General features: G+C 41.0%; 4 protein-coding genes across 5 annotated transcripts; 1 reads left to right on the top strand and 3 right to left on the bottom strand.

Annotated features, from left to right (window-relative positions):
• Positions 1 to 7,053: 7,053 nt before the first annotated feature.
• On the bottom strand, positions 7,054 to 33,261 carry LOC124142538 (inter-alpha-trypsin inhibitor heavy chain H3-like). Of its 2 annotated transcripts, none has more exons than XM_046511079.2 (15): positions 33,068 to 33,261; positions 30,178 to 30,335; positions 29,187 to 29,297; positions 27,968 to 28,206; positions 25,618 to 25,778; positions 23,582 to 23,879; positions 19,441 to 20,147; positions 17,619 to 17,736; positions 17,206 to 17,283; positions 14,598 to 14,630; positions 14,351 to 14,389; positions 11,761 to 11,871; positions 10,211 to 10,333; positions 8,935 to 9,198; positions 7,054 to 8,714 (listed from the first exon to the last, which is right to left on the bottom strand). In XM_046511079.2, exons 1-15 carry the CDS (start codon positions 33,143 to 33,145, stop codon positions 8,545 to 8,547), a joined length of 2,688 nt encoding a protein of 895 aa, XP_046367035.2. In that variant the 5' UTR covers positions 33,146 to 33,261; the 3' UTR covers positions 7,054 to 8,544. The 2 variants fall into 2 exon arrangements, with proteins under 2 accessions (XP_046367035.2, XP_048253842.1); XM_048397885.1 differs by having other exon boundaries at positions 8,941 to 9,198.
• Positions 33,262 to 38,702: 5,441 nt separating this feature from the next.
• Positions 38,703 to 67,038, bottom strand: LOC124142537 (nuclear pore complex protein Nup93-like). The gene is made up of 24 exons (XM_046511078.2): positions 66,959 to 67,038; positions 65,048 to 65,255; positions 64,017 to 64,134; positions 63,366 to 63,428; positions 59,168 to 59,296; positions 58,770 to 58,844; positions 57,921 to 58,013; positions 57,155 to 57,300; positions 56,647 to 56,779; positions 55,668 to 55,765; positions 54,858 to 54,917; positions 54,561 to 54,638; positions 53,393 to 53,568; positions 52,717 to 52,908; positions 52,168 to 52,294; positions 47,030 to 47,102; positions 45,951 to 45,995; positions 45,513 to 45,629; positions 44,834 to 44,952; positions 43,695 to 43,812; positions 43,278 to 43,361; positions 41,938 to 42,008; positions 40,683 to 40,749; positions 38,703 to 40,023 (listed from the first exon to the last, which is right to left on the bottom strand). The coding sequence occupies exons 2-24, from the start codon at positions 65,221 to 65,223 to the stop codon at positions 39,904 to 39,906; spliced, it is 2,478 nt and encodes an 825-aa protein (XP_046367034.1). The 5' UTR covers positions 65,224 to 65,255; positions 66,959 to 67,038; the 3' UTR covers positions 38,703 to 39,903.
• A 245-nt stretch (positions 67,039 to 67,283) lies between these two features.
• Positions 67,284 to 91,541, top strand: LOC124142535 (tRNA-dihydrouridine(20) synthase [NAD(P)+]-like). Its single transcript, XM_048397884.1, has 15 exons — positions 67,284 to 67,333; positions 68,798 to 68,948; positions 70,216 to 70,261; positions 72,198 to 72,289; positions 72,802 to 72,845; positions 73,875 to 73,935; positions 76,898 to 76,945; positions 78,225 to 78,290; positions 80,307 to 80,464; positions 80,859 to 81,024; positions 81,536 to 81,657; positions 83,283 to 83,444; positions 83,826 to 83,913; positions 85,684 to 85,757; positions 86,983 to 91,541. Exons 2-15 carry the CDS (start codon positions 68,838 to 68,840, stop codon positions 87,266 to 87,268), a joined length of 1,524 nt encoding a protein of 507 aa, XP_048253841.1. The 5' UTR covers positions 67,284 to 67,333; positions 68,798 to 68,837; the 3' UTR covers positions 87,269 to 91,541.
• Positions 91,542 to 94,476: 2,935 nt separating this feature from the next.
• LOC124142536 (casein kinase I-like) lies at positions 94,477 to 101,881 on the bottom strand. Its single transcript, XM_046511076.2, has one exon. The coding sequence runs from the start codon at positions 101,712 to 101,714 to the stop codon at positions 100,734 to 100,736; it is 981 nt and encodes a 326-aa protein (XP_046367032.1). The 5' UTR covers positions 101,715 to 101,881; the 3' UTR covers positions 94,477 to 100,733.
• Positions 101,882 to 104,216: the final 2,335 nt, after the last annotated feature.

Genomic DNA, 104,216 nt, shown 5'->3' with positions numbered 1-104,216 from the left:
AGTTAATTGTCGTCACCAAAGGTATGTATTTCCTTCCGCCGCGGTTTGAAGATGTAATTGATTTAGTGGGACATGCACAAGCAAAGTCCTTTGCATTTGCAGAGCATTTAGTTCATCTGATGTGCGAGGTGCGGGTCTTACGCTGAAGCCAAAAAGGTAAGCTACCTGGGAGACATTTTCACAAGGGAAGGCATTGAGGCTCATCCATTGAAAGTTGAAACCATATCTTCTTTTCCACAACCAAAACTCAGTAGCATATTCGCCAATTTCTTGGTCCTGCAGATTATTATTGCAAACATGACAAGAACGTTTCTAAAAAGAATGTTCCGTTAAAAGATTATTTCAAAATAATACAACATGTTAATGGTTAGCTGAATACCAATCTTTCCTTGATTCCATAAAAAGTGCAAAAATCAATGTTTTGCTTGTCCCAAACTGGATAAGTGTTTATATTAACCATTAATACATCATTTTGGGTAACAGAAGAACAGGACAGATCTATCCAAATCCAACTGTCCAACTTATCATCTATTTGATGTATTACACATACATTGCTATGATTGTAAGCGTATCAGTTTGAACTAATTATGTATATATAACACCCTGCTCCTGTAATAAACTTTCGAACGCACAAGTTGCCCATGTCATCTGTATCACCGTATTCTTACTTCTACTTTAAGGTAAGGCCATTTTATGTGATGTTACCGAAATATCATTGATTCTCAAAGTTTACTTTATTTTTATTTAATTTAACATAATTTGTGAGCACATGTATATTCATATATTCTTGAATAAACCACTCCAATCGTGAGGAGTATGCTAGGATGCTCTGTTTCACGTGTCACTAGGGAAGCACGCTTTTCAGTAACGTGAATGCTACAGTCATTCTAAAATAGAGGTATCATTAATATAACATATACTCAGGTGACAATACTAGTATTTCGTGAGTATATGTCTTTGTATGCACTCCATATAGCCATGTTCCAGCTTAGTTACTTCAACTGATGTACTTATTTATAACAATTAATTTTTGTAGTAATGTATTTATTCCTTTTGTTTACAACTTATCATATATTTTATGTATTACTCATATATTGCTAGCACTGTAAACTTAACAGTTTGAACTAATTATGTATATCATAGACTCTGCTCCTATGATAAAGTTTGGAACGCACGCGTTGCTCTAAGTCCTCTGTGTCTCAATGCCGAGAGCCAGGCAGGGTAACACCAAATACCAAGTCTTTTGATATGGCGCAGTCAGGGATCGAACCACCAGTTTAAGCTCTCCGGGCAGACGCCTAATCTACATCGTTTAGAAAGAAATTGTAAGTAATACATCACTTGCTTTTGTATGTGTTTGCGGCATATGCCAGTGGTGGGTCAGGAAACGGTCATCTTTACGCGAACACTATCATCACTACTCATAAATACATGCTCATGATATGGTCGGAATCATACAACGAACTCTACTGTTTGCAGGGAAATGGTTTATCATTTCAAGAAACAGTTTGCTTACAGCAAAGTTTTTTCAATCACGCTTTCGCCATCAAAGGCCTGGCCAAGTTATTCTAAACATTTATGGTAGACATTCAGAGGAATTTTGTTATTGAATTTTGTCATATCTTATCTTTTATGGATTGAATGTCTATTTTGTTCGGTTCATTGAGGTATGAATCTAAAAACCGATGTGCAAACTGTATGAATCCGCGTTTGCCTCAATGAACCGAAAAAAGTACACAGTCAAAGCTTATAATTAAATTCAACAACGTGAAACATGTTTTATCTACAATAGTTTAACCCAAAACAGTTGTATATATCAAAACAGACAAAAATGACGAGATTGATAAACATTCCAGGTTTAGGAATACATACTGTGGCGTGACATGAATCACTTGATCGTTTAATTAATGCACATAACTTGACACGCCTACACAGACAGTATCCAATCAACGGAGAGTAGGATCAAAACAATGTTCATTGGACCTGTCAATTAAGGCAACTGCAACAGTCAGACTGTAACGAACCGGGAAAAAATATGTCCGGGAGAAGGCGGCTGTTTCAAATAACATGGTCAGTTAACGCAAGATTCAAACATTACTTCCCTGATTACAGAAAAACACAGTTGGAAAAATGCTAGTTAGAAATGAAACCCGAAGACATGAAAGTTAAACTGAGGCGAGCGGGGGGAAAACAGACGAGCGAGCCTGCACGTTTGCTGTTTCATTCATTCTCGGCCTTCGGTTTCAAAGGGTAGTTTGGACAATGAATATGCATGAAAGTCGCTAAATGTTCTGTGCATGACGATACACGTAAGCAGAAAGGGAATTCACTCGACTGTAATATTGGGATTCCCCGACATTCCGCAGTAATAAAAGAAGTGCGCCTCGGTAGGCGTGGCTTAATTTTTTACATTCATTGGGAAGTGAATGCAATAACACGTGACCAATTCAACTAATCAGAATGCAGGAATTTCAATAAACACAACGAAAATTTAATTATTTGGAGGTAAAATCTATTTACAGTCTAGTTGTACTGCTTCTAGTATTACTGTCATTGCCAGGCACCAGATGGAGTGAGCACTTGAGTGAGCAAGTTGGGTCTAAGACCAAATCAAATTGCCCTGTATTCATGTCTCGATTCCATTGAATTTATCGAAGGATCACCTGACCGATGCCGAACCCGCTTTCAGCAGAGGCATATTGATTGGATGTTGATTTCAAGCTGAAGAGGTGAGAAATTCTGTCATACCCTGATGATGAGAGAGGCGGAGGCCCAAACTGCAGTACACAGGAAAATCTAGAATGCATCATCAGAATTTCAAACAGTTTGTTGACTCAGGTACTGATCTATTACCAGTTTGATGAAACATCCAAGTGGGTAGGATGTTGACAAAACTAGTATCCTAGTATCTCGTAAATTGTCTTGATTAACAACCTTCAAGAACACGAATATAACGGTTCAGGATTATAAAGAGTTTTTATCTGAAGACTCTGGTCACAAGGGCATGAAGTGTTCTTCATATTTGTTCAACATTGTTTCAAGATGCTAACAGGGGGGCACGGGTGGTCCAGTCGTCTAAGGCGCCGCGATTCGCTGTACAGAGTTGCGTCCCTTGGGCACGCCAGAGACCTGCATCACTCCGGGCGTTCCTACCACATTAAGCTGACACGCCGTGATATAACTGGAATACTGTTAAATGCGGCGTTAAACCCAAGTCACTCACTCACTCAAGATGCTAACAAACCAAACTTCATAATCAGGGCAAACCTGTGACTTGAAACCCATGGTCAGCAGATCCTTTCTCAACTTGACAGGGAGTTGTCTTAGACAACAAAGAGGTGCACAGACAAATGTATGGTCTTTAAACCAATTGGCCGGCCATCTGTGCACATTGTACCAGGATGGGGAATATAACAGATTTACGGTTTTTTCTGAGTTGATTCCACACAAGCATCACACTGCCCCTAAACTTAATTCCGTCTCTTGTGTTTCTTTGTTTGCTGTTCAACACTCCATTCAGCAATATTCTAGCTGTATGATGGTAGCCTGTAAATAACTGAGTCTGGCCAGACAAACACGTGGTTGATATTATGAGCAACATCCCATGACATCGGGTAATATGACAGAGCTTCCTCAGCACTAAGATTATCAAAACTCACATACTTTAACATAGACGACAATCCCAGTGCTATGATCGCTCTGGGTATGTATCTATTCAGCTCTGTAAAACACAAAAAAACACTTCCTGAATTTACATTTCAATTTATTCTTTTTCAAATGACCACATTTTATTCTGAAGATAACATGGTGTGTACAATGATGTGATGTAGGATGACACCCTAGTATGTACAAGGTCAACTAAGTTCACACCAGTCTCTTGTACATTACAATACAACATAATAAACATCAGGGAGCACACACAAAACAAATTCATACAATATTCCAAAAAGTAATAAGTTCTTATGCAATCAGAACACATAGTGGATGAGAATGAAATATCTCGGATGTTTCGGTTAATTTTGTTTCGAAAACTGACTGATTTCAGTCAACCTTGAATAAATGTGTGTGACAAATCCTGTCTCTTGGATCTGTCAGTTTGATGAGAACTGAACTGAACCTGCTCCGATTAAACATGTCAATTAGTAACACACAATGTCATTCAGAAAGTGGTCAAATGTAACAAATGTCCACAAATGCCGGACTTTCAGTTTTGTGGAAGCCTCGGTGGCTAAGTGGGTTAGATAGCTGACTTTGTGTGCTGGCGATTAGGTGCCTCACTCTGGCAGTGTGGGTTCGAATCCCGGACGGGACTCAACCCAAAAAAGTACGATAATCTGTACTTTACAAAGAAAGTGTTTTCCCAAATATGACATGTGTTATGTCAGTTGAGAGTGGGTATTGATTGCATGAACAATGCATCTGATCCATGCTGTCAGGTCATGAGGACACAGGTCAGTCAGGTCACAATTCATGACCAAGCAACTTTCAGTAAGGACTAGATAATTTATGGATGACCACTACCTACTCTTTTTGCAAACACCTGGTGTCATCACTGACTTTCAGTGGTCCATTCATATAATTTTCACGGCTATATTACGCCTAATGGAATCTGTTTCAGCGGATACTCTAGACTGGTTATTCTCTTACATTGCATATGAAAACATGGATCTATCGAAAGCCTACGCATCGATGCATATCAGGCTATATAACCATGTCTGCCGATACCAGTTAGAAGTCGGTATCAGCTTATTCAACATGATGATGAAATTGCACAATTATTTTTTTCAAAACCTAACCAGGATTGAGGCAATCTAGACTTGCGTTGGACTCCAATTTTATTTTTATTTTCCCTAGGCTCGGGGAGAAAGATTAGGCAACACACTCACCGTTCACGAAGATGACGCTCTCAAACGCTCTTATGCCGTGCCCGCTCATCTTCAACTAAAAGAATCGTTCAGGGTCGTTTCGTTGGCAATGAGATTGTGACAGTACGCTAATTTCCACAAGTAAATCATAACGTTAATGGTGGTCATAATTACAGATCGGGGTTACATAGTCTTCGAGAACACCCATGCACTCGTCGAGTCCGAACGTAGATTGGAGATAAACCTACGTGTGTGTGTGTGTGTGTGTGTGGTGTGTGTGTGTGTGTGTGTGTGTGTGTGTGTGTGTGTGTGTGTGTGTGTGTGTGTGTGTGTGTGTGTGTGTGTGTGTGTTTATGTGTATATGTAGCGTTCATGTGATTATTTAAGAATAGGGAGTGTTCATGTGGTGATTTACGTTCATATTATGTCGCAGTCTTGTGTGATGTATTATGTAATGTTTACGTGGTGATATATGTAGTGTTCATGTGAAACATGTAGTGTTCACGTGGTGATATATATGTGGTATTCACGTGATATATGAAGTGTTCACGTGGTGATATATGTGTGGTATTCACTTGATATATGAAGTGTTCACGTGGGGATATATGTGTGGTGTTCACGTGATATATGTAGTGTTCACGTGGTGATATATATGTGGTATTCACGTGATATATGTAGTGTTCACGTGGTGATATATATGTGGTATTCACGTGATATATGTAGTGTTCATGTGATACATGTAGTGTTCACGTGGTGATATATGTGTGGTATTCACGTGATATATGTAGTGTTCACGTGGTGATATATGTGTGGTGTTCACGTGATATATGTAGTGTTCACGTGGTGATATATATGTGGTATTCACGTGATATATGTAGTGTTCACGTGGTGATATATATGTGGTATTCACGTGATACATGTAGTGTTATTGTGATACATGTAGTGTTCACGTGGTGATATATGTGTGGTATTCACGTGATATATGTAGTGTTCACGTGGTGATATGTAACGAAATCCTATTGGTGATGCTTGGCCTTCTTTCAACTTTGGTCCTCCGTTCAGCACACGTCTCCTCCCGAGTGGGTGGCAAGGAAGTTGCTGATTTGGATTGGGGCCGTGTTGCCGTAAACTGCCAGTTTCCGGATTATTGGGCGTGCCCACATTAGCGACTGTGGTAGAGCGCTTTGATGACGACAGTCTTGCTCAGAAGCTTTTGCCATGAGGTCACACACGACCTAGGGCAACAGGCAAATTCATAGAGATATTGGTAACTTTGTTTGTGCCATATTCCGAGTGGCCTGCAGTGGCCAGCTAGTATACATTTCTGTATTACCCAGGACAACAACCTCTTCAACCATCACCAGGATCCACTGGTCGTCGATATAATTAGAAATTGATTTCAATGTATTTATTCTGCGGTTATGAGGGTATAAACGCAAAATGTGTGAATCCGTCTTGTGGTTTTATGCCATATGTGTAAATACGTAGAGCGGATTTATGCCAAATGTGTAAATCGGTCTAGAGGATTTATGCCAAATGTGTAAATACGTAGAGCGGATTTATGCCAAATGTGTAAATCCGTCTAGTGGATTTATGTGAAATGTGTAAATACATCTAGAGGATTTATGCAAAATGTGTAAATACGTCTAGTGGATTTAAGCAAAATGTGTAAATACGTCTGGTGGATTTATGCCAAGATTTATGCCAAATGTGTAAATACGTAGAGCGGATTTATGCCAAATGTGTAAATCCGTCTTGTGGATTTATGTGAAATGTGTAAATACGTCTAGTGGATTTAAGCAAAATGTGTAAATACGTCTAGTGGATTTATGCAAAATGTGTAAATCCGTCTAGTGGATTTATGCAAAATGTGTAAATACGTCTAGAGGATTTATGCCAAATGTGTAAATACGTCTAGTGGATTTATGCAAAATGTGTAAATACGTCTAGTGTATTTATGCAAAATGTGTAAATACGTCTGGTGGATTTATGCAAAATGTGTAAATACGTCTAGTGGATATATGCAAAATGTGTAAATACGTCTAGTGGATTTATACAGAATGTGTAAATACGTCTAGTGGATTTATACAAAGTGAGCACATTGGTTTTTACGTTTATACTTCCATAAACGCAACGTAATATTGAAGGCGATTCTTATAAAATAAATAAATAAGTCAACAATAATAACTTCACAGAATACTTTTTTAATCATTAAAATAAAAAACAGTAGACAACGATAAGAAATCAATTACATCGATAACCATTAAATAAACACCGCCCAGTCTAAAATCCGCTAATGCCGAAACAGTAATTGTCGGCGTGGCCATATTTTTTTATTATGATCTTTTATGGTCAACCGACATTGTATCACTTGCATTTTATTAATACTGATACTATGATTTTTTATTTGTATCTGAGCCTATTAATAGTTTGTCTTTCTTCATACGTTGTCACACTGTGAAGTGACATGCTGTACGCGCTGACTCTTCAGGTATATTGTGTTGGCGTGTGTACAAAACTGCCACAGTAAACAAAAGATATGGAGGTCTAAACAGTACATCGGAGATGCCAAAGTAATAACAATACCGTGTAACATCCGAGAGGTTGAATAAGCATAAATATGAGTAGCATTATAAAGGCAAGAATATCAAGTCAATATAATGTTGTGGAGGCTAGTTAACATACAAATGATAAGGTGCCATTTCTTCAAAGGCCGTTTGGGAGCAATCTTTTTGCTGATGATTCCGAAGAAATTAAATTCCCCAACGACTGCAAAAAACATTTCCATTATTCCTGGGCGTTAGCATGATGGAAAATTCACTTTGCTAAATTTTCTGACAAAAGCGACAAAACCATTCCTATAATGATTGACGGTGCTAAAGTCAAAGACTATTGTACGATTCCGACTATGTCCTAAAGAAATGAACTTCTAAATATGTCCCTCCGACAGGTACACACAAAAACAATTCTTTCAATCTGACCTCGTAATGTTTTCATCAGCTATTACTGTCTCATCATTTTTCAATTTGCAAACATTAGTTCTATAATCCGTATTCTAATCTTCCTTTCAAGGAATACCTATCATATTAAAAGTCCTTTTACTCCGATACAATACCTCCCTATGTGTAGATTTTTCAACCCATCCGCAGTAGGTGGGTTCAGGCGAACCCTAAGCAAACTTTAACTGCCTATCAGATTGATGAGCCAATCAGATGTTAGCTTTCTAAAACAATGCGGCTTCATGTCTTTAATTTTGAACTTATCAAAAGAAAACCACACAGAATATAAATATTCCTTCGAGAGTACTCCCTTTTGTGCGAGATACCATTGCGCCCAGAAACGATATTGTGTATAAAAAATTCACAACAATATAATGACGTGGCCTTTATTATTTACATTTCGAACTGGTCGACATACATAGGATAATCTGGTCTGAATGCTTCGCTCACCGCATCTTGAATAAAATGCCTCGATGCTTATTGTCTGATTAGATAGTTCACCTGACCCCACTTCTTATGGAGGGGTTCTGCGTTCTGCGATTTCAACGCAGAGAGGTATCAGAAGACACAGAAGTCTACTTCCAAACACTTCATGGGTGCTTCCTTCACCTAGACCTCACAAAAGTCCTTCAAGTATTTATTTATGTGAAAAGATGCCAGCAGTACGTGGTCCTCCCCATTTACAAGTTGACGACAAGGGCAGACTGGAACAGGTACCCGGTCCCCTTCAGTCTCTTACTCTTGGAGTTGAGTTTTTCCACCCTGGAGGAAGCTCCGCACACCTGTGCTGTAAGATTTCTCCTAAGTTTTCTCCTTATCTTTCCTTTGATGTCCCTCTTATTTCTTCTGGCTGCAAACAAACCAATTGAAGCCGACTTGAATATGCAAGTATGAAGTGGTTGTGTAATTTGACTTGACACCCTCTGTTCAAAGCTGGTGCCCTTCATAACGCAAGACAAGGCATGAGTATGTTAATTAATGCCTGAAGTAACAGGTCAATGAATAGTAATGAACCCTTTTAAACAACAAAAAGACATGTCCAATGAAGCATTATATTTTCAAATCCCTACCTGACCCTGACCCCGCCCCCGCGGGTTGTGTCAGATGCACCATGATGAAGTATCTTGCAACACCCACTGTTCGCCTGCACTTCGCCTGCTTGTGGATTGTCACATGGCCTGTGGGCGTGTCCGGCGTCCGCCATACCCTGGAGTTGACGTCGGACGTGTTCATCACGACTTTGTAGGTCATGTTGGCATCTTTCAGGAGGATGTTGATCTCTTGTAGCAACACCCTTGAGGATACTCGCTTAAGAGTCGCTTGCACGTATATGTCTGAAAGCGTTACACCAGGGGGGGATTTTACACCAATATGTACTAATAAAATATCTTAAAATGAGTATTATATTTTCTAATAAAGGTAGTATCTTTACTCTACAAAGTAATATCTATACTCTTCAAAACACTGTCTGTGTTCGTCCAAGTACTATTTATACTCACCCGGATCTATGCTTATTGACGTATTAGCTTTACGTAAGTAGCTCACCATCATACCAATACTGTGCATACTCGTTCAAGTCCTATCAATACTCGTCCATGTTTTATCTCTAGACATCACAATACTATGCATACTCGTCTAAGTACTGTGCATACTCGTCCAAGTACTATCAGTACTCAGCCAGTTTTATCTCTAGACATCACAGTACTATCTATACTCATCCAAGTACTGTGCATACTCGTCCAAGTACTATCATTACTCAGCCATGTTTTATCTCTAGACATCACAGTACTATCTATACTCATCCAAGTACTGTGCATACTCGTCCATGTACTATCAATACTAATCCATGTATTATCTCCAGATATCACAACATTATCTATACTCGTCCACGAACTATCTATTCGTCCAAGTACTATCAATACCAAACCAACGGGCAGATTTTTAATGCTGTTTCAGGTGACTTTTTATGTTCTGTTCCTGGTGTATGTATGTGGCATAAGGCCACAACAGCGATGAATGTCTCAAGACGTAACTGTTTTGTGTATTAGCAGTAGAGTTCGTGTAAATATGATACCTACATTGCAACAGTAATTATATACAGGTAGGCAGGCTGAAATGGCTACGCACACTATTTCTACACTATTGCGATATTGAATTTTGAATTTCCATGCTTATTTGTACGCATGCAACGTAAAAGTTAAATCGGAAAAAGTGATTTACATTGTGTATTTTACGCAAATACGCAGCTCATCTTGAGCTCAGTCGTAAACCATGTGTATGTCTTCGGTGCAAATCTGCGACCAGGTTATTGTTCGTAATTCTATTTTGTATATGTACTCCACCTACTAGATTCAGTCGGTATTGTGGATGGTGCTGGGTAGATCTGGAATGTTCCTGGTTGAGCTCTGTGTGTTCTTGAACACATCTGTTTGTCTGTTGTCGTCCCAAAACCGTCCAAAAACATTTTAACTGAAAACCGAAAATAAACATATCTTCACTCGTTAAGCTTTAATACAAGCACTTCTGTAACAGGCATGCCAATCTCCTCGTTCTCGACCTTTGCAACATGTCTTAGATTAAGATGCGGAAATGCAACACCTCAGCCTCTGACTTTATAGTTCATTAAATCCTTTTTCCTGAAGACGATAACACGATGAACTGAAATTAATAAATTTTGTAATCTCGCAATCTTCAGTCAGAGCAAAACACATAAAATCGTGTGATGTTATTCCCTGGCATTTTAATTCTTGTCGCGCGAATGTGTAATAACATAAGACTATACGGTGGTCACTTTTTCAATCCCGCTGAAGCGCATCTTTCTATATATGTATATATAGACATATAGTAGTATTCAAAGTCTACTAAATAGCCTGCCGTCTAAACAAATAGAGCATCTGTTGTGACCTGTACATATAAATAAATAGTAACGTTCTGACACTCATCTGCTGGTAGTCTGAATAATGTAGCTCAAAGTGAAATCAAGTTCATTTCTCGTTCTTTGGGTGTGCTTTAGTGGACATAATTAAACATAACTGGTCCAGTGTAATATCACAAATGTATTCAGTGAGCAGGTAAAAGGCGGTGGGACAAACATATTGAGCAGATAATCAGTGAGACACACACCTTGATCAGGACATAAGCAGTGAGACATATGTCCTGAGCAGGAGAGAAGCAGTGAGACATATACCTCAATAAGGAGAGAAGCAGTGAGACATATACCTTAATCAGGAGTGACGCAGTGAGACATATGTATTAAACAGGTGTGATATACATGTGTTAAACAAGTGATGACCAGTGAGATATTTGTTAAACAGGAGATGACCAGTGAGATATATTTGTTAAACAGGAGATGACCAGTGAGATATATTCGTTAAACAGGTGATGACCAGTGAGATCTATACCCTGAGCAGGAGAGAAGCAGTGAGACATATACCTTGATCAGGAAAGAAGAAGTGAGACATATACCTTAATCAGGATATAATCAGCGAGACATATACCTTGATCAGGATATAATCAGTGAGACATATACCTTGATTAGGACATAACCAGTGAGACATATACCATAAGGAGGAGAGATGCAGTGAGATATATGTCTTAATCAGGAGAGAAGCTGTGAGACATATACCTTAATCAGGAGAGAAGCAGTGAGATATATGTCTTAATCAGGAGAGAAGCAGTGAGACATATACCTTAATCAGGAGAGATGCAGTGAGATATATGTCTTAATCAGGAGAGAAGCTGTGAGACATATACCTTAATCAGGAGAGAAGCCGTGAGATATATGTCTTAATCAGGAGAGAAGCAGTGAGAAATGTATGTTAAACAGGAGATGAGTACTGAGATATATGTGTTAAACAGGAGATGACCAGTGAGACATATGCTCATATCGAAAATACCAATTTTGCATCTCATATTTCTCTTCCGTGATTTTCCTCTTGATTTCTTTCGTTTGCCCTTTGACCTCCGGCGACTAGTTCTTTGGTAGAGTCGGATTCCTCCATTGCCCCCTGAAAAATGGCCAAGATCGGTAATGATGATAATACTAATAATTATTGTGATTCAGCAGGACATGATCATTTGATATTAATTTTCAACCTTTCTTCAACTTGGTCAACAGCTATTATGAACGAGGAAACACGATTGTAGGAGCTGACACATAGTCATTCATGAATCCCATGGTAGTAGTCACACGCAAATGGACATCCTATATAATACATTATTTATCCTGCCAATGACCAATGGTTTTAATGTAAAGTGACAGGCAATAGGAAAACCTGTGGTGAAAGGGTTCCCTCGTCTCGCCGAAGGCCCGGCTTCTATTTTCCATATAGGTATAAAGTGTGCAGTTCATTTGGGTGTCCCGCTGCGATAATGCTGGATTATGTCGTTTTGCTACTCTGCGGTCACATATATTCTCACTATATCACGAGTTATATTGCGGAAAATAATCGACAGCCAAACTAGTGACTGATAGCATGAACAAAGACCCAAGCTTTCGGTGTACGATATTAGTCAAGATCATTAGAGAAGACTTTTGAAATATAACGATTCTAAAATTCTAAAACGCATGATACTAATCGTCGAAACTTCTTTCACAGAAACTTAAGATAGTTATTCTGTCTCCTCAACAACAGATCGCATAAGCCTAAGACGTATATAGATGTACGTCTTTGCATAAGACGTGAACTGATGCCGACACAGATGACTGACGGCAGGCGGGAACTGGTTATGTCGTCCACATCCCTGATATACCATATGCCCTTCAGAACAGATGTGACTCATCACTGAACGGGACACTCCTCCCCCACCCGACACGGTGTCGGTTACACTACTGTAGACGTGGTTACCCTTCAGAACAGATGTGACTCATCACTGAACGGGACACCCTCCCCCACCCGACACGGTGTCGGTTACACTACTGTAGACGTGGTTACCCTTCAGAACAGATGTGACTCATCACTGAACGGGACACCCTCCCCCACCCGTCAGGTGTCGGTTACACTACTGTAGACGTGGTTACCCTTCAGAACAGATGTGACTCATCACTGAACGGGACACCCTCCCCCACCCGTCAGGTGTCGGTTACACTACTGTAGACGTGGTTACCCTTCAGAACAGATGTGACTCATCACTGAACGGGACACTCCTCCCCCACCCGACACGGTGTCGGTTACACTACTGTAGACGTGGTTACCCTTCAGAGCAGATGTGACTCATCACTGAACGGGACACCCTCCCCCACCCGTCAGGTGTCGGTTACACTACTGTAGATAGGACACACTGTCATAAGATAATGGAAAGTTGCGTTTAATTGCTTGGTTGTCAGGACTTTCAATTATTTGGAACACCACAAAATACCAGAAATAATACATCACACGCAGAAACAAGACCATTTCCTGTAATCTTGACCAACAATGTTAAGGATATAAACATATGTAGATTTCCAAACGTGTTTAAACTATTAAACAAGAAACGTGTTCAGGATTTAAAACACATTTTTCGCAGTTTATGAAGTGCCCAGAGAATATGGACTTTGCAGTGTATAGACACTAACCATATAGGAATGCCGTTTATTCAAACGATCTTCTGTCTCATTCAACATCGTTTTATAATATAAAAAAACACCTGACACAATTTATATTCATCCTTCATTTTAATTGTCAAATACCCATATTGAAATTAAATTTACTTACCGTTTACATGGGGTGTTGATAGTTTTCTAATAGGTATTAGGCCAGAAACCTATCATTGTGGGTTCGAATCCCGGTTCGCCCCGATTATGTTTCTAGGTTTGTCAGCACCATACCCGTGCTTGTGGGTTTCATCTAAGTGGTTAAATTCTGAGACCTGCATCAATTCGGGCTTTCCTCCCACATTAAGCTGTGATATAACTGGAATAGTGTTAAAAGCTCACTCACTCACTCACTCAGGTATTAAACTTATTTTATTCCATTCGGTCCGGTCTATTGGGTATTTTTAACTAATGGGTAGACCTTTATATATTAACATTCCACTCCAAATAATGTTCAGGTGACTTTTAATTTGCATCTGTTCATGTTTTTGCCCCATGTGTGTCACAAACATAAGCTCACCACAGCGATATACACGTCTAAGTTACCCGAAGCGAGAAGTATTCATTACCCACTACTGTCGATTTCATGTATATGTGACCCCTGCAGTATATTACGATAGTAAAGCAATACAGATACGCAAGCTGAATATGATTCATTGGGTAATAATTATTACGCTCAGTTATGTATTATCTGGAGTTCTGCTATAATTGTTTATTACATATTACACCCAGTATAGTTGACACATGAAATGAAAGAAGTATAATAATAGTAATAGAATTGGAATAAAACTCATAATCCCATCTTTTTCTGTTGTGCCTAATCTTTGAAACAATATGCAGACCATAATGAATAGATTTGATTCCAAGCGAGCTATTTCTTCAAGGTAATGTTTAGATAATAATACTCGACTTACCCAAACCGTTGTATTGTGGTCCAGATGGTATTCCAGAAGCTGAAACAAATCAGATTATTCACTGAAGAGAGTTTAGGAGTCGTTTTTCTTTCCAACTCCAACAGTTATTATATATATGTACATTTCACGAAATGACTTCGATATTGCAAAACATTACACTGATGCGTTACCAAACTGTAGTTGTTTGCCAGTATAGAAGCAGCTGATTTACCATGAAGGGGTATTTCCTATATATACATATACTCACGGAAAGATTGTGTTCCAAATGGTATTCCGGAAGCTGAAACAAATTAGATTATTCACTGAAGAGATTTTGGGGAGTCGTTTTCGAAATATAGAAGCAGCCCATGCTCTGTCATTTCCTCAAAGCTCCTCACATCGTAACACACCACGTAATTACAGTCCGAAAACATTACGACCAGACCTTGGCCTTGATCAACACAACTGTTTACGATCCAGCAATTATCCACGCCTCTTACGACCAGCATATGTTGCTGGGACGTGTTTTAACTCGGTATTTGGAAAGATGCATGCACCGAAGTGGTAAACGTCTTAGACCTTCATCACTTCGGGCTTTCCTCCCACATTAAGCTGACACGCAGTGATATAACTGGAATAATGTTAAAAGCGGCGTTTAACCCAACTCACTCACTCATATATCTATCCATGGTGACGTTTCTTTTGCGGTTCAGTATATATATATGAGTTGGGTTTAACGCCGCTTCTAACATTACCGATAGTCTGGAAGACCACAGGGCCGACCCTCTGTGCAAGACATATTCCACCCCACATGATGATCCTCGGACCACCCCACGAGTCTCTCTCAACAACACAAGCATCCGAATAACGTTCCCCACGGCGGCGCAGCAATATCACGATGGGGGACACCAGACATGGGCATTACACATTGTACCCATGTCGGAATCGAACCCGGGTCTTCGGCGTGACGAGCTAACGTTTTAACCACTGGGCTACACGACCGCCCCGTTGCTGTGATGTGTTTGGGCGATCGGTTTTATTGTATATACTGCTTTGTGTTTTTTTATCATCAAATTTCAGTTTACCGTACAAGGTAATGTTAATTTTACAAACTTTGACAAAAATGACCCAGATATTTAAATGACAACTTTTAATGCAATGTTACTTTTCTTTTGCGGTTCAGTATAGTTTCATATTAATCATATAACCATGTTTTACGGAAACATGTACGCCGACTTCGACCTTTGACCTATTTTGATCAAAACCTTCTAAATCTCAATATATGCCAAGTTTAATGACAAATGCATTAATTCTTATTTAGAAAGTGTAACAACATTGAGATTGTTCTACCTCGTGACCCATTTTAACATGTCAGCATGTGCCAAAAGAATTCTCAAGGTCCATGTGGCATAAACGTTTATTGTAATATATCCTCTAATGCCAAGTCTTTCGCCGTATTCAAGAGAAAAGATGATACAACTACATTTCAAACTTTGCTCCAAATTGACATTGATCTTTGACATTAATGCAAATATAAGGATGTTAATATATAGTTCCATGCCGTTGACGTACCATTACCTCAGAACCAGACAACGATATAGCCACCTCTTACAGGAATGTGACATTGACATTTAATTTATCTTGACCTTAGTATTGTGCCAAATGAAATCGCCATGGTTATGTAGAAGGATGACATATAATGTCAATAATATTTTTGTCGTGGCATTATATAAATCACCGGCGGCGGCGGTCAAATTCAAACAAAATCTCAGGACCGACTATTTAATACTATGGGGCCCGGGAATATGGGTTAGGGAAGGGGAATTTTGTTTCGACCCTGCCTCAAAACACACAATACTTTTCTCTGGAAGGATATGTTAAACACTTTTATTTTTTATCACAGCACATCCCTTTCGAAGGGGATGGTAAATTATACGAGTGTCGAGCCTTCCCAAAAAAATGTGTCATTAAATTAAAGCGCCAAAGCATTGCCCTTTGAAACATTACCTCATAAATCGACAAAACTTACAAGTAGGCCACAACAAGAAGACTGCAGACTAAGGATACAATAAACGAGGGAGAATTAGCAGAATGACTGTATATGCAGTGTTGAAAAAAGTCTCTTTACAACCTCTGAATAAAACACGTGACCCGGGCTTACGCAATTGTGCCCAGTCTGAAAGAGTGTCATCAACATTATCGATAAACAGCGATCTGTCCTGTTTGCTTGGGGGCATTGTTTATTTACCTTGAATAACTTAAGTAATGTTTGGTACAAATAAGCCTGAACTTCGTTATCGTATAAATTCATAGTACTCGTTTTATAATTGGAGGATAGATCACCAGCACTGAATCTCAAGATTTATCTTTATACATTAAAGGGGGCAAACGGGAGGCCTGGTTCAGTAGAATGGTCAGAATATATCCACACTACTCTTTGACCCGTATTTTCCACCACCGTCAATACTTCATTGGCTTGTATACACCATGTTCCTCCACTCCCCGTGAATAAATACGATCATTATGCAGAGCCGTCGCCGTCAAAGCAAAAACCTGGTTTCAGCAAAAGTGATGACAGCTCGGACCAATGAGCGTCCAGCTTACATCGTCAATGTTTCTCGAGCAACACGTGTCATAGCCTGGTTTCTTCTACTCCACACATTGCGTCAATGTCAGGCAGCGGTGGGGTTCGCACACAGTTCGTGCATGGAGGTCTCATTTGACCCTCCGGTTGTTACAGACGACCTCGTTTCATTTGACTAAAACAGACGTACACGTCACAACACGCAAAGAAGTTGTGTGTATTCAAGGGTGATGGGGGAACGTGGTGTTTATATATCCGTGATGACGATTTCTATAAACTTGTTAAAACTCACCTACAGCAGGGTTGTCGATCTTGCGACTCAGCATGGAGTTAAAGCGAGGTACACTTGCTTGTGGGTCATACGCCTTTTCTGTAGGACCAGAATATGTTGACAAAATTGCATTTCGTAATTCCCTGTGTTCATAACATACATATATGTAATCCACTCGGCGTCGAAGAGGTCGTGAAAACACGTGAAAAATTAATATAAGTGTGGAGAAGAATGAGGGGCAAGTGTTGAGTTTCTAGAGTTGTCTCCCTTGTAAATAAGATAACGTTCTGTCTGTTTGTCTCTAGGCACACAGTGGCCAGCACGTTAGACTTGACAAAGAAGAGAAAATAGGAAAATTGCTCGTAATCCTGGTTATAACGTTATTGATACATAAACAGCCTCTAAGTTGAAGTAATGTCAAAGCTTAAGCCTACGATGTGACCGATGAACGGGCCTCTCCTTCTTGTAATCGTCGCCGCGTATGTTCGTCTTTGTTGCCTGTTGCTCTGGCTTCGTTGCCACCATTGACGTCAGAGGAGTGACAAAATTATACTGAAACACATATAAATTTCAGTCTTTGACAAAACAGTTGGAAATATCTTAAAACAAATTACTCTCTTAAAAACAAACATGGATCTTATTGAAACAATCCGATTATCTCAAAGTATCGTTTGGATTCAATCTCATTTATTCAGATCTCTCTACTTGAAGATACTCTACGTGATGAGAGGTCACGTCAGCTGAAGCTTGAGAGAGCATTGAGAGCCAAATCTAAATGGCGTGTGCCTGGGTTCTTGAGTCATTCAAATGTCAGCTCTCAAAAACGATTTAAATGAAATTGTGTTATGGATTCCGAAGGAAAATTAGTTATCTTCGTTAGAGAGTTCCGCTGAATAGCCGCAGACAGTTGAGGTATGACTGGAGGTCATGTTCACTTTACAAAGAGATAAAATCCGAACAAAATGGAGCAAAAGTTTTTACCATAGCTACATACCGCCCAGATTCCAAATTCAGCTTTGTCATATGCATAGATGGCCAACTTTTTTAAGGTTAAAAGCATTGTGTTTCATATGACAGCACTGGGACTGCATTCATACTAGTCAGTCAGTCAGTCAGTCCATGCATATACATTGATTAAATGCTGGTCTCCAGTTCCATACAACACCATATCCATTCATGCAACACTGGTCTCCACGTTAATACAACACCATATGCATTCATGCAACTCTGGTCTCCACGTTAATACAACATCATATGCATTCATGCAACTCTGGTCTCCACGTTAATACAACACCATATGCATACATGCAACTCTGGTCTCCACGTTAATACAACACCATATGCATTCATGCAACTCTGGTCTCCACGTTAATACAACATCATATGCATTCATGCAACTCTGGTCTCCACGTTAATACAACACCATATGCATTCATGCAACTCTGGTCTCCACGTTAATACAACACCATATGCATTCATGCAACTCTGGTCTCCACGTTAATACAACATCATATGCATTCATGCAACTCTCGTCTCCACGTTAATACAACACCATATGCATACATGCAACTCTGGTCTCAACGTTAATACAACACCATATGCATTCAAGCAACTCTTATCTCCACGTTAATACAACACCGTATGCATTCATGCAACTCTGGTCTCCACGTTAATTCACCACCATATGCATACATACAACCCTGATATACATCACATATACTCATGCAACTCTGGTCTCAAAGTCCATTCATCACCATATGCATACACACAACCCTGATATACATCACATATACTCATGCAACTCTGGTCTCAAAGTCCATTCACCATCATATGCATACACACAACCCTGATATACATCACATATACTCACGCAACTCTTGTCTCCACGTTCATACAACACAACAAGCATACACACAAACCTGATATTCATCACATATACTGAGGCAACTCTGGTCTCAAAGTCCATTCACCCCCATACGGATTCACACAACACATTGACTCAAACAAACTCGTTGACTCGTTTGATTGCATGTAAAGGTACCTGAATCATCAATTACTGGGTTGTCGTGTCTGACCAGGCCTTACGCGTGTGGTACGAGGTGACTTTATGGTTCGAGTAACTTTGTTGATGGCATGTCATCTTACCCCGATGGCATGGGACGTTGCTTTATAACAATCCAAACACTCGTTTATCTGGCCCAGACTAGATTAAATACAGGTCGCCGTCATATAGATGGATGCTAAACGTGTACGTACTTTGAGGGCTAACTCCGTAATCTTCCGGTCAACATCGGACTTCTCGTTCTTATACTCGTCCTTCCTCTTCTGCAGTAGCAGATCCTTGATCCTCAGGTATGCCCAGCTCCTTTCAATAACAGACGCGAAGTCCATTGGAATAGTAAAATAGGGGTTGTTTGTCGATGGCTCAATGGGTTGTGTGCTGTGGTTATCCAGAACCACATTCAATTTTCCTGTGCCGATGTCTGCAGTCAGTGAAGCACCAATCAAGGTATTGATGAAGTCACTCATACGACCGGCTACGACCACGTCATTGCCCCTGAAAACGTTCCTGAAGACCGTCGTCGTCAGGGTGTCGGGATCGACTGTGCCGTTGAGATATTTGATGTTCAAGTTCCGTAGCACAGTGGTGGAAATGTCATCATAGAATCCCTCTACCTGATCAGCTGCATCGGCAGCTTCGTATATTCTCCTAGCAAAACCGCTGTTCTGGGCGGAGACCACCTTCAACAGGTCATAATCAGCTCCATTACCAAACGCCAGTCCGAACAGAGACACAACATCCTCATTGAGGCGTTCGACATTCTTAGCAATGGAGCCGGGGTCCTTGATGCCAACCGTGGGCTGACCGTCTGTGAGGAAGAACATCACAGGCGTGTGCTCCTTGTACCTTTCTTCCAGCATGAAGGAAATGCCGTCGGTCAAGGCCATGTTCAGGTTAGTTGCTGAAAGTCAAGACAGTGCAGCTGTAGTTTCGCTGGTATATATATCAAATCGGCATACACTGCGAAAAAACACAGTGAATTCTGTTAGCTTAATTAGCGGCAGCCAGAAGCTTAGTAAACAGCGAATTTACTATCCTGCAGATTGCACAAAGATGCTGAAGGTTAGTAAATATAACTTATTAAATTAGCATAATATTCACTACTTACACCGCACTGTAAAAAATGTGTTAAGACTATAGACACATACAAGACATGTTTAGGAATCTGTTTCAACCCTAAACGGTATGCACATTTCGTGTGTTCTATCTATCGCGTCATAGCCTAAACACCAACTTAACACAACATTACCATAATCCAAACATGTTTAAGTGCATACAATCAGGCTATAAGTCAAATGTGGATGGGAATGAGATGTGTAATGGATATTGAAATTAGATATGCATAACACAAAATACTACCAGGTCTTCCAAAGTACTTGGTACAATATTAACATAACAAATGTACAAATAAATCAAGGTAATGGTGACTAGGAAAAATGACACTTGTGACGACAACAGTCTCGGTTTCACAGGTGGTAGCGTGACGGACTTGATTGGTTGGTTGGTTTGTTGTTTTACGCCGCACTCAGCAATATTCCAGCTATATGACCGCGGTCTGAAAACAATCGAGTCTGGACCAGACGATCCTTTTACGACGAGCATAGTCGCCTTTTACGGCAAGTATGGGTTGCTGAAGACCTATTCTACCCCGGATCATCACGGGTCGTGACGGACTTGTAATCACGAGGTTGCAGGTTCGAATCCCACCGAAATTAAAATCATTTGTGTTCAGCAATGTGTTGTTACTGTATGTCTCATAGTATTTCTCTCATACAGGAAGCCGACAAGGATAGTATATCTGGTTACTACTTAACCTGTTAATGACGATAAAAAAAATACTAACTGATCAGTAAAGTTTACTAACATATTAGTGTATGAGTGGACAGTGAAATTCGCTAACTAAGTAAGTCAACTTCACGAACTATTTCTATCAGTGTTTGGGGTGATTTTCTCCCTTGCAATCCACCAGGCGTCTCTCATAAAATATCCCATGCACCACGTGTGTTACATTTTCCTTGCGTACCACGCGTCTCACTTACAACCTCCAAGGGCGCCACCTGTCGCCAGGGTGCCATGTACCATCTCTTACATGGTCCACGATTTTCTCTTACAATGCCCCCAGGATACTACGTGTCTCTGTCACAATTCCCATGAATGGCACGTGGGTCCCAGAGCACTGTATCTCATATGCAATCCTCCAGGGCATCCCACATCTCTCTAACAGTCACCCAGGGTACCAAGTGTTTCTTACTGTCCCTAATACAGTACAATCAACCATTGCACCATCCGCCTCACTAACAGTCCTCAGTGCTCCACGTATCTCACATACTCATGTGTCTCACTTACTGTGCCCTAGGAGGCCATGTGTTTCTCTTACAGTCCACTCGGGGGCACCATCGGTCTCCCTTACAAACCCTCAAAGCACCACGTGTCTCACATATAGACCCCCAGGGCACCATCTTTCTCACTTACAATTCCCCAGGGTACCACGTGTCTTTCTTAGTCCGCAAAGGCATCACGTGACTCATTTACAGTCCCCCGTGGTACACGCATCTCTCTTACAGTCTCCTAGGGTGCCACGTGTTTCTATGACACCACCTGCCTCTATTTCTATTCCCCAGGGCACCGCGTGTCTCACTTACAATCCCCGAGGGCACCACGTGTCTAACTTACAATTCCCGAGGGCACCACGTGTCTAACTTACAATCCCCGAGAGCACCACGTGTCTAACTAACAATCCCCGAGTCCACCATGTGTCTAACTTACAATCCCAGAGGGCACCACGTGTCTAACCTACAATCCCCAAGGGCACCACGTGGTGTCTCACTTACAATCCCCCAGGGCACCACGTGTTTCACTTACAATCCCAGAGTCCACCATGTGTCTAACTTACAATCCCCAAGGGCACCACGTGGTGTCTCACTTACAATCCCCCAGGGCACCACGTGTTTCACTTACAATTCCCGAGGGCACCACGTGTCTCACTTACAATTCCCCAGGGCACCACGTGTCTAACTTACAATCCCCGAGTCCACCATGTGTCTAACTTACAATCCCCGAGTCCACCATGTGTCTAACTTACAATCCCCGAGGGCACCACGTGTCTCACTTACAATCCCCGAGTCCACCATGTGTCTAACTTACAATACCCCAGGGCACCACGTGGTGTCTCACTTACAATCCCCAAGGGCACCACGTGATTCACTTACAATCCCAGAGGGCACCACGTGTCTCACTTACAATTCCCGAGGGTACCACGTGTCTAACTTACAATCCCTGAGGGCACCATGTGTCTAACTTACAATCCCCGAGGACACCATGTGTCTCACTTTCAATCCCCGAGTCCACCATGTGTCTAACTTACAATCCCCAAGGGCACCCTGTGGTGTCTCACTTACAATCCCCCAGGGCACCACGTGATTCACTTACAATCCCAGAGGGCACCACGTGTCTCACTTTTAATTCCCGAGGGTACCACGTGTCTAACTTACAATCCCTGAGGGCACCACGTGTCTAACTAACAATCCCCGAGTCCGCCATCTGTCTAACTTACAATCCCCCAGGGCACCACGTGTCTAACTTACAATCCCCGAGTCCACCATGTGTCTCACTTACAATCCCCAAGGGCACCACGTGATGTCTCACTTACAATCCCCCAGGGCACCGCGTGTCTCACTTACAATCCCAGAGGGCACCACGTGTCTCACTTACAATCCCCCAGGGCACCAAGTGTTTCACTTACAATCCCCCAGGGTACCGAGTGTCCCACTTACAATCCCCGAGGGCACCACGTGTCTCACTTACAATCCCCTAGGGCACCACGTGTCTCACTTACAATTTCCCAGGGCACCACGTGTCTCATTTACAATCCCCCAGGGCACCATGTGTCTCACTTTCAATCCCCAAGGGCTCCACGTGTCTCAATTACAATCCACCAGGGCACCACGTGTCTCACTTACAATCCACCAGGGCACCACGTGTCTAACTTACAATCCCCCAGGGCACCACGTGTCTCACTTACAATCCCCCAAGGCACCACGTGTTTGGCTTACAATCCCCAAGGGCACCACATGTCTCACTTACAATACCCGAAGGCACCACGTGTCTCACTTACAATCCCACATGCATAATATATCTCACTCATAGTCAGTCCTTCGCTTCCAGACCACTAACAATTCCAGCTATTACAATCCCACATGCACCACGTGTCTCTTGTACAACCCTCTAGAGCAACCGATTCTATCAATCTCGCTGAGCATCGTGTGTCTCTGTTACAACCCCACGTGTGCCACATGTCTCTGATACAACCCCACATGAATAGTATGTCTCACTTACAGTCCTCCGCTTCCAGTCGACTAACATAGTCGAGTGCTTCATCGATGGTACTCGACTCAACAGGGACAAGCGCCGTCTTCCATTTCTTAAGTCTGTCATCAAAGAGGAAAATGTTGAACCTGTCGGTTTTGCTCAGCTCTTTAAGAATAACCGTCATGGCTGCCTTCAGTTGCGCTATCTTGGTTCCTGACATTGAACCGCTGATGTCAAGGACAAACAGTATGTCCTTGGGGACCGGGAGGATGTCTTCACCAGCGTTCTCGGGGGCAAAGAAGTGAACGAAGTACCCGTCAACTACCTGCAATGTATTGGAGTGTGAAATTGGAGTCTCGTTCCACAAAACGACCTTAGCGTTACGTCCATTTTCAAGAATGGGAGTTTCGCCAGGGTTAGCTCTAAGCTCCTTGTTTTAAAAGAAGAAACCCTGATTGCCTCTTACTCCGGGGCAGACATATACACAATTTGCGTAAACAATCTAGCAAGTAAATCAAAGACACATTCTACGTTAGTTACAGTTAGGAATCTAGCGGGTAAATCTGAGGTATTTTTCTATATCACTAAGTGTGGACAACCTAGCGGGTAAATCTAAGACATGTGCTATGTTAATTACTGTGAACAATCTATGGGTAAATCTAAGCCTTGTTCAATGTTAGTTACAGTATACAATCTAGCGGGTAAATCTCAGACGTGTTCTCTAGTACCTACAGTAAAACATCTGTAGTCCGGACCCCGTCATCTTCCCGAGGCAAGAGAGTTAACTGACTGTAAAAGTCCAGTTTCCACCCTTGCCGAACTTGGCTGGAATTACTGGGCTCGATCGTAGCGCCACCAATGACTATTACCAGTTATGTCCCTTCTAAGCCTCTCCTATGGACCAATCAGATTCCATCTCCCGTACCACTTGCGTTTGCTTCACACAAAATGTGAGCCCACCCCAACCACTGCTCACACACAACAGGCAGGCAGGCACGCACGCACGCACGCACGCACGCACGCACGCACGCACACACGTCCACACTCTTTAAATTAATTACTTTATATAATGACCTTATACAGATACATATATTGAACAATTAATAAAGACCAATTTATTATTTATTTTTATGGACCAGTATATCCCAGCTATTGCCAAAGTACAATAAACACAATGGATCTAACTTCAACTAAAATGAGTATTTTATACTGGAATACAATGGACTTCGATAAGTGTTTCATACCAGATATGCGTTTGGTGTTCAATTGTTTAGCAAACGTAAAATAAATTTGGCCAGTCGTAATAATTTTATCAATCAAAATGGCTCGGGTTTTTTTCGGATAGTGATTTACAGCAGAACAGATAATGGAATTCGTCACCAAGTGCATTTGTATCATATAGTGTGCATAAGCTGTCTTCACGAGGTATACCATCTTCCCAAGGCAAGAGAGTTAACTGACTATAAAAGTCCAGTTTCCACCCTTGCCGAACTTGGCTGGAATTACTGGGCTCGATCGTAGCGCCACCAGTGACTATTACCAGTTATGTCCCTTCTAAGCCTCTCCTATGGACCAATCAGATTCCACCTCTCGTATCACTTGCGTTTGCTTCACACAAAATGGTGGCGCCCAGTCAAAACGATCTGATCGATAATCAAGATCTATATTGTGACAAAACGGGTCTTACAAAAGATTTAGAAAACGAGTTGGCGGTGCACATTCTTTGCAAATCCTGCAATCGACCGAAATCTCCAGGACAGTTTCCGAACCGGATTTCGATTTCGGTGCGTGAATTTCATTGTAATATGCACAGACTCGGTAGTCCAGCCAAAATGTAACTCCATAATACCAGCCTAGTTCGGCAAGGGTGGAAACTGGACTTTTATAGTCAGTTAACTCTCTTGCTTCGGGAAGATGTAGGAACGTCGGATCAACGTTCTTTTAATTAAGTTCTGTAAAGCCAATTTTTAATCAGTGTGATAACACATTTATATTCATATGTTCAAAACACTATTTTGTGTTTTAATTCTAAGGATGAAAAAAGGCATGAAACACCCACTCACCAAAACCTCCCCTCCATTCTGATCTCTCTCCACGTCATACTTGATAAGCATTTCCTTGTTGACCCCGTTCTGGCCAAGTCGTTTCTGTTGGTCACGTGACGGGTTGTATACGATGTATCGGCTGTTAGGACTTGGTGATGATACGGACACTGGCATCTCCACTGGAGAAAACAATAATTGAGATATGACATGGGAATGAGTGGGAGATGACATGACAATGAGGACATCCAAGATTTAGAACGTTGAAGTTTGCCCCGTTTATTAGCGATGCCGTGATCAGTTCGTCCCAGATTCGTCAAAATTACGTTTAGCTGTTTCTCAGTACTATATTCGTGGGTTTCACCAAGGTGGTACAGGACCCGCATCACTTCGGGCTTTCCTCCGCCGTCATATAACTGCAATACCGCTCAAAGTGATGTTAAACTAAACTAACTGAGTAACTCACTCACTCACTCACTCACTCACTCACTCACTTAATGCTCAGATGTATCAGCTACGGGTGGTCAAGGGTATTTTATCAAAGACAAAAATTTATTTCGGCCATTCTTGCATCTTCCCGAGGCAAGAGAGTTCGTTGGGATGGTCCATACAGTACATTAGTTGTTAAAACGTGGGAGAAAAACACCAAAGTGACATAGGTCCTTACTCTTGTTTTTGTGATGCTTAATCGAATAATACGATTACCTTTTACATCAACACAAATACTAACAAAAATGGTACTAATCAAGCATCAGTTAATGTTTACATTACTACCTCCTGATAGAGAAATACAATTCATGAGTTGCAAGAAAGGCATCTTCCCAAGGCAAGGGAGTTTACTGACTATAAAAGTCCAGTTTCCACCCTTGACGAACTTGGCTGGAATTCCTGTGCTCTATCGTAGCGCCACCAGTGGCTATTACGAGTTATGTCCCTTCTGAGCCTCTCCTTTAGACCGATCAGATTCCACCTCTCGTATCACTTGCATTTGCTTGAAACAAAACAGTGGCGCCCAGTCAAGACGATCTGATCGATAATCAAGGTCTATATTGTGACAAAACGGGTCTCACATCGCGCAATGCGTGAGCACCTTGATTTAAATCATGAAAAGATTTGGAAAATATCTGTTGACAACGAGTTGGCGGTGCACATGCTTTGCAAATCCTGCAATCGACCGAAATCTGCAGGACAGGTTCCGAACCTGATTTCGATTTCGATGCACGATTTTGATTGGACTATGAATAGACTCGTTAGTCCAGCCAAAATGTAACTCCATAATACCAGCCTAGTTCGGCAAGGGTGGAAACTGGACTTTTTTAGTCAGTTAACTCCCTTGCCTTGTAAAGATGCCTTTCTTGCAACTCATGAATTGTATTTCTCTATCAGGAGGTAATAATGTAAACATTAACTGATGCTTGATTAGTACCATTTTTGTTAGTATTTATGTTGATGTCAAAGGTAATCGTATTATTCGATTAAACATCACAAAAACAAGAGTAAGGACCTATGTCACTTTGGTGTTTTTCTCCCACGTTTTAACAACTAATGTACTGTATGGACCATCCCAACGAACACCTTCATGACATATCCAACAATAAATGACATTCCCTACTCCCAGAAGACGAAGGTAGTACGTGAGCGAAGAAGTTCTTACATCATCTACATAACAACTGCATGACGTACCAAGATCTTACATGATCTACTCAACAACTGCATGATGTACCAAGATCTTACATGATCCACTCAACACCTGCATGACGTACCAAGATCTTACATGATCCACTCAACACCTGCATGACGTACCAAGATCTTACATGATGTACTCAACACCTGCATGACGTACCAAGATCTTACATGATCCACTCAACACCTGCATGACGTACCGAGATCTTACATGATCTACTCAACACCTGCATGACGTACCAATCTTTTACATTGTGTACTCAACAAATGCATGGCGCACCAAGAAAATTACATGGTGTACTCATTACCTGCATGACGTACCAATCCCTTACATGATGTATCCAACAAATGCAACGTACCATGAAATTACATGGTGTACTCAACAAATGCATCGGGTATCAAGAACTTACAAGGTGTACTCGACACGTGTATGACGAACCAGGAACTTACAAGGTGTACTCGACACGTGTATGACGTACAAAGAACTTTCAGGTGTACACGACTCCTGAATAACGTGCCAAGAACTTACAAGATGTACTCGACACCTGCATAACGTGCCAAGAACTTACAAGGTGTACTCGACACCTGCATAACGTGCCAAGAACTTACAAGGTGTACTCGACGATGTAACAATATCTTAATTGTGAACTCAACGCGTCATGACATTTCAAAAACCTGCATGACGTACCCAACACATTGCTGTTTTCCTCACTTGGAAACTCGGCTGTCGCTGCCGTGATGACCCGGCTGTCCTCGATGAAGACCTCAACCTTCACCTCACGCACCAGTTGACCCGGGTTCACGTGAATTCTCTGTTCATACATGCCCTTGCAACGTGGCAACAGCTGCTGATAGGTCAGATTGAAGGTCACACTACTTCCAGGCTTCAAGTTCACCGACACGTCAAACTTGTTTGAATGTCTCGCACTATAACAAAACAATATTCAGTTCCATTAGCACAGTGTACAACCCCACAGATCACGTGGCATTCAAGCTCTCAACTTGGAATCTAACCTAACCCAAATCGACAAATCTATCTACAGACAAGTGCTCTCTATGTTCAGGTACTCCTGCCATTGTCTTGTGGTTGGTCGAATCGAAATATTATCACTTTGTGTTCACCGTCTACGTGTTGGACAAATTGTAATACCAAAAATGAGTTCAATTTCCACTGGATATAATGCCTATTATTAGCCCAGGAAAATGTCTGCAAGATCGATACTGTGTTGACTCTACACATGACAGAGTTATTAAATTATTGTCATCAACATACAAAACTACTGAAACAGCATTGTTGTCAATTGTATATTTGGTTAAAAACGCCATTGTCTCTGCACTGATTACTTAACTGCAAAACACCGAACAGTGTGTGATGCCAACCATTGCGATTTGTTAAATCACTCATTGGTGAGATCTATTTGTTATGATACTATACATACATATATACAACTTGGTACAAGATATTGCATGAGTTTGTCCTATGGGATAATGGTCTGCAGCTAATGAATGAAACATTACGTGATGGAAATGTTTGCGGTACACATGTTCTGGACGAAAGCAGATTTCGATTATTAATATTGTTATTCTGTTCAAAGCGGCACTAAACACACCTTCAATTAATAGGAATAATAAGCTTTATTGGCATTTGATTTTCGTTTTGTGTGTGTGTGTTATTTTGTAAAATAAGATATCTCTTATCCCGGTTAAAAAAGATTGTTCTAAGGTTTTACACAAAGAAAACACGCTGGATCTCATGGAAATTGGTTTGTCACTTCAAGGCTTAAAACGCTGAAAGATAATATCTCAAACAAAATAGGATAGTAGAATAGTCGGGGATGTGCTGACGGTGGCGTCAAACAACAAACAAGCACGGTATGAATGAATTAACATAGGGCGGTTACACTGACGTTGATTTGATGTAGCCAGCACTCTCCCCGCGGTCCTTGGCCTGTTGATAGGATGTCAAGGCCTTTTGTTTCTCCTCCACGCGACCGACGTACACCTCTCCATCCACAGTCCTACAAGGAATATGTTCACCACGTGATAATACATCGTCAGTAGTTAAAGGGATTGTATACAGCACGTCCCTCCATCAGTCTATGGGGGACTACACAGTGACCTGCGGCACCTTAGACAAATAAGACACAAATGAAATATTTCTGAACATTTAAATCTCAATTTTATACTAAATTTACGTAGATTAAGGTCCCCCTAACGAAAATTTACGTAAATGTAAGTGTATGTTTACATACATTTGCGTAAATCTATGTTTATATTTGCATACCGTTACGCATATTTAAGTCTAGAATGATGTTTTCCGCCAGTATTGTTCAATTTGGTAACACATGCACCCTGATTTAATGCTGGATGGATTTCCGGTCTTCGCCAGTCACAGCAGAATCAATTCAATTGGTACCATTGTGTTGCGTCCGTTTCAGCGTTTTCGCTATATCGAAGGGCACTGTTGCTTATTGGCACTCAAGTTTCTTCCGTCAGCCGGGTCCGTTGGTTTGAATCCCAGATTCTCCACAATTATAATACTTTGTCATACTTTCTTTGGGTTTTCCTTCACCACAGGGAGAAGCTGTCAAACGTTAAACCCAACTCACTCACGCCTAAAACAGCATGCCACACAATACTACTCAGCTTTTGATAGGGACAATTAGGGTCATTTCTTTAAATATACACATGATATATTATGAGAACCAGTTTTGTGTATAATGGAGATATAACACATATAACTATCAAAAGTGGAGAAGCTTCTTAATACACTCGAAATCTTAGTCTTTGCGTAGATGTTTCCAAAATATACATGGAAGTTGGGGTCGTATGAGTATAACGAAGTGATCATGGTTAAGTAAAACCGGAGTGTATATGAGCACCATGTGTCGGACTTACATGGAGAAGTTGGAGATAAAGGCTTCCTCAGGCAACATAACTTCAAACACTGCCTCGCGGCTCTGTGTTCCATCGTCGTTGATGACGGTGCTTGCGACTACGGTGGAGGCAAACCGGTAACGGATGTGAGAGCGAACCAGGAAGGATTTCACGGTCAGCTGAAACACGAAGAGAATGGTCGTGAAACACGGTTATTATAATGTATAATGACAAATTATCAAGACGGATTCCACGGCCAGCTGAAACTCAGAGAGAGAGTGATCGTGAAATGGCACGTGTGTACAGGTAGTGAAGCATTATCTCTAAACCTTTACTTTTCTTCCGTACATGTAACCATATATTGCCTGGTAGATGGGCACGTATACCTCCATCTTCCCGAGGCAAGAGAGTTAACTACCAGTTTCCACCCTTGCCGAACTAGGCTGGTGTTATGGAGTTACATTTTGGCCGGACAAACGAGTCTGTGCATAGTCCAATCAAATTCGCGCACCGAAATCGAAATCCGGTTCGGAAACTGTCCTGCAGATTTCGGTCGATTGCAGGATTTGCAAAGCATGTGCACCGCCAACTCGTTTTCTAAATCTTTTGTAAGACCCGTTTTGTCACAATATAGATCTTGATTATCGATCAGATCGTTTTGACTGGGCGCCACCATTTTGTGTGAAGCAAACGCAAGTGATACGAGAGGTGGAATCTGATTGGTCCATAGGAGAGGCTTAGAAGGGACATAACTGGTAATAGTCACTGGTGGCGCTACGATCGAGCCCAGTAATTCCAGCCAAGTTCGGCAAGGGTGGAAACTGGACTTTTATAGTCAGTTAACTCTCTTGCCTTGGGAAGATGGTATACCTCGTGAAGACAGCTTATGCACACTATATGATACAAATGCACTTGGTGACGAATTCCATTATCTGTTCTGCTGTAAATCACTATCCAAAAAAAACCCGAGCCATTTTGATTGATAAAATTATTACGACTGGCCAAATTTATTTTACGTTTGCTAAACAATTGAACACCAAACGCATATCTGGTATGAAACACTTATCGAAGTCCATTGTATTCCAGTATAAAATACTCATTTTAGTTGAAGTTAGATCCATTGTGTTTATTGTACTTTGGCAATAGCTGGGATATACTGGTCCATAAAAATAAATAATAAATTGGTCTTTATTAATTGTTCAATATATGTATCTGTATAAGGTCATTATATAAAGTAATTAATTTAAAGAGTGTGGACGTATGTGCGTGCGTGCGTGCGTGCGTGCGTGCCTGCCTGCCTGCCTGTTGTGTGTGAGCAGTGGTTGGGGTGGGCTCACATTTTTTTAAGAGAATAATATATATATATATCCCAGATTCTCCGCAATTATTATACTTGGTCACGCTCTCTTTGAAATTGTATAAATTAACATAATTAATTTACTTTTTTAATGGCTCAGGAACATTGAGAATAAATAAGGTGTGTACACTCATTCTGTATAAACAGTACTTGAATTGTACCTCTGATGTCGCTGCCAGCGACCCGCGTGAAATAAAGTTTTTTTCATTTCAGTTAAAACAAGCAACACGACGACCAAACACAGTTTGCTTTACAAATTATTTGTATTCAGCGTGTTGGTTTAAAGTAGGAGCTAGGAAACTGACGCATGTTATAGATCTGATCCCTGTTGGTGTAACCCACAGCACGGGTATGGCAATGTACAGGCGATTTGATGACATTAATCACGTTGAAATACACGAGTGCTGCCAGGAAATACATACGATAACAGCAAGGACTTCAAGTTGTCTCTCAAGAGAGTGTTTCCCTCATTGTGTGTAACAGCGAAGTATTGTTCAGCGCACACAGCGACGACCCAATAAACAATGCTATACTAGAGCCGTGTACACATTGACATTGATAAATGGGTGTGACTTACGTTTGTTTGTTTGTTTATTTGTTGCTTGTGGCCTCTTACGACAAGTATCGCCGCCTCTTACGACAAGCATGGGTTGATGAAACCTATTTAACGCGCATCTACACGGGAGACTTATTCTGGGATTCCGGGTTAGAATAGTTCCTTTGTGACCTATGTATGCTTGTCGTCAGGGGCAACTAAATGGATCAGGTGGCCAGACTCTGTGACTTGATTGATTGCATGTCATCCTACCCCGACAGCGTTGAACGGTGCTCATCATATCAACCACTGATTTGAAAGGATAGATTAAGGGTGCTCTAAACAACATCTACTAAGTACTATCTGGATACATTGACGGTGAAACAGACACGGTGATGTGTTTTGCACACACACACACACACACACACACACACACACACACACACACTAACACTAACACACACACACACACTCTCACACACACACACTAACACACACACACTAACACACACACACTCACACACACACACTCACTCACACACCACACACACCACACACACCACACACCACACACATACATACATACATACATACATTTGGGAAAACGGGGCCCAGACACCATCGGCGCAACATTATCAAATTATTAAAGAATGTCTTGGGTTGCACTTACACAACGTACACCAACTACATTTTCCCATCTCAATCTATATTATTGCGACGTGTAACGGCCATTCATCTTTTGTTTCGATTTGTCAGAAACATAACTCTGCAGTGCATACGCGTTTCACCACGGACTTGTATAACGGTTATATATGGTTATATAGGTCCGTGGTTTCACCAAAGAGTTACACGTCTAAAAACTGCATCACTTCGGGTTTTCCTCCCACATGAGCTCGCAAGCTGTTATATAGTTGAAATACTGTTCAAAGTGGTTTAAACCAATTCCATCACCCAACCGTGTGTCTTACATTATATAAGTATTAAACACAACAAGTCAAATAAAAGAAATAGAGCATTACCTGATTTGCGAACACTGGTCCAATATAAACCACCGTTGCCAGCAATGCAAGGGTCACGTGACCCAACGCCTGCAGCATCTTAGTCTGAACCAAGCTCCAGTGGCTGACTGTGTCAAACTGATTCCCAGCCCTCACTACATCAACATTTATAGCCGGGAATCCTCAAGGCCGACGACTTGAATTTCAGGATATGATTTAAACAATGAACAACATTCGGTGGGAATGGGTTAAATTGTCCAATGGGAGACTGATCACGTGGAGGTCAGCGGTCACGTGGAGCAACTACTCTGGTGTGGCGTCAGTTTAGAGGCTAATGAAATAAACAAAGAACTCAGTAATGAGATCTGAACAGCATGCCATGACCTAGTTTCGTTGCCTTTATCGTCTCCGAACATCAACAGTCTATGTAGTTATCAATTGGTTTGGGACAGACTATTTAATAACCTATCTTTATATGTGTGTGTGTGTGTGTGTGTGTGTGTGTGTGTGTGTGTGAGAGAGAGAGAGAGAGAGAGAGAGAGAGAGAGAGAGAGAGAGAGAGAGAGAGAGAGAGAGAAACAACAACAATCAGTTATGGCCTGATGAGACGCGAGTTGATGGCGCTAGCGAAATATAACTGTGTTCAATATAACTCCTCTTTTTTCTTTTTTCTAAATCGTGTATCGGGGAGAAATTGGTGTGTGCAAACTCTCTCTCTCTCACTCTCTCTCTCTCTCTCTCTCTCTCTCTCTCTCTCTCTCTCTCTCTCTCTCTCTCTCTCTTGAAGTCTTTTGGTGTAACGCAGTCAGGGATAGAACCACCTATATTGTGTATCGGGTAGAACTTGGTGCTCTCTCTCTCTCTCTCTCTCTCTCTCTCTCTCTTGAAGTCTTTTGGTGTAACTTGGTGTGCTCTCTCTCTCTCTCTCTCTCTCTCTCTCTCTCTCTCTCTCTTGAAGTCTTTTGGTGTAACGCAGTCAGGGATCGAACCACCTATATCGTGTATCGGGTAGAACTTGGTGTGTGCTCTCTCTCTCTCTCTCTTGAAGTCTTGTGGTGTAACTTGGTGTGCTCTCTCTCTCTCCCTCTCTCTCTCTCTCCCTCTCTCTCTCTCTCTCTCTTGAAGTCTTTTGGTGTAACGCAGTCAGGGATAGAACCACCTATATTGTGTATCGGGTAGAACTTGGTGCTCTCTCTCTCTCTCTCTCTCTCTCTGTCTCTCTCTCTCTCTTGAAGTCTTTTGGTGTAACTTGGTGTGCTCTCTCTCTCTCTCTCTCTCTCTCTCTCTCTCTCTTGAAGTCTTTTGGTGTAACGCAGTCAGGGATCGAACCACCTATATCGTGTATCGGGTAGAACTTGGTGTGTGCTCTCTCTCTCTCTCTCTCTCTCTCTCTCTCTCTCTCTCTCTCTCTCTCTCTCTCTCTCTCTCTCTCTCTCTTTTGAAGTCTTTTAGTGTGACGCAGTCAGGGATCGAACCACCAACTTCCCGCTCTCCTGACAGCCGCCAAATCTACATCATGCAGAAAGAAATTGGAAGTTGTAGTTAAAACACGACACCGAGGAGAACTGTTTCAACAAACTTATGAACCTTCTAAATGCAAGAAATATCAGAGAGAATAAACAACATCGGGATACCTTATAGTGATACAATGAAGAAGACGTACAGTCACTCATGTTTATCTTCTGGAGGATGGAATCAACAATTTTGGGGGACATTAATATTTTATTTATCAGAAAAGGCTGATTGATTTTGAGGATATATATTTGCGAACACATCATATGTTTCCAGTTCTTTCGTAAAGTTTATTTCTTATTAAATATCCCAGCGTCTCCCCCATCACCCCTCTTCCTCGCTAATCATCCCGGACACCCCCTTCCCTGTTTGTCCCTATTAATTCTGATGAGAGATATATCTGTATTGGGGGCGTGTGAACTGGGTTTACACGGCTTTGAACATTTTTTTCGTACCACGGGGTGCCACCCCCCAACAGTCGTTCCAACAAGACGTGTCGCTTATGCACTGGTAAAATGCGTTGGGCTGTATTTAGCTCAAGTGTGTGGCTGAGAGAGCGCCGGTTTGAACAGTAGTTTAGTCATATCATGGCGCGTCAACTTAAAGTGGGAGGAAAACTCAAACCGGCGCAAGTCGCAGAAGGTTACCATGAGCACTGGTACCATCTTTTACGACTTCGGTATGTCGCAACCGGGGATCGAATCATCCACCTTCCGCACTCTCATCCGGGCAGACTATATTCACTCGACCACAGATGTATGGTGGCCGAGAGGGGACATCGCTTTCTCGCGCCTTTTTTTTATAACGGTGTTAGAACCTACACCGAAACGTCGCTCCTAATTGTAATAAAGAAGTTGTTCTTCCATATATCTTATCTTTGCTTAGTACTCCAACTTCCAAATGCCTCTCAAAGAGGTTAACAGAATAGTCGTTATTCATATTTTCTTATTTAATACCAGCCTATTCTTCCATCAATCTTAAAACTGAAACTTTAAAGGATAAATTGAACTGGAACAAATAATGATTTACATATAGATCATATATTGACAAATAATTGTCTGTATTATCAGCCACTGTTTGTATTGTTTGCAATGTCCAAAGAATTATTTTGTCGGTCAACAGATTTGAAGTTGAAGCCGAATATGTGCCCGTCCTATTTCGGGATGACAATTATATTGATATAAAATGCATGTACATTATGCAGACAAAAGTTAAACATGTATAATACAGATCGATAAGATCGATATGTGTCTCTCCCTTAGGTCACATATACGACTTTTGAGAGCGTTATTACCCCATAACCTCATCCCATGGACAATAGAAATGAAATGCGTTGTAAATACTATTTAAAAACAACTCGTTTCTCATAATTCCTTTCGATCAAACTGTCTTCGGGAATTGAATTTAAAGCTCAAATGATTGTGAAATAGAGTTTAACTTTCTCGCCAGGGGAGACTAGATATCCGAGTATAGTATAGGCTCAATAAGGAATATATACTCTTCAAACAAAGAAACGCAAAACGGATATTTGTGGCCATAAAAGCAGGATTAGCGGACCAAGAGGTGCGAAATGAAGAGGTTTAATGTGTTATTGTGTCAGTGACACATTTCCCGGATCAAAATGATCAGAACAAGGACATGCAAACCATTAGTCGGGAAACACGTACGATTCGGAATAACGCACTCAGAGCATTAACTGAAAGGGACATGGAGCTCTATGTGCTGCACGTGCAGCAGCACTATGAACAGTATTAAAGTGCAGGGTTTTTGATTGCCTGGCATCTGAGTCAATCGAACAGTGACAGTTCAACAACTTGCCAAGATTAACAGAAGTGCAAAGAAACAACGTCATAGGCCGCTTGCAGGCAGGGGAATCCCGATCAGCTGTAGCCAGGATTTTCAAAGTAGCGCCCAGCACCATCACAAGGCTATGGGATCGGTTTCAACAGCATGGGTCAACACGTGATCGGCCAAGGTCGGGACGACCAAGAGTAACCACCCCCGCCAAAGATCGCAACATCCGACTGCGACACCTACGTGAAAGGACGACCACAGCCAACTCAACCGCATCCCAATAGCCGGACTGCGCAGAATCTCCGACCAGAACGTACGAAACCGTTTAAGAGCAGCAGGTCTACGAGCAAGTCATCCTGTTCGACGAGTCACATTCAGTCGACAACATCGTCAACAACGACTCGTCGAGACAGGGTATGGCCTCAACAGCGATGGAGAGATGTCTGGTTAAGCGACGAATCAAGATTTCTCCTCCGTCGAGGGGATGTAAGAGCACAGACGTCGATGTTCTCCAAATCTCTATCTGTTATACTGAATGGTAAACAACTATGAGTTATGATGTGAGTTATGTAGTTTATCTCCCACATATATACACAGACAATGAGTCAGACACACACAAACATCCTTTTACAACGTTTTAGGTGCAACAGAGCATGCTTTTTCTACGAAGATTTCAAACATCATACGAAGTTGTTTGACCGCTTCCGTGGTCGAGTGGAAAGAGCATCTGCCGGGAGAGCCGAAGCTTGTTGGTTCGATCCCCAGCTGCGTCATACCAAAATACGTTTAAAGATGGTACCGGTTACACTACCTGGCACCTGAGTTTAAGGTGATAAAACAAGGACTGGCCGGCTCAAAGTGCGGTAGCAATGTGCATTCGAATCTGCATTCCGGACGTCCGAACCAGCGCAAGTAGCCACCCACCCCCAACAAGACACAGACACGCTATATGTCAATGCAATATTCTTCAACGGACATAAAACCCCATTTCACCTCACCTCAAAAGTTGTTCAAGGACTAAGTAAAGTTTTAAATGAGGTTATATGGAGGAATTTCCAAATTTGACGCATTAATGACCAAACGATATCCGTTGCAATTCCCTATTTTGACTTGTACCATATGTTCCCTTGTTTGTTCAGGTGAACAAATCACGTGCCTTTGCATGTGTTTGTGGCATGTGCCACCAGTTGGGCAGGATACGCTCACCTTTACGATAACACCGAATATCATCACTAGTCAGTGCTTATAAAACAGTCGGAATCGTTCAACGAACTCAGAGAAAGGGTTTATCATTGAAAGATACATTCCTATACATTCCGACCTGGCATTCGGAAAAGACATTTGGACTGGCTGTTGATTTCAAGCTGAAGAGGAGAGAAATTCTGTCATAACCTTGTGACGACACAGGCGGAAATGGTGATGCCAATTGGGTCTGGTGTGTTTATAGGGGAAGTGAAATGGGGTTTAACATCTTGTCTAACATTAATGCGCTGTATATAGCAACGTGTGTGTGTGTGTGTGTGTGCATGTGTGTGCGTGCGTGCGTGTGCGTGTGTGTTAGTGTGTACCACTAGACCACGGAAGCTGTCCTGACATAACTAGGGTCCTTCTGGTGTGCATCTGATATTTCAACCCATGACTAGCAATGTCTGGCAAAATTGTCTTGATTAACAACCTTTCAGACTATAAATACAACAGTAAAGGATTAAAAAGAGATTTCATCAAACACAAAGGTAAAAGGGGGATGAAATGTTCTTGCATGTGTTCAACATTGTTCCAAGGTGCTGACAAACCAAAGATCATTATCATGGCAAATCTGTGACTTGAAACCCATGATCAGCAGATCCTTGCACAATTAAGGGATGCAACTCTGCACAGACAAATGCATGATCTTTATACCAGTGGGCCATCAGTGGCCATTACACATGGTACCATAATGGGGAATATAACAGATTTACTGTTTTCCTGAGTTGACTCCACACAAACATTCCATAGCTCCCAACCTAATTTCAGCAAAGGATATTGTGAATATACACCCTATATTTATGTTTATTGTTTAACCCTGCATACAGTAATATTTCAGCCTGTAAAATAATTGGGCTTGGAGCAGATAACCAGTGTTTAATATATAGAGCAACATTCCGTGTTGTCAGGTACGATGACAGGCAATAACCCTGTTATAAGCATTCTCAACCAAGCTTTGGGTATTTATCTTTTCAACACAGGGCGATCTTAGCACTAAGACTATCGTAACTCCCATTCTTTATCATAGACTTACGACAATCTTTGTGTTAAGTCCACTATGGGTATTTATCTATTCAGCTCTGGAAAACACAAAAGAAACACTTCCTGAATTTACATTTCAATTTATTCTTTTTCAATTAGCCACATTTGATTCTGAAGATGACAAGATATGTACAATGACGTGATGTTGGATGACATCTTGGTATGTACAAGACAGAGAGGTCAACTAAGTTCACATCACAGTCTCTATTATATTACAATAAAACATAAGACTGAGTGAGTATGGTTTTACGCTGTTTCGAGGAATATTCCAGCAATATCACAACAGGAACACTAGAAATGAGTTTCACACATTGTACCCATGTGGAGAATCAAACCCATCCGTTTGGCGTGATGACCGAACGCTTTAACCACTAGGCCACCCCCCACCCTTAAAACACAATAAACATCAGCTAGTACATAAAACAATGAAAAAAAGACAAAACTTGTGCATTAAAAGTACAAAATTTAAACATTATTTCCCAAAAGTATTCATGTGCAATCAGAACACACTGTTAACTGAGACTGATTCAAGTCAACCTCGAATAAACCTATATAAACATAATCGGGGTGAACCCCGGGATTCGAACCCACAATCATAGGTTTCTGTCGTGCCCAAGGGACGCAACTCTGCACAGCGAATCGCGGCGCCTTAGACGACTGGGCCACCCGTCCCCCCCTGTAAGTTGGATGAGAACAGAACTGAGCCCCTCAGCACAGACATGACAGTTGAGAGTGTTGTAGTGAATGTGTGAATGTTGTTCAACTGCGGTCAGCAATATCCCTCCAACAATCAAGCTACCTCACAGTGGGCAGTAAATAATCCTTCTGAGCCAGGAAAACCAGTGGTTGATAACATGAACAAAGCTTCTGATCCATCCTGTCGGGTCAGGAAGACATGATCAGCCAGGTCACAGTTCATGACCAAACAACCTTCATTCCTTTTAGGAGCAGTCAATAGTGACTGATAAATATCTTAATTCATTTCAGTCAGGGTTTCTGGGGGTTTGCAGGTAAGTTATTTTTAAATCAGATGTACAGCCAAAAAAAAAAACACTTTCATTAGCACTATCATAAATGAAAAAGATGAGCTACAAGACAGAGTGGTACTTTGGGGTGAAACCATACAGCAAGATCATGATTAGATACGTATCACGATACATAGGTAACGATATGCATTGTGTTTACAAGCAAATGGATTCCACTTTAACATGTAGGTTACACTCAGTTGACTTCTCTGTTGATTAATGATGATCAGTTGAAGAGTATCAGTTCATCAGCACTTCAATCTGTACAAGTCTGGAGTTTGTATCCCCCGGTAACCGGTATGGCAGCATCCCGGCAAACATGATCAGGGCTCTTGCTTGACTCCTCAAGTAGTTCAAATACTGAGAAAAAAAAAGTTTGAAGAAATAACAATCAAAGAATGGAAACACTTCGTTTCCAATATGAAGGCATCCGTTCTCAACATGTTCAACGAACATAACTATCAAGAAAAGGAAACATTTAATTTCTAATATGAAGGTAACCATTCTATATGTACAGCAGAAACAAGAGTCAAGGAAAGGAAACACTTCATTTCTAATACGAAGGTATCCATTGTCATATATAGTATACACAGATGAAATAACAATCAAAGAATGAAAAACTTTTATATGCAATGTAATGGCATTCATCCTAGAACATGTATCCATAGGGTGAAATCGTTACATAGTGTTCCTGTCTTAAGAGTATCTTTTTTGTTTTACAGAGAACTTTGCATATGCTAAATATCAGTAATGACAAAACACAAAAACAGATTCTTTATTCCATTCTGAATAAAACAAAACAAATTAAGATGCCTTATTCCATAAAAAGTATACATATTTTGGATCCGACTTATGATTACTGTTAATCATATACTTCAAAATCTATATCAACATATATTTTCAAACTAACCTCTTGGATTGAAAATAAACATTCAAATTTTACACCCTCAAAACAAAACAGCTATCAACTACAAACACAGGTGTATAAACTTATTGCAAAAATATGTTATATAACTGACCGTATCCTTTCCCCCATCATCCAGTCGTCCTCTCTGTCCTGGTGTCGGACTTTGGATACCAGCATTTCTGAAATAAATAAAGTGTTCTACATACATACCTGGTTTCTGTACTATTTGTTATCAGGTTCAGTCATGTACACAACCACAATAAGTAACTGGTTATAAACCAATATAGTAAGAAAGGACCAGTCGAATCAAGAAAGTACCAGCTGAGTCAGGAAAATACCAGTCAAGTTAAAAAAGTACCAGTCAAGTCAAGAAACTACCAATGTCATTAAAATGAGATCTTAGTTTTCGCTACCACTAACAAATCTGAAGTCATCCCATTACGGGTCACATCAGACCATCCTTTCGCTAACTTTGACCGACAAGAAGTCTACATTAGCCAATCAGAAAGCAGCTTTCACGTGCTTTACGGCACAAGTTTCAAACTGGCAACTATGTTTCGAAATATCTTTGGACAAATTCTTGATTAAAAATTTGAAAACTGAACAAAAGAACATTCTGGAATGACTAATAAATGGCATAGATTGTATGGATTCAGCCATAAAGCCAATAACTGTAGTTTGGCATGCTCTGATTGGTCGGATGAAAGGTCGTTATGACATGACCAGTGATGGGATATCCTCAGATCTTTGTTTCACTGTAGCAAGAACTAAGATCTGATTTTAATGAGATTGAGAAACTACCAGCTGAGTTAACAGAAACAAGTCATGTCAATTAAGTACCAACTGAGTAAAGATTTGATGTACCAGTTAAGTTGAGAAAGAACAAATTCAGTCAAGAAAGTACCGGTTGAGTTAAGTAATCATCAACCACAACATCTTAGATCCAATTAATGCACTTAAAGGTGGTAGACATTAATTGAAAGATGGCTATCTTCTTTGTTATCTAACACTATCTGATAGCTGATGCCTAATACCAGCTATTAATGCGGAGCGAGTGTTTACTAATGATGTTTTTGGCAAAATAGAGCAGTATCATAACAGGGAAGATCTACATAAAGTTTCACAGACAAATTGAAGGCCTATCCACAGATGGCTGCAGATTTATGCCTCTTCTATGACCAGCAATATGAAGACCCCAAGTATGATGCAAGCCAACAGATTGCAATAAAGACTGCAGCCTTGCTTCTTCTTTGACCAGCAAAATGAAGACACCAATTGTGATGCAAGCCCAGAGATCTCAAGATGGCTGCAGCATTTTGCTTCTTCCATAACAAGCAGATTGAGTGTGTGCTGCTTGTGTTGCTTACCTGAGGTTCTTGTACTTGTTGTGGAGGATGTTCATCACAGCAAGGAGGATGTCTGGCAGGCACCGTCTCACCTACACCAGTTAAACATGAGTATGAGTGAGTGAGGGAGTTTGGATTAACACTGCTTCAAACAGCATTTCAGCTATATAACAGTGTTTGAGGAAAGCTCAAAGTGATGCAGGTCTTAGATGTTTAACACTTTGGTGAAACCCACAAGGTTATTGTGCTGACAAACCTAGAAACATAATCAGAGCAAATCTGTGATTAAAACTCTGCAAAGCAAAATGCCAAACTTCTTACCAATACAATCATATTTTATTATCCTGAAGCTGAACACCTAACAAATACATTGTAGCCAACTTAACGAGTAATTCAAGGACAATAACTCTGCTACCTGTCAAGTTGTCCGTGAAAACATTGGCAAAAAATTGTTATCAACTGGTCCCTCAGGGCATAGAGTGTGATATTCCCTGTATGCCAGTCGATGTACCCTGTGTGAAAGCCAATGTACCCTGTATACGAGCCAATGTACCCTATATACAAGCCAATGTATCCTGTATGCGAGCCAATGTACCCTGTATACGAGCCAATGTACCCTGTATACGAGCCAATGTACCCTGTATACAAGCCAATGTACCCTGTATACAAGCCAATGTACCCTGTATACGAGCCAATGTACCCTGTATACCAGCCAATGTATCCTGTATGCGAGCCAATGTATCCTGTATGCGAGCCAATGTACCCTGTGTGAAAGCCAATGTACCCTGTATACGAGCCAATGTATCCTGTATGCGAGCCAATGTACCCTGTGTGAAAGCCAATGTATCCTGTATACGAGCCAATGTATCCTGTATGCGAGCCAATGTACCTAACCAGCATCATGCTGGCGGTTATGACATCAGAGTGACATCATAGTTGTTTAAGAACCTGCAGTGACCAATATCATTCTTCAGTGGAAGATACACCTTGCATTGTAGCAGGACAGCAGGATGTATGAACCTTCACTGACAAGGATGTGACAGGTCCAGATAGAGATCGTGGCAGCATCTCATGTTGACTCGTGTTTACCTGTTTGGTTACCTGTTTATTTGTTGGATAAAATGTTTGTGGGCCCATTGTATTTAGTCTTTTTTTAATGAACTTGTGTGATCTGTGAATACATTTTCTGTTTTGTTTACAGTAGTGGTGTTGTCCTATACAGGGATGGGGCTGTGTACTCTCTATGCGAGCTGATGCACCCTGACTGCGAGCTGATGTGCCCTGACCTACCGCTGAAGCTGACTGACAATGAATATCATGACTTGTAATATACATAGAATGGTATCAAAATACATCCTTACCTCATCTGTAAAGTGTCGGAAAGAGTTGACTCTGTGTTCAACTTCCTCTGCAGTCAGTGGAAGCAACTTCAGCTGTTTAACAACCTGTAACAATATATTACTCGTAGACAATCTCTCAAACACAGAAGCTACCATAAGTAGCAAGCCCAGATGAGAACAAGCAGCATTTCACATACTATCCGGAGTATGGCGACTTACATCATTAATACTGGATACAAAATTGCGGTTGGTATGCTGCAAATATTATACAAACAGTTTGGCACTTTGAGCTGGGAACATAAGAAATGTACCTGACATGTTAGCGGGGGTACATTGAAAATAACAGAATGAGTCTCAGCCAATCACAATCCAACATTCATATGTAAGGTAAGATAATAGTCAATCACTTTAGCCTTGGTACTTCACAAGGATTCTCACCTCTAAACCTTGGTCCAAGCTACCAACATGGTACAGGTCGAAGAAGGTGATCAAGTCGAGCAGAAGGTAGAAGGTGTTGGATGTGGCCTGTGTGCCCTCATAACCAAGTGTGCGATACCTGCAATCAGGGGGGCATCATTACTGCATTGATGAGTATTGTTTAAATGACACAAGTTAAACTTGCTAACACTGAAATGTGTACAGATTTCAGTTAATAACTACAAAATACGACTTGGCATCTGACATGAAATATCCATGACAAACCAAAGAAGTCATACCAATTTGAACAGTCAGCTGGATGTGGGAGTAAAGCCCAAAGTGATGTAGGTCTGAGACGTTTACAACTTTGGTGAAACCCTGAGCACAGGTATGGTGCTGACAAACCTCGAAACAGTCAGGGCAAATCTAAGAATCGAACCCATGATCATAAGTTTCTCGTACGCCTAAGGGATGCAACAGTGAATTGCAGCACCCTAGTTGATTGGGCCACCCCAAACAAAAGAAGTTTGTTTTGTTTTTTATTGTACAAGGTCAGTTCAAGGTATACAAGTCTTATCAGGAGATTCACTTTAAATACTGTACATCAGTAATTTCTATTGCCATTTATTAATATTGTTCAAATTTCCGCATCATACTCTGTTAACCACAACATGACATACTTGACAACAGTTATCCGACTTCTGTGTGTGCCCACTTGTGTTTGTGTTGGTATTCTTGGTTGTGGGAAAAAACTCCCTCCTCACTCATAAGAAAATGACAAATCTCCCCCGACCCCCACAAATTTGAAAGAACAAATCATCTGATTGTTACAGCAAGTCTAACTTGATGAGAGAATTTCCATCTAATCTGTCTATACAAGAGTAGTTATTGAGCTATCAAAACAATGCCATGGTTCAGCCCCTGGTTAATACATGTAGCAAGTTTGGATGAAAAATCTTTTATGGTTTTCAAGTTATACTCCAGAAGCGAAATATGGACAGACAGATAGACAGACTGACGGACCAGATGATTATACCTACCCACATTATATGCCAGGGGGGATAACAATGTGCCAGGCTAAACATCAAAATAATCTATGCAGCCTTACAGTGTTATCATGAACAACCATATGGTCCTGAATGACTGCAGCACACACTGACCTCTGAGCAATACCAAGAGCCATGTTCTTCAGCCTGTCCCTGTTGGACTGCGGCGCCCCTGGCTGGGAGATCACCTGACTCAGCAGTTTGTTTAGTAGGGTCAACGTCTTCTCGTGATTCTGAAACATCAATATGAATTTGATTGTGTGTTGTGTAGGTGTATACAGAAATATTTCAGCCATATGTCAGCTCATAAATCATCAAGTCTGGACCAGACAAACAAGTGTTGATACAATAAGAGCGTCCCACAACGTCATGGTGCAATGACATGCAATCAACCAAGTCACTGAGCCGAACCACCTAAGTCACCTAGTACGACAAGCACAGGTAGCTAGGACCTGGAATTTAAATCTGGTATCCACATTCACATCATAACTGGTAGTTACAATGCAAGGACCTCTTAGGGGTAACCACATGCTTAATGTGAATCACATCAACAGTCAACTAATATTAATACACCTCTAACAGTTTATTCAAATAAAAAAAATCTCACCTCACAATTTTAAAAATTTGGATGAAAATGTAGTAATTAATAAAAAGTGGTCTTATCAACCTTAACAACAAGAAATTGTACTTGGAACCCACAAGGCTATTGTACAGTGATCAATGGTATGTCCTTAATGCTAACCGGAGGAATATCTAAAATGACATAACTGTATATATGGTTAAGGAAATATACCTTCGCTAAATCAAATAACATCACTGCATCTTCAAAGAGTCCTTTAGATTCTGTATCCTTGGCAACCAGCTCTATTATCTTCTGGGTGTCTCTGTTGAACTTGTCAATAGCTCCAGGCTGAAAGTCAATGTTTGAATTGCCTTGTGTTTACCCACTGTTTTACAAAATAATACATCTGTAACAAGAATTCTGTGAGATATAATCTTCCTTATATGAGCTAAAACGAGATTCACCATTCAAGTTTAAGGGAGACAACTCTCCCAGACTTGTCAGCTTTTGTTAAGGCTGTTAGGGGCTTTGCCCATTTTCATTTGATAATGTGGCGAGGGACTTCTACCGTGGATGTCTCTTAGGCAGTAAACATGATGTGTTGGCAGTTCATGTGTTAGCAGAGACAATAGTACATCCAGGTGTTCATCTGATAAAGTCAACACTTACTTTCCTTGTGCCATCTCTTTCTAGTTTTCCCAGCAGCATTTCAAACTGGAAACAGAAAATTGATTACGTGTGAAATTAACTTTGACACTTCACTTCCATGTCATATCTCCAATTACAATTAAGAATATATTTCGAATGTTCTAATTTATCTGAGGTATGTATTTTTAAAATCTTAACGACTTCATCTAAATTTCAAGTTGAGAAAAGAACAGAGTTTATATGCTGCACTGGGTGCACTTATCAACAAATTCACACTAAACAACACAGGCATATACAGAACATAGGGAAATGTTGACAGCAACATACAGATCTAATTAATAGTCTTAACATATTTAACATTAAAACGTCCATCTGTTAGAGTGCAAATGTTTAGCAAATACATAAAAAAAATGTAGATTTAAATATTTCCAACAATTTCTAAAAGAGTCGCCATACAGTGCAAAGATGCCACGCATCAAATTAACCATATATTCACATAGTTAAAAGAACATTACTTTCCTACAATGTCCACAAATACAGCAATACTTTAAATATATCAAGGAGGAGTGGAGATAATCAAATCTGATTCCAGTTACTGAGTAAGTAAATCGTTTGTACAGCAGTCAGCTACTTTAGTGACTGGGAAGTCTCTTTGCACAATTCAAGCATGATTTGAATTTTGAAAAATACGGTAAGAGGCCTGTATGAGAAGAAGTTTTCTTAATTGCGCCACCAAGTTCACCTTGACCAACAAATTCCAATTTCATGTCTTCATCACGACCAATGATTTGTCACCATCTTCGCTAACACTGCAATACTCATTCATACAAAATTCCTTCTGTAATTTGCCAATTAAGTATGATTTGAACTGGCTACATCAAGCATTTGCTCAGTGCTCTTTATAGCAATTCTAGTTTCACCATTTGCTTTGTGGCTGACATGTAAATTCCACAATGTGGACAAGATGGAAGCCGGGCTAATCATCAATGCGAAAATGGGATTAGGACCAGCTGAAAACACAATGCTTAAACTTGCCCTATTACACCCATTGTTCAAAAGACAGTGCCTGAGAAACCATTGCTCTCAGTTTCAATGGTTACCTCTCTTGTTTCCAGAACCAGCTCACTGACACAAGACATGAACAAGTTGTCGTCACTGCTGGTGCGTAAATCCCTACAACACAAAACAGAAACTATCATCAAAAGTAGTCTTCATCATGCATAAATTATAACATCCTTTTTGACTGAAGCCTTTGACTGAAGCCTTTGACTGAAGCCTTTAACTGAAGACATTATCATGAAATCATTACAATCAAATTAAATGTTTGAGTATTGTAGGCATCTGGTGAATATACACTGTTGATATCATAATAGAAAATGCTATGACGCAACCATGATATACAGCAAACAGAGCATCACATCACATCACAACAGGAAAAGAATATCACAAGGCCCTGTAACTGACCTGTCTGCTAGAATCATAACTTATGTTTTCTTCATAAGAGATCTTGCACACAGTTCTTACAATTATTTTCATCGACTATTGATTTTTTTCAATTTTGGTGACCTTGACATCTTAATTGTAGAATTTTCCTATTCGGAATATTCTATAAGTAATACGTTACCACTGTTATACCGAGGCTGTTGTCTCTCACAACTGCTCTTATAGCAAAATCTTCTACAGAGATCTCAATTACTTCATGCAGCACGTGCCTAGCCACCTATGCTGTCATGTAACACCCTTCACTTTTGTCTCTAGCGAGAGCAAGTGCTCAGGGGACGGTCGGGCGGGCATCAGCCAAGTGGTAACGTATTACTTATAGAATATTCTGAATAGGAAAATTCTACAAATTACATTAAGTAATACGTTACCACTGTTATACCGAGGCTGATTACCACAGTAGGCGGTTGGGAGCACCTACAACCCGAAACCTGACTGCTCGTGTTCCTTCCGACCAGCGGAAGTAAACAACAAGGCGGAAGCACTCGATGCGCATGCTCCTAGCTTGGCGTTACCATATAGGGATACCAAAGCACTGTCAAGCGCATACCATAAGGCTCAATCGTCTTGCAAACGATTGGTGACTCCAAACGGCCCCACTGGATAGGTATTTCGTCGCCGCAGCGGAAGAAAACACAGTATCAGTGTGAGCTAAATCTTAGATCAGGTGAAACAGTCGGAAAGAGGGAAATTAATTTCATTCGGACCGTATATCCCAAGAACAAGCCTACTTTAGCGTATGTAATAGGCGCGTGACCTAAAATCAATATCTGAAAGCATGCATTACAAGGTTGCAATACACGACAGACAATTAAGTACATAATTGTCAATTCAAATAAGGAAACACACAGAAAGCCTGTGGATGAGCGCGCTGGCTTGCAGGACCCCCACTCCCGTACCCACGGCTGTGGGAACATTGGAGTCGACCCAGACTGACCACCGTGCAAGGTCTGAAGCCTGAGGAGTTCGGAATTGCGCTGGGCACACCCCTTAGATGACTGCTTGCCCTGCGATCAGCGGCCCAAGACGGTGCACACCCTCCACGTCTTCATCAGAGACCTTTCTGAGGTAATGATTGGAAAAAAACGAGTCAGAATGCCAGTAACAACCCCGCAATATTCTGTGAACAGATATATTGGAGTGTAGGGCAAATGTTGCCGCTAGCGCCCTGATCTCATGCAGGTTTGACCCCGCAACCGGTAACCCCCGAGACCGGTACGCCAGATTGATGACAGAACTAACCTATAACGCAATCGAGTTGCGAGTTATGTCGGCAGTTATATCTGGCGAATGAATGTGATGTTTACAACACCACTTCGTGAAAATAGCCCAGCGTGCATTATACACCTTCTGGGTAGAATCACGATGCATATTAACGCATGCCCAAACGCACGACGAGAAAATCCTTTACTCCTCAGACACTCGGTGACAACATCCACGTGTGCAGAATGAACAGCCCTGCGTTTGGATGAAGCTGACAGGTGTGAGGGTGGATCAGGAGATCCGGTCTCACAGGCCGGTCTCACAGGCAGTGGAAGTGGCGACTGCGTGACCTGGGCAAGCAAGTCGGGGTACGATCAGTAACATTCGACAGTGAACTCCTTGCAGCCGGCTTAGAATGGGTGGTATTAATGCTGTCGGCGGGTAAACATAAGCGTCCCTGCCCGTCCAGTCTTATGCGAGAGCATCGTGATCGATGGCCCTCGGGTCCGGGACTGGTGATACAAACAACGGGAGTTGATTGTTGAACCTGGTTGCGAACAGGTCGACCATCGGACGACCCAAACGTTCGCACAGCCACTGAAACACTACTGGGTTGAGCATCCACTCTGTGGGGCTCAGATCCCGAGGCCTCGATAGAGCGTCGGCCAGTACGTTCCGCACACCGGGGATGTGACGGGCGCGTACCTGGCACGGGACACTGTCCACCAGAGCGTAAAACTCGAACGTGAGATCGAGTAGCGAGTGACTGTGGGTTCCCCCCAGTTTGTTCACATAGGACGCTACCGTCGTGTTGTCGGTCGCCAGCATGAGCTGTGCATCGACGAGACGATGCTTCCAGTGAGAGACTGCGTTGATCACTGCCTTGAACTCAGGGCAATTGATGTGAACACCTAGGCTTAGGCTTCCCCAAGTGTCCCTTCTTCCCCCGAAAGGGTGGCAGGTTGCCCTTACCAGGGCCCTCAGGGCGGGGCCTCTTCCCAGAGGAAGAAGCCACCGACCCCTTGGACTTCCCGGCCGCAGCATCCTGAGGGGCACTCCGTTTAGGGGCAACACCAAGGCGTCTGTGCAGAGACCCAACCAGATCCAACGTGTGCCGCGAAGCCGTGACAGACGAAGCAGACTGCTGTTCCTTCAGAACACCAGGGATCCGGTTATTAAACAGGGTCTGCGCAGACCAAGGCTGCGAAAGTAACACCTCTTGGTTGGCGGCGTCCAACCCATAGGAGGCAAGGTACGCTTGTCGCCTCAAGAAATGGCACGTGCCGGAAAGAAAGGCCGAAGCCCCGGCAACGTACTCAAGGGTTGCATTTAAACCGATCAGACAGTTGTAAATGCGCTGGTCTCAGTCCGAGGGGGAACCTTCGACCAGACTGGCCGCCGCAGCCAAGTAGGTCTCGCAATGTGACATAGCGAGCAAGGAGTGCCGAGAGAGGGTGCTGTAAAGTCGCCTGAGGGACTGAAGCAGCAGGTGGGGCATGGACACCCAGCCTCTCCACATGGGCCTCCGTGGTGGGACCTGCCTCAGGGAAGGCTAGGTCATGCACCGGGAACGAACCCTTTCTCCATGACAGGGGAGGCAACTGGAGATAAGGCCGCCAGTTTGGAGTCCACCAGTTGAGACAATAAGGCCGCGACGGAATCCCCGGACAGCCCAAGAGCCGCCGGGGGATCCGCCGCTGTGGAAGTAGTGCCCGCAAGGGGCGCTCGACCGGACAAACCGGCCACCTCAGGGGTGATAGCAGAGCGCGCGTAGTGCCTGTATCGCTCAAAATCCTCCGGCCCCAGACCCTCGCACTGGGTGCACCGGGTGTCCTCGCAAGAAACCCCGACAACGCAGGCAACGATCATGAGGATCCCGAGAAGACAGAAACTTCTGACAGGCCACACAGCGCCTGTTTACAGGAGTAGCAGGGGTGCTGGACAAAATGTCCAATTCCATGTCCGACATTGTTCTTTGAACAAAAAACAAAACATGGTTACAACACACGCACCATACATATTCTCAAAACGGATATTTTCCAAAGAAAAACAAACGATAAATGAGAATACATAAAATAAATAGAATAGAATTATATATATATTAATAGGTGATGCAAAAAAAACCCAATTTATACCACTAAAGGTGGACGGAAGACACAAAGTGCCAACTCCATGCCCCGTTAGTAGCGAAAAAAGGCGCGAAAATTTAGGCGGGACAATTTTCCCAGCACCTTATAACATACGCCCCGTAAATTACAGTTTACTTAGGACTAAGAAACAGTAATAAATATCACCAAAGGATTGGCAGGAGGCGAAAAACAGGACTGTAGTAGGAACGCAAGAGAGCAGTCACAAATCGTCTTGCTAGGGCAAGCAAAGAGACAAGAGTGAAGGGTGTTACATGACAGCATAGGTGGCTAGGCACGTGCTGCATAAGGTAATTGAGATCTCTGTGGAAGATTTCGCTATAAGAGCAGTTGTGGGAGACAACAGCCTCGGTATAACAGTAGTAACGTATTACTTAATGTAATTAAGTCATCCATAGTTTGTGCAACTGGAAACCATGTCTGGGTCAGGTGTTAGGTGAATATCCTACCATAAAATCCCATTTTTATAGGTTTATAAGTAGTTTGCAATCTTATTTGACATGTCGTGACCTTGACCTCCAAAGTAAACCAATCATTTGCTGGAATAATCCCCTAAAACCCCTATTGGGCTTGTATGCAAGTATGCAGATTGTCATGTTCAGTGAGCATGTGGTAGGCAAAATTGAACATTCAACTGATTACATATACCCTTCATTTGGAATTTGTTCTAATGTTGTTGAAGACAGTGTAGAGCATGATCTGTGAAAATGATATTGATATGTTTAGTAGATGAGAAGTAAGATTCAGTGCTAATGGATGGACCATCTTCCCAAGGCAAGGGAGTTAACTGACTGTAAAAGTCCAGTTTCCACCCTTGCCGAACTAGGCTGGATTTCTGGGTTCGATTGTAACAACCACCATTGGCTATAACGAGTTATGTATCTTCTACATCCCTCCTATTGATGAATCAGCTTCAACCTCTCATATCACTTACATTTGCTTCAAACAAAATGTCAACGCCCAATCAAGACAATCTGATTGATAATCAAGAAGATCTATATTGTAATAAAACAGGTCTTACTTCGCGAAGTGCATCAAATCATGTGAGTACCTTGATTATTAACACAAAAAGATTTGGAAAATATCTATTGATGCTAAGTTTCTGGTACTCATGCTTTGCAAATCCTGCAGTCGACCGAAGTTTGCACAGCAGTTTATGAACCGGTTGTTGCCCAGCCAAAACATAACTCCACAATTCCAGCCTAGATCAGCAAGGACGGCAACTGGACTTTAAAAGTCAGTTAACTCCCTTGCCTCGGGAAGATGATGGATGGACAGACAAAGACCTATAACATAAGCTCACACTGATCATACCAAAACCAGGTGAACCAAAACATTGGGGCTTAAGTCAAACATTACCAAACGATAATAAATCAGTCAAATTTTACCTGAGGAAGTAGAAGTACTGCAAGGCTTCCCGAGCATCAGTAGCTTCAAACTTGCGTGTGTACATCATGATGAGTCGAGCCAGATTCAGCCTCATCATTGGGGACATGTCACTGGAGTTACTGGATACTGGAAACATAGATTTCAAAATAACAATAAAATCTCATCTGTCTCCGTGTCCAAGTTTGATATTGTAATGTTAGAAAGAGTTCTATTCGTGAATTACCACCTCCCTGCAATCCCACCAAAAATCAGATCTCTTACTTAGCCTGATCTTCAATGCAGAAGGGGATAAATATTCGATTCCAATGACAATGCATCCCCATCTCGAAAAGAGTGAATTCTGATTCTTTTATCTCAAAAACATAATTTGATAAGTGTTTCAAAACTTTAACCAAATCAAAACGGTTATAAAAACGTCTGCAAGTGTTACATCAGCAAAAACACCCTGATTTGAAAGCAATTTATCTCTTCAGTTGACTGGGAGTGCAAGGAGTTTCCTCCCATACACAGGTTAACTTCAACACACAAGACTGCAAGGCTCTACTCACACAGCTGTGCCTGACAGTTGACTGGCAGTGCAAGGAGCTTCAGTTCATATAGGACAAGAGCCACATGAACAGCATGACATCGCAGCCTCTCGATCCGGGACAGAAACTCTATGGCGGCCTCAAACTGTGCCGTCAAACAGAGCACTTGGAAATACAGGAATGGTTGACTGTAGCCGTTAAAGTGACTCTCACCTGGAGAACCGAAAAAACAAAATACTGTTGGTTTAACGACAAGAATCTTTATGACTAGGATTAAGATGCAATGTACATAGCTGTGGGCTAGGACTAGGTTTTACTTCAGATGGACTAAAGTCCTATACCAAGGAACCAATTACCGGACCAAGGGAGCTAACTCACATCCTCCCTTCTCTGACATGCACGTTGGAGACAAGGAAGAGAATCAGTATGAAGTACCTCAGCAAGTTTGTCTCTATGATGAAGTTATATCTATCCAAACATTTGAACTAACTAATCATCTACTGGGGTTTAAGGGCAGAATAGGCCCCCATTTTTTTCCTTAGGGAGCAAACTAAACAGAGATTATATGAGACTTTTCTGATCAAGTGACACTGTTCCCTGACAGAATGGATCTTTGCTCATTTTGCAAAGTCTGTCAGATATAATTAATTACAATCACTCAGTCAAAGGAAACAATAATCAACAGAGACATCTTTACCATAATCTTTATACAACAGTGTCTGCAACTTCTGCAAAGTAAACTGCTCCTGCCCAGTCTCATCTGGTTCAAACTGGATCTGCCACAACTTGAGCCAAAGGTAGTCATCTATCTTGTCCGAGATCTCTGCATGATCTTCACTGAAGTCACACTGGCCAACCACACAGTACACTGCCCTGAAACAAGAGGCAGATGACATGAAGTACATTCACATAGTTGTGGATTTGGTCTTCAGACAATGATTGATTGTGAGTGATTGAGTATGGTTTTACGCCGCTTTTAGCAATATTCCAGCAATATCATGGCGGGGGACACCAGAAATGGGCTTCACACATTGTACCCATGCCGGGAATCGAACCCGGGTCTTCGGCATGAATCAGACAATGAAAGTGATGACCTACAAAAAGAAACACTGCATGAGCAACCACTGATTTATAGCACAAAGCCTTGTTAAAGGTGTCAACCAATGGGTTCAGGTCACAGTGAGGTGAGGTCAGTGGGTGTAGCAAGGAGATGCACATCTATTGTTGGGGCAATGCTTGAACAGACGTCTGTGGGGAGGTTGACATCATCCACTGACCACCCTTTGTTGATATTTGTCTCACAACTGGGCTGCAGTCATTTCTCTAAACAGCCATCAACAGTGAAACAGGTTTCACAGATGCAACACTACCCCATTTAACAATTGTTTACACACATAAACACACAGTATATACAATGCCTGACTCTCATCGTTTTTCTCATCTCCCTGGAGCAATGGTAGCCCAGTCATATAAGGAGACATGTTGTACAGAAATGCATCCCTTAGGTCTGCTAGAAACCTATCATCTGATGATGTCAGTACCATGCTCATGGGTTTTACCAAAGTGGTAAACTTCTAAGTTTGTTGTTTGTTTGTTTGTTGTTTAACGCCGCACTCAGCAATATTCCAGCTATATGACAGCGGTCTGTAAAAAAATCGAGTCTGGACTAGACAATCCAGTGATTGACATCATGAGCATTGATCCACCTAAATGGGATACAATGACATGCATCAACCAAGTCTGCGAGCCTGACCACCCGATCCCGTTAGTCGCCTCTTAACTAAGACCCACATCATTTCATGCACAGCACAAGGTTGACACTGACACTCTTTCCACTGGGCACTCATCTACTGTCCTGTTCTCACCTTTTGTATGGGTCTGTGCTGTTCTTGACGATGCGTCGATACTGTAGCTTGATCTTCGTGTCGCTGCCAGGACTCAATCTGTGAGAAAAAGAACTGAGATTAACTTCAGTGGGTCTTGTTCCAGAAATGCAATCAGCAAATGGTATATTTGTGGCTACACGCTGAGTGTATATGGTTTTACGCCGCTTGAGCAATATTCCAGCAAAGTCACAGGAAATTGAACTTGGTCCTTCGGCATGACGAGTGAACACTTTAACCACTAGGCTAACCTATCCCTGAGAGAAGACAAGCACCCACCTGTGGTCCGAGCTGTTGACGTATTCCCTGAAGAAGCCTGGGAAGTCATCCAGCTGATGCCTGTAACAGATTCACATGCAGCAATATGTAGTCACTTCCTGGACAATGAGAGGGAGCAAATATACACATGGAAACTTAGATTTTCTAGTGGTCTGAACTTTATATAACGACTGAATCATCTCCCTTTCCTAAAGTTAACATTCCATAAGATGTACTTCTGATTTCATGAGGCCCTAGGTTCAGTAGTAGTCTTACATTTGTTGTTGTCGACTTGTTCATATTCGACTGTACTATACCTGTGTGATGTAGTTAGTTTTGGTGATAGCTGCTAGAGGAAAGGTGCTTTCAATAGCTTTATAAGGCTGAAAGCATTTTGACTTTCACTGTATACCGTCACCTGATTTTAACTTGAGAATTGCCCTGGTATGAATGTAGAATACATGTACCGACTATCTCGGTGTCCTGTGTTGAAGCAAGGAAGCATGCTGAGAGGATAATTTCTTCACACTGTTAACATGGCTAAGTTACACTGACCCTAGTTGAGAACTGATCTGATGGTCAATATATCTCAATACTAAAACACTCAGTGGCCACTGTGATCACAGGACCATAAGGGAGATAACTCATTTTCCACAGTTTCTGGTTTCTATTTTCCTATGTAGAGAAACGTGACTTTCAATTGATTTGTTACTTATTGCATCATTAATAAAGAAGTTGAAATCCACATGTCAACACATCTTCATTGTCTTCAATGGCAACTACAGCTTCTTCAATGCCACTTAAAGATATTTTCTATGTTTCATTACTTACGAAGCTTTTTCCACAACTTGCTGAGCAGCCTTAAGATCCCCACAGCGAAGACAGTAGTAGATGAGTGCCCACACTGGCAGACCCTCCAACATGCCCTCCTGGGAACACAGAGTGTCACAGACTGTGTAGATACTTAGTCACACACCACATTGTCACAAAACTCAATTAGTTCCGTGACTTTGTTGGCAGGATAGTCATAATCATGACAATGAAGTCTTGTGATATATCACTGGATAACTCTGTGTTATATCAAAGTCATGCTTCATTAAACAACATAATCTTGTTTCATAATATCATTTCTGTCTGTCTGTCTGTCTGTCTGTCTGTCTGTCTGTCTGTCTGTCTGTCTGTCTGTCTGTCTGTTTGTTTGTTTGTTTGTTTGATATTTAACGCCACACTCAGCAATATTCCAGCCATATGATGGCAGTCTGTAAATAATCAAGTCTGGACTAGACAATCCAGTGATTGGTTGGTTGGTTGGTTGGTTGGTTGGTTTTTGTTTAACACCGCACCCAGCAATATTCCAGCTATATGATGGCGGTCTGTAAATAATCGAGTCGGGACCAGACCAGATCCACGCATTTGGGATCGATGACATGCATCAACCAAGTCAGCGAGCCTGAAAACCCGATCCTGTTAGTCGCCTGTTACGACAAGCATAGTATCATTAATTGTATCCTATCTTTTTTTAACATCTAGAGGTAACAAACTAACAAGCATGAAAGACTCATATCCCCACTCCCAAGGTATGTTCTAATGAGTACTCCTCACCACAAAAGCTGCTTGGGACTTCTTCTAAAGAGACAATGACACTTAATGAATCAATCTGAGAGCACCCATGTCCATACCCTCCCACTTTTTGGCTGGGGATATGGATTGTAGAATCTGAAATCCTATAGACATAAGCTAGAATCTCACTTGATACAAAGTTTTGGTATTTACAAAGCTCGGTAATACATACACAGGTGTTGACACTTACCTCTGATCCCCGCACTGTGACAGGGGGCCTGACTTTCAGGTAGCTCTTCACCAGGTTGAGTGTTCCAGGGACTCCACCCAACTGGGCTTGTTGCAGGTTCACATAGATTGTTGTATGAATGTACTTCACGTACCTGAAATAGCATTTTCGGGGTTTCATAAAGTAAGAGAAAAAAGGAAATAGTAACATATTTACACACAGGTTCAGCATACATTCATAAGGAAATACGGCTGCCAATTGCAATGTCCAGGACGGAAGACAATACCCATAACTTTTTATACCAACTGTACCTTCCTCAGCAATATTCCAGCTACATGTCAATAATCAAATCTGGACCATACAATCCAGTGATTTGATATGAGCATCAATCCACATGGTCAGGGTACCATGACACGCTATCAAACAAGTCAAGGAGCATGGCCACCCAATCCATAATGTCTCATCTTTCGACCAGCATAAGTTGCTGTGGTTCAATTCTAAGAGGAATCTGCATGGGCAACCAACTTACGTCTGTTCGAGGTACTGCCGCGCCTTGTTGATGAAGGCCATCTGCATGCGCTTGTCCTGCCTCATGGCTGCTGGGCTGGTCCCCACCGGGAGACTGAGGGGGACCTCCACCATACACTGCACCATGTTCCATAGGTCACACACACTCTACAGCAGACAACATAAACCATTTCTCACCAGTAAATGTCTACACTAACACCCGGAGCAATCATCATTGGTTGTCATGACAGTAGTATTAACGCTACACCAACATGTTGCAAGGCTCCAGGGCTCTGTTTCACAAAATGATTGTAGCACTATAAATCTTGTAACGCTACACTAACATCTCCCAAAAGTCAAGGGCTCGGTTTTACAAAGTGATAGGTAAGCAGAAACAACAACCTCATGTGAATTATTTACTGCAGTAGAGTTCATGTATATGTGATGCCTTCATTCGATGGGTAAATAAAGACTTGTAAAGAAACACAGGCATGCAAGCAGTATGCAGCATTATCCATGGTGCTTTTCCTGGTGATGATTGTCTGAACACCAAGACAGACTTTTATCATGAGCTCCTGAAAATATTCACAAAACAATGTTGATACTTTCACAGTTGGGCAGCCTGGTGCATAAAGTGTTTGTTCGTCATACCAATGGCCCGAGTTCAATTCCCCACAGGATTACAATGGGTGACAACCATCTCCATGCCATGATGCTGGAATATGGCTAACAGCAGCATCAAACCACACTCACAGACTTACACAGTATAATGGGGTGTTTCCTCTTACCTTGTCATCAATTTTCTTTGCTACTTCAACAAACATGTCCACCAGGCTGGGACGTATACTGCCCTCAATGACTTGCTCATTGTACATGAACACCTACAAGCAGTCAGTCATCATTCAATGTCACAATAACCAATATTGCAGCCATTTCTGTAACAAAGACACTTTGGACTCCAAATATTGATGACAGTCCCTTTTGGTGATAACCATTACCTATTTTCAGATTTGCGGGTGGTATAGAGTCTTGAATTTGTGAATAGATAGAAATGGAGAAAAATATTGAGCAAATCAGTGTTTCCAGTGGTTTTTACCTCCTCTGTTCACAGAGCCTGGTCATGGAAGCAAATACGGGACATTACTACATTTTGCCAGGTTTTTTTCATTTTAACTTTTTGCATCATTATCAAACAGAGTACTGTGCCCAGTGTGTTACTTCACTTTAATGAAACAGGGCGATCGCGTAGCCTAGTGGTCAAAGCGTTCACTCGTCACGCCAAAGACCCGGGTTCGATTCCAGACATGGGTACAATGTGTGAAGCCCATTTATGGTGTCCCCAGATATGACATCGCTGGAATATTGCTAAAAGTAGCGTAAAACCACTCACGCACTTTAATGTAACATAAGTAAATATTTTTTAAAACAGTAATGACAAACCAAAGAAAGTATACTGTATGGTTCAGATAATGATTACAATCTTACATTGTGTTTTTACTGAACACAGAGACAGAGAGCACTTGAATTTACCAGAGAAGGCCATGTTTCACTAGTCATCATGAGAAATATAGTACATAACAGAAATGCAGTACATGGATAGTGCTCTACGTATGTCCATGTTCTACAAGTCCACACACCTGTCTGGCATAGGCCATCTCCACATGATCCAGGCTGCTCCGCCCTTGTGTGTATATTGTGTCACCGATGAACGACTGAAACGATACAACACAAGATGATTGTCTTGTAGGTAGTACAGAATGAAATTGGTTTGTTTTCTTATGCCCATAGTCAGCAATATTCCAGCTACCAGTGCAGGCTGTAAATAATCAAGTCTCTGCCATCAAACCAGTGGTTGATAGCATGATGAACACCCCACATCAAGGTACAATGGCACACAAGTACATTGTCAGGAGTGTCGGACACCATTTTAGTCAACTCTTATGACAAGCCTTAGGTACTGCAAAACTTTTCTGACCAGACTTTTGAAAAAATTATTTCACTTCAGATGTAGCTTATGTTAAACATATTATCAAACCTCTGTTTCCTGTTGTAGCTCCAAACCATCTTGACTGGAACTGAGCAGCGTGTTGAGGATCTTCTGTTTCTCTCGTTCCCATTCATTTTCCATACATTCCCACTGGCGACGCTCGGCTTCTTCAAATGTCTAGACAGAAAATCAGGTAGTAACTAAATGGCTGCTTTTGGCAAAGTCAGCATTATAACAACTACAACATACAATATCAGCCTTATTATTAATTAAGTGATGAAACACTAAATCCATCTCCTAAAACAAATCAATTTTTCACTCGAGTGAAATAACAAGTAACACTGGTTTAGAGATGCATTTACATGTATCCTCTTTCACTCAAGTAACATTTCACGTTGTACTGGAACTACTTTTAGTGTGCCTCACACGGATTTCAGTGTATTGTTTGTTTGTTGTTGGCCGCCTCTGATGACCAGAACAGGTTACAGGAGATCTATTCCAACCCAGAATCCCAAGGGGCAAATGTTAGAGTAAGATCATGAGGAATATGAAGATATCGCAAGAAAATACAAACTAAACAGAACATTTTCTTGTTGTGGTGTTTTGATGGGAAAAAAACATGATTGACAAGAAAAGATAAATATCATCTAAGTATTAGCCTGGAGTGAGTGAGTGAGTGAGTGAGTGAGTGAGTGAGTGAGTGAGTGAGTGAGTGAGTGAGTGAGTGAGTGAGTGAGTGAGTGAGTGAGTGAGTGAGATTCATTGAACAGCATTTCCTTTACATAACAAAGTATCAGCTTTTCGTGGGAGGAAAAGTGTATTTCACCCTATCATGGTCAACCATCCTCAAACTAGCATTGATTTATCAAGAATATCAAAGAAAGTCCACTTGGCAGGCAAGCTGGGCTGAAAAATTGCTATTTTGGGACATTCTAAATGACACAGTTTCAAATATTCAGGGGTATTTTAACATTAAGTTCAATATGATAATCTAAAACTAACCATGAATATCTGTTCCTCTTTATTAGTCTTGTTATCAGTGATATACATGTCACTTGATAATAACATCACTTATAACTAGACGAATTGTCATCAATGGCAATAACCAAAGATTGATTCAATGATCCAAACGATCACACAAACTAACATAATTTTCCTCAATCAAACACAAAAGATTCACCCAAATTCTCAGCTGTTGTCATGAGTCATTATATCCCCACATAACACATTTTTTAGCATCACCTCTTTTCGAGCCCCTTAACAATACATTCCTATGTGGAAACAGGCTTGAACAAAGTTTCCAGCTTCCTAAAAATATTTCACCCGAAAACATTCCAGTATCGCCATGGTCACTTCCCAAACAAATATGTCATGTACCAGTGTGTACTGTACTCCCATGCATAGCGAACCACTCGACCATATGACATGATGAACCCTGCCATATTATCCTCTTTCGTCAGAGCTAACAGACTAGAGTAGTTGTGATGCGGGGATCGTTGGAATGGCATATAAAGTATGAGATAGGATAAAGATATAAATATACATTTTACAATGAAATTTCCAAATTTTTAAACTTATCCTATCTTACACTATGCATTTATCTTAGTTTGAGGAACGGTGAGCCTCTGTAATGGTCTAAGCTTCCCACTTGGCAAGAAGGGACCTCAGCAGATATGCAAAACGCAAAGATGAAGCAATTCATGCAATGGGTGGAGCAGCTAGGAATGAGGCGGAAAGGCATAAGCATTGAGGCCTTCCCATGAGATTGCCAGAGCAACGTGATCCCATGCTTGAGGATTGGGAATCAGAGAGACGAATTGAGAGAGCTAAGCTTTAAACCTTGTTGACAGATCGATCACTGGGAGCGGGTAGAGTAGACCTGGTTGATGGGTCGTCATTCAGGGGTAGTTGGTACCCGGTCTGTAGAAGGACCGAGACAAAGGAATCATCCAGGATGGCCCTATTCCCTGCAAAGAGACCGAGTCTTCCACCTACACCTGATGTGTCATCAATGGGCACATTTGGTGGTGGAAGTTCCCAGTCATCCCAAATCTGTGGCAAGTCACTTGTTGGACGAGTCGCCTGCTCTGGCTCGCTGATGTCCTGCGACCGAAGAATGACACTGTACGTCCGGAGAAGGACTTGGATCCTTGCTGTCCCTGGCAGCCTCTCCCACTGCTGCAAAAAGAGCTTGATCTTCTGCTGATAACTTCTCAGAGGTCCCGTTGGGCGAGAACAAAGTGTTGGCGCCAACGCTTTCTTCTGTTGGTCTTTCAAATGTTGTCGCTTGACGCGCAGGAGATCGACTGACACCTGAAGATTAGTATCCTGATTGATATCCTAATTCACAAGGAACAGTCTGTGTGAGAGCTGGTGTGGAAGATGACAATCGGTAACTGCTTGGAGACTGTTGATCCATATGAGCGGCCATCCGAGGGGGACATCTATGAGTAGGAAAGGGACGTTGAGAATCTTCATGAGAGTAGATCCTCCAAAAGTCAATTGCTGGAGAGTCTATCCTCCAAATGGCAATGCTCCCCAGAGTGACTACGTGAACCCTAACGCCAATCCCCCGACTGACGAACTGAACCCGAATACCAATCTTCTGATTGACAAGACGAACTCGAATGTTAATCCTCTGACTGACGAGCTGAACCCGAATGTCAATCCTACGATTGACAAGCCGAACTCGAATGCCGATCCTGAGAGTGAGAATCAAGCCTCGCGACCAATTCTTGCTGTTAATTTGTAGTCGAAGTAGTTCCCGATCTACTTATTCCTGGTAAAGCACTAGTCGTCGACTTCGATGGCAAGGATGCGCGATCAGCCTCAGTCTAAACTGTACGCAGAAGAGCGGGAGACGAACATTGACTGGTAACTGATGAACCATGAGCAGTAATAGGATCGATAAAAGGTGTAGTCACTGGAGGTTCGGCTAGATTGATTGCCACCAGCACTTTATTAACATCCGAGATCACTGGTTGTTCCATTGTAGATTTAGATTCAGAGGTAACGGGAACACACTGCTTAGGCATCACAGGTGGGACATCATCAGTGAGAAAACAGTCAGAAACAATATCCTCTGTTATCGACAGCACAGGTACAGAGGAACCCGGAGGTGGGTCAACAACAACGGAGGAAGGGACATGCCCCTTATTAGATTCTTTGGGTTTCCTGACAGCTTGGGTTTTTTGATCGCCTGTCCATTTCACGTCTGTGGCATCTACATAAATATATTTTGAAGGATTCCTCTATCATGTGATCACACTCAGAACATCGCTTTGAAAAATTGCATTGTCCCCAGCAGTGCCATAAGGGTCTGAGGCAGAAAAAGTTGTTCTGCTTTCCTGACAAACCAAGCGAGGAGTAAGGTCATTGCTCATCCTATCCTCAAAATGTAGCATATTCAGGGCGATTTAGAGGAAAACCTGGTAAAAAAACAAACCTGCATTCTCTAAATATTCAAATACATGGTGATGAGAAAGAGGATGATATGGCAGGGTTAATCAGGTGATTAGGCCGTGTAGGTCGCTACGCATGGGAGTAGACAACGTGACCTGTTTGCTTGGGTAGTGATCATAATGAAGCTGGGCTGTGTTTGGGTGAACTAATTTTTAGAAAATTGAAACTCTGTTCAAGCACGTTTCCACATAGGATCGAAGAAGAAAAAAGAGATGCACAGTGTGCGATAGGATAAATTTCAAAATATGATTATACAAAAAACTTTCAACACTAACTATAACTATGAATTATGATCACAAATTGTGAAAAAAATGTATCCCTAATTGTAGTAAGTAGGTAAGTGAGTATGGTCTTACGCCGCTTTTTAGCAATATTCCAGCACTATCACGGCAGGGGACACCACAAATGGGCTTCACACATTGTACCCATGTCGGGAATCGAACACGTAACCCTAATTGTAAGGTTTTACTGACATTTGCTGCCAACTTAATACATCATGGACAACTTATGCATCAATGTAATGCATCATTTCTTTGATATATCTGAGTAACAATTTGATATTGACTAAATGAAGGTATACCTATTGTGCAGTAAATCATCTCATAGGCCAAGGTGGCAGGACCAAAATATTCACAAGTCGTACTGATTGTAGAACATCACAATTTGTATCGTTGTTTTTAACTAAACTGATATTAGCGAACATTTAAATCCATCATACAATGATTTCAGACACAACAGCTGTGTGATCTGTGCTCATGGGAACAGACATTCTGGAAATACTTACATGTTTTCTCGTTTGTTCAATTACAGCCAAGAAGGCATTTTCCCTCTCATTTCTCAGGAATCCCTGGACAAAATAGAGCAGCAAGAGTGTGAGCAGTCGGCTAGTACATAGTATGCTGCATTCAGCAATATTCCAACAGTATCTCAGGGTGGGACATGTGGGGAATCAAACCCCCATGCATTAGGCATGACAAGCCAACGCTTTAACCACCAGACCAGCCCACCAACCCAAAAGCAGTAAGACAAACCGACACAGGAACATGTTTGTTAAAATAGTTTGTAACATGTATTGATCAACTTCTTGTATTATCTCAGACAATTGTCAGAGAAAGTTATCTGGCTATAGCCACAGAATGAGACCAGCCCCACAAAAATCATCACAGGTCCCACAGAATATTGGTTAGACAACTACAATTTTCAAAATTGTACACTTCAAAACATTCAAAAATTCAAACATTTCCACAATTTCTGTAATTTCATGTCCAAGGTAAATAAAACACTGACATTTAATATTTTCAACTTAATATCTGACCACTTCAATCTTAAAATCACTGGTTCCAATTCAGGTCTTACTGACACTTAGTGGGCCAGTATACTTGTCAAACCCTGATCAATGAATGTTAAACACAAGGCCTCCATATTCTGATGCTACCTGAATATCTGTGTCAGCAACAGGCTCCAGTGGCTCAAATGTTGTGGTGGCCTTGAGGCCCTCGAGTCTCTCTGCAATCTTGGGTACAGCATAGCCCTTTGACCCCAGTAGAATTGACCTACCAATGGAGGGAAATACAACATTTCATCACTAATAAAACATTCTGTTCCTGTTAGTCACCTCTTACGACAAGCGTGGTCGCCTCTTTGGGCAAGCATGGGTTGCTGAAGACCTATTCTATCCCCAATTTTGTATATTGTTGCCATGGAGACTTAAAAATTAATTTTTCAAAAATCCCAAACTATCAAAAGAACCAGAAGAAGAAATATTCAACATTTGCTCCGGAAAAGACATCTTGCACAGACGGATGGACAGTGTCCATTTTATTACATTTCAGTCCGTGAAATTCTAAGAAGTCTATCTATTCACATTATTATATACAGCAAATGACACCTAGTGACATGCTTAGTTAGGTTACTTCTATTGCTATTGAAATGGAATGACAAATCATGATGTCATAATGCGACATAAAACTTAAATCCTCTGTTTCTGAGTTTCTGGGGTTTCGGTCCTGCCTCACATTGAAACACACATGTGATGTCTCCTTAGTCAAAGAGACTTGCACCCAGTAGGACAAGGCTTAACAGTCTAGTGCCTCACACGGCAACATGGGGGGCGGTCGGGTAGCCTTGTGGTTAAAGCGTTCGCTCGTCACGCCGAAGACCCGGGTTCGATTCCCGACATGGGTACAATGTGTGAAGCCCATTTCTGGTGTCCCCCGCCGTGATATTGCTGGAATATTGCTAAAAGCGGCGTAAAACCATACTCACTCACTCACTCACGGCAACATGGTTTGTACATACTCCACAGGGCACTGCGAATAACATTTGAGTACACACTGATCCAAAGACATTTGTAACAATAACATAGTGCCATAAGCATTCACTTAATAATTTACTGGTGAATGGAATATGACATATTATAAATGGACTCTTTATTGTATCATAATCATTATTCCTTCCTGTACTCACGCCTTAACATCAGATGCATCCTGACTGACAGGGGCTGTCTTTGTGAGCAGTCTCTGGCCAGCCTCTAGAATCTGATGCAGGTTCCGCTCAACGTGAGGCAGGTCAGTCCCGCTGTCCATGTCAGCGGTCAGCTGTTCTGCCTGCTGAAGCAGGTCACCAAACCCCTCCACCTCCATTGTGGGCAGGGCTGCTGCTTGCTGCTAAATAACTGTCAACACAAAAATGTCAAGTCTTTGATTGGCATTTAGAAGTTTTCAGAACACCAAGACAAGAAACTTTACAAGGAGAGCAAATTTTTCATTGTTTGTAAATACACAAATCCAAGAAAATCAGCCAGCCATTAACTGAGACTAACATTGTTACAAAGTTTCTTTTTTTATGTCTTTTTATGTCTATCGATCATGCTGTAAAGGACAATGGGAGAAAGGAATGCAATGGTGTTTTCCTAATAAATTTTCTGAGCTGGCAAAATATATGTTCAAACTGAGGCAAATGACAACTATCAAAATACCAATAACAGTACAGGTATCAGGCCTTAATTATCTTCAACATAAATATTTGTTTGAGGACTGAGTAATAGCAAACACAGGATTGTTGTGCATGCAGTGAGGTCTGTTTGATAACATGTATGGATATACATGTATGAGGCAAATGACACATTTCCTTGGTTCATAAACAAGAAATTACAGATTGCAGAATGTAGGAACCATGCCTAAAAGCTTTGTTTCCAGTCATATAATAATGTAAGCTGACATCTTATTCCGCATCAATATATCAACAGTAGCATCATGATGATTACCAATATGTCATTAACATAAGAATGAATCCCTATAATTTTGTCTATATAATCTTGATAGTGAATGTTGTTTATCATAAACATTAGTTTCTGTATAGTATGTCTATATATTATCGAGGTGTCTGTAAATCTTGTAATCCACACCCATTGTCGACTGTCTACTTATGCAAATCTAAGCATGATTTTTCATTGCTTGATCGAATACAGGACTTGTTGTGGTACATCACAGCTACTCGTAAGTGTATGTGTTAACTTTATTATGATATTTTCTGGCATGTTTTTGAAGTGTAATTACCCCTACTTCCATTTCGAAATTAGTTTGAAAAGAATCCATTTGTTTGGACGAAGTCCCTTGCCCCAACGTAGTCGTATGCATACTGATTAGGCATAAACCAAAACAGGTAGTTATGTAACCACATAATCCACACGTATCACACCACAAAATAGTGTTTCCACGATAATAAGAAAATCAGCATCAATCAATCCTATTTGGTGTGTCATAAAAGTTGAACAAAGTAAAAGAAACATTTTGTGTTTGACACATTTTATAGGTATCAAATATAAATAAACTACTGCAATAAAATAGTGTATCATGCTTAGTTCTTTTACAACAGGTTGGATAATAAAGGGCAAATCAATCCATTTTTAGGATCAATAGTAAAACGGTTCATCTCTATGTTGTTAGGAATGTTCAAATCGCGACAAACTCTGCTCATAATTTTATCTTTATTAGTTGTAGTTCATCTTAAGTATGGTCACCCTCCCCAAAAACAGTGGGAAATGAGTTAAGAAAAAAGAAAAACAAATGGGTAGGAAACAAACAAAATAATCTCAAACATAGTAGCAAATGCAATCTGCACAAAGTGAGCTCTATAAGTAATACGCATATGTGTATAGGACAACTGGCACATTTAGTAAGTTACAGTGAGACAATTCATGAACTACCCACAGACAGTTCAGAGTAGAAAACGAAAGTGGTTGCCGAACCTGGCGAAATAAATCAGTTTGCAAGGATGATGTGAAGTTCAAACAAAACAACTCTCACATATTTCTTCCAACATCCAAATTAATAGTTAAATTACGGCGGGTATCAATGTAGAATTTATGTCAGTTACCTGGTTAAGTGTGGATGATGATGTTGAGTCTCAAACGCCAGGTTTGAAGGTCTTCGCGGGGAAGGACGTTTCCGTTTCCGTAATTTAGGATCATACAAATGTTTGATCTAGAAACGAAAACCGTTATTGTTTCCCTATGGGATTTGTAGCACATATTAGCAAAAACTAATTTTGAGCTAAAATACAAGGTTATATGAAGAATGTACATGTTAAAATATGTTTTTTGAGTTTGTAGATCAAATTGTATCTTTAAAAAATGTTGGTGATTCCAGAAATTATTCCCATGCAGTGATTTGTAATGTTCCTTACTATACCCATAATGCAATGTTGGTCAAAATGGCCGCCCCCATGATGAAAACATGGTCCACATGAAACGTAATGATGCGTTTTGATTACATTTTCAGACTTCTCACTATGTGTTAAAATCAATTGCCATGTCAAAGTCGGGTTGAGGCTTATAAATATACAGACACTATAAAAATTCAGATCGATGTTCAAAAAGTTACACATTAATTTGAAAATAAATAGATCTAGGTCCACGTTGCAAATGATAACATTGTCGATCAAGAACATATGCCACTTAAAGAGTTGGAATGTGAAGATTTTCTTTTGAAATTGAATACTCCAATACTTCAACACAGTCGTCTCGCCGGCACCGATTTAATTCACCCACGTAGTCACCAGATGCCAATTATCGACAGCAAACCAAAGAACTGCGATTCCCAGCCTTCGGACCAACTAGGGGGTATCCGTTGTTTTACACGACACAACGCCTGGGTTGCCGTGGTTGTAACCAGGGATCCCGAAATTGTTTTTTGGCAAATCAGACTTTTGTGTTCCACCTACCTCATATGTGGCAGTTACTGTTGAACGTTCATGTATGAATAAGAGAATAAAAATCAAGTGTTACTTTCATAATATATACCATATTTTCTGAGTATAGTGCACACTTTGTTGAGTGGGCGCACAATGCACAGACATTACTGTGAGCTTGAAACACAAAAAAAAACATGTCAACATATCTGTACTGAAGTATGCAATTTAATCAGGACTGTTTTTACACTATCTAGTTGTCTGTTCATTGGACATTCGGACTTATGTTTGTAGTCTTTGTAATTAACTTTATTCAATATTTCATTCAATATTGTTTAGATCTATATTAATTGCAGCGAAATTGTGTGTGAAGTGGTCGACAAAATGCACTAACTTACTGCTATTTACAGCAACCCTGGTTAGGTTACCGCTATGGTTGTCGTGAAACAAACTTTAGCCATACTTTCACTCAATAAAGGCACATTTGTTGTAGTTGACATTTATGAGTCAGCATAATGTTTTCAGGATCAAGATACTTAGACCACAGGAAACCAGGACAGTGACTGGTCAAGTTGTTCCATACGTAAACAAGTGTAACGCTTAGGATCATAATTTTTTTAGCCGCTGTGGCTCTTGTTTTCACTGAATGCACTTGGGTTTTCGATCCTTAAGTTAGGGCTTAGGTAGGTAACTCATAACTTAAGTACCCCCTTCTGATCATGAGGGTTATGTAATACCCTTTCCGATCAAACACCCCATCACGATTCTGAGTGTTGGGCACCCTTTGCCAATCTAAGAAAAAAAATTCTTTGCTATAATGTTTTAAATATTTTAATGAAACCATTTGTTGTATGATTTCATTTTCTCTAATCCTCTGATCTGTTATTACCAGGAAATGGCACCTTTTTTGCCAAACTGAGGTTTTTTTTCACTTGGGGCCATTTTTACCATAACCCACACCCAGGAAACTGGTAGTGCACGTTTCATAAAAGTCTTGCATGTCTTTAAGAGGTAATACTATTCCAGGTCTGCACATGACAACAACTGAACATTGATTTGGTCAACAATGCCTTTAGACTACAGACAGAAAGTTATCCTCGCCCCTATGGTGAGGGTGTGCACCATCCCGATGAGACTGCTGGCCCTCGAGTATGGAGCTGACCTTGTATACTGTGAGGTACGTAGCAAACTTTTGTCTTGATCTTGATTTGTATAATCAACTATAGTCTTCCTGAACGAGGCAGGTCACATGATTCCTTGTGCCTGGTAGGGTGCCAAAGTCACCCTGTGTTGGAATGAAATGTTCTGTAGCCCTAAATCGGCTGACTGAGAGTCACCAAATGGCGAATGGCATTGTTTCGTTGAGCCTCATTAAGTCAAGGCATGACTTCAAGTACTCACTGCTCCTTGGGTGTGTGATGAAAATAGTCAAGACACTTGCACTTTATCGCCACTAGTGTATGTTTTTGTGCAAACACAGTGTATCTGTACGGTAATGAAAGCCAGTACGTGTGAAAACCAACAATCCACACATTGTGAAACCATTTATTGATAAAGATACCCATCTCTGAATCACTTACTTAAGTTGTTTCCAACTGTGCTGTTCCTTATTTGAGTGGTAGAATTGTATTGATATTCATGAAGTTTGGTGTGTTAACCCCAATTGAATTTTAGATATTCTCGGAGTGTTATGTATCATTTTACCACTGTTTACTAATTCCTGTAAATTTTACTTATGTACAATTAATGTCAGTGGATAAATGTATATATATATCATGTTAATGTTTTTAGTTAATAATATTATCATGATTATAGTAGTTATATAGTTTAGATAACAATATTATCATGATTATAGTAGTTATATAGTTTAGATAACAATATTATCATGTTTATAGAAGTTATATAGTTTAGATAACAATATTATCATGATTATAGTAGTTATATAGTTTAGATAACAATATTATCATGATAATAGTAATATAGTTTAGATAACAATATTATCATGATTATAGAAGTTATATAGTTTAGATAACAATATTATCATGATTATAGTAGTTATATATTATAATAACAAAGAGTGGTTATCATGGTTATGGGACCACAGATGTGATTTCTCTGATAAGTCTAAATGTTAAATGTAAGGAATATGTTTCTGAATCTCATGTTGGTTAAGGGGCGGTGAGGTAGCCTAGTTCTTAAACCAAAGACCCAGGTTCAAATCCCCACATGGGTCCTTGGTGTGAAACCCATATCTGGTGAAATTGCTGGAATATTGCTGAAAGTGACCTAAAACCGCAGTCACTCACTCAAGTTGACGTAGGATAGTTAGTGCCTTTAATGGTTCAAGTGTTCACCCTTGCAACAGAATACCTGGCTTCAATTCCTTACATGGGTTATCATTGGTATTGTTAAAATGGTTCATGACAACTTATCATTACTTTCAGGAAATTATAGACTTCAAGATTTTGACAGCCAAACGAAAAGTAAATGGTTTGTATATTAAAACTTATTTTTATCTTTTTTAACTGTTAATGCTACATTTTATACTTATAGCACATGATAATGGCACAGAGAATATTTATGTGTTTGTATCCTTGTAGATTTGAAACAATCATTCAAATTTTTAGAATGTCCTTTTTATTTATATCAGGTTATTTTTATCAAGGTTCGTTAAATGATAACATCTACCATGTAAAAAACCTGTTCAGTGAATGTGCTGTTTTATTGGTACTTGAGAAGTGACTATATTATATACTACTCAAAAGAAATAATAGAACATCAAATTCTTTTATATGACAATAGTTAATCTGTCATGGCATTACAGATTATCTTTTGCTATATAAAGAATCAGATGGTCTTAACTTCTTTTGAGTAGTATGTTTCTAAGAGTCAGCAAGAGTGAGGATTTGATGGTAACAACGTTAGGCCTCTCTGGTTGTGTGTCATTGTACTCTGACTGTGGAATGTTGCTCATGGTAACTACCACAGGTTTGCCAGCAATCACTGTCCGATTTTCTACTCCCATACATTAGGTCTGTACATGAAGATTGGACGACACCTCCATAGGATGTCACGTTAGGAGAATCTTCTAGTAAGCTAGTCAGTGTTGAGGCTTATAAATTTCCTGTACAAGTGATCTAAGCATTCAGACTAGCATGTCTAATTTGTGTGTCTCGAAAAACAAACTAATACGACAAGTTCTAAATGTAGATAAAAAGTACAGGTCATATTAATATCAGGGGGGCTTTTGTGGCCCAGTCGTCTAAGGCGCAGCGATTCGCTGTGCAGACTTGCGTCCCTTGGACACGCCAGAAACCTACGATTGTGGGTTCGAATCCCAGTTCGCCTCAATTATGTTTCTAGGTTTGTCACCACCATACCCGTGCTCATGGGTCTCATCGAAGTGGTAAACGTCTGAGACCTGCATCACTTTGGGCTTTCCTCCCAGATTAAGCTGACATGCCGTGATATAACTGGAATACTGTTAAAAGCTGCGTTAAACCCAACTCACTCACTCATTAATATCAGATCTTTTACTCCAATTTCGATACGTCTTTGCACGAAGACTTGACAAACCCTCTGTTGGAGATAACCTCAGGTGAATTTTCTAATCAGCCAATCAGCATGGAGCCTTCAAAATGAGTGTGGTATGAGCGAGCTAAGTTTTCCCGAGTAATACATTTTGTATCTCGAAAACAAACGTTATCAGGCAGTTCCAAATGGAGAATATAATATAAACATAAGCACCATGTCATTTTTCCCTGGCATCTGTACACAAAAGGGAAGAAGATACAAATATACCCTTGAAAGTGCACCCTTTTGTGACAGTTGTCCTTGTGTCTGGGGGATGGGGGTTGAAGTTTATGGCAGTATTGCTCCCAGACCTGGCGGGTAGCCAGGTGCGTGGAAGCTATGCCCAATTTTTTAAAAGTACTGATTTAATTTCAAAATTTTACTGCATCTGCCATCTTGTTTATTTGACTTATTGACTTTTGCCATTGACATATTACATTTCTTGGTGTGAATGTTGTCCAAACTGCACGAAATTGCTTAAAATGCAATCAAATGTTTTAAAAATTTCTGGGGGGGCATGCCCAGATCCCCCTTGACTTTTCCTCTTTCCTCGGGAAAACCTGCTCACATCCCTGATCTTGTGTCCAAATCAGTAACAGAAATTGTGACAATGAAAACCCACACATCTTTCATTTTAATTAAGCAGTCAAATTTCATTCAGGGTTCACCTGACATGTCTCTCCAGGAGGGTTTGTCAGATCTTCATCATGTTCATGCAGAGACGCATCTCATATTTGTATGTAGGACATGGTGATAATAGTGCTAGGGGCATGTTGATAGATGGAATATGTGTGTGTATTGATTGGATACAGGAATGTGTTTGAAGACTGACATTTGCCCATGTTTGTTACAGATGTTCTGGGCACAGTTGATTACATCCTGAATGATGACATCGTTGTGTTCAGGACATGTCCCCAGGAGAAACACAAGCTTGTGTTTCAGTTGGTAAGGTGTATGGAATGCTTTTCTACCATTTGTTATGTTTAAAAATTATTCATCCTATTGAAAAATTACGCTAAAGGATTTAGGGTATTACGGGTGAACGTTTTTTTCCATGAAGTGACTATATTATTTGGATTAGTACTTGTTATGGGATTGATCGACAATCCTTGGGACGGGCCAGTTATTTGAGGCTTGTAATTTTCTTTGCAGATATGCATCCAGTAACCATAGCAAAAACGATGAATGTGAATGTGAATGTGAATCTCAAATTTGACATGATTAAGTTTCTAGGTTTGTCAAAATCATACCCATTATCGAGGGTTTCACCTAATTGGTATGGTCCAAAACCTGTATGACAAGGCTTTCCTGCACTCACCACCCACCCACTCACCTACTCAACCCCTCAACCACCCTCTCACTCACCATATAAAATAGTCCTGCATTTAGTTTGGTAAACATGATGATACTTAGTTGGAATTGAAGGAGAAAGTCACTGTTGTTTTTCTTTGATTCAGGGAACAGCAGATGCAAAGAGGGCTCTGATTGCAGCCAAAAAAGTGTGAGTAACTATGGTTACAGAACCTTCCTCACCTCCCAGGATGTATTGAGGTCGTGGGTTTGAATCCTAGATTTGCCCCATGGATCAAGAACTCACTTGCATCCCATTTTCACACTGACATGAAATAGGTTGGGCAGGTATAAATGTTACCACCTTCTGCCAGAAGACATATGCCCAGACCTGTGTTACAAAGGTTATTGCTTGAATACAGTATTTGCTTTATGTGTCGTATTAATCATGTTCATTGACATTATGTTTATGTTTAAAAATAATAATTTATCTTTATATGTCCCTTTTGTATGCCGCCATTTTGAAAAACGGGGGGATATAGTACAGCCCCAATCAACATGTCCATCTACTTTCATTTTCCTAAACCGCTGAATGTTTCAAGATGAAACTTGCTATACAGATCAGTCTAGTGGTGAACTGGTACCTTTTATGATTTGGGATTTTTATTTTCTTTATTTTAATATTTTTTCATGAAAACAAGTTGGACTTTACTGAAACCAAGTATGGTGCTCGTTTCCGGAGCAGAACTCCAAAACCGATGAATATTTCAAGATAAAACTTGCTATTTAGATCAGTCTAGTAATGAATTGGTGCCTTTTGATGATTTGGGAATATCTTTTTCTTTTTTTTATATGTTTTTCATGTTTTGGGATAAATAAAATTAAAGATTTGTTAATATTTTCAAGATGACAACTTAGACTTTATTGAAAATGAGGGTGGTGCTCACCATTGAGCATCAGTCTAGTGGAGCACTGGTGCCTATTGATGATTTAGGATATTAGAAACTGCTGAACAGCATTATTTGTTTCTTCTCTGAACTGAAGGTATCCAATGGCAAGGAACCAAAAGACGGATACAAGTAGCCAAACTCCATTAGAACCAGAACAAGAGGATAGGTCATCTCCAGATGACTCTTGTTTAAACCATCTTCCTTTTTAATTGAGGTAGAACTGGAATGATTCTAAAGCATGGTAAATACCGGTAAACATTATGCTGAGTGAGAAATTCTGTTCTTTTCAGGGAGAATGATGTTTCTGCCATAGATGTCAACATGGGCTGCCCCAAGGAGTTCTCCATCAAGGTATACACTTTGTGTGTCAGCAGGTCCTGTACCAAGTCTGGCCACAACTCCACATCAGGGCTGTACTATACACTTTGTGTGTCAGCAGGTCCTGTACCAAGTCTGGCCACAACTCCGCATCAGGGCTGTACTATACACTTTGTGTGTCAGCAGGTCCTGTACCCAGTCTGGCCACAACTCCACATCAGGGCTGTACTATACACTTTGTGTGTCAGCAGGTCCTGTACCCAGTCTGGCCACAACTCCGCATCAGGGCTGTACTATACACTTTGTGTGTCAGCAGGTCCTGTACCCAGTCTGGCCACAACTCCACATCAGGGCTGTACTATACACCTTGTGTGTCAGCAGGTCCTGTACCCAGTCTGGCCACAACTCCGCATCAGGGCTGTACTATACACTTTGTGTGTCAGCAGGTCCTGTACCCAGTCTGGCCACAACTCCGCATCAGGGCTGTACTATACACTTTGTGTGTCAGCAGGTCCTGTACCAAGTCTGGCCACAACTCCACATCAGGGCTGTACTATACACCTTGTGTGTCAGCAGGTCCTGTACCCAGTCTGGCCACAACTCCGCATCAGGGCTGTACTATACACTTTGTGTGTCAGCAGGTCCTGTACCCAGTCTGGCCACAACTCCGCATCAGGGCTGTACTATACACTTTGTGTGTCAGCAGGTCCTGTACCCAGTCTGGCCACAACTCCGCATCAGGGCTGTACTATACACCTTGTGTGTCAGCAGGTCCTGTACCAAGTCTGGCCACATCTCCACATCAGGGCTGTCCTATACACCTTGTGTGTCAGCAGGTCCTGTAAGTGAGTGAGTGAGTGAGTGAGTGAGTGAGTTTCTGGCGTGGCCAAGGGACACAACTGTCTGGTTACAATACCCACATTGGGGCTGTACTTTTCAGTTTGTGTGTCAGCAGGTCCTGTACCCAATCTGGCCACAACTCTACATTGGGGCTGTACTATACACCTTGTGTGTCAGCAGGTCCTGTAAGTGAGTGAGTGAGTGAGTGAGTGAGTGAGTGAGTTTCTGGCGTGGCCAAGGGACACAACTGTCTGGTTACAATACCCACATTGGGGCTGTACTTTTCAGTTTGTGTGTCAGCAGGTCCTGTACCCAATCTGGCCACAACTCCACATCAGGGCTGTACTATACACCTTGTGTGTCAGCAGGTCCTGTACCTAGTCTGGCCACAACTCCACATTGGGGCTGTACTATACACCTTGTGTGTCGGCAGGTCCTGTGAGTGAGTGAGTGAGTGAGTGAGTGAGTGAGTTTCTGGCGTGGCCAAGGGACACAACTGTCTGGTTACAATACCCACATTGGGGCTGTACTATACAGTTTGTGTGTCAGCAGGTCCTGTACCCAGTCTGGCCACAACTCCACATTGGGGCTGTACTATACAGTTGGTGTGTCAGCAGGTCCTGTACCCAATCTGGCCACAACTCCACATTGGGGCTGTACTATACACCTTGTGTGTCAGCAGGTCCTGTGAGTGAGTGAGTGAGTGAGTGAGTGAGTGAGTTTCTGGCGTGGCCAAGGGACACAACTGTCTGGTTACAATACCCACATTGGGGCTGTACTATACACCTTGTGTGTCAGCAGGTCCTGTACCCAGTCTGGCCACAACTCCACATTGGGGCTGTACTATACACCTTGTGTGTCAGCAGGTCCTGTACCCAGTCCGGCCACATCTGTGTGTTCTGTGTGATGTCTGGTAATATGTGTTCTGTGTGATGTCTGGTAATGTCTGTTCTGTGTGATGTCTGGTAATATGTGTTCTGTGTGATATCTGGTAATGTCTGTTCTGTGTGATGTCTGGTAATATGTGTTCTGTGTGATGTCTGGTAATGTCTGTTCTGTGTGATGTCTGGTAATATGTGTTCTGTGTGATGTCTGGTAATGTCTGTTCTGTGTGATGTCTGGTAATATGTGTTCTCTGTGATATCTGGTAATGTCTGTTTTGTGTGATGTCTGGTAATATGTGTTCTGTGTGATGTCTGGTAATGTGCGTTCTGTGTGATATCAGGTAATGTCTGTTTTGTGTGATGTCTGGTAATATGTGTTCTGTGTGATATCAGGTAATATGTGTTCTGTGTGATATCAGTTAATGTGTGTTCTGTGTGATATCAGTTGATGTGTGTTCTGTGTGATGTCTGGTAATGTGCGTTCTGTGTGATATCAGGTAATATGTGTTCTGTGTGATATCAGTTAATGTGTGTTCTGTGTGATATCAGTTGTGTGTTCTGTGTGATATCAGTTAATGTGTGTTCTGTGTGATAGTTGGTAACATGTGTTCTGTGTGATATCTGGTAATGTGTGTTCTGTGTGATATCAGTTAATGTGTGTTCTATGTGATATCAGTTAATGTGTGTTCTGTGTGATGTCTGGTAATATGTGTTCTGTGTGATATCAGGTAATATGTGTTCTGTGTGATATCTGGTAACGTGTGTTCTGTGTGACATCTGGTAACGTGTGTTCTGTGTGATATCAGATAATGTGTGGTCTGTGTGATATTAGGTAATATGTGTTCTGTGTGATATCAGTTAATGTGTGTTCTGTGTGATATCTGGTGACGTGTGTTCTGTGTGATATCAGTAAATGTGTGTTCTATGTGATATCAGTTAATGTGTGTTCTCTGTGATATCAGGTAATATGTGTTCTGTGTGATATCAGTTAATGTGTGTTCTGTGTGATATCAGGTAATATGTGTTCTGTGTGATGTCAGTTAATGTGTGTTCTATGTGATATCTGGTAACGTGTGTTCTGTGTGATGTCAGTTAATGTGTGTTCTATGTGATATCACTTAATGTGTGTTCTCTGTGATGTCTGGTAATATGTGTTCTGTGTGATATCAGGTAATATGTGTTCTGTGTGATATTTGGTAATATGTATTCTGACTGATATCAATTAATGTGTGTTCTGTGTGATATCTGGTAACATGTGTTCTGTGTTCCAGGGAGGAATGGGGGCCGCGCTCCTGTCAAAACCAGAGAAGATCAAAGAAGTAAGGGTTTACTTCATCCACTTCAGTGATGTAATCAGCTGTGGGGTGTTCCGCCACGATGTTATGAGGGAAGGGTTGTTCCACAATCTCATTAAAATCAGATCTTACTTCTTGCTACTGCTAAACAAAAATCTGAGGACAACCCATTATGGGTCACTTCAGAACAAACTTTTATAGCATCGCTTCACAGAAAATGACAGTCGGAATGTCTTCAAATCATGCAACAAGCATGAGGGGAAGGGTTGTTTCATCAAGGACGTTGTTATGAGGGGAAGGGTTGTATCATCAAGGATGTTGTTATGAAGGGAAGGGTTGTTTCATCAAGGATGTTGTTATGAGAGGAAGGGTTGTTTCATCAAGGATGTTGTAATGAGGGGAAGGGTTGTTTCATCAAGGATGTTGTTATGAGGGGAAGGGTTGTTTCATCAAGGGTGTTGTTTGAGGGGAAGGGTTGTTTCATCAAGGGTGTTGTTTGAGGGGAAGGGTTGTTTCATCAACGATGTTGTTATGAGTAGGAGGGTTGTTTCATCAAGGGTGTTGTTTGAGGGGAAGGGTTGTTTCATCAAGGGTGTTGTTTGAGGGGAAGGGTTGTTTCATCAAGGGTGTTATTATGAGGGGAAGGGTTGTTTCATCAAGGATGTTGTTATGAGGGGAAGGGTTGTTTCATCAACGATGTTGTTATGAGGGGAAGGTTGTTTCATCAAGGGTGTTGTTTGAGGGGAAGGGTTGTTTCATCAAGGATGTTGTTATGGGAGAAGGGTTGTTTCATCAAGGATGTTGTTATGAGGGGAAGGGTTGTTTCATCAAGGATGTTGTTATGAGGGGAAGGGTTGTTTCATCAAGGATGTTGTTTGGGGGGGAAGGGTTGTTTCATCAAGGAGTAGGAGGGTTGTTACATCAACGATGTTGTTATGAGTAGAAGGGTTGTTACATCAACGATGTTGTTATGAGTAGGAGGGTTGTTACATCAACGATGTTGTTATGAGTAGGAGGGTTGTTATATCAACGATGTTGTTATGAGTAGGAGGGTTGTTATATCAACGATGTTGTTATGAATAGGAGGGTTGGTTCATCAACGATGTTGTTATGAGGGGAAGGGTTGTTTCATCAAGGATGTTGTTTGAGGGGAAGGGTTGTTTCATCAAGGATGTTGTTATGAGTAGGAGGGTTGTTATATCAACGATGTTGTTATGAATAGGAGGGTTGGTTCATCAACGATGTTTGTGAGAAAGGGTTGTTCCATCCATATTGCTAATGTCTCATGCTATCCCTGCTGCAGATATTGACAACTCTTGTGTCTGGCCTGTCTATACCTGTAACATGCAAGATCAGAATTCTGCCCAAGGTTTGTACAATATGTTTTACTCTCACCTTAAACACACAAAGTAACAAAGGGTGTTTTGTCTTATAACCCTAATCTTCAGAAGCATTTGTGTGGCATGACTCTGACCCATCAATGTCACAGTGAAAGTCATGTGTCACTCATATACCAAGAACTACAACACCTGTCCACTACTGTGAGTTTCCTTCAACATTGCCTGTAGAGTATTGCTGTGTACCTCCCTACTGCAGTATTGCTGTGTACCTCCCTACTGCAGTATTGCTGTGTACCTCCCTACTGCTGTATTGCTGTGTACCTCCCTACTGCAGTATTGCTGTGTACCTCCCTACTGCTGTATTGCTGTGTACCTCCCTACTGCAATATTGCTGTGTACCTCCCTACTGCAATATTGCTGTGTACCACCCTACTGCAGTATTGCTGTGTACCACCCCACTGCAGGATTGCTGTGTACCAACCTACTGCAGTATTCCTGTGTTAAAACCCTACTGCAGCATTGCTGTGTTATGCCCTACTGCAGTATTCCTGTGTTATGCCCTACTGCAGCATTGCTGTGTTATGCCCTACTGGAGCATTGCTGTGTTATGCCCTACTGCAGCATTGCTGTGTTATGCCCTACTACAGCATTGCTGTGTTATGCCCCGCTGCAGTATTGCTGTGTACCTCCCAACTGTAGTATTGCTGTGTACCTTCCTACTGTAGTATTGATTGTGTACCTCCCTACTGCAGTATTGCTGTGTATCTCCCTACTGCAGCATTGCTGTGTTATGCCCTACTGCAGCATTGCTGTGTTTGCCCTATTGTAGTATTGCTGTGTTATGCCCTACTGCAGTATGGCTGTGTAATACCCTACTGCAGTATTGCTGTGTTATGCCCTACTGCAGTATGGCTGTGTAATACCCTACTGCAGTATTGCTGTGTTATGCCCTACTGCAGTATTGCTGTGTTATGCCCTACTGCAGTATTGCTGTGTTATGCCCTACTGCAGTATTGCTGTGTTATGCCCTACTGCAGTATTGTTGCGTTATGCCCTACTGCAGTATTGCTGTGTTGTGCCCTACTGTAGTATTGCTGTGTCATGCCCTACTGCAGTATTGCCTTGTTATGCCCTACTGCAGTATTGCTGTGTTATGCCCTACTGTAGTATTGTTGTGCTGTGCCCTACTGGAGTATTGCTGTGTTGTGCCCTACTGTAGTATTGCTGTGTGGCCCCTACTGGAGTATTGCTGTGTTATGCCCTATTGCAGTATTGCTGTTATGCCCTACTGTAGTATTGCTGTGTTATTCCCTACTGTAGTATTGCTGTGTTATGCCCTACTGCAGTATTGCTGTTATGCCCTACTGCAGTATTGCTGTGTTATGCCCTACTGCAGTATTGCTGTGTTATGCCCTACTGCAGTATTGTTGCATTATGCCCTACTGCAGTATTGCTGTGTTGTGCCCTACTGTAGTATTGCTGTGTCATGCCCTACTGCAGTATTGCCTTGTTATGCCCTACTGCAGTATTGCTGTGTTATGCCCTACTGTAGTATTGTTGTGTTGTGCCCTACTGGAGTATTGCTGTGTTGTGCCCTACTGTAGTATTGCTGTGTGGCCCCTACTGGAGTATTGCTGTGTTATGCCCTATTGCAGTATTGCTGTTATGCCCTACTGCCGTATTGCTGTGTTATTCCCTACTGTAGTATTGCTGTGTTATGCCCTACTGCAGTATTGCTGTTATGCCCTACTGCAGTATTGCTGTGTTGTGCCCTACTGCCGTATTGCTGTGTTGTGCCCTACTGCCGTATTGCTGTGTTATGCCTTACTGTAGTATTGCTGTGTTATGCCCTACTGCAGCATTGCTGTGTTATGCCCTACTGTAGTATTGCTGTGTTATGCCCTGCTGTAGTATTGCTGTGTTATGCCCTGCTGTAGTATTGCTGTGTTATGCCCTGCTGTAGTATTGCTGTGTTATACGCTACTGCAGCATTGGTGTGTTATGCCCTTGTGTAGTATTGCTGTGTAACATTGTTCTCTGTTCAGTTGGAGGACACACTGAAGCTGGTTAAGCTAATCGAGAGTACAGGAGTGGCAGCCATTGCCGTCCACGGGCGCACAAAGTATGAGAGGTCACGGCATCACAACCGCAATGATGTCATCAGAGCCATCGCAGAGCATCTCTCAATACCAGTCATTGCAAAGTAAGTGAAACATGTCGCAGAATGGCTTTATTCTCAAAACTTGTCTGTTCGTGTTGGCTGACAAAGCAGTAATGTGCTCTTATGTGACATCACCTTTTCTGGGTCATGTGTCAGCTGTGTTAGGGTACTGCTACACTACTGGTTGGAACAACTTCTTCTGTAGCTGGACCTCTCACAGCTTTGTCTTTCTGTAAAAAAAAACAGCTGTAAATGCATTAACGAGTAATGCAGGATAAGTAGACAAATGTAAAGATTTCATTTAAATGTGAATAGTAAAGTCTTAATTCCAAGTTGGGAATTTTTACTGACATTTGCTGGGCCGAATATTGGCCTCTGAGCAAGTCTTGATACATCAAACAGATGCGTGTCTTATTTTTCCTATTTGAAAAAACAGTGGTGGGTCTCGAGATATAAAGACTCTTAAAGAAATCAAGGAATTCTGGAAAGAAGCAGGCACCTCCTCAGTGATGATAGCACGAGCTGCCGAATGGAACGTGTCAGTGTTTAGACCTGACGGTCCGCTCCCTCTGTATGAAGTCATCAGGAAGTACCTCAGATTTGTACGTATATGGCGACACAATCATTTATGAATGGTCTAATCTTGATCAATATGATCAAAAACAAAAATTATTTCTTGCATTGATCCAATATGGTACAATTTATGAAACAAACATTAAATGCTCACAATGATCTTGACATGGTTGGGTGCACAGGTGGTGCAGTCGTCTAAGGTGCCATAATTCTCTGTTACAAGTGTCATCCTTTAGGTGTGCTAGATTCTTGGGCCTTTCCCCCAGGTCATAGCAACCAAAAACAAGTCCAATGTTGGTAATACAATCTCAGTGTTACCGCCTCATTGGTATAGTGGAAAGAGCGTCTGCCTTCAAATCAGAATGTCAGTGGTTCGATCTCGGCCGCACCATACCAAAAGATGGTATCAATGTGACAGCTGGTTATTTTTGGTCGTCAGTGAAAAATGTTCTTCCTGCCTACAAAGATGGAATAGTCGTTTCCTCAGAACAAATTGTTACAGGTACCTGTAAGACAAAAATTGTTTTTTCTCTTCTCCAGGCTGCAGAGTATGACAACAACGCCATCAACACGAAGTACTGTGTCCTGCAGATGATGCATGAGACGATGAAGGAGCCAGAGGGACAGGCCATGCTGGGAGTCACCACCATGGACGAGATATAGTGAGATACTGCAGGGGGGATATAGTGAGATACTGCAGGGGAGATATAGTGAGATACTGCAGGGGAGATATAGTGAGATACTGCAGGGGGGATATAGTGAGATACTGCAGGGGAGATATAGTGAGATACTGCAGAGGGATATAGTGAGATACTGCAAGGGGGATATAGTGAGATAATGCAGAGGGATATAGTGAGATACTGCAGAGGGATATAGTGAGATACTGCAGAGGGATATAGTGAGATACTGCAGGGGGGATATAGTGAGATACTGCAAGGGGGATATAGTGAGATAATGCAGAGGGATATAGTGAGATACTGCAGAGGGATATAGTGAGATACTGCAGGGGGGATATAGTGAGATACTGCAAGGGGGATATAGTGAGATAATGCAGAGGGATATAGTGAGATACTGCAGAGGGATATAGTGAGATACTGCAGAGGGATATAGTGAGATACTGCAGGGGGATTTAGTGAGATACTGCAGGGGGGATATAGTGAGATACTGCAGGGGAGATATAGTGAGATACTGCAGAGGGATATAGTGAGATACTGCAAGGGGGATATAGTGAGATAATGCAGAGGGATATAGTGAGATACTGCAGAGGGATATAGTGAGATACTGCAAGGGGGATATAGTGAGATACTGCAAGGGGGATATAGTGAGATAATGCAGAGGGATATAGTGAGATACTGCAGAGGGATATAGTGAGATACTGCAGAGGGATATAGTGAGATACTGCAGGGGGATATAGTGAGATACTGCAAGGGGGATATAGTGAGATACTGCAGAGGGATATAGTGAGATACTGCAAGGGGGATATAGTGAGATACTGCAGAGGGGATATAGTGAGATAATGCAGAGGGATATAGTGAGATACTGCAGGGGGGATATAGTGAGATACTGTAGTGGAGATATAGTGAGATAGTGTAGTGAAGGTATAGTAAGATACTGCAGTGGGAATATGGTGAGATACTGCAGAGGGATATAGTGAGATACTGCAGTGGGCATATAGTGAGATACTGCAGTGGGAATATGGTGAGATACTGCAGAGGGATATAGTGAGATACTGCAGTGGGGATATAGTGAGATACAGCAGTGGGAATATGGTGAGATACTGCAGAGGGATATAGTGAGATACTGCAGTGGGGATATAGTGAGATACAGCAGCGGGAATATGGTGAGATACTGCAGAGGGATATAGTGAGATACTGCAGGGGGGACATAGTGAGATACTGCAGAGGGATATGGTGAGATACTGTAGTGGAGATGTAGTGAGATACTGTAGTGGAGATATAGTGAGATACTGCAGAGGGATATAGTGAGATACTGCAGGGGAGATATAGTGAGATAGTGTAGTGGGGATATAGTGAGATACTGTAGTGGAGATATAGTGAGATACTGTAGTGGAGATATAGTGAGATACTTGGAGCAGGAGACAGGGGATTTATATCACTGCTGATTATATAATAAAATGAGATACTGCAGTATGATGAATACTGCCACAGCCAGACCTTGCAAGTTATTGAGTAAAGCAAGAGATAATGTCTACATAGTAGACCCGGAAGTCAAAAAGCCTTACCTTAATGTTCAGTCAGTGGTAATTTAACACATTATGTCTTTTCAGTGACATCTGGGACATGAAGGAGTTCTATTCTGACGTTCTAAAGAAGAGGAAAGCGCAGGAAGAAATGATGAAAAGTGATACAGGAGAAAATGACCATTGTATAAAACGCAGGAAAACAGACGATGGCAGCGTGTTGTATGAATTCCCAGTCCGATTCATTAAGTAAGTAGTATTGCATGTGAAAGGATATGGAAAGGGAATACCCAGCTTCATCCAGCTTGTCTTAACCCTTTGGGGACTGGGTTAGCATAACTCCTTAATTCTATCGGGTGGTCGGGCTCTGTGACTTGGATGATTGTGTCATCATACATCTGAGTTGTTCCTCGTAATATCAACCTCTGGTTTGTCTGACCCTGACTCACTGACTCACTCATTGACAGACAGCTGAGGTATGGCTGGAACATTACTGACTGCAGTGACTAACAGCTTTAATGCACACTACCTATGTAAACAGATTTAGTGCCCACAATGTGCATGCCTTGTTTGTTGTCTCCCCTCACATGCTGAACTAAAAGTTCCATCCATTCATTGGTTCCCCTACAGAAAGGACTATCCAGTTGCTGTCACTCCAAAACAGCGCCTGTATGAATGGTGCAAGAAGAACAGGGTTGATCTACCCAAGTACAACACAGTAAGTCACTGAAGTACAACACTGTAAGTCACCCAAGTACAACACCGTTTATCACCCCAGTACAACACTGTTTATCACCCCAGCATAACACTTTTTATCACCATAGTGCAACACTGTATGTCACCCCAGCATAACACTGTTTAAAACACCCCAGTACAACACTGTTTATCACCCCAGCATAACACTGTTTATCACCATAGTGCAACACTGTATGTCACCCCAGCATAACACTGTTTAAAACACCCCAGGACAACACTGTTTATCACCCCAGCATAACACTTTTTATCACCATAGTGCAACACTGTATGTCACCCCAGCATAACACTGCTTAAAACACCCCAGTACAACACTGTTTATCACCCCAGCATAACACTGTTTATCACCATAGTGCAACACTGTATGTCACCCCAGCATAACACTGTTTAAAACACCCCAGTACAACACTGTTTATCACCCCAGTACAACACTGTTTATCACCCCAGTACAACACTGTAAGTCACTCAAGTACAACACTGTATGTCACCTCAGTGCAACACTGTTTATCACCCCAGCATAACACTGTTTATCACCATAGTGCAACACTGTATGTCACCCCAGCATAACACTGTTTAAAACACCCCAGTACAACACTGTTTATCACCCCAGTACAACACTGTTTATCACCCCAGTACAACACTGTAAGTCACTCAAGTACAACACTGTATGTCACCTCAGTGCAACACTGTATATCACCCCAGTACAATACTGTATGTCACCCTAGTAAAACTCTGTATATCACCCCAGTACAACACTGTATGTCACCCCAGTTCAACACTGTATGTCACCCCAGTTCAACACTGTATATCACCCCAGTACAATACTGTATGTCACCCTAGTAAAACTCTGTATGTCACCCCAGTACAACACTGTATGTCACCCCTGTACAACACTGTATGTCACCCCAGTACAACACTGTATGTCACCCTAGTAAAACACTGTATGTCACCCCAGTACAACACTGTATATCACCCCAGTACAACACTGTATGTCACCCCAGTTCAACACTGTATGTCACCCCAGTTCAACACTGTATGTCACCCCTGTACAACACTGTATATCACCCCAGTACAACACTGTATATCACCTCAGTTCAACATTGTATATCACCCCAGTACAACACTGTATATCACCCCAGTTCAACATTGTATATCACCCCAGTACAACACTGTATGTCACCCCAGTTCAACACTGTATATCACCCAAGTACAACGCTGTATATCACCCCAGTACAACAATGTATATCACCCCAGTATAACACTGTATGTCACCCCAGTACAACACTGTATGTCACCCCAGTACAACACTGTATGTCACCCAGTACAACACTGTATGTCACCCCAGTTCAACACTGTATGTCACCCCAGTACAACACTGTATGTCACCCCAGTACAACACTGTATGTCACCCAGTACAACACTGTATGTCACCCCAGTTCAACACTGTATGTCACCCTTACCTGGACGACTTAATATCTTGATACTTAAATGGGCATGCTTCATTCTATCCAGAGGACATAGGTAGTACATTCATAAAAGACACAGCAATTTGCTGTGCAGAGTTGCATCCCTTATGCATGCCAGAATCCAATGATTCTTGGTTTGAATCCCAGATTTGCCCTGATTATGTTTCATGGTTTGTCAGCGCCATACCCATCTCCCTTGGTTTCATCAAAGAGTTGACATTGTGAGCCCCCCTTGGTGAGAGTGATGTTAAACTGGTTTTCCTGCGCAGGTGGACCGAGTGGAAGACCGATGCTTCAGCAGTGTAGTGACAGTGCAGGGAATCAAGTACACAACTCCTTTCTGGTAAGTTCACACAGTCTCACAAGTTAAGTGAAGGTTTTATTATATATGGCACTCTTCATAATGCAGGTGCCGTAGGTCATTTAAGATGCTATATTAACTCCTAACTCAATGCTTGTTGATTGTGTTGAGGATGACACCTTGACGATTGATGTTTGTGTGGGTTGTGGTTTAGGGCCCCGTTCCACAAAGCAATCTTAGCGCTAAGACGATCGTAACTCCCACACTGTACCATAGACTTGCAACAGTCGTAAGGCTAAGTTTTTTTTTAGGAATGGGACCCAGGTTTCTTTACGCCCTATGGTTTGACTACATGTACTGATGGATGAGAGGTTGAGTAAGCTTGGTTTGTTGATATGCATATCTGGTTGAACAAAATCAACCAACTCAAGTTTGACCCATTCATTACCAACCCAAGTTTTCAGGGAGGAGAAGTGAGTTTGTAAGTTTTGCTTTAAGTCCAGTACATGTCCTGGTGGTTGAGAGCAGGAGTAGAAATCCATGCTGACAGGGAATGATGACACTTTGAGGTCAAACATTATGAGCACCCGATGCTCCGTGCTGCTTTTTCTTACAGCTTGAGGGGCTGTCGGGTAGCCTAGTGGTTAAAGCGTTCACTCATCACGCCGAAGACCCGGGTTCAATTCCCGACATGGGTACAATGTGTGAAGCCCATTTCTGGTGTCCCCCGCCGTGATATTGCTGGAATATTGCTAACAGTGGCGTAAAACCAAACTCACTCACTCACTCTTACAGCATGCATGGGTGCTGAGTACCCATTGTTACCGGTAGTGAATGGCTGGTCAGGTCATCTAAAGCTCTGCAATTCTATGTTGCACAGAATCCTTGTTTCACCCTGATTATGTTTCTTGGTTTGTCAGCACCATACCATTGCTCATGGGTTTCACTAAAGTGATAAATTTTCAAGATCTGCATCACTTCGGGCACTCCTCCCACATTGAACTGACATTCTGCGAAGTTGTATTAAACCATTCCCACTCATGCATACATTTTCAGGTAATGTTTGGATGTGTGTATATTAGACTGCTGACATATTATGACTGCAATACTGTTTAAAAACTATGTTAAACAAATTGCTTCACTCACTCATTCGTTCCTTTAGCCCCTCTGGGATGGCTGAGAGGAAGTAGCCATTGCTTTTATGGCAGATCGACGGATGCTGTAACTCTAAACAGACCTGAATTTTTTATTTTTTTTATACTTTTAGGGAGAAGTCCAAGCCATTAGCTGAACAAGGAGCTGCCATTGCTTGTATGATAACCTTGGGTGAAGACGATGGTCGCCTGGAAGAAGCTAAGCATGAAAAAGAGACCATGCACCGGAAGTGGGCGCAGTTCCACAGTCAAAGTAACAATGATGAGTCAAGTACGAAAAGGAAGGCCACTAGTGATCGAACTTCTGAAGAAACTGGTGTAGGAACATTTGAAAAAGGAGACTTTGTGGAACCAGATTCACCTGAAACAAACTCAAAAAAGACGCCAGAAGAGAGTTAACACATGCTTAGTTTTATATAGTCACTCCATTCATACTCCATAGCATTGTTTTTGTCATTCTGTCAGCTGAAGGACATATGTTGTGAATATGTATTTATTTCTTGACGCAACATTTTGCTAATTCCCTCTCCCGCCTCAATCCCATAACACAGAACCCAAAACGTGCCTTGTCAAGGATCAGAGTTACCTCCCCATGAACCCTCATTGAGATTCAGTGCATGTGTTGTCACCTTCCAAGAGACAGACATCATGGCGACTGGAATCTCAACTATGTCTGCTACAAGTCTACCCAATACCTTTGTCAGCTATTCTGTCGCTACGCTGTAGAGCTTTCTACACCTGTTATGTTGCATCCAAGCGTTGTGGCACCTCCTTCAGTTACTTCAAACCTGCATTCTTCATTCGTAAACACCGTGGCGACTGACAGGTCTACAAGTCAAGACATCCACAAGAAGCTACAGCAGCTTCGTTAATTCAGAGCACTGGGACACCTACAGCTACTTGATAGCTTTTGAGAACTTCTGCGCAATCGAGGGTGTCAACGCCTCCAAGCCCCTGGTTGTCTTCTCGACCTTTGTTGCCACCTTTAATACGGTCTTCTGTCATATTGCCACCTTCTAATGAGTTGCCGTCTGTGCCTGTAAGGCGTGAGATAGTGCCGTCTGATAAGGACAGTATCCATCAGATTGCTTATGAGTAACATGTGGTTTTGGCTGGGGATACGCTCCCTTGATGACTGTCTTCAATGGTTGGGGAATATGAACATCGAAAGGGAGAAAATTTCAAGTCGTACTTTGAAAGGCGCCTCCTGTGGGTTCCAGAAGATGTTGGCCTCTTTTTATTTGAGGCCTCAATCTACGATCATGTGAACATCAGCTGTCTGGCATTTCGGGCAGTAGCTGGTTATTTTAGTGATGCTTCATTCAGTGTATCTATGTCATTTGGTCAAATACTGAGGGAGACAATATGAATGTCTTGCAGCCAAAGCATAGTTGACATTGAAGTTATAATGTTGATATTACATGGCGACGAGGACAAGGATAGGAATGAGTTCCTGAACAACCCTATACTGAACGGTAATACAGGCTTAACACAGACATGGATGCAGCCTGTCAATTGGAAAGAACTTTCCTTCACATGAACAGAGTAAACACATATGATGATGGCTCGAAACAGGCCCATCCAACGCCAAGGGTGTAAGCCCTGTATGTATGGTTGATAAAAAATAGGCAGCACAGGCGGTAGTGAAAAAACATTGTATATCTGCTGGACTCTAAATGGGATTTGTTTACAGGCTACTGTCATACAAAGTAAATGAATCCCTATTACTGAAGAAGTTGCGGTAGGTACAGTTGGTACATATTTAGCGGCAATCTGTACCGGCAGCATCTAGATCGAAGATTAGAACTGCACCAGAGAAGATAGCAGATGAGGATGTCTTGAGGATGAGTAGTACAGCTCCAGACCCTCATTGGATTTAGGTGTGGTTTCACTAGCAGAAGCACTAATTCAGTTTCTTGCACAGGAAGCTGTACATTTGTCAGTGAAATTGTAAATTGTAATGTACATTTATACATTGTTTTTGGACTGCTCATTAATTTTTTGGGGGTCGGGGTGTGATGGAAAAACATTAAATAATATGGGTGGGGTGGGGGGAAGGGTTCCTGCAAAATATTATACAGTCCTAAGGCCGCCAATCTCACTGGCCCCCCTCCCCTGAATTAAATTACCAGTCTCTAAGGATATGACAGGATGTGGATGGGCCTTAAGTCTAGTCCACAACATAGTCCAGTCCAAATTACCAACAGAACAGCATTGCAAACTACAGACGTCAACGCCAACTGTGGGATTAGTTGGCAATATGTTGTATCAAGATAAGAAATAAGGTACATAAAAAAGAATGTTTAAAATAATAATATACTTATCCTGATTCAACAGCTCTATGGCCGACCCTGTCTTCCCCAATCTGAAGGTTTTCAGCAGTTTCAAATGACAGGAAAGAGATGGTTCAAGGGGAGGTAATTCTGAGTGGTGACCTGTTACAGAGCAGCTCCTTGCAGAGGGGCACATTTTGGGTTCTTTGTTATGGGATCGAAGAGAGTGAGTGAGGGAGTATGGTTTTACGCCACTTTCAGCAATATTCCAGCAATATTAAGGTGGGGGACACCAGAAATGGGCTTCACACATTGTACCCCTGTTGGGAATCGAACCCGGGTCTTCAGCGTGACGAGCGAATGCTTTAACCACTAGGCTACCCGACCGCCCCAGATCGAAGAGAGAGAGTATTTGCAACATGTTGTATCAGGATAAGTATAGTAATATTGTAACAATTCTAATGTGTATGGTTTTCCTCACTTTGAACCCAATCCAATCCCACCCAGGACATGAAACCTCTTTGGCTGTCCCATTTATGAACATATTGGAGGGTATGTCATAATTTATTGTTGACGCCATACGAACAAAACTGGATCACATTTAGGAAATGGCTTTATAGAGAGGGTTGATTATGCACACTGGTCTTTTGGTTTGCGAAAATTTGTCAGGATGTCTTTTTTCTCTGAAAATGTAATCTTACAAAACATCTAGCCCAAAATGGACAGCTGACCAACTGAACTTGTACATCTGGGCTAAATACATGGTACTAGAGTACAAACTGTCCGTCATGCTCTTGCTGATGACACCATGCTGCAAGGCATAGTTTCTCCTCATCTGTCTTGAGGACTATCGCTGGATGCTGTAGTGGAAGGCCAATGCTTTGTTACCCTGTTGGGATTCTTGGTCAGGAAAGGGCCAAGCAACGGATGCTATCGTTAAGAGGCAACCAAATGGTTCAGGTGGTTGGGCGACTTGGTTCATAGCATGACCAACTTTACAGCTGACTAATTATAAGATTCATGTTTATGGTTTTGAAAGTTATTCAGGCACATCATGTGAATACCTTACAAAACAATGTTATAATTTTTTTTTTTTTTTGTTTAACGCCACACTCAGCAATATTCCAGCTATATGACAACAGTCTGTATTTAATTGAGTCTGGACCATACAATCTAGTGATAGATATTATGACCATCGACATGCATTGACCAAGTCGATGAGTCTGACCACCTGATCCCTTTAGTGGCATGGGTTGCTGAATCCTAATCCTAATCCGCATCATCACGGGTAGAATGTTATGAATATCACCAAACGCTTATTAGTGCTTGAAACTAAAGGCCAAGTGGAAATGTTGTTTTTAGTCTTCTTTAACTATGACTGAATTGTAGTAATATATAACAACACTACACATTGCAGTGCCGTAGCCAGCCCTGGGGGGCAGTTGCCCCCCCTAGATTTTTTATAGAAAACAGTTTTATTTGAATCAAGTAGGGGACAAGTGATACTTGTACAAATATTTGCACCCCCTGTCAAAAAAAGTTAACTACGGCCTTGCATTGAGTTGGGGGTTAAAAAGTTATATATGTTTACAGACTGGTGGACATCATTTAATCCATCTTATTAAATAAATTTCTTTATCACAAATATGAAACTGATGTTTTATGCTTAGACTGTGGATGGTTTGGACTTTCTGTGTGTTTTATTAAATGTTTATGGGACCAGTCATTTGTTGCAGGGGTGATGGTGAAGATATTTCATCCCTGAATGTACGAGAGATTATTGTCCACTACAATATGATCGCATCTGTTCCAAAGAATGCAAAGTGTGGTCGTGGGAGAAATGATCCAAAACACTGTTATCTACACTACCCATATCTCACCTTCCTGAGGCAAGAGTGTTAACTGACCAGTTCAAAGTCCAGTTTCCACCCTTGCCAAACTGGGCTGGAATTTCTGAATTATATTTTGGCTGACTATGCATAGTCCGTAAAAAAAATCACATGAACCAATTCATAATCAACATGGTGCCTGTCGGGCAGTGTTTGGGTGACTGCAGGATATTTTCATATATTTAATCAATTTGCTCTGGAGATTTGATCATGAGGTAAGATCGGTTTTATTACAATAGAGTGCTGGATGAGAGATCAAGTCAAATTCCAGCCTCGTTCGGCAAGGGAGGAAGCTGAACTGTCAATGTCAGTTAACTCCCTTGTCTCGCTTGGGAAGATGCTCTCATGAAAATATAAAGACACACACCAATCAGCCAATCAGTGTTGAGGCTTGTACAAGTGAGCAAAACATTCAGACAAGCGTAGCTGATTTATGTATGTCAATAACTGATAATCGAGGAGTTCGAAATGAAAAAACAATAAAGATGTGCTATTATATTATTATGGATATTTTATGCATCCTGTCATTATCCCCCGCCGCGCGAAAGCGCGAAGCGGGGGATATAGTATTCACGACCGTCCGTACGTACGTCCGTACGTCCGTCCGTACGTCCCACCTGTTTGTTGCCGCGATATCTCAAGAACTAAACACTGGATTGTCTTCATATTTGGAACTATGGTGTATATACAGACTCCGCAGACACCAGTCGGTTTTGGTGACCTTGATCCCATTTTCAAGGTCACAGCAGGCAAATCTGCTTTTGGAGTTGGAAAACGGTGTTGCCGCGATATCTCAAGAACTAAACACTGGATTGTCTTCATATTTGGAACTATGGTGTATATACAGACTCCGCAGACACCAGTCGGTTTTGGTGACCTTGATCCCATTTTCAAGGTCACAGCAGGCAAATCTGCTTTTGGAGTTGGAAAACGGTGTTGCCGCGATATCTCAAGAACTAAACACTGGATTGTCTTCATATTTGGAACTATGGTGTATATACAGACACCGCAGACACCAGTCGGTTTTGGTGACCTTGACCCCATTTTCAAGGTCACAGCAGGTAAATCTGCTTTTGGAGTTAGAAAACAGTGTTGCCGCGATATCTCAAGAACTAATCGCTGGATTGTCTTCATATTTGGAACTATAGTGTATATACAGACACCGCATCCACCTGTCATATTTGGTGACCTTGACCCCATTTTCAAGGTCACAGCAGGCAAATCTGTTTTTGGAGTTGGAAAACGGTGTTGCCACAATATCTCAAGAACTAATCGCTGGATTGTCTTCATATTTGGTACTATGGTGTACAGGCGGGGGATATTTCGTCACTCTGTGACAAATACTTGTTTTTTTATGTGATTGCCACACCTACTATGGAGGCTATCTTTAGTTCTGTGGCAGTTTTCGTTTGCTCAGATCAAAGTTTCCAAAGCAAGGCAGGAGAAAAAGGAAGCAGAATGGTGTCAGAAAGCTGACATCAGATTGGCTGAAAAGTGAAAACCCATGCATCCTTTATTTTAAATGGGTGGTCAATTTACACTCAGGGTTCACCTGACGCAACCTTCTATGTTGTCAGATCTTCATGCAGAGAGGCATCATACCAGAATATAAGATCTGTTTTCTGTGAGATTGATCTGGGCCTGGTACACTGCTCAGATGTTACTGCCCCATTTTCCAGTTTAAATCTTTATTTGTATTTCTTTACATCAGATATATGTGTATCTTCCCTTTTATCACAATCCGGATCTGTATGAATGGGAATGGCCTTCACATTGACTGATTTTGAATGTAAAGGATCAGAAATGTTTGCAGACAGTGAACAAAGGTTTTATGTATTTCATGACTTCAAATATGACAATTAAAGTGTTGGCAAGAAGAAACAAATAATATACAGTGAAACCATGGCCAGAATCCTCCCAAACCCCAGACTGTTGAAAATCTATAGTCAACCACTGTTGTGTGTCGAACTTATGTTTGTCTCAAAATAAGAGGTTGGTCCCTGCATATTCCATCCTTAGTCATCTCATTTTCAGTTGTGTTGAACTTCAGATAACTCAAAGTAATTAATTACGTAGGTCCCTTCAACTTCCACAATGTTCTGTGACTATATATTTATATATAATTCCTTGAAAATAAATAAGCACCACTCATTCTTTATTTTCTTATATTCCAAGACACCGTGTATTTTGGGGAAATATCTACATATGACACTGACATCAAATGTCTAAGATGCCACTAATACCTGATGAATGGTTATAAGAAAAGTGTAAAAGAACACAGTATGTTTCTCCTGGTGGTTGCGAGGATTGTCAGAAATAGTGTGAAGAAGCAGAGGAAGCAACTGAAAGGATAGTCACATGCTTATTGCCAGTTACATAAAGTCATTAGAAATTCAATTTTGGTTTCTGTATTCAAAAGGAGTATGTCACTTTCGAGGCAAAGTCAAATGTGTTTCGTCACAAAATGAATGCAAAATATATTTTATTTAAATGGTTATTTAAATAAAAATATATGGTAATTTTAGTGCTTAATTATCTTCCAGGTGTATATGTAAAAGGGACATCACTCAATACCTATAATTCGTTAATCTGGAAATTTGATGTGCAGGACAATTCACTTGGAAAAGTAACATCAATTTTATCAGGGTTTCACTGTGTATCAACGAAGGAAACATACCTTTGAGTTCCTTCTTCCCCCCAAGAAACAAAACGTCATTGTAACAGAAAAATGTGCTTTAAGAATGTAATTCTCCAAACAATTGTCTGAATTTGGTGCCATAACACCACATTTCATTTCACCTGAAACTTATTGTAGATAAAACAAGAAACCAGGACTGCTGCGAAGATTGACAAGACTACATAATTCACCAAGGCAAACAATATGGTACTCTCATCTTTCAGCAGGGAGGGGGCAGAGGATTAGTCTAGTGGTAAATATGTGTTGGCTGATCACACCAATGACCCGGGGGGTAAATGCACTCCCATACCCTCATTCCCTGAAGCAAATACTTTCTCACACTCCCTATTTTCTGGGGCAAATACTCTCTCATAGGTATATCTCCTGGGGTAAATACTCTCATACTTAAATCTCCTGGGGCAAATAATCTGTTCTACACCACCACCAAGCTTTGCTTTTGTATCTGTGACATGAGTCATGACAAACTAAGGACCCTCAAGTTTATCATTTTCACTCAAAGAATGTTGCGAACAAATACATAAACATATTCACATTAATTCAAAGAACTCCCACATGACAACAGAAATAGTCTCATGTCTGGCCACGAATCATCACAAGGACAAGCAATGCTTATTTTCTGAACAGAATCATTCCAGCAGCTATTGCCATTTACAGCACACAGCAAGAATCCTCCACAGCGGGAAATAGGGCTGGTCATGAATACTGGCATGCAGACTAAGGAGAAGAAAACAATTAATAGACAAATTCTTACACTTGAAATATCTACAAATTTATTCCACCATAAAAGCACACAGAATTCCTGTACATACACGTGACTCCTCCAAACAAGCCGACTACAGTTTTCCTTGAGATGTGCATTCTAGGGATCAAGGACAGCAAAAACAGACAAGTCGGGCTGCAACTGGTTGTTGTAAACAGAAAATACAGTACATGCTGTCTTGAAAATAAAATAAATCACATCGTACACACAAAAACAAAATATAGGAAATACCAGGTTACAAAATGCTTACAGTTTACACTTGTGATACATACAGAATTTTGTTTTGGATGATATGCAAGTTCTACATTCTGAACAAATCTAGTTGCTGTCAAATACAAGAATGAAGTTAAAATGTAAACAAAAATGATTGCAAGGGGATATTTTCAAACATCTACTGCCGTTACTTTTTATTGGTGAAATCAATACTTTTGCCCCAATAATCAACAAACATTTTCAAGACAGTGTCCTGAATGCCATATACCGACACATGGTTGCTGCTTCTGTCATAACTTTAAATGGACGCTAGTTGACCATTTTTCTACCATGTACCTTGATGCATTAAACACTTCAGTAAAACAAGAAATAAAACTGGTCTGGCATTGAGGTCAATCAAAATAAGTGTTCTCATCCTATGTCCTGAGTTCAACTGGGAAAATACATTCCAAGTACCTAAATGTACATAAATGTATTGACACAATGTTCTCTTTGGCAAGATTCTTGGGAAATATTGAAAAAAAATTGATAACCAGGTTTCTCATCTACTCATTCTACCTTCCAAATTAATTACACAATCTTTGAATACCACTGTTCAACACTCCGAACCAAGTCCTACCGTATTACACCATCATCAATACTTCATTGGTTTTTATACACTATGTTCCTCTATCACCCATGAATACATACATCCACTTTGCAGAGAAATCACTGTTCTTAACACACAAATCAAGCCATGGCCTCATTCCAGTGAGAGGGAAAACAGAGGTTACTCTGACCAGTAAGCATTACAGTTCTGCTGTCCTCTACTCTATTGAATGCTGGGTAATTGTAGGGTTCGCACAAATTCACACACTGAGGAGGACCTATTTGACTTCCACAAGCTACAGGGCCTAATTCTATTACTTGACTAAAAATAGACATGTGTCACGATTATACCGCATTTCCGCCTTATGTATTCACTGGTGATGTACAAACTGGTGTATACAAATCTGTGAAGTATTACCTTGATGTATTACAGTGGCAGTTATTTTTCTTTTGTATGCTCCACTATAATCAACAGTAATAAGCCTTCTTTTCCTCCTTTCATTCTGTAGGAAATAATACATAAGCAGTTAACTACCTACCTTCCATTTGATAGAACAGATTTAACTTTAACATGTTAAAGTTCTCAAATTTAATATGAAATGTCCCCAGCATCCACCCTCTCACAGAGAAAGCAACAACAAAGCAGGTACGGTGGAACCTTGTTAACTTCTTACAAAAGAAACTTTGGATACCATGTGAGATCTTGAAAGAAATGTGCAAGATCACATTTTCTGAATTCTATTATATATTAGAAAACACATCTCAAAATATGGCACCTCACACATTACCCACTGCCACATCAGAGTTTCCTGTTATTTAATGCCACTCTCAGCAGTATTCCAGCTACATGATAGCCACCTGTGAAAAAAGGAGTCTGAACCTGACAAACCAGTGACTGATATGATCATCAGTGTATATTGATATGCAATCAACCAAATCATTGCATCTGACAATCTGATGCATGCATTCAACAAGCATGGAGTTTGGGGGACCAGTCCTAAACAGTTATGTGTTCAACAAACGTGAAAACCCAGTTTTTCTGTCTAAATAGATCCGAGAAGGGCTATTGGATTGTTCATTGATATCAAAGGTAATTCAATTTATGTGAATTAATCAGGGGGTTACAATTTACACTGCAAACATAACTAAGCAGTTGAAATATTTCAGTATGAAATTATACAAAGACATTGAATCTGATCTTGCACCAAGGGATTTACAAGGTCACTGTCAACACAGAAAGATGCACAAACTGTTACAACAAATCCGAAACCTTGACAACTACCAGATGGAAATGAGGATTGTTGGAGGGAAAATTTAAAGAACACTGTTGGACAGTTTAACAATTATATACACCATTCCTTGCAATCTCAACCTCCAACATGCTGTGCTCACAGAGACTATTCTTCAAACATAACAAAGACAACCAATAAATAAATGGCCAAGCCAACAGTTACGCTTAGCCTGACCACCTGAGCAAAGATATACTGTAAATAATGCTGTACAAACCACCCTCGACAAGAGCAGGGCAAAGTGTAATGGCACCTACGTTAAAAGAATGTATGAAATGGAAAGGTAGAAAAAATATTTCTCAGCACCCCAAACCAATATTTTATTAAAAAGACTGCAACATTAATTTTCCAACGCGCCAATTCTTCCATTTCAAAAGCTTCATAAATCCTGTCTGCCTTAGCTAACAACACAGTACAGTTGTTACCATGGAAACCAGTAACTCGTACAATGTATAAATTCAAACAGACAAAAACAATTCCAGTGACTGCCACGACATTGTTCATCAAAACTCATTTGAAAAATCTTAATTTCTTATTCTTCAAATCACCGTCTAGAAAACAAATGAAAGAATTATTTTTTTCCTGATAAAGTTCATTTATCAGTATTCCATCCAATATCCATAGCAACAGTCTGTGCCAAACACTTTTGAGTCCACCTGTACCAGCCCCAAATCATCTATCAACAACATACCGCTTAGGTTTTAATGAGAATATAGGGGGAATAATGATATTTGACAGAAAGTTTACTTGACTCAGACTTAGGACTAGTTGATAAAGACACAGACAGCTAACAGTCTTTAGTGAAGAACCAACCATGCATTTTTACATATCTTGCAATAATCGAGAGTGGTCAACAGTACACGAACAAGCCCGAGTTCAGCAGCCTTCTTCAAATGTTCAATCAACATATACACAGATGCAACCGAGCATAAAAGACGAGAGACGAGTGTTGTATGATTTTTAATAAACAACTAAAATCATGTCTACACTGCCAGTACCCAGGACAACATATGTACAAACCTGACATTAATATACAGACTACTCACATAACAGTGTGGAAGCCAGTATCTCCACGCGAGGGATAGAGTTCACAGAGGCAGATAATTTAAAATTGGATCTTGTACACATACAAATAGTCATAGCTCTCAGGACATCATGAAAATATAACTACCCCGAGTAATATTTGGGGCATCACTCATTCAGTAGAGCCATAACACTTTTCACTTGGAAATCAACACATATGGACACTACACATACAGTACATTTAATGGTTTGGCCATGATAAAAAAACCAGCACACTTATTTGGCATATAATTAGCACAGATGTTGAGGATCCACTACACGAGTGTGTACACAAAATGTGTCAATTTATCATACAGTTCATACAAGTGCGGATATTTCATATATTGACATAATTCCCCTGTGTACAGTAAGCACTTTGTGTAAGTTCAACAGGGGATGCTTGAAGTCAGGCATTTTGATTTCCATAGTATCACTGCTTGCATGAATGACATGAAGAAGGCAGGCAGATAGGTAATTCTGGCAGCACATAGCATCAACTTGGGGCCTTACAACATTAATCAGACATATGGCAACAGTATCGACTACACAAAGTCGTAACAGCATCACAAGGTATGAATGAAGAAATTCAGACACTATCAAAATTCATACATACAGTCTTCAACTGAAACGATGTGTATATGACAACTGGAAACAATATTTAGTATAACAAACATCAAGCAAATCACAATATGTGTAACCGTCTCAACTGAATGTAGTACTAACGGAAAATAAATCAGACGAAATATTTCTTTCATCTTGACAGTGTTGAAGCTTTCCCTGTCATTTACAGTGGAAGTTAAATATCCATAGAAGACAATATTAACTGCAGAAAGAAAACAGGTCCATCTATCACAATGGAAACAAGAGATAGCAACATAGAGAAAATAATAGTATGAAGAGGTAATGGGGAAGAAATGATTTCTGTATTGTCAGTGGCTAGATATTTCTAATACATTTTGGACAATTCATTCCTGTTTACAAGTGTGTGTGTGTGTGAGTGTGTGTGTGTGTGTGTGTGTATGAGAGCAGTGTTTGAAATGACAGGATGTCCTGGGGTCCTTGGGGTGTTGGAATAGTATTTAAATTGAGGGTTACCTCAATCTTTACCTCTTAACATCAGTGTTACTAATGTCAAAGACCCCCTGACATTCATGTTTAATTTCAAAACCTGTGTATGCTTTTAAAGGCATCTGAGACCAATATCCACACTCTTTACCTTACTGCCATTTAAAAGCATCAGCCATGAATGGCATCCCATAGAAGATGTCAACACAATGGGAATTGTCGAAATGAAAGAGTCAGAGAAGAATACAGAACGTAATGACAGGTCTTGTTCCAGTGACCACAGTTACAGGACAGTGAACCACAATAAATATTTCTAGTCTTTTTCATTAGACTCCAACAAGTTACACATTAACATACTGTCAACTATTTACCTTCATCATATATATATTTATATACAAGTATACAGATTCTACATTACCTTTGAGTAAATATGTAAGTATTTCACACTATTATCAATATCAAATCTACAATCACTTAGCATGTAAATACTTGTTAAAAATGTATGTATAATCAAACAAATTCTTTAAAACCTAAAGATTAAGCCAAACTCAAAAACTAAATTAAGATTTTTGACAATACCAAAGAAATCCCTGACATACGATAAGATAACAATTGATCACAATTTGCTCTGCCTTCAACTCACACACAGTTTAACCCTTAACATGCAAGATTTATCTCACATGAACCAGATGTCATTCAAGTTCATACAACACCACATACAAAGGGTTAACTATGTTCAAGGCTCAATCAGAATCCAGCACGTCAAGCTGGGACCATACAATTTTTACATCACAATGTAGGAGGGAGGCAACTGCCATGTACAATGTTGGACATCCATATCCAAGTCTTGAAAAATATTGGTTGAAATTCCTGTTAATACCAAAAGTCCTCAGCACAACATACTATTGCTTGTGCATCTTCACACTTTACAGATTTAGACGTAATATAGCTTCTGAGTTCCATATATCTTTAGATCCGTCTACCATATTCTTGTATTCATATTAATATCTAAGTTACAATACTAGGAAATTAGGTATTAGATTATGACAAGAATTCCTTTTATTCCTCCCACCTTCAGTAGATGATAGACATGTCCTTCTTTCCGCTGGGTGCAGGAAAGGAAATCTTATGGACTGGACAATGATATAATATCATGCATGTACTTAGTTTGTCATTGTTCAAAGGATAATGAAGATGAAACATTAATATAATAGCTGAATATCCCTTTCAGGCTTAAATTTACAGGTGCTACTGAGAAACATTTACATCACAAGCTTAGCATGCCTTGATCTTGCTTTGAGCTGCAAGGACATTTTTTCCCCAAAATATATATCAATACCATTGACAAAAAAACATACGTTACTTGAACTATTGATAATATAACATTACCTTATCTGTGAGAATTCACAATTTGGGTTGAAATACCATAAAATAGGGTTTTGTTTATTTGTCTTCATGAAAAAAGGACACTTTTGAGCATAAAAGCCCTGAACTGTTTAGCTTTTAAAATATACAATACAGGGTGAGTTTGAAGACTAAATCTACATCTTTCAGCAATTTGCTATAGAAAAAATGGTCACCTGGGGCAGTGAATCATGTTTATCAGTTATAACATATTGGGAAAACTCAGGTTATCTTTTCACTTGTCTCTTCTATTTCGTTTGGGCAAATCCAAAAACCAGGCCCTTGAAAGCCTGATAAAGCCCTGGAATAAATATATTCAAAACAGTACAGAAGCAATATACAGAATGACTAAATTATCAAGAATTTCTGGTCTTAAATTGCTGGATTGTACTGTCAGTCCACAGACACAGAAAGTCTACTTCACTACATGTTGTAGGAATCTTCTTTCACATTGCGTTCTGGTCACATTCATAAAGGACTCAACTTTACCATACATGTTCAAATAGTTGGGACCCTCATGCTTTTCTGGGTTAGAAGGTGGCTCATGTAACCAACCAATGCTTACAAGAAGCGAAATCTGTTTGTTGTACATTTGTACTGAGTTCTCACAAATGAGGATCTTTTTATGGACGTTCTCTTTGTTGACAGGCAGCTGTAGTAGTATGCTGGGCAACTTGAGCTGCTTTCTGCTTTAGCATTGTCCAGTCAAATGTGTAATCATACTGATAGTTGAGGGTGCGGAACAAGATGCGGAACAGCTGTCGCAGATACATATAATCAGGTGCCTCTTCAAATCTCAGACCCCTGCAGTAATTTAAATACATTGCAAACTCTGCAGGGAAGCCTTTACACAGCACTTCAACAGGAGTTGACATCTTCTTTTCGCTGATTTTCTCATATTTCTGTTTCTTCGTGTTGGCCTTTAATCCTTGCCAAGGGAGACATCCCCGATTGAAATACATCAACACGTAACCAAGGGACTCCATGTCATCACGCCTGCTCTGTTCAATACCCAGATGAGCATTGATGCTGGCATATCGAGCTGTGCCAGTTAGATTTTTGTCTTCTCTGTATGGTATGTGTTGTTTGGTTCTTGAATCTCGGAATTTCTTTGCTAACCCAAAATCAATAAGAAAGACTTTGTTACAATGTCGACCAATGCCCATCAGGAAGTTATCAGGCTTAATGTCTCTGTGTATGAAATTTTTGTTGTGGGTGTATTCAATGCGTCCGATCATTTGGTCAGCAAGCATTAGAACCGTTTTCATGGTGAATCGCCTGGAGCAGAAGTTAAACAGATCTTCCAAACTCGGGCCAAGGAGATCCATGACCAGGACATTGTAATCTTTTTCATCACCAAACCATCGGATATGAGGTATTCCAACTCCTCCCTGTAGTATTTTGTAAAGCTTACTTTCATACAGCAGTTGGGGGTGGCGAGCTTTCAGCGATTCTAACTTCACAGCAACCTCTTCTCCACTGTGTATGTTGATCGCCAAATAAATGTCGCCAAAACTTCCACTGCCGATTTTCCTCACAAGACGGTATTTCTGGCCTACAATGAATTCACTTTTAGCGCGAGACGTATCTGCTTCGCTAGACATGTTGGTAGAGTGTTCAAAAATGCCTTAGAACCGGAGAAAAGAGGCTTATTTTTCACCTTTTAGATTATCTGAATGGTTGCCATCTTGGGTGTTTCAGTGTAATAAACCTGGCGCTCCCAGGGATCTTTGCACCAGCCCATAATCCTTCACGACCAGGAAGTACGCATGCGTACCGGAAATACGACACAAGGCTAGTGATATTGGACTAACAACAGCTTTCAGATTTTAAATATGACAACAGTCACCAAACGGTGTACCCGAAACACCCCTAACAACCGCGATAGCCCCCTTTTGAATTCATAACAACAGTGTGTTTGGATTGTCTCGACGAATAAAGTCTTATTTCGAAATAACCAGTTATATTCCTAATTATTAGAAATGCTTTGGACAGATTTATTAATGTTGTAGATTCATGCACCACATTTCAAATGTTTAAACCTTTGCATATTATAATATATTCTTATTCAAATTCTGAATCCCTTTCCTGAAAGATATTTTGTAAAACAAATCATAGTGATCTTACACCAAACTGATTTTGCATCCAGTTACCAACATGCTGCAAATATATGTAAACATGGATCAAATATAATTTCTAATATGGCAGTAATTATTCATCAAAATGTTTATTACAATATTAGATCACAACAAATTATTAATAATAATTACATTTTAAATAATTATTTTACATACAAGTTATATAGAATGACAAATCGATTTAGTTGCCAAGATATAGAATTTCTATGTAATGTCTTGAGTGAGTGAATGTTGTTTTACGATATTGTTAAAACATGTTAATTTCAATGAAGAATGAAGTTTAAGATGGATAGGTTACTGGAATTGTTTTTTTAAATTGGATTTTATGATTCAAAATTGACAGGCAAGTTGTGAAAAGATAATTATTTTGAGCCAAATTGACAATATTTTAGTGACTTTTCTTAAAGTAAGAGGTCGTGCAATATTGCATCCAGTACAGTAATGCTTTTTGCTTTTTATTGGTCCTGTTATGAGTGAAATAGAAGTTACCTCTACAAAGCCATTTTAGTTACAATTTTTTTGAAATTGGCAATTTTGTAATTCCAATTTGAGAATATGTAGTGAAATTTGCTGAAGACTTGGAGCTGAATGCCAGCCTCTGACAGGTCCAGATATGTCACTGTAATATGTTCTAAATGGAGGGACTTGTGAAGTTGTACAACTTCAAATATCTAAACAAAGCACACATGTATAAAATACCTTTATTAAAATTATGACGTCTAACAATATGCTTAATGCCTAACTGCCATGTATACAGCTTATGGGTGAGCTGAATGACCATGTCTTCATAAATACTTGAAAGATGTAACTGTTGGCAACATTATTGTGTGGACTTATGATACAGTTTGTCTTTTAATATGTTCTGTGTTTAATTGTGTTCTGAGGTGTTTTCATATGCATAGTGAATATTTGTGTTCTGAAGTGATTTTATATGTTCAGGGTATAATTGTGTTCTGAAGTAATTTAATATGTACTTTGTATGGTTGGTTGTATTTTATGCTCTGAGTATAATTGTGTTATATGGCACTTAATATGTTCAGTGTTCAGTGACCCGTGAAGATCCGGGTTAGAATAGGTCTTCAACAACCCACGCTTGCCGTAAAAGGTGACTATGCTTGTCGTAAGAGGCAAATAACGGGATCGGGTGGTAAGACTCGCTGACTTAGTTGATGCATGTCATTGTATCTCAATTGCGTGGATCAATGCTCATCATGTCAATCACTGGATTGTCTGGTCCAGACTCGATTATTTACAGACTGCCGTCATATGGCTGGAATATTGCTGAGTGCTGCGTTAAGCAACAAACCAAAACTAATATGTTCTGTGTATTATTATGTTGTATGGTGCTTTAATATGTCCTATGTGTAATTGTGTTTTATGTACATATATGTGTTCTACTGTGCTTTAATATGTCCTATGTGTAATTGTGTTTGATGTACATATATGTGTTCTACTGTGCTTTAATATGTCCTATGTGTAATTGTGTTTTATGTACATATATGTGTTCTACTGTGCTTTAATATGTCCTATGTGTAATTGTGTTTGATGTACATATATGTGTTCTACTGTGCTTTAATATGTCCTATGTGTAATTGTGTTTTATGTACATATATGTGTTCTACTGTGCTTTAATATGTCCTATGTGTAATTGTGTTTTATGTACATATATGTGTTCTACTGTGCTTTAATATGTTCTATGGGTGGGAAGTCTTCAACACCCTGGGTAAACATGCTAATGTCCCGACCAAGTCACTCCCCATCCATCCCCAGCTTCACTGAGACGTAATTTGACAATATTTACCAAATATCCACCATGTTTTCAGTAAAAAACCATGCAGGTACTCTTGGTGGCCAAGTAATTAATGTATTTATATCATCTGTAGGTTTCTAGTAGCAGTAAACACTTAATGCTTATTAAGGAGATCAGTGCAATTATACAGTCATTGCTTCGTATTTCAAAAGTATTGA

This window comes from Haliotis rufescens, unplaced genomic scaffold, assembly GCF_023055435.1.
Source record: "Haliotis rufescens isolate VD_foot unplaced genomic scaffold, xgHalRufe1.0.p SCAF_17, whole genome shotgun sequence".
Taxonomy (NCBI): domain Eukaryota; kingdom Metazoa; phylum Mollusca; class Gastropoda; order Lepetellida; family Haliotidae; genus Haliotis; species Haliotis rufescens.
This window is presented reverse-complemented; position numbering and strand designations above follow the sequence as displayed.

Coding starts and splice junctions, on each gene's coding strand:
- LOC124142535 (XM_048397884.1), top strand. CDS start 68,838: ATGCCTTTAGACTACAGACAGAAAGTTATCCTCGCCCCTATGGTGAGG. Junction 72,846..73,874: donor CTGATTGCAGCCAAAAAAGT/GTGAGTAACTAT, acceptor TGTTCTTTTCAG/GGAGAATGATGTTTCTGCCA. Junction 76,946..78,224: donor AACCAGAGAAGATCAAAGAA/GTAAGGGTTTAC, acceptor TCCCTGCTGCAG/ATATTGACAACTCTTGTGTC.
- LOC124142536 (XM_046511076.2), bottom strand. CDS start 101,714: ATGTCTAGCGAAGCAGATACGTCTCGCGCTAAAAGTGAATTCATTGTA.
- LOC124142538 (XM_046511079.2), bottom strand. CDS start 33,145: ATGCTGCAGGCGTTGGGTCACGTGACCCTTGCATTGCTGGCAACGGTG. Junction 14,631..17,205: donor GATCGACAACCCTGCTGTAG/GTGAGTTTTAAC, acceptor AATTTGTTTCAG/CTTCCGGAATACCATTTGGA. Junction 8,715..8,934: donor GGGGGCGGGGTCAGGGTCAG/GTAGGGATTTGA, acceptor GTTTGTTTGCAG/CCAGAAGAAATAAGAGGGAC.
- LOC124142537 (XM_046511078.2), bottom strand. CDS start 65,223: ATGGAGGTGGAGGGGTTTGGTGACCTGCTTCAGCAGGCAGAACAGCTG. Junction 54,918..55,667: donor CAAGTTGTGGAAAAAGCTTC/GTAAGTAATGAA, acceptor AATCTGTTACAG/GCATCAGCTGGATGACTTCC. Junction 44,953..45,512: donor TGTTATTTGATTTAGCGAAG/GTATATTTCCTT, acceptor TTGATGTTTCAG/AATCACGAGAAGACGTTGAC.